Below are 115,310 nucleotides of genomic sequence, written 5' to 3' on the forward strand. Positions count from 1 at the left end.
CAGTCCAGGGCCCATGCTGCATGTGGCCTTCATAAGTGCCATGTGCAGTATGCATCCCAAAGCAGCTGGGATGGGTGCCAGATGCAGTGCAGTTCTGGAGTTGCTAGGGTGGCCACTGCATACAGCATGGCTGCACTGCACACAGCATCTGTTCTGGCTGTCCTGGGATCTGCTGTTATGCAGTGCAGGTCTCAGACTTCCTGAAGTAGCAACTGGATCAGGTATATGGGGAGAGGGGGAAGGGACTCCTTGGGCCTGATCCAGCTTGCAGACTGGCCCATGTCACTAATCTGGATCACAGAGTGGGTTTTAATATCCCTGATTTAATGGTTTAGATGAAAGTGAATGTGCCACACTAAGGTATATACTGTTGACAGTCTTTCAGGTAGAGGTTGCATATGATCAGAAATCCAGCAGCTCTTGGTGCTCACTCTGCTACGTATGTAGCCTAGTTTTCCTGTATTAACCCTATCATCATGTGATTAAACCGCTGCCACCATCCTCTTAATTTGGGTGTAGAAGGCCTCTAGTTAAAGTCTATGCATTACCTGTGCATTTTTAAGAGTGTTGGATGATTTTGTGTTAGTCATATTGCTTTCAACCTCTTGACTCTGAGACTGGTTACACATACATGACAGGACATATTTTGTTGATTTTAATGCAGATTACTCAACCTCCTGCCTGCAGGCCAAATGCAGCCTGTGCAGTCATCTCACGTGGGGCTCCTGCAGGTCAAGAAATTTCGGTGGCAGGGGACGAGTGACCATTGCTACCGAATTCCTAAATCCCAAGCTAGGCCTTCCCCCTGCAGGGCAGGCATGGGGTCTGGCTACCCCTTCTTCCCACCTCTACCTTTGTGGAAGTGGGCTACACCCCATTTTTCCCTCTTCCACAAGGCCAGGCTGTGGCTGAGCCATACCCCTTCTTCCCCTGTGGGGCTGAATCACTCTCTTCTCCCCACCCCTGCCCTATTCCCTACCCTGGAATACCAGGCTCATAGAATCATAGAAGTCGGGTTGGAAGGGACCTTATAGATCTTCAGGTGCAACCCCCTGCCAGAGCAGGAGAAAAAACTGGGCTCAAATGATCCCACCTAGGTAGGCATCAAGCATCCTCGTAAAGACCCCCAGGGTAGGAGCCAGCACCACTTCCCTTGGAAGTTGGTTCCAGATTCTAGCCACCGGGACAGTGAAGTAGTTCTTATGGATGTCTAATCTAAACCTCCTCTCCAACAACTTGTGGCCGTTATTCCTTGTTATGCCAGGGGGCGCTAGGGGAAACTAGGTTTCTCCCAAACCCTTTTAGTTCCCTCCTAGTGGTTTTTTATAGACTGTCACCAGGTCCCCCCTCAGCCTTCTCTTGTGAAGGCTGAACAGGTTCAGGTCCCACAGTCTCTCATTGTAGGGTCTGCCCTATAATCCCCAGATCATGCAGGTGGCCCTCCTCTGGAGCCTCTCAGTGTTGTCCACATCCCTCCTGAAGTGGGGCACACACAACTGGACACAGTACTCCAGCTGTGGCCTGACCAGTGCTGCATAGAGGGGGAGGATCACCTACTTGAGATGCACCTGTGGATGCACGACAAGGTGCGGTTAGCCCTTCCAGCTGTGACCTCGCATTGTTGGCCCATGTTCATCTTGGAGTCAATAATGACTCCAAGATCCCTTTCTGCCTCTGTGCTCTCAAGAAGGGAGTTTCCTATCTTATAAGTGTGCTGCTGGTTACTGCTAGCCCACCCCTTAACCTATCCAAGTCTTGCTGCAGTCTTTCCCTCCCTACTAGTGTGCTCACCTCGCCCCAAATTTTGGTATCATCAGCGAATTTAAACAGGGTGCTTTTCACCCTGTCATCCAGATCACTGATAAAGAGATTGAACAGCGCGGGCCCAAGGACCGAGCCCTGGGGCACTCCACTGCCCACTTCTCCCCAGGTCGGATATGACCCGTCCGCCACCACCCTCTGAGTACGACCCTTCAGCCAATCTGCAATCCATCTGACTGTGTAGGCATCAATGCCACAGTCACTCAATTTCTTAATAAGGATGGGGTGGGAGACGGTGTCAAAGGCCTTGCTGAAGTCCAGAAAGACTACATCCACAGCAACGCCTGCATCCAAGGCTTTTGTGACCTGATCATAAAAAGGCAATCAGGTTGGTTTGACATGACTTGCCCCTAATGAAACAGTGCTGGTTGCCCTTGATCATCATCTCTGAGGCCGGCCCATTGCAGATGTGCTCCATGATGATCTTCTCAAAGAGTTTCCCTAGGATTGAGGTAAGACTGATGGGTCTGTATTTGCCCAGGTCCTCCCTCCTCCCTTTTTTTAAAGATGGGGACCACATTGGCTATCTTCCAATCATCCAGCACCTGGCCCGAGCACCACAAGCACTTGTGAAGCCGTGCCAAGGGCCCTGCAATAACCCCTGCTAGCTCCCTCAACACCCTGGGGTGGAGATCATCTGGACCCACTGATTTGAACACATCCAGCCCTTCCAGAAGCTCTCTAACCCGGTCCTCCCCAGCCTGAGGTCTGGAGGCGTTCCCTTTGAGTCTGTCTTGCATTATGGTGGGGAAGTCCCGATCCCTGCCCAAGAAAACAGAGGTGAAGAATTGGTTAAAGAGGTCTGCTTTCTCCTCTGGCACAACCATCAGATTGCCCAGGGGATCTTGCAGGGACCCCACGCTTCCCGGTGCTTTCTTCATCCTCCCTATATATTTGAAAAAGAATTTTGTTATCTTTGATTTTGGATGCAAGTCCTAGCTCTATGTCCACCTTAGCTTTCCTGACAGCCCCACTACAGGCTCAAGCTGGGCTGCCCTCAGTCTCCACTACGTGGCTGGATGGTGGCCACAGTTCTGGCCCCAGGTGCTGAATTGGAACCAGTCTGGCCTATCGTCAGACCAGGCACTGGTCATCTGACTTGGTGGAGAAAAAGGTCTTTCACTGCTGGATTAGTGTAACTGAAAGCTCAACAGTTGTATCACCCGTGTATGTATAAACAGTATTTCATAGTTTCTAGGGTCGGAAGGGACCTGAGCAGATCATCTAGTCCGATCCCCTGCCATGGCAGGAAAGAGCACTGAGGTCAAACAACCCCAGCAAGATGTTCATCTAACCTCCTCTTAAAAATCCCCCAGGGTAGGAGCCTGCACCACTTCTCTTGGAAGTTGGTTCCAGACCCTAGCCGCCCTGACCGTGAAGTACCGCCTCCTGATATCTAGCCTAAACCTACCCTCTGCCAGCTTGTGACCATTATTTCTAGTCACTCCAGGTGGTGCTCGGGGGGGGGGGGGGGGGAACAGTGACTCCCCCAATGCCTGCTGATTTTTCCCACCCCCCATTTATAACAGGCCACAGGATCCCCCCTCAGCCTTCTCTTTTGGAGGCTGAACGGATTCAGGTCCCGTAGCCTCTCCTCATAGGGCCTGTCCTGCTGTCCCCAGATCATGCAAGTGGCCCTCCTCTGGACCCTCTCCATGCTGTCCACATCCCTCTTGAAGTGCAGCGCCCAGAACTGGATGCAGTACTCCAGCTGCAGCCTGACCAGTGCCACATAGAGGGGGAGGATCACCTCCTTGGACCTGCTTGAGATGCATCTGTGGATGCATGACAAGGTGCGGTTGGCTTTCCTGACTGCCTCCCCATGTTCATCTTGGAGTCAATGATGACTCCAAGATCCTTTTCTGGCTCCGTGCTCACAAGAGGGGAGTTCCCCAACCTGTAGGTATGGTGCCAGTTGTTCTTCCCCAGGTGCATCACCTTGCACTTGTCTGTGTTGAATCCCATCCTATTCTCATCTGCCCACCCTTGTAGCCTTTCTAGGTCTGATTGAAGCCTGATGCTACCTTCTAGTGTGCCCACATCTCCCCACATCTTGGTGTCATCAGCAAATTTGAACAGGGTGCTTTTTACCCCCTCGTCCAAGTCACTGATGAAGATGTTGAACAGTGTGGGCCCGAGGACCAAGCCCTGCAGAACCCCACTGCCCACATCCCTCCAGGTTGAGAAGGACCCATCCACTACCACCCTCTGGGTGCGGCCCTCCAGCCAGTTGGAGACCCAGTTGACTGTGTGGGTGTCTACACCACAGCCCCCCAGTGTGATGTGCTACATGCTGGTGCAGGTTGCCAGTGTCCCTTTTTGCTATGACAAATAACCTTTCCCTCTGGACACTCGGAGCCAGATTCTATTTCCAATTCTTAGAGCTGTAAGTGGATTTGGGCACCTAGACTGCAATACCATTCCACCCTGCTTTAAATCCCTGAAGAACAGTTAATACAAAAGCCTGGTGGATACCATCTCCTCTTCCTGCTTTTATGTGTCACAATTTTAAGGTTAAGATAACAGTTTTCTAATTAATTAATTTTTTTTAATAATGAATGGACAGCTTAGCAGGGTGGACCAAAATCACACTTAAGTGTCTTATTCCATTTACATAATACAGAAAACAGCATTTGGCTCTGATTGTGACCAACTGTCAGGTCCCAACTAAAATGGAGTGTGTGTTTTTTTAATTATGGTCTCTAGGCAAGTCCTAATATAGGAATAAGAGATGTAGACATGTCTCTGGCTGTATTCCACCCCCTGCACTCCTCCGCCCCTTCTGCAGGCCAGGCATTTTGTTCCTGTGGTGCCAGGGCTGTTGGGGGCAAGAGGGTCCTACGTGGCTGGCACATGAAGCTAGTGATGCGTCCGTCTTCCCTCTGGTGGGCCTCTCCAGAGAGGTGGGCCAGGGCAAGGCCCAATTGTGTGTGGCCCGTGTCTCGAGTGGGCCCCTGCTAAGAGTCCCCCAGCTGTGCCATGACTGGCTGTTTGAGCATGTGGAGTGGTGCCTGACCCACTATGCCCTGCTGCTGCTTACCATGGTGCCTTAGGTGCAACTGAGAACCTGGCACAAGGCCCTGAGTTTTGATGGTGCCACAGGCAAGCCTGCACATCCCTGCAATGTGCACTGTCACCTGGAGAGATACCTCTGCCTACACTGCAAGTCTCTGACCCCCACCAGGAGGAGATGCATGAGTTCCTCTGCACGTGACAGGCCCCTGGCTGCCTAGTTGGGAGGGTACTGGCTGCTCAATAAAGTTCTGCAGGGGGGAAGCACAGTGACAAGGGATGGGGTAGGGAGAGGAGGGAACAGGAAGAGAGGTTTCCACCCCCTGTGTAGAGGCTCTGGTGCCAGGCCTGTAGGCCAACGGTGGGCTGGGGTGGTGCACCAGGTCTTTGCCCCCCCGCCCCAACCTCTTTTTCCCTGGAGTAGTGGGTCCTAATACCCTGCCTTCAAGCACTGGGGAGAAGGGGCCTCTGGGGAGTGTCTCAGTCAGCACCCTCCTGCTGAAGGGCCAGGACCTCAGCCTCTGCCATCCTCTGCCACATCCAATCCTTCTGCTGTCAGGTACCTATCCAGCTGGGGGTGGGGGCAGGAGGGAGGGAGGGACGGGCTTGATGGTCCCCTTCCAGGGATCCCTCAACAAAGTTTTCTATGTGTTTAAGGGGCTGAGGTGCTTCTAGTGCTAGGCACAGGGGGAAGAAAACTCCCTCAACCAGCTTGTGGGGGGGGCACTGCAGACCCCCATTGTGGAAATCACCCCTGGCACCTCAGCCCCAGCATCCAAGACCCTACAAGCTCAGGGGCTGGCAGGGTCCCAGGGAAGTAGGGTGCAGGCAGGGGAAAGTGGAGAGGGGGGTATGTCTGCCCTCACCAGCAATGCCATCCCCTCTTCACTCCACACCACTCCTAGCACTCCAGATCAGTCCCAGCCTTTGCCACCCTGAGGTTGAGTGGGTGCTGATCCCACATAGGCAGCAATCTGCCACCCAAAGCAAGGCTATGTGCACAGCTCAGGCATAGCTAAGACCCTCTGATATGGAGGAGGCCCCCCTGCGTGGTCAGGCCTACCGCTTCCTGAGCTGTGCTTCTGGGATATCCCACCTCCAGAAAGAATAAAGAAACTTGCTACCACCACATGGAAGGATCCAGGACACCCTGGCTGTCCTGTGGTAGGGGAGCCCATGGGGGAAACCCTGAACTACTCTGCCTGTAATCTGCCTTCCACCACTGCAGGTGCTGAGGCCCCAGCCCAAACCACCTTGGGGGCAGGTGTGAGAGTAGAACCTCCCCTCTCAACCACCTGCGGGAGGTGGACCCCAATGAAGAAGATTCCCTTTCCTAGGGCACTGGAGAGGTCACCATCACCAGCCAGGTGCCTGAACCATCTCCAGCCCTATTCAAAGCCACCCCTGCCACACACCTCAGCGTGTCGTGTGGCACCAGCACAGAGGGGGGATAAGCAAGGTCCTCCCCTCCCCCCAGTTGAGGGTGTTGGGTTTTCTGATGGGCCCTGCAGTTGGTGCTGTCTCATGCAAAAGCCCTGCCATGCCTAAAACTCCCAAACAGTGAGGTCCCTCACTGTGGTGACTCCCAATATACACAGCTACAGGATGGGTCTCTGCAGGTGCTCTGGGAGGGAGGGTACTCTGTGCTTTTACTGGAGGAGACCCACATAACATTGGCTGCTGAAGCCAACTGGTGGCTGAACTGGGGAGACAGGATGTACTTCAGCCACCTTGTAGAGGCATCCTGTGGGGTGGTGGATCCTCCGGGCTGTTGAGATGGTACCAGGCCACCTGCTTCATCTCCAGGTCCAAATACAAGGTCTTGTCCTGAACATCTATGGCCCTGTGCATGACCTGAAAATGGCCTGTTTTTATCCATGGGCAGCCACTTACCTCAGGATATTTAGTCCTCATGAGTGCTGGTCCTCTGCAGGGACTTTAATGCCACCCTCAAGATGCAGGACCACATGGGCAGGGAGTGAAGCCAGGCTGCAGAGGATGTGCTCACGGTAATCATTGCTAACCACTCTGATGGAGGGGATACTGAGCTGCCTAAGGGCAATCTTTTAAGATGCCATAGAGACTACTGACCGCCTCCTATGGCTCTGCTCATACCCCAAGGAGATGTGGAAAAAGGTAAAGCATCTGTGTGGAGTGGTGACAGGGGTTGGACAGTTGTTGAAAGAGCCTGCTCTGTACAGACACCTGACTAAACACCAGAGGAACCTGTCAATCCACTTCAACCAGTTCATGTCCTGTATCAGGAGCGCTCTGTGGAAGTCCAGGAACCTCCTGATGTACAGGCACATGGACCTCGAGGTGCTAGACTGTGTTAAAATGGCTCTGAGTGAACTCCAGTCCTTAGAAATCAGTAGCGGAGGATGGTGAGGATGCAGCCAACCTCACCTGGCAAGGAGACACTTGGCACAGGATCTTCAAAGACACTCCCAGGGGGCAATGGACAGTGACAGTGACAGTGAAGAGGATGATGAGACAACCAGACTTGGAGACAGTGAGGAGCACAGCACCAGGAGCAGCAACAGCAGCAGCAGGCCATCCAGCAAGAAGGCAAACAATGATGGAACTGAGATTTTAAACCCTGTAATCAGGGCTGGGACTAAGGGACAGTGTGACTGAGTTGGGAAAGCCTTGCGGACAGGTGCATGGAAGCTCAGTTCCACTGGAGCGTGTATTATAATGGGTGAGTGGGTTGTCCTTTTGAGGGTTATAGTATAAATACACACACACACACACACACACGAACATGCATGCACACGCACACACACGTATATAAACATATATTCTTACAAAAAAAAAATGTGTGCTCACCATCATGACACCACCACCACTTTCACCTTTGCCAGGGTGGAGGAGCAGCAGGCACACCACTCCCAGTTGGACTGAATCTACATTTCCACATGAAATACTGCCCAAATCTACCCCTCTGGCATTAGGCTGGCCCCCTTCAATGACCACCAACTAGTGTATACTCAGGTCATGCCACAGCTGGAGCATCCTTGGCTGGCTAGCTGGCACATCAATATCAGTCTGATGGAGGATGTGGGTTTTGTGACTGCCTTCCAGGAGTTCTGGCTGGCCTTGCATAAGCAGCAGCAGGGCCTTCCCTTGTGCCAGAGCTGGTGGGACATGGAGAACGTGTGTATCAGCCACGTTGCTGTTACACCTGGGGGCGCACTAAAGAGCAGCAGGTGGCTAGAGAGCAGCCCAAGAGGGAAGTGCTAGAGCTGGAGAGGTACCAAATCACTGACCCAGACAACCTGCCCTAGAGAAGAGGAGGGGTGCCAAGAAGTACATCACTTGCCTCCTGGTGGAGGATGGCACCCCACTCTCAGATCCTGGTGAGCTGCAAGAAAGGGGAAGGACTTTCTACTAAGTGCTCTTCTCACTGTATTCTACTAGCACTGATGTCTGCCAGGTCCTATAGGAAGGACTGCCACAGGTCAGTGTGGGTGACTGGGTCCAGCTAGAGGGTACTCTCACTGTGGCTAAGCTTTCAGATGCCCTCTACCTAATGCCCACCAACAAGTGCTAGGCGTCGACACGCTGACCATGAAGTTCTACCACACCTTCTGGGATGTCTTCAGCCCAGGCCTTGCTGCAGTCTGGGCTGAGTATGAAGGGGATGGGGAGTTCCCTGTTGTGCAGGAGGGCCATCTTAATCCTCCTGCCCAAGAAGGGGGACCGTCATGGTCTGAGGAACTGGTGCCCAGTCTCGGTCTTCTGTATAGACTATAAAATCATAGTGAAAGCCATCTGTCACACAGGGTCAGACCAGGGCAGAGACAGAGGCAGACCCCTGGTCAAAGCAAAAAAAAAAAAAACCCACATACTTGCTGCAGGGACCTGGAGGAGTGAAGAGGCGCACTGCGGAAAACCGCCCTAGTGATTTATCAGCCACGCCCATCTCCAGCTGCGGCCGGGTGACACAATGAGGAGGCATCACCCGGTGAAGATAAAAATCAGCCTGGAAAGCGCAGGAAGTGGGATGCCAAGGGCTGGAGGACCGGTGGGGAGCCACCGGACAGAGAGTGTCCCGCCGCTGCCGTCAGCAGTGGCGGCAGCTGCAGGAGGGGAAGTCCAGTGGGGACTGAAGATGCTGACAGGGAGGCTGGCAGCAGCAGCAGCAGTGGTGGCAGTGGAGGCAGCAGGAGCTGCAAAGGATCCCCGTGCTGGAGAAGACCAGCGGGGATCGAAGACACTGACAGGAAAGCCGGCAGCAGCGGTGGTGGTGGTAGGAGCTGCAAGGAATCCCTGTGCCAGAGAGGGAGAGCCGGCTTGGGAGTGCTTATAAGAGGCATTGGGGACCATGGCCACAGGGCAGAGGCAGGTCCCGGAGGGGAAGAAGGAGACCCCAGCTGGGGTGGAGGTGTGGACCCCAACCCTGAAGGCACGCTTGCTTATGGAACCAAGGGAGTATGGGACGCTTCTCGTGATTCCCCTCTGTCCATTTTGCCTTTCTCCATCTCATTGTTTTTGTAGTCAGGGTACCAGTTTTGTTTTTTGCGTTGGGTTGCTTCTGAGGCCTGGGGCTTTATGTTGGTGAAGGTATTTTGGTTGTGTTTCCTTTTTTTGGGCTCTTCTATTTTAGTTCCCTGTCTAGCACAGGTTAGCGTAGCCCTTTGTCCCAGGCCGGGGTAGCAGTGACCCCAGTTGAAGGCAAGAAAGAGACCATGAGAGAGTGTGAAGAGAACAGTGACATTTCCCATAGATAGCGCTGGGCATCAGAAGGAACATCTCCAAAGGCAGCGAGTCACCAGACCTTCTGGGTCCAGTCAGGGCCCTAGGTACCCATCAGCGAGGAAGGATGTGGGGACCAGGAAGATATGAATGGGTAATAGCCGCTAAAGATCTTGAGGCTCGTCTAGAAGGTTGGTGTATGGCCAGGGTGTAGGGGAGGTTGGAGGCCTGGAGGCATCCTCCAGGACGCGTGTCCACTCTGGAGGCACCCTCAAAGGGGACCCCTTCATTGAGAGACTATCCAAAGTCATGGCAGGAGAGTTTGAGGGACACCCCGAAGGTAATCAAGGTACCCTCTGGGATCTATGCGAGGTTCCCTGGTGAACAAGGTCAGCTGCTCAGGCAAAGGCAGCTTGGGAGAAAGCCTTTGAGTGAAGACGGGCACACCATCTTGCTGCACCTGAGGTCCAGGGAGCTAGATATAGTTCACCTCAACCTGATGTATATGGTTCCAGGGCACTCCATCTTAAATGATTTGTACCTGGTATGGGACCTCTTGACCTCACTTGCCAGGAAAGTCTTTCCTCCTTCTATCCCTCAACCAGGAGAAGGCTTTTGACAGGGTAGATCATGGATACCTCATAGGCACACTGAGGGCATTTGACTTTGGTCCTCACTTCGTGAGGTTTCTCTGGGTGCTGTACACCTCCACAGAGTGCATGGTCAAGCTCAACTGGATGCTGATGGAGTCCATTCCATTTGGGCATGGAGTACATCAAGGTTGTCTACTGTTAGGCCAGCTCTATATCATTACCCTTGAGCCGTTCCTCTGCCTCCAGTGGAAGTGGGTGTGAGACTCGTGTTCGAGGAGCTGCCTTTGAGGGTGTTCCTGTCAGGATATGCTGATGATATGCTTCTTGCCATCCAGGACCTGGTCAAAATGGGCCAAGGTGAAGGCCTGCCAATCCATTTACTCAGCAGCCTCCTTTGCCTGGGACAACTGAATCAAGAGCTCTGGACTGACCATGGGTGATGGGTGGCAGGTGGGTTCACTCCCAGCTGTGCTCCAAAACATCCAATGGAGTGTGAGCCTGCTGCTCTGTCTGGGGAACTACTTGTCCCCCAGACATTCCTCCCAACTGGAGAACTGGCAAAAACTAGAGGTTAAAGTATCTGAGCAGCTGCAAGTATGGGCAGGCCTGCTGCAGTGTATCTCCCTTTGTGGGAGGGTGCTGTTCATCAACTAGCTGGTACTGCCGATGGTTTGACAGTATTTCAACAGCCTGGACATGCCCCCCAAGGTTCCTGGCTAGGCTCCAGAGACAGGCACTGGGGTTCTTCTGGCTAGGACAGCACTGGGTGTTCTGAGCCTCCTCTTGTGGGAGAGCGGGCAGGGTCTGATCTGCCTCCATAGCCAGGTCCACACCTTTCACCTTCAGGCCCTGCAGGGGCTCCTGTTGGGTGCTGGTGGCAATGCAGCATGGAGCCACCTAGGATACACCTTTCTCCACCACTTCTGAGGGTTCCAGTATGACTGGCAGCTCTTCTACCTGTGAGGTCTCCCTAAGCAGGATCTAAAGGATCTGATAGATTTCTATCAGGACTTTTTCAAGGCTTGGAGACTGGGCTCCACTGCCAGGTCCCCAGACATGGTCGTCCAGGGCTCTGACCTCTGAACCAAGCCCCTGCTAAAAAACCTGCAGCTGGTAGTGCCAGCAATGGAGGCACCCTGGATATGGGTATTGGAGTACGGTCCTAGCCAACATCATTCATTTTGGGGATCTCCTGGACTGTGCCAGGTAGGGGTGAGCAGATGCCCTTGTTCTAGCCTGGTACACGGAGCTGCCTGTTGCACTTAAAAATGGGCTTTTAAACCTAGTGCTTTAAGAAGTGACACAACACTTGGTTGATTAATAGCAGAAAAACTTGCTTTAATAACTACCAGTGAGCTACAAAACTAAATGATAGAAAAAAAGACTCATTCCCTATAAACTGGGCTACTACACAAAGTCCTGGTACATATTTAGCTGCAGCAGTGTTTTCTCACCCATGCAGGCAGAGAGGAAGCTGGTTCCAGTCTTGTAGCCTTCACCAAGCAGGATCCTTTGCATGTTAAGCTGGGTGCAGTATGGCTTTTTGGTCTTTTCTAGACTGCACACCTTACTGGCACTTCTGTCTTGCTTTATACTGTTTAATTGTATAGCTTTAAAGCATTTTTCCTTGATGGTGGGCCAATTAAGGTTGGAACAAAACAGGCAGAAAAAGGGTGGCCATCATATTAGAATTGTTAAATTGCCTGGCTCCTGTTTTTGGATTTGTCTAGGGGTGAAGACTTGTGTTTCTGTAGCTTTTGGCTAGCTCAGCAATTGAATGTGATGGGCCTTGAGTGGACAAACAGAATGCTTAGAGGCACTGGTTATGAGACTGGTCTCTGGGTATTTGTTTATCAAAGGGGCAAATTTGCAATAGCTTGTACTAGTGATGATCTATTTACAAAACTCCAAACATACATTGAATAATTGAGACATTTATAACACCGTAGACATTGGATATCCATTTTGAGAAATGTGAGGATGTGTTTAGCAGGGTGCATTTGTCAGGTGCAGGGATTTTTTCCTGTATTCAATGCACCTTTTATAGCTTTTGCTTGAAATGTATGTTTAATCTTTTGTTTTCTTTAGTTGCTAGTTCAGTTGAAATGTATATGTAGTTTCCTTGCCTTCTTTGGTTACACTGGCTCAGCCTTTCTCTCTCACTTTCTTGGCTTGGAGATACACATGTGATGAGCATGTCAGATCTTTGCCAACAATTTTAACCCTTTTATTATTTTATGGGTCTGGTATTGGGTACTGCAAGCTCTTCTCTCTCTTACACCTAATGGGTTGCAAACCATTAGCGGAGTTTGATATTCTTTGTCTTGCCCCAGCCATTGTCTTGTTGTATTTTTGTGCAAGAGGCATTGTTCCAAGCTTTCACAGCTTTTAAAGCCAGTACCGCCCATGCTGTGTGCTCCCTGCTGCTTACTCCAGGCAGTACAGGCTGCTCTGCTGCCCACTGGCCTACCCTATATTGACCAAATCCTGTGTGAGGGCTGTCATCACCCACCAGTATCTCCCAGCCCTCTGGAGTTAGTTGCGGGGCTGCTGCCTTGGCAGGCCCCATGGCACTCCTTGCCACACCATCTCAGCCATCAGGGGGATACCTAGCTGGTTTGCCTCTGAACAGCCCCCTGCTTCCAAGCTCGTGTTTCTCACAATCCATCATCCCATCCTCCTGTTTCAGCTCTGACAAGTGGTGGGACACCCTATCCAAGGACAGGGGTGAGGGTCCCCAATGTAAAAGTCTGTATGCCACCCTGATCCCATGAGCCACTGGGGGATGTCAGCTGGTGGATCCTTCACATAGTCACTGCCACAGGTGTGTGTCTGGCATGCTTTATGGACAGCCTTGACACCTGCACCTTTTGTCAACAGAGGGAGACCCTGCTACAGTCTTACCTTGAATGTGCCAGGTTGCAGCCCCTCTACTGCTTCCTCCAGGACCTCATGCTGAGGTTATAGCTACACTTGTCCCTGAACTTTTTTTGTTATCCACTCCTTGTGCATGGCCCCACCATGCCCTGGGATCTCCTGGTTAACTTCTTCCTGGCACTGGCCAAGCTTGCCTTCCACAAAACTAGGAAGGAGGCCCTGGCCAGGAGAACCCATGTTGTGGTGTGGGGCTCTTTTCCTTGGACACCTCCACTCATCTCTGGGCAGAATTTCACTGGTTGGCCTCCACAGACTTCCCTCAACTCCTTCAGGGGGCAGTGGGCACTGGCTGGCGTCCCCTACCAGATCACTTGTTATTGGCCTATGACCCCACTCCTCTCCCTGTTTTCTTTATATTTGTCCCCTGGAATTAGTTGATGTGGACCCAGTGGCCTCCATTATTAAGGGAGGCTTATAGTAATTCATAATAGGTCTAAGTCCATGAACTTTTGACACATCAAATAGGCCTGTGTCACACAGTGGCAGAGACTGGATGCTGAAAGGGAGAACGAACAGGCCATGACCATTTTTTTTCCCCCCACTATTCTTTTCTCACTTGCAGTTTCCAGAATTTAGTGCTATTAAACCTATACCTTTAATATCTATTCTGTCCTCTTGGGTCTTATTTGTACATAGGTTTCTTATACACTATGCATTTGGTCTTTTAAAATATTTTATTCTGTTTCATTGATGTTGGCCTTTCTGTTCTAGGCACTAGCATATCACTAGCATTGCCATGAGAGAGCTCAGGTGGAGGCTGCTTTTCAGGCTTTAAACAAGAATATTTACTATTGCCAGCAGCAGCAAAGGTGAAATTTTAAAGTGACAGAGGGCATGTATACATATGGAATGAATGTGCATGAATAAACTTCAGAATTTATTGCTCTGGAGTGTTTTGCTCCCAGACATGCTGTTTGAATGTGCACTTGGGAACAAAAAACTCTGGAGCTTATTGCTCCAGAATTTATTTGTGCACAGTACATGGAGCCCAGTAGGAGTAAGCCAGGGCTGGCAAGGCACCCAGGGGGTCAGCTTGCCAGCCCAGGGTTGCTCCAGCTGGGCTCTGTGAGCAGGGCAGGGGGGCTGACTGAGTCAGGAGTATGCCTCAGCATGGGGGCTGCACCTTCATGCCCCAGCCAGCCCCCCCACTGCACATGCAGCCTAGTCAGAGCAGCCCTGGGCTGGCAGGCTGTCTTCCTGAGCCCCCTGCCAGCTCAGAGCAGCTCCAGCTGGACTCCTTGTGCAACATGAGGGCTGGATGAGGCATGAGAGTGCTTCAGCATGGGGACTGCTTACCAGTTAGCCCTGCACTGAAGCACACTCATGCCTCAGCCAGCCCCACGCTGCACACTGAGCTGAGTCAGAGCAGCCCTGGGCTGGCAGAGGAGCCTCTGGAGTAGCCTGCCAGTCTGGCTCAGAGTTCTGCAGAGGTGCTGACTGGGGCACAAGGGTGCTCCAGTGCAGGGCTAGCCAGGCAGGCAGTCCCTGCACTGAAGCACCCTCATGCCCAGCCAGCCCTGTCAATCCCTGTCTGGAGTTTTTTGCTCCAAGACACACCATTTGAATGTACACTTGGGAACAAAAAAACTTCACATGAGCTGAAGCACACAAAATAATGCGACCACAGGTTTCTACTTGAGTTTAGCTGTACTGCCTTGCAGTGGCATTTCTAGCTGTTTGTAGACATGCTCACTGTTTTCTAAATCATGTTAACTGATTCGCATCACTCACAGTTTGAATCAAATTTCAATTCAAATGAAGGGTTAATAGACAATCATTGATCATCAAGGCCTTGGCTATGCACACTCATATACTTGACCCCCCCCCCCTCCAACAGACCCAATTCACAGCCTCTGTGTGAGTTTATGCATAATCAGGAGGTGTTAATAAGCCTGTTGAGGCACTGCTACATTGTTGCAAACCTACTGACCCTTATCTAAAGTGCTGGTGCAGAACCCATAATGGGTACAATTGACCAAATGTGTTGTTGGCACATTTGACTTTGTAAAAGTGTTACTTTGTGCCTGATAGCTTCTGTTGTGTTGCAAAAATTCAGCTGACTTTCCCTTACCAGGACTGATATTTGCAGTGCTTATTATCTACTGATCTGAGTTCCTAAGGGCTGTTTTTCCTAAGAGCAGCCCTGTATATACATGTTAATTAATACAGTTTAAATAGCCTAATTCAGACTTCCCTCGTCTGCATTAACTTTAATCATTGGGACTCAAGCCAGTTTTAATTTGGACTACAGACATTCACGTGTATATAGTGACAGCTGTAGTCCCATTTAAACCTAGAAAAACATAATGTCTGTAATCTGCTGCAGCCTAATAGGGTCACATATATAGATGGTGAGGTTTTACTGCAGAGCTAATTAGTCAGCTCTGCAGTAAATGCTTCATGTAGATGTGCCTAGCAGCTGAATATATGTAGAGAGGGAGAGGGAGAGTTGGGTACAACTGCCCTCAGGAAGGTCAAAGTTGCTCTTGAACTTGCCTAAAATATATTGTTACATTTCAGCAGTGACACAGGAAGACTCCAACCCACCTCTGCCCCCTGCATGAATGCTTTCAAAAGAGCTCATTTAAACCTTCACACTGGCAGTATCTCTGGTGTCTTGTTGCTGGGTATGTAATGTCTCTGGCATAATTGGGGTTCTCCTATTTAACTCTTACTTTCCTTTAGTTAAGCCATATAATTTCTATCCCCTTTGTCAGTCTTATTTCAACCTTATTTACTTGCCTAACAGAAAGACAAAGCTAGTAGATATGATGCCAACTGTGGGTAATATCTTTTCATTCCCCATTTCTCTAGTCTGTCTAAATTAGTGAAACTTCAGGTGTAGGTAAGACTATGAAATTTAATTGCAACAGGGTTTCCTTACATCTTCATTGCTCTTAAACACTGGGGCTATAGTTATCTACTCTCTATTTTTTGTAAACAAACTCTTAATATAAGGTCCTGACTAAAAGAAAGTAACCTTTTGGTTCAGCTCTTCAGTTAACACATGATCCTTAACTGTGGTATGTCTCAAGTGACTGCCTCAGTAACTCTAACAGCTTGCTATGTCTACAGGAAGAAGCAGCCTTTTAGTTCCACTAGTTGAGACCCTGTGCTTTGGTTCTGCAGATCATGGTATCTTATGATGGTTACATAGGTAACCATGACTTGCCACCTCTTATGTTCTTAAATCTTGCCATGCAGAAGTGGTGCATGTGGAAAAATAACAAAATTTCTTCTTGTCCCAGATAGAGTGCAAAGGGACATGGGGGGGAGGGGCCTAGTTAGTTTGACAAGTCCTATTGATGTTGGTTGGCATTAATTATATTCCCCTCTTTCAAGGTCTTATTAGTCAAACCCTGTATCAACCATTCCTTGCCTGAGATTGGTGGGGTTGATATTAGGCAAACAGATGTATAGCTACTTGGGTCATCCCATTTAAATGTTAGAAGCAGTTTACATAATAGCAGCTTTCATCCTGTCCTCCTCTGGTTCTTCCTTAGTGTTCTAAGATTTATTGAAAATCATCATTAACAGTCCAGAGAGCTATTTAGACAGCTCTTTTACAATTCTTGAGAGTAAATTATCAGGGCAGTAGGAAATTTAGTTCTGATTCCTTAGCTTGCTGGCAGTTAAAGTGGCAATACTGTTGTGTTTCAAGTCTATAAGGAACTGTGCAGTAACCTGATGGCTGCAAAGTAGTTGCTGCATAACTGCTAGACAATTATCCTCCATCGGGATGAGAAGTACTAAAATCCCATGTAATTAAAATCACGTGAGGCAGTAGTTGGAAGTGCAGGAACAGTGGATAACAAGCCTAGAAGGCTGTGATCAATCATACAGATGGAAAACAAATTCTCTTCCAAAAAGCTTGTTTAGCTGAATGGTGGTGGTGGCAGCTGCAAGGGAGGTGAGGTAGCAGGAGGGAATGAGTAGCATACAGAAAGAATGTAATGCATCTCTCAGTTCTTTATTCTTGGGATTGTTCTACAGGAATTTGTTGCTTAGTTATGCCTCCTTATGTCTTTATACAAACTTCTTGGCTACTAGACCTAGTCAACAAGGAGGCAAGTACCACGATAGTTCTTTACAGCTCTACCCACAGGATTATCTATGCTTGCAACTGTTAATACTGATTAAGGTAGAGAATTAATTTAATTCAGGACAGCTATTCAATAATCCCATGGGTGGAGACTTCTCTTCTAGAATACACAGGTAGAAATATCCCTGAACAATCCTCTGGCCACAGGATTGTTCAGTAGGAAGCTTGTTTAGCATAGTTGGATGCATCTACATGAGATGCTTTACTGTGCATTAGACTAATCGAATGTGCAGTAAAGTGTCACTGCAGAACTGTCCACTAGGCTTTAAAACACTTTAAAACAGGCTAATGCATTTTTTCTAGTACCTGAAAATACAGGGTGTCTGTACACATGTGGGGAGGCTGTTTTGATGCACTGCAATTACAGCGTGTTGGAGCAGACTTGATTAATTGAGCCTGCTGGACTGTACTAATTAGTGCACTCCAGCCAGCTTCTGCATCTCATACATCAGTATTTCTGCACTTCAAAATGGTGGTAGGGACACTTTAAAGCTCATTCAATGAGCTTTAGTTAAAGTGCCCCTGCTGCCATTTTGCAGTGTGCGGACACTGATACACAAGATGCTGTAGGCACTTTAGTTCAAGACGCTCTCAGAGCTGCTCTAATTAAAGTGCCCCACCCCCTTCCTCTCCCCCATGTAGAACCCCTATAGATATTAGATTTGATGTGAATTAGCTAACATGCAATAGTGCATGTGTAACTGACCAAATTTGCTTCCGGTCAGCCAGTCCAGTAAGGGACCAGCTTCCAGCTAGAAGCAGAGCACTGTGGTGGGAAGTCCCTCCAGCCACAGGGCAGGGTTGGCTCCTCAGCAGCTCCTGCCTGGCCTTTAACCCTATGGCCTGCCCCTTGGGTCCTGGGCCAGCTACTGCCTGCCCCTGACCATTGTGAGTTCATTCAGTGGGCCTGTGTTGGCAGCAGCAGCATTGCACAGCCCTGGCCTGAGTCCCAGGGCTCAGCCGGCTGCTCCCTAGACCCTGGGCATTGTGCCCCTGCTTTGTGGGCACATGCTGGCTCCTATACTCCTGTGAGAACCCTGGCCTGCTCCTCATGGCCAGTAGCTCCACCTGCCTGGCCTCTGGGTACTATGCTTCTTGCTGGTGTCTACAAGCTGGAGCCAATGGCACCTGCAGTCCCTGGTGGAGGCAGCTCATATGCGTCAGCTTCCCTGACCCTTATGTAAGCAGCCTGGGGTGTCAAATAGGCAGCGACGGAGACTGCTGACCTGATAGCTGTTTGAAGTCAAAGCTGTATGGGACCAGTGGATCCATGATAGACCACAATAGATGGTCTTTGGTAGTCCTCAGGACCATGCCCTGCATGCAGGAGCTGGACAGAATCCTGGGTCCCAAGGCATGGCCAGGATATTTATTCCAGCACCGGTAAGCTGCTGGAGCCCCTGTTGCAGCCCAGCCCTGATGAGCAATTGCCAAAGGAGGGCCCCTTAGGCCAGCAATACCAGGAGCCAGCATGCTTCTCACCAATAGCCTTGTTGTCCAGTGTGGGCAGCTCTCTGGAGTGGCTCACTGGTGGGACAGCCAGCTCTCAGTTGGGCAGGATCCTCTAGCTCCCCAACCCCGGCTGGCTTGGGCCTGGCAACACAGGAACAAAATGCCTGGCCTGCAGGAGGAGAAGCAGGGGAGGAGTAGACCCCCCCTTGGCCTGGCCTGGGGAGGGGATTGGAAAGGCAGGCTGTCTGCAGCAAGTACCAGGCAGGCCACCTGCCCTTACAGAGGGCCACCCCTCATGGAGGTTGCCTTCCCCCCCATGGATGGCTCAGCTGCTGGCTGCCTGTGACGGGTGGCCCAGCCAACTTACCATGGTCCCTGGGCACCTATGTACACATGATCCCCAATCTGAGTCTGGGCAGCGCACAGCCCCTTGGTATAATGCATGTTATCACTGAAATGTAAAATACCACAAGGAGCCTCTGTCTTTGCTCTGCAGGTCCAGGAGCTGCTCATGGGGAGAGGCACCAACTGCCGCTGGGGATATGGCATCAGGGACAGTGTGCCCAACAGCTGGCACCCTCCACATGCACTTCCTCTGACAGCCACAGATGCAGGATCACACCCTGTTCCCACACGGGCTGGTCACCATCATGGAGGAGTGGCTGGTAGACTTATGGCTCTGGCACATGGAGGAAATCATGCACAAGTGGAAGCAGGTCCTGTGCAAGTGGGAGAGGGACATGCACAAGCAGGAGAGGGACTGTGAGGAGCAGGTATACCATGCCCAGCTCCTGGTTCTTGAGGAGAGGCATGTTGCCCTCAAGAGGATAGTGGCTATCTAAGAGCAGCAGGCCTCCATGGGGGCTTGGACAGTGGTGGCCATGGAGGAGGACCACCAGATATTTGACAGCATCCTGGCCCTTGTGGCTTCCTTTGTGCTGCCCACTGCCCATCCACCATCCTCAGCTGCCAACCACCTGCTGCCCAGCCCCAGCTGCTCATGGCCCAGGTACCAGCCCCAACCCCGGCCCTGCCTGCCAACCACCTGCTGTCTAGCCACCAGCTCTGACCCTAGACCAGTGGGCCTGGGAAGAGATCCAACATAAGCTGAAGTGGCTAGGACCCCCTGCCCCTGCTCCTGAGCTGGGTCTCCCAGCAGCCAGGATGCCCACCTAGGCTGGAGCCCCCCCAGTCCTCTGCCTGCCATGTGGCCCCTGAATGAGAGCTGTCTCCCACCAGGCCCAGCCCCAGGCAGGAGAAGGGGAAGCAGGCTAGACAGCACCCACACTCACCCCTGGCTGAGCCGCTGGGCCACCACCCTTGCTGCAGTATCTGCATGCACAGTGATACCCCCAGAAGCTGGGGTGCCAGGTACCCCTCCACAGGTTCTGTGCAACGGGCACTACCATGCTACCATTCCCCTCTCACTCTACATCAAGTGCACTCTTGCAAATAGTCATATGGGGAGGAGGGTGTTTTAGTGATAGTGGGTGTTGTTGTGGAGAGGGGGTGGGAGTGTGTTGTTGGTGGGATGGCAGAGGGAACTGTGCTGTATTGCAGAGAAATAAAGATTCTTGAATGGAAACCATCCTAACTGCATGTAGTCTGGGGGAAGTGCTGTGGGCCTGAGGTCCATGGGCAGCAGCCCAGGTGCCTTGCTGCATGGGGTTGGGGAAGAGGTGGTTTATGGATGCTGCACAGACATGGTGCCTTGTCTGCCACTGTTAGGAAGGGGAGTATCCATGGTGCACTTGCCACAGGCTACCAGAACAGTATCCCCTGCCAGGCTCTGCCTGCCCATTTCCCTTAGGAGACCCCTGCCAGGCTGTGCCCTTCTCCTTCCCCTGAGCCCCCTGGCTCCTGGTCAACTGCAGCCAGAGGCTGCAGCTCCCCTTGGCTGCTGCAGGAGGTCAGACCTGGGAAGGAACAGGCCTGGATTTAATTAGTCCTATATGGAATAAATCTACTCCCAACAGAGTGCACATGTAGACACATTTCCAGGCCTGGCTTACTGTGCAGTAAATTACTGCACAGTAAAATGATATAGCATTAACTGCATGTGTAGCTGTGCCCAGTTGGTGTGTAATCCACTTACTGTCTCCAGTCAGGAAAAAAAGAAAACTCAGACTGCCTAGTTATGCCTTCCTGGCAGGAGGTGTGGAATTACAAGTTGCTTTCTCTTCCAATCTCACTGGACTGAAATAGGTCACTTGCTGACTGCCTTAATACTTGCCAGATAAGTTGATCTTCAGGTTCAATCATTTGAAATCCATTCTTGGCATCTACTTGAGGTCAGGTTTTTTTTTATACGAGCATGAGATGTTCAGCCATTTCTGAAATGGGACATGGAAAAGTGAGGAGGGATGTTGCAGTCTGCAGACCACTTATCCTCTTATAAGTGGCCTGCAGACTGTAGTCTCAGATCTCTGGCTTAGAAGAAAGCTTATTGGGCTAAACCAGAAGTTCAAGATTAATCAGCTGAAGTAGCAGAAATTTGCAAATCTGGTTGAGCAAGGTTGCATGTCCCAACTTGAGGGTCAGGCAAGTATTTGTCTTCCTCATTTTACAGATGAAATTAGTTAAGAAGTTGGATAGGTTACAATGATATTTCTCCTCTTCTGCCTCACCTCCCTTGATTCAATGCACAAAATACAAGGTCTATCACTTGCTGTAAAGTTATAAACGACAGCATTAACAAAATTGTGCTTCTGTGTTTAGGACACTGGATAGAAGAAATTCTGGCTGTGGTACAGTGTCATAGCTGGTGATGAGGCTGACAAGTTACCTAAGACAGAGTGGTGTTTGTTGTTTTATTTTTTTTTAGTTAACTGCTAATTGTAGTTTCCAAGTCTATTGGAATTCTATTTCCAATACAATTGTAGGAAATGAGACAAAAACTAACTTAAGTAGATCAATGGGATTTGGAACGCAACTTCATAATTCAAATGATTTCTGTGGATGGTAGAATGAAAACTCAAATACAGGGAATAGGAAGAGCATACTTTCTAAACAGACTAGGCTATGGTATCTGAACATGTCTCTGTGTTTTCAGCTCTCTTTGTTATGATGGGGACTTAAGGGCCAATCCTACTTTCCTTTTAGGTCCCTAAGTAAGGTCCTCTTCCACTCTCCTCAAGGACCTGGAAAAAGGGTTAATACAAAAGGTGGGTGGGTAGGTACTCCTTGCTGCTTTGGTGATTTAGTTTTAAGGCTAAGATGACAGCACATTACAAAAAAAGGCATATTAACAGGTTCTCCAGGGACTCAAGGTCGATTAAGCACCTAACTGAACTCCTAAGGCCACTTAGCAACATTATAGGTAGACTAAGACTGGTCTTTAGGCTGCCTATACACATGTTTGGGTGGGGTTCCCAGACCCCCCCCCCGCTCTAATTAAAATGGCTCACTGTCATGTGGATTAAGCCCACCCTGCATTTCAAACTGGCTGTAGGACACTATCTAAAGCTCATTTGATATGCTTTAGATAAAGCGCCCCTGCAGGCATTTTGAAGTGCAGGGGGACTTAATACATATGATGGTAAGGTGACGCTGGAGCATTCCAATTAGAATGCAGAGCAGACTCAGTTCATTGAGTCAGTTCCAATGCATTCTAATTACAACATGAATGAGCATGTCTATAGGCACCCACAGTGCTTAGATATGAACTAAGACTCTTCTCTAGGGTCCTAGAGGGAAGCAGGCTGGTATTAGGAAGTGTCAAATGCAGAAAGTTGTCTCTCTTTCTGGACTTCAACAGTGGCATGTTTGCCTGCCAATAGAGTGGCAGTGCTCACACAACTGTCAGTTCCATAGCAGCAGCTGGGAATGCCACCAACACTTACTTCATTTAAGCACTCATGCAGCCTATGGCCCTACAGGTATGACACTGCAGAGATACTGTGGTTGCCAAATCTTACAGGTTATTCTGGAGCAGCCACATCAGTTTTGGAGTCTAATACAGGTACTGCCAAAGTAGCACACAGTATTGAACAGATGAAGAAGCAAATGTAAATCCCGGCCCTGCTGCAACAGGGGAGTCCCGTGTCCTTGATGCAGTCATAGTAACAAATGAGGAGACGGATGTTAGGAAACAGTGGATGCGTCTACACATGCATTAATGTGCTTTTCGTAATGCACATTAAATTTAGTATCTCCAATGTGAGGTACTAAAACTAAATGAATGTCCATTAGGCTGCCCTAGCATCCACTCATGCTTTTTAGAACTAATGCACATTAGCCTATTTTACTGAGCCTTAGCATAATAGCACTTTTTTACATGCTGCTTTAATGAACAGTAAAATAGGCTACTGCACATTAAAGCATACATGTAGAAGCACCCAGTGTAAGACAATTTGGGCTTGACACTATCAACAGTTAGAGACAATACCATGCAGAACTCATCCTGTACCCAGAAGGAAAGTTTGCATTAGTACTTAAGGTTTAGTCAAGGAAAGCTACACTCTGCAGTTTCTGCTCTCGCAGAAGTTTATTTATAAAATAATATCTACAATCCATAATCTCTCTTCATCCAGTTCCTTTTCCATGATTTCTTATACATTTTAAAGCACATTTCCTTCACAGAGGAAGAGTGAGACATATCTCCTGCACTTCTCTTACTGGGACAAACTACTCATTGCAGCAAAACAAACAAACAAACAAACAAAAAAACCCACCCATCTTCCCATTTGGCAAAAAACATGCAGAAATTGGTATTTGGTCAGAGATTCTGTGACCAGGACAGCACTGGGGCAGCAGGAGGAGAGGTGTGTAGCTCCATGTTTCAGCATTAATCATGTGTCTATATCACAGATAAAGTTACGTGAGGCACATGGGTAACAACAAGGTGCTTCTCTTCCTTCCTCCTCTTGCACCTCAACCTGCCTCCTTGGCAGGAGGCGACCAGTTACAGCAGGGGAAAGAGTACACCATTACTTGGTATTTGTGGTAGCTGGACAGCCCTCCTTCCCTGAGCACATGAAGAATTCTGATCCTGATCAATACCAATGGTGCATCTGCTTTTGTTATAATAGTGAATAAAGATGATAGAGGGACTTTTGAAAAATGTGATAACAATGGTACTGGCACTTGTCAAGGACCAATTCCTTTTGCTTTGGCTTCTTAGTGCATTCCCTCTACAGATTATCTTCTTTCTCTTAACAGGGGTTAATAGGGACATACCTTTGTGTGTGTGTCTCCCTAAGAAGTTCCATGAACAACATAGCCAGTCACAGCTGTGTGGGCTGCAGAAGGTATGTTAGAACTGCACAGAACACAGTACAGATATCATCAGTGCTGGGGATTGGTGCTGAGGACTCTTCCTGACTCCAGCACCCATACAAAATGCTGCATTAGGACCAGAGGCTCACAAAAATAAGTCAAGGAAGAAGGGAGGGCAAAGTAGGCAGGACTTCCCTGTGAGTTCATTCTGGCCTATTTGTCACTCTGATCATACCAGTCTTTCTTCTTGGAAACAGTCACCATTGGGAATGGTTCCAAGTAATACCCAGTATGCTTGGGTGTATTAGCAGCTTGTGGCCCTGAGGTCTGGTCATTCCTTGAAGCCCTGGATGCTACAGAGAATCCTCTTCTGATGGCCATGCAGGGATATCCCCATGTGTTTCAAGTCCCTTTAAAGAGACAAAGGAAAAAAGATAGAAACATAAGCTGAATCACTGTTCTTGCTCTTAGTGACTTAGAGCAAGAAAAGAAAGACCCTATTATTCAACCTGAATGCAAGTGATTCAGACCCCTTGCCTTCAGCTCAAAGCTGTGCCACCCTGGTTGAGAATCACTGCTTTAGTATCTTCTCTCTAGACTGGGAAGGATACTTACATGGCAAAACAGAGAGGAATGAAGCTGCTGATACAGTCCATGCAGGTATTTCCACAGAGACTTGCTGTCTGATTCCAATACAGGAACCAAATCTGCAAAGCCCTTCAAGTATGAAGAACCAGCCCATCACTGAGTGCTCAAGCTACTGTCTTCCCCTAGCACCTGTGGCTGATGCAAGATCATGGTATCTGTGGCAGGTCACAGTGAGGACTGAGTACATTCAGTGGAGGGCATACAGCTCTGAAGTAAATTTGAGGGAATTAGGATGAGTTTGTTTAGCTACCTTCTGGGAAAGATGGAACCTCTGCTTTGGTTACTTTACAGGGAAGGTTGGGGGTAAAGCTCCAACTCCCTTGGGCTAATATATATAAGGAGATTTGGAAACCATGATGGCAGCTGCAAGAGAATTCAGCTGTGAGACTTCTACCCTCATACAAACCAGACCTGCCCAGGGTGTAACTTCTGCTTACTCGGCTGTGAGGTCCAAGATGGATTCCATGGTGTCCAAGCCTGCAGTGCGGAAGTTGACAATATAACGCTTCATACGGATGGATTCCAGCCATTCTGGGATAGATTGATAGGGAATCCCATCAGAACCACTGCAGCTGGGGAACCGGAGAGTCACCCTGAAGATGAAAAGTCACCACAAAGGTAGCTACCTTAAATTTAATGCCAGCAGCAGAAGACAGGAGCTTTCGTACAGGTGAGAGTACTCTCTGCTGGGATCAGGGAGACATACCTGCTTCCTCTTGACATGGGGCTCAATGTCCCAATCTAGCAACAATACCCTCAGTTAATGCCAAAAATGAAATTTTTTAATTTCCTGAACATCCAATCATGAGGTGTTCCCCTTTTGCACTGTCAATAGACCCAAGAAGTCATTCCCTCAGTTCTGAGCAATTACCCCATGCCTCCTTACCTGGGGTCGAAGTCTGCAACAGTTCGGAGCAAGTGAGGGCTAGAGATAAAGTGTTCCAGCTGTGCTTGGATCTCCTGGAAGCGAGGCCTCTGTAGGCAATCATGCAACCAGCAAGCTTTCATGAGCTCATAAAGGATGGATGGGCAGTCCACAGGGGGGGGGAGACAGTACCCGTCCTCTATGCTCTTCATGACCTACACATGAAAGGGCACACCAGACTTTACAAGTAGCAGAGAAATCACAGAGTACCTCTATAGGATGAAACCAGTCATAAAATTATCCTAGGATTTTAGAAGGTCCTGTGCAATGTGAAACATCTGGGAAGAGTTACTTCAGAGTGGGGGCAAAAAGGGTGGGCAGACAGGTGAGGGCTTAGAACAGCTGGGGAAACGACTGCCAGGAGCAATGGGATTTAGAGTGAGACAGCTGTCACTGGCCACTGCCATGTTCATCTTTTAAGGCACCTTGTAATAGATATGGATCTATACCTTCTTTCTTCTATACCCGATGTTACCAGTCTCAGAGAAAGGTTCCTACCTGCCTGCCTGCTTTTGCTGCAAAGGTGCACTGATCTGGCCAGGTGTACAAAAGGAACTAATCAGAAAACTAGAAAAAGAGGAACTGGGTAGGAGGAACAGAGCATTCTCAGAGAGTATAGGGAGGAGGCAGAAGGTTTCTCCATGCTTTTTGTGGCCTTGGCTAGGAATAGCACATCTTTCAGGATTATAGCTGAAGAAACCCTGTGGCTGAGAACCTTGTTTTTATCAGTCTGTCAGCTGGAGGTTTATTTCCAGTGTCACCCCCAGAACTAGGTCAGGGTTCCAACAATTCAGTTCCATTATCACACTAAAAATCAATATCCACTGACTGTAGTTGCTAATTTTCAATGGAGCAAGGGTGTTATAGCAGGGTTTGCACTCAGTGGGACTGGCAACAGAGCAGGGTACTTGCAAACAGTCTCATGTGCCTTGCCTATTCTAGCACATGCAGACTCAGTCTTGCCTGCTCAGGCTTAGATCACTACGTTGACATCACATCCTCTCAATGTTTGTTACCTCCTGATTCGTCATGTCTCCGTAGGGCTTGTCACCAAATGAGAGAACTTCCCACATGACAATGCCAAAACTCCACACATCACTGGCTGATGTGAAGATCTGGTGAGCAATGGCCTCGGGTGCTGTCCACCGGATGGGGATCTTTCCACCCTATCAGGAAAGGAAGTCACAGGAGAGCTCATAGTTAGCTGTAGGGTAACTCCAGTACTTTTCACCCAAGCAGTTACTGTAGTGGCTTAGGTCCCTCTAGTACATGGGGGAGCTGAGGCAACTGAAGCAGGAAAGGCAAGTGATTACAGCACAAGTGACTTTTGACCTGTGCCAAAGCCAATCAGTTGTGGCCGTATGTCTTTGGGTAGTCACCAGTGATGCTGGGATACTGCCTGTGGAACTGTTTTTATTATTTATTTTTATAAATTGTTTTTATTGTTAGTTAATTATGAGCATTTACGGGAGGGTGGCATACACCTTAATCAAACAAATTAAGGTGGTTTACAGATCGTATATAAATTGGGAACTCTTCACCCACCAGTCACAAGCAGAGGCAATCTAGGGGAATGAAAGCAACTTTCTAACAGTTCAGTAACCTTATTTTTAAAAGAAGAACTGAGGGAAAATTCCTTCATTTCTATTGAGCCACTTTTAAGGACCATCTGTAATGGAAATGGGCCAGGACACCATCCTTAATGTTCCACATCTTACATGAAGTGGCATAAGGTTTTAAATGATTGCAAATGGCTACCTCATGTAAATGAGAATAATTTCCAGTTTCAACAGTTTTAAATGAGGAACTGAGGTCCGTTCTGACTGACATAGGAAGAGCATCCCTCTCAGTCACCCACACAAATTCTTTCCAGTTTTAACTTGGAAGTCCCTCATCTAAATCCTTGCCTGCCTGACTTTCTTTACCTGGCAGCCAGTAGTGTTCCACCCCCAAAGTTAACTTCATTTATGAGATTACAACGAAGATTGTTCCCAAGTTACCTTAGTTTTGTATATTCCCTCCACATCAGTTTCCCGTATCTGTGAAAAGCCAAAGTCAGACACCTTACACTGGAGATTGCGAGTTACCAGGATGTTGCGTGCTGCTAAGTCCCGGTGGACATAGTTGCGGTCTGACAGATAGGTCATTCCTGAAGCTATCCCTTGCAGCATGCTGACCAGCTGCACAGGCTTCAACTTGTCTTCATTCTTCTGCAAAGAAAGGGAAAAGGGGACAGGGAGGGGATGCAAATCTCTTGATTCCCAGTTACAGGGCTATTGATTCACAAAAAGTTTTGGGTGAATAAGGATTAATACAATGTCACTGACAGCGTGGCAGAGGGGGCTTCCTGGTTCTTGACACAGTACAGAAATTCCACTGTAATCATAACCAGACATCTGCCATTAATTAGCGAATAGGCAGAATTCAGGAGATTAACCAGACTGACTGGGCTCAACCCATAGCAACGGACACCAGAGATACAATTCCCAGTTCAGAGAACCCCCTGAAAGTAGTAACAGGTGACCTTCTTGCACCTTTCAGTGGCCTGAATGCAGGCAGTGGCTAGCAAGTGCCCATAACAGTGATTCTCATCCAGGGTGCCACAGCATCCTGGGGTGCCTTGAGATCTTTTCAAGGGTACTTCCCAGTGTTAGTACTGTTAGGTGTGCAAACATGATTCATGATGTGGCCTGTTTGCTGGTGGCAGCCTGGTGCGCCAGCTTCGAGGAAGCTCAAAGCAATTGGTGGGGTTTTTCCTCTTCCTCACCAATTGGGTGATAACAGGGGAGAGGCCTGCCCTGCCTCCCTACCCCTACCCCAGGGTGAGGCAAAGAGCCGGACCTGAGAGGGGACTGACACATGCCTCTTTCTGATTGGTCTATTTCCAATCCAGGGGTGGAGCCTTCGAAGGGAGTAAAAGGGAAGCGTGCCTGGCACATGGGTGGCTGTGTCGAGGGATGAAGAAGAGGGTGAAAGAAAAGCTGGCAGAGCTGGCCAGCGGGGTGGAGCGGTTGCCCCAGAAGAGCCCAGAAGATGACTCGTCAGACAGAGAATGGTAAGTGGCCATGCCCCCAGACCTGCCATGAGGGAGCATGGCGTTGGTACACAGCCGGTGCATGGAGGGTCTGGGAGTGGACTGAGACCCCGGCGCTGCACAAGGTGGCTCGGGTCTCCAACACCTTGCACGAGGCAGGGACATCAGTGCACGGGACAGTGCACAGGGCCATGAGCGGGCCAGAGACTGAGAAAGCCCCAGTGCAGCTGAGGGCCTCTGCAGATTGAGGAGGTGCCTCACCCCAGGAGCTGAGGACAGCCTCATCAGGTCCCAGGGAGTCAGGAGTCACCTGGGAAGGGGATTCCCACAGGGGAGGGAGGTCTCCCATCCCAGTGGCACACAGCTGGGGAGATGCCCCAAGGAAAAGAGGGGGCTGTTGTATCACAGCCTAACCAACTGGGTGGTCTAGGCAGAGTTAAGATTGCCACATAGGGCATCAGGGTATTAAATACTCGCTTTCCTTTTCCCTTCTTCTCCCCTCAGGGGTAGTTTCTTCTGGGACACAACTGCTGCATTCGGGCAGTGTACTAACCTCTGTTTTCTGTAACCCTGCTCCTCAAGCTTTGTGACTTCATACCTTATTTGAGTATAAAATTGCATAATGTTCAGTGAACCCCTTGTTTTGACCTCCTGACCCCTCACCTACATATAGAGCGTTTTCATAGATCTGTAAATATCTATATCTATAGTTCTGATATAAACACACACACACACATATTTATATTTATAATAATATTATAACTGTTATCTTCTATCAAATCTGTATATAGTTATGTCTCAACAAATGTTCTGGCCTTTCTCTACAGGGAGGGGGAGGAAAACTGCACACAGTAGGGCAGCTACTCCTCCCACAGCGCATCTGCACCCATTAACATCCCTTCATTTAGAGAGCGGGGTACATACCCGAGTACCACCCGGGTTACATTTTGGGGGCTTGTCCGGGATTTTGTTGGTGGGTGCTTTTAGCACTTGTGTAGTGCTGTGTACCCCTATAGAGAAATAAGAACATGTCTGATCCTGCTAGCCCTCTGGTATTGCCAGGGGATGGTGAACAGGGACCCCCTGAGCCAGAATGGGCGGGGGTGACAGCCTCTCCCAGTGCTGCCCTGGAGTGGGTCACAGCCCTGCAGCAGATGATCTGGGAGGTGGCCAATTCCTTCAGTGCCTGGGAGGCACACAAAAGACTGAGAAGCTTTTCAGGAAACCTTCCAGTCCCACCAGGGGAGGAAGAATTCAACATGGGTTTCCCATGTACAGGAGACTTTGCTAATGTGGCAGATACCTGATGAGGAAAAGCAGTGTTGTTTATGGCCAAGCTTCAGAACCCCAACATCACCACTCAGCAGCAGCACCACTTTGTAAGACATATTTAGGTGACCCTCGAGGAGTAGAGGAGCCTATTACGAGTTGCTCGGCACCTTCCAGCGTAAAGGTGAGGCTGCTTCAACATACATACTACGACTGGAACAGGTGTTACAGCAAGTGGTAACCCAAGGGGCTCTTAGTGTAGCTGAAGCCAACCACGTGAAGCTTCACCAGATTCAGATTGGGGCCTGCCAGGGTTCAGCCAATGACCTGCCAGGGTTCAGCCAGCTTATTAGAGAAGTAAGGAAAGAGGAGGAGATTCTCCACTTAAAGGAGACTATGTGGGTCCAGGAGGATGTTCCACCCCGTAGAGGACCTGTTGCTGGGTACTGACAATGGCTCCTCATGAGGAGGCTTCCTCCAGGGCCAGGAAAGAGTCTCTGACCCCAGTGCTGGTTGCCACCTCCTAGACCCAGACTCTGATTAGACCTTGGGTGAGGGGGTGGAGTGGGTTCGGACCCAAAGTGGCGGGGTGGGGAGTGGGATCTGATCTGGAGCAGGGTTGAACTTGAAGCCTTGGGTGTGGGGGTGGAGTGTGGCTGGATCTGGAGCAGCAGGGAGGGTGGGGCTACAGGGCCAAACTCAGGGGTCCATTCCTGACTGCCCCCTCCCCCCCGTCATTCTTGACAGGCAATTTGCTAGTAATATTATAACTGTTATCTTCTATTAAATCTGTATATAGTTAAGTCTCAACAAATGTTCTGGCCTTTCTCCATAGGGAAGTTGAGGAAAACTGTACACAGTAGGGCAGCTCCTCCTCCCATAGTGCATCTGCACCATTAACATCCCTTCATTTAGAGAGGGGGGGTACGTACCTGAGTACCACCCAGGCTACAACAAGATAAAACTATACATTTCACATAGGAATCCATAGTCTCAAAAACATTCTGATCTGTTATCATTTTCTGAGTTCTTTGTAATGAAAGAATTGCTCTATTATTTTTCTATTGTTAAAAAATGAGTGAAGACTAAGAACTGGCATTTTCCAAGGGCTCTCTCGAATCTAAAAAGCTTAAGAACCCCTGACCCACAGTATAAAGACACATTACAAATATCAGGCCCTCACCTGGAGGAAGGCATCCAGGGCTCCATTCTCCATATATTCAGTAACGATCATCATTGGTCTCCCTGGCTCAAAATGAGAAAAAAATATCATCCACATGGCATCCCTTCCAAATGCCCTGTTCCCTAGCCACAAAGGTCTAGGACACTCAACCTCCAATTTGCCCTGCAGGAATGTACCCCACTACCCTATTCCACCACACTGGATTGTAGCATCCAACCCATGTCAACCTCCCTCACTTCATTCCTGAAAACATCCAGCTGCTCCAATCTGCTCTCACCTCCAGAGATGAATCTATACCTCCTTCCTTATGTTCATCTCACACCCATGGATTGATAGAGTAGCACATTTCATCTCCTCACTCACCCATCATGCTCATTAGGTGCTCTCATGGAGGCACTTTTGGGGCCCCTCATAGAAGAAGCTTCCTGTCCTCCCTGCCACAAGACACTTGTCTCCTCTCCTCTGTATAGGCTACTTAACAGCATTCTTTCCTCACTGTGAACTCTCACTGGCATACCTCCTTCCTTATTCCCTCTGTGAACTCCCACAGAAGTGCTCCCTCATGGGTCATTCCATATACAAACTGGACAGGGTCTCTTACGCTTTGTGACAACCCCTTCCAGACGCACGATGTTAGGGTGGTTGAACTGGCCCATAATTGTTGCCTCTCGCAGAAAATTCCACCGTTGTGAATCAGAGTATGTTGACTTCAATGTCTTGATTGCAACCATGATGCTTTCTCTCCCTGGGAGGTGCAAGGATCCAAGAAAAACCTCCCCAAACTCTCCTTTGGCACAACCAAGAGATAAGAGGTTACAGGTGGTAGGCAAACAGACATGGGTGGGGAAAAGATGTGATGACAAGGAACAAAATAATGGGGAGCTGGTAGAATGAAACTCACCCTCCCCAATAATATTTTCCATGGTGACACAGGACACATCCAGCTCCCTGGTGAACTCCAGAACCCCCCTGCTGGGGTCCTCATAGGGCTGCAGTTCCACATAGGGCTTCAACCAGATTTTCTCTGTGATGAAGGGAAACAAAAGAATAACCAACCTGTCAAGTTGCTAGTGTTAGAGACAGCCTATTATTCTTACAATAACAGAGCAAAGATTAATATGCTTCCCAACTAGAGCCATGGATGAACCAAGGATGGATACTGAAGCCAGCATGGGGAGAGAGAATTTAAATTTGAATATCTGCATTTCTATCCACAGCAGACAGGACAAGAAGTAATGGACTAAAGAAAGGCTTATTTTAGATATTAAGAAAAGACATTCTATAAGGGTGGTTTAGAATTAGAACAGATGATTTAGATAGGATGGTGGAACCACCATCCCTGGATGTATTAAATGAAGATTACATAAATGCTTGTCTGGGGTAATTTAGACAGGGATGATCCCACTTGGAACAGTAGGTTGGACTGGATGACCTCATGAGACCCCTTTCTGCCCCATCTATCTGTTTATAAGAAGCCAGTATCCTGACATCATCCTCTAGTATCTTTCATAAAGAATGCCTGACCCACCCTAAAGTTCTCCCATTCCCTGGACACATTGCCATCCCCACCACAAGCAGAACTTCAGGTCTTTTTCCTTGCTTTGTGCCTCACCTCGGTCAAACCCTGAGATATCATAGTCTGGCCGTGCTTGGCGATGACCGGCTCGCCTGTAAGACACATGACAATCATTATGAAACCTGAATGATCAGTAAAGCAGCAGGGTATTGCAGTAGGAACAAAAGTATGATTTTCAGGGTCTCTGCTGTAGGCTAGAAAGGATCAGGCACTTCATGGTAGGTCAGAGCCAAGTCCTGTATTAGCTTCCTGGGATCCTGATGTAGCAGACAGGAAACTCTGCAGCAGCTTTATTTCCTACTAACAAAAGGAGTTTAATGTCTCACTGTGGGAATAAATAAGACCATCATGGAGGTCTTGGTAAATATGTTTGGTCCCTAAGATGCTACACTTGCCTCACGAGAGCTAATGTGATGACTCTGAAACTCATGCTAAGCTGGGGCCTACTCACAAAAGTTAAAATACAAAATACTAATGCTAACTGCATAGTACAAGAATATGGGAGAGTTCATGGCTAGGCCATCTGAAATTAAATAATGAGGTATCCCTTCCAGCTTATCTTACTATATGCATGATGATTTTAAGCAGGCTCCTAGTTGTCTGGTATGTAACTGTGTGAAATGTCTACCCTTGATTAATTAGTACAGTAAATATTTCTCTTGCAATTAACTCATGTTATGTACAAGAGGTGTCATTCTCAATTTGTAATAGATGTCTCCTCCTGATTTTCCAAGGACACTCCCCCAAATCTCATGTTTCTCCTGGTTGTTAATCAGTTTTTTGACATGTTCTCAACTTAGCAGAAATAGAAAACCTCTCGTCACTGTGGAAGGTAATTCATTCAAATTGGAATTTTCTGATAACCAATAATGAGCAGTTTGATTAACAGGATTTTCCTGTCAATTACTGCTTCAGATGCTCTCTCTTGATTTGTACAACTAAATAAATGCTTTGAAGATGTTGGGCTAAGGGTATAAGAACAGCGTGAAAACAGCCGACAGCATACACTTCAAGAGTGAGAGATTTCTCTGACACCAACTGTTGCTGAGCCCCAGCTATCTCAAGAAGCTGGAAGAAACAGACTGTCTCTCTTGTCACCTGTGTTGTGAGAAATCATTGCCTTATATCTAATTACTGGACTTTGTTTTGGGCTCATTTGACTTTGAATACTTGTAATAAATCGAGCCTTTCTGTCACCCATCCAATGAGGTGTCGTATCAATCCCTAGGCTTGTCCGGAATCCTAGGTTTTTATTAGCTAATAGAGCAATGCAACTGTAGTTAATGGGAACACTAAGCATAGGGGTGTGCCTGAACTGCCTCTTTTGAAAGCTTAGACATCTGAAATTCAATCACTGCCTAGTCAGGAGGGCAGTACTCATATGAGAACAAGCAAGAGGAAATTGTGGAATCTCTATCATAGAAGGTGTTTAGGAAGAGATTGGATGAGTATTGGTCAGGGATGTTCTAGAAGTAGCTATGCCTTTGCTACGCTGTGGGTATTTCCAGTGCTGCTTAGTTTTGCTGGTTGCTGTATGGGGCTGGGAATGATTTTTGTTTCCCTTTGTGTTTATATACATGTTAGGGATGGGGGTATGTAGCAGGGTAGCATCCCCAGGAGTGGTCATAAGACTTGGGAGGCCCCCCAAAATTCACTTTTTTTGCCTTGCTCACTCTGGGAACAGTCTCCCCTTCGCTTTTCTGCCACACCTTGATGTTTTTATGGTTATAAAAGGGAGACTGCCCCAGGGCTTCCCAGACCTGATCTTGCTCTAATAACCAATTGGTGGCTGTTGTCCTTTGCCTTATGGCCTACTTGCATGGCTCTATACCTCTCCTACACCATGCCCAATGCCTCGTAGATGGAATCATTGTGGATGTCCTTTTTGTCACATGTCTACACCCATGCAGCCTTCCTCTGGGTCCTCAGACCCTCAGTCTCTCATACAGCTCTCTTCTGGGCCCTCAGATTGCTTGGTCTCTCGCACAGCCTCACTCAGGTCTCCAGGCTCCTCAGTCTCTCACTGAGCCACTCTCTGGGCTGCCAGGCCCCTCAGCCCCTCTCTTGACTTCCCTCTGGGCTGCCAGAGCCCTTGATCCCTTCCTGGGTCCTCAAACCTCTCAGCCTCTCAGTCAGCTCTTCTCTGGGCTGCCAGGCCCCCTAGTTTCACTCTTGAGGGGAGCTCCACTCTGCATAAAACACCCCCCCCCTGCTACTGAGTCACACACATGTGCACACACACGTATGCACACTTACTCATTTGCTCACTCACAGACATCCAGTCACACACCTCACTCACTCACCCTTCCTCAAGCACTTCTTCCTCCTACTGGTGCTGCTGCTTCAGAAAAGTTGCACTAAGCCTTAACTCGGGAGTAGGCAATTTGGCTGCAGGGCCAATTAGCAAATTTTGGTGAACTCTTGAGGGTTGCACATACACACACACACACACGAACACATATGCAGATGTGTGTACGCACAGGTATGCACAGACACACACATGTGCAGACACAAACAAAAGCTCCTCTCAACTCTCACTATACACCCTCCCCAAGTCCCCAATATGTATCTGGGTATGGCAGGAGCCACGCCAGCCACTCCAGCTTCACCCACGTGGCCTGAAGTGGCACATGGGAACACAGTGTTTTACCAACCTTACCCAGCCACATGCCAGGAACTCAGGGCAGGGAAGGGCATGCAGGGAGAAGGGAGCTGGGAGCTGCAGATGATTTGAGCTGTACCAGTGCCGTACTGTGTTCCCATGTGCTGCTTCAGGCCATGTGGGTGCAGTTGGAGTAGCTGGCATAGCTCCTTCTTGACCCTGCCATGTGCCAGGGTCAGGTAGCAGCTCTGTGCCAGAGTCAGGCAGGAGTTGCACTAGCCGCTCCAGCTGCAGCCATGTGGCAGGGCCTGAAGCAACACCTGGGAACACAGTATGGCACCGTGTTAGTGGTGCCTGCGCCCCTACCAGGCCCAAGCATAGAAGGGTCCAGATAACCCATGGCTTCTGGCTCTCTTTCCCCTGCACCCTCTGCCAGCTGGAAGAAACTTACCTGAACTTCGACTATTGCCAGCAGCTGGGCTATCTAATCTGTGAACTGCTGCAGTGTCAGAAGCCTGGCCCCTGGTCAGATGCTTGTTGTCCCCTGCTTTGGAGCATCCAAGGGGAAGATGGGAGGCAGGGCAGGGCAGGGCAGGCTGACATGGAAAGAGGCGTGGCTGCCAGGCCACTGGAGCCAGAGCTGCTGCTGCTGCTGCAGTCAGCTACAGCAGGGGGAAGTTAGAAAGGTGAAGTGCGGAAAGCCAGGGCAGCCATGAGCTGAATACAATTCTCCTTCAGAGGAACAGCCACGAGACAGATAGAATCATTTGATGGGCCAAATCTGGCCCATAGGCCATATTTTGACCACTCCTGCCTTAATTGCAGAGGGAAGCCATGGCTGTCCCCTTTGCCCAGGATTTGTGATCTGAGGCAGAAGGGGTTGGGGCTACTGCTCTACCCTCCCTGGCCTGATGCCAACAGCCAGGGATGGAGCCCGGAGACTCGTTCTCCCTGCATAGCAGAGACCATTACCCTTTGCCAGGAAACCTTGGTCCTCACTGCATACACAAACCCTCTCCCCCCACAATCCTAGCAGCATGGGGGCAGCTTCTTCTGACTCACTCTGTCTTCTCTGCCCTGCTTCCAGGCGTTTGAATGCCATCCCTGCCTAAGGATGCTGTATAAAGAGAAATAAATGCAGAGCTATACACACTCCCTCCCTACCCACTTGCAGCTGACAACTTAGAGTAGCTGAGCACAGTTGAAGCTAGGGACCTGCCCGGGGGGGGAGGGGTATCAGGGGGCCCGCAAGGCATCCAAGGATTCTGGGGGACTGTGAGGTAACTTGAGTCAGGAAGGGATCTGGGACAGAAGTTCTATAGATTAGTATCATAGTGTTTAGGGTCAGAAGGGACCTAAACAGATCCTCAGGTCCGACCCCCTGCCCCGGGCAGGAAGGGGTGCCAGGGTCATATCACCCCAGCCAAATATCTGTCCAGCCTCCTCTTGAGGTCCAGCACCACCTCCCTTGGGAGCTCATTCCGCAGCCTGGCAGGCCTAACTGTAAAGTAATGCCTCCTGATGTCCAACCTGAACCTACTCTCTAACAATCCTCTCTAGTTTAACCTAAATCAGTTAAGACTGATGCTACAGGCTTATCTTAAACTTGTTAAGGCCATTTTGAACCTATGTGCACTGAACTCCTGTTACAAGTTTAAACCAGTTTCTGATCACTTAAACCAGTTTATGTGTAATGTCTGTTCCAAGCCTAGAGGTCCTTTCCAGCTCTGCTTTTCAATTATTCCAGATTCTGTGAAATGTGACTGTAACCCAGGGGTGAGCATAGTCTTCTGGGAAGAAAAAGGCCTAGGTTCTGTTCCCTACTCCCAGCAGTATTTTTGAACTGGACTCAATATATCAGAGCAAGTTATGTGTACTCTAAATGCACCTGATGGAGAAAGTCATTCCAGAAACTTAGCTGTCTTCCTAGAATCAATCTCTATCACAATGGGGCTCAAGCAAGTGTCACTAGACCACTTCTGATCACTTCTGAACATGCTCAGAAGCCCAAGCATTTGGGGAATTTTGCAGGCATGGCCACCCCTTGCCTCCCCGTATCTCTTTCCACATCACACAGTTTTGCCTCTCTCACTCCTGTGCTGGCAACTGCGCCACTTACCTTCTCCAGAAGATGAAAAGTCCTGCAAACAGCCCCATGAACAGCAGAGCTCCAAAGATTATAGAAACTATCACACCACCAGAAAGAGCCCCATTATCTGTGGAGACAAAGGGACAGGACTAGGTTAGGAGAAAAACCATACGATCTCTATTCTAGGAAGAAATACATGATGGCTGTGTCTACATGAGATGCTGACTGTGAAGTAGCCCAATACTACTGCTCAGTAACGTTGTGTGGGAAAAACTGACACGACACTACTGCACAGTAGTATTAGGCTACTGCGCAGTAGTGTCACAAAACATACATTCATCGGCGCTACTGTGCAGTAATTCAAGTTACTGCACAGTCATTTAGTACTTGTTTATGACTGCACGGCCAGCATCTCATGTAGATGTGGCCAATCGGAGGGAACCTGAAGATAAAAGGCAGAACAATGAGTGGAAGGGAAATGGATAGCAACAACACTGATAACAATGGAAGTCAGGGTGGTGTTTCAGTCAGCAATCTGATTGCACTTATTCTACTTGGGACTTCTGAGAAAGCCAAATAGAAACAACAGAAATGTATGTATACCAACATAGTGAGTTCAGGCAATAAAATGGAAGAACTTGAACTTCTGGTGTGTGTTGTGAAACTAGACAAAAGAGAAGTAAAAGAAACATGGAACTATAGTACCCAGGCCTGGAATATGGGGCACTGAAAGGTATAAGCTGTTTAGGAAGGACAGAAATAAGAGTGAAGTTTGTGGGGTTGCATTGTTTATCTGGGAGGTGATTTTATAACACAGGCAAAAGAGAAGCTGTTTTGGTGAAAACTGCACAAGGAAGGGACATTCTGAAGGGTCTTCTGTCTCAATTGTTTTTCTGCACCTTGTATTTAAAATTAACTGGATAAAATGGTAGATAGTAGTGGAAATTTTCTGTTTCACTGTCATCCAGGGTTAGGGTTAGTTTATGTATGTTCACATGCATGTGTGTGTGGCAGAAGAAAGTATTAGGGAAATGAGAATCTGCCCTACTCCATTTACCATGTGGGAGGGTGCGAAACTCCTTGTCCTGGGAGAAGGGGCCAGGACCAAGGGGTGTGATGGATCGCACACGAAGCAGGTAGGCTGTGTCTGGCTGTAAGTTTGTCAGGGTCACATTGGGTTCCTGCAAGTGTTTAACTCCATAGAGTTTTTCTTCTCCCTGCAGGAATCAGGAAACAAATGATTTCTTCAATGAACAGTAATATGGAAACTGAGGGGAGAAAAACCTTTTCTAGGAAGGGTGGAAGAGGGGAGGGGAGGAAAATTAGCACAGAGAAAGCACCTCTTACCTTCTCAAAGTACACAACCTCATACTCCACTGAACTTCTGCTGCTGTGCTTGGGGGCTGGCCATGAGAAAGACAGGCTGCTGTCATCACGCTGCAAAAGGGTCAGGTGGGAAACTGTCACTGGTGCTGCAGGGGAGAAAAATTACAGGATACATGCGCAAAGGAAAGCATAAGGTACACATAGCCCCTTCCCACTCCTCCCAAAACCCATTCTTTTTCTTTTTAAGGCTATTCCCATCTTCCTTCCCTTACCACCCATCCCCAACACCCAAGCAACAGGAATTGACTTCCTTCTCTCTGCCACTGCTGATTACCAAGTACTTTATCCTTCTTTAGTATGCCTAAGGGGGAAAAGATCTCCAGTTGTAATTGCACTGATAATGGTGAGAGCTGAGAAGCAGTGCAACTTACTATATTGATCATCAAGAAATCACTACACAAAGTAATTTTATTGAGTACAGCGTTAATGAGAAAACTTGAAAGAAAAAAAGAAATGCTAAAAGTTAGGGATCCCACAGCAACATTAAGACAACCACAATGCATGTTGTATGGGCATGGCTCTGCATTTCTCAGTTAGCCCAGAGCAAACCTCCTACTTTTGTGAGTAAAAAGCTGTTCTCTAATGCTTTTTTGGGATTTAAGAGACAAGCCAGGATGGGCCTTACTTATTTCACCTATTAGGAATATAAAAGGACTTAGGCACCTAAGTATGATTCTATGCCACCCTGCTCAAGTCTCTGAAAAAATCTTAACACACAAGGTAGATGGGTCCTCCATCTTCTCACTGATTTTTTGTGATTCAGTGAGCTGCAAATGTAGACACATTAATGGTTTTTCAGGACTTGGGCAGGATGGGATAGAATTGCGCTTATGAGCTTATACTCACCTAGATGTCTAATAGATTAAATAGAATCTGGCCTAGTCTTTCCTTGTTCTACATCACCACTGGTAAGAAAGACTACACAGGGCATAGGGTGTCTTCAGTGTCACCCATACAACCTCACAACTGTTCCCAGGCTTAGGCTGGTGTCCTGGGAACTTTACAAATATTTCTGTTAATGGTGTATTAATTCTGAGCTGTGCTGGCTCTGCAGGGAGAACAAGGAATAAAAACACAGCTAAAATTATATTTTTTGTCACTAAACTTAGCAGTGGTGACCCTGAAAGTGCATAAGGATAGATCTGTTAAGAAAGAAGATGTTGCTTTCCTACAATCATTTTACACAAATTTTGCACTGGCCAGGACAGCCAAACTATCAAATGAAAACCATATTCTTGAAAAAGATGCCAAATAGCTGAATGAGCAGGGATGTGAGACCTGCACTTTGAGTGTCCCAATTCCTTGTTTAAAGTCTCTGTTTTAAAACTCTATCAGGATTTGAGGGTTGTTGTTTTTTGTTTTTGTTTTTGCATATATGGTAGAAAATATATCTCACTCAACAGACTCAGTGCCATGGGGTACAAGGCAATGGGATTTCCTCCAATGTAACAGAGGAGAGAACTGGGTTGCAGTGTATTTCTAAAGCACCTGGGAAATTTACTGTTCTTTTTGCATGACTATTTCAGCTGTACTGGCTCAAAAAAGGAGAATGCATGATAGAGTTCACATGTAAGACATTTTAAAACCTTGGTGAACAGACAGAAAGCAGGGTCCTTTGCTGGTAGTGTGAAGAGATAAGATGGAGAAACCTCTTAGACCCACAAGGACTCTCTTTCTCAATGGACAGGGAAACACTGATTCCACCTCTCCATCTCACAGACTTACCTGCGTGCCCAACAGAGACCCAGATGGAAGCAGTAGGACTCTGGGAAGTGAGAGCAACCTCTGAGACACCATTATGTGCCTCCACAGTGAATGTATAGTTGGTGTAAGCCTCTAGGCCATCCACATCCACAGATGGCTTGGTAAGGCCTGAGGAGCTGGGAGAAAAGACCACGCCAGGGTTGCATGGCTCACACACAAGATGACAGTGCCGGCATAAGACACTGTAGGTAAGATCCTTCCGCCCACCCTGGTCGCTGGGTGGCAGCCACCAAACGGAGAGCTGAGTCCCCATCAAGGAGAAGCTGATATTGCGGGGAGCTGTAGGAGGGCCTGCAGTGAGTTAAAGAAGGTGGATTAGACCCAGCATGAAGCTTCAGCCTCAGCACAAACCTTCCTCATGATGCCTTTCAACGAGCATTTCTCCCCACCCCCACTTTCCTCATCATCTTCCTCTCCAATCTTTCTCTATATTTTAACCTGTTTCCCTGTTCCCCAAACTTCCTCCTCTCTGAATACCCTTAGGGGCATTTATAGAGGGGAGGGGTAGAGGGGGGCACCCTTTAATTAGAGAAGCTGCAAGGGCTGCTTTAATTAAAGCACCCAGAGCAGGGGTGGGCAAAATGCGGCCCACGGGCCGGATGCGGCCCACCAGGTCATTCTATCCAGCCCACAGGGCCCCTAAAAAATTTGGAAAATTAATATTTATCTGTCCCCGGCAACCTGTCATGTGGCCCTTGATGGCTTGCCAAAACTCAGTAAGTGGCCCTCTACCCAAAATAACTGCCCGCCCCTGGCCCAGAGCATCCCGTGTATCAGCGTCCCTGTGCTGAAATATGGTGGCGGGGCACTTTAAAGTTGGCTGAACGAGCCTTAGTTAAACCGCTTCCACTGCCATTTTTCAGCATAGGGAGGCTGATACGCATGATGCGGGAATCTGCTGGAGTGGCAGAGCAATTACCACGTTCCAGCAGACTCGATTGCTGAATGCTGGGGGAACCTGAATGCTGTCCCGACACACTAAGTATAGCACATTGAAGCAGCCTCCCTCCACGTATATAAGTGTCTCTTGTTCTCATTTTCCCAGTTGTGACTCACGGGTGCAAGCAACATTCTGGCCCTCATTGGATGCCCGGAAGAAGCCCATGTAGCAGGGACAGGAAGTAGCCCCCGAAGCGTTGGATGAGCTGTTTGGGGGGCATTTGAGGCAGCGTTCAGTCTCCAGAGAGTGACGATAGAATCCACGCTGACAGGCTGCAAAGAAACAACAGGAAGCACAGGACTGGGAGGAAGCTGATGGTCCGTTTTGGCAGTCCCCCTGATCACCCTCTCATCTTCTACCTCAGCACCACTATGTACCTCTTCTTTTTCCCCCCTTCTCACAAGTTGGAAGTGGGAGGTCCTGCCAAACAAGGACCCTGCTGTAAAAAATCAACACAGTACTTATGACTTTTGTCAGCCTCAGAGAGATTTCTCTCAAGAGGTATGGTCCCCATCCTCATCCCTTTCAGCTTTTTACCAGACCAGTCTGCACCTCCAGGGGCCACGAATGGCAGGGCTCAGTTAGTACTTTACTAGCTAGTAGCTAATGGGCCTGCTAGTACTAGTAGCTAATGGGACTGCTAGTGCTAGTAGCTAATGGGGCTGCTAGTACTTCACTTTATACTTTTATATGGAGACTGCTTATCCAAAAGGGCACCTTGGTGCTGCAGTTGATGCAGCATGCTACGAAGAAGATGCATATACACATGCAGGGGGACATTCCTTTTATTCATTCTTATTTTCTTGTTTCCCTGGTCTAAAATAAAACTCTGAACTGGAGTCAGAAAGTTTCTCCTTCATGAATGGGAAACAGATGACAATGAATGCTGTTCCCTGAGACTTCCCTGCCCCCTAGAATCATAGAATTGGCAGGGATTTCAAGGGTCACTTAGTCCAGGGATTGCAAATATATAACCCATGGGCTGGATCTGTTCTGTGGAACTGCTCCATCTGGTGGCCCAGGTTTCCATAGGTTTGGGGGATGGGGCTAGTGGGGCATGGCCTGCCACAGAATTTGGGGTCCCTGGGCCCTGTTGGATATTGCTGTCAGCAGCAAAGGGCACAAGAGAACACTGTGTAGATACGGCCCTCACTTACCCCACTACTACCTGACCCCTACCACTGGCCCCAGAGCCCCACTGCTGCCCTGGACCTGTGCTGCTACTTGACCCCACTGCTGCTGCCTACTGATCTAAGCTGCTGTCCCTGTACCCGTGCCTCTGATCAACCCCCAGTGTTGGCTCTGGACCTACATCACTGCCCCCAAAACTGTTCTGCCCGGGGACCCCCAGCACTAACCTCAGAGCCATGTTGCTGCCCACAGACCCACACTGCTGCTAGACTTCTGCTGCTGGCCCTAGATTCCTGTTGCTGCCACCTGACCCAGTGCAGCTGCTGCAGGCCCTACAGATCCAGCCTGGGAGGAGCCCCTGCAATCTGGATCCAACCCAGGGTCTGAGGTGAGTTTCATGTACATGATGATCTAGTCCAACCCTCTACCAAGATTTGGGATTCACTATTCCTAAACCATCCTAGATACAGGCGTCTCGTCTCACCTTGATAACCACCAGTGGGAGGTTGCTTCTGAGCAAAAATGGTATGTACCATTCACTGTTAATGACCCAAAGCAGTTCTTCTGTCTGGGATTTAACTGGTGCCAGAGTGGAGAGGAAGTCTTTCTGAACCTCCCATTTTAAAATTTAAAAACTTTATTTTCCAATCAGTTTGGCTTGGCAGAGCATTGACAGTAAGAAGTCCTGCTCTAGGCCACCTGCTCTGTCTCCCCATGCCAAGCACAAGTTGAACTGGAGACCCTAAGACTCCAGAAACTATTCAATTCCTTCATCTGAGCCCTCAGAACTCACAGCCTGCAGTGATGTGGTCCATTTTTCTCAGTCACTTTATCATGGCTACTGAAATCATGCAGCAGCCACAGCCAGGCTATGTGAAAGCCATTGAGTGTGAGTAAAGATCATCGTCTATATATTTAAATCTATGTATTCATGACTAGTGAGTAAAGATCATATTCTATGTATTTATGTCTATGTGACTAGCCACTAAACCCCAGTGTTCGATTTAAAACCAAAGCATCGTATCCCAGAGAGAAAGAAAAAATACAAATTCAGGTCTTCTAAGCAAACCAAGTCCCAACACTAACAACTCAAAAGGGACAAACCTCCTAGCATACAGCTCTCAGACTAACTTCTTCAGACCTGTTTCCCTCCCTCCAGTGACTGGAGGGGCAAAAACACTTATCTGATGCTCTTCCCCCACAACCCAGTGGGAAGCAGTCTCTGGGTCCAAGACCAAAAGTTTCAGGCAAAGAATCTTGATTTCTGGGCAGAAGAATGGGAAAAGGGAGCAGGTTTCAAAGGAAGTAAGTCAGATGCAAGTCAGAGTGAGCCTATCATGCTGGTAGGCAGTAGATGGTGCAATTCCCCAAAGGAGGTAGCATGGAGTACAGGACTAACCCAGAGCACTGTTGCCATTGCACTGCAACATCCGGTCCCACCCAGCAGTTATCTTTAACAGGGCCTTTATGGGCTCATTAAACAGAAAGAGGAACAAAGAGCCTCTGCCTTCAACCTACCCAGTTGGAGATGTAAGCTCCAGCTGAGACTCTCCCACTCCCTGTACCTCCTGTCTCCTCCCTTGATGCCAGCAATCTCCTGGCGCCAGCCTCCCCAGTCACCTTTTAGTATGCTGGCATTACGCTTCACTTGAGGGCTGGAATTACACTTCAAATGAATTTGATGGGTTCAACAAACTCTATATGGAAAAAAAACCTAGTTCTCCTCTTAACACACATTTAAGAGGGTTCTCTCCCCTTTGGTCTTACAAATGTTTACACCATGTCTGTCACTAGGGTAATTGGTAGCCTTAAGGGAACAAAGATGAGCCATTCAAGAGTTCACCAATAAGAGACTGAACCACCTGCTCTCTGCTTCCTTGTCAGTCAGTTAGGAAACTGGACTCCAGTCAGATGTGGAAAGGTTGGGTAAAGAAGTATGTGTTGCAATTTAAAAGTATTCATATTACAACAGTAAGCTAATATTTGGGATTCAGGTTAGCCACTGAATGCCAAGTTGTAGCTCCCTGGGTAAGCATAGCTTGGAGGCAGGTGCAGAGTGGTGAGGTGCTTGGGATGAGACCACTATGATTTAATGTACAGGTACCAGTACCTGTAAATTCACCCAGCAGTTGACTGAGCTAGTGCAGAGCTGGGACCTTCTTACACTTCAGTTACTACCCTTCCATTTCTTTCTATCCCAGAATAAAAGTCAGACCTGCCTCCCCCCACTGCCACTCTTATCTTCACCACTTTTATCACAGAGCAAAGGTGACAGTGTAGTTTCCCTTCCCACGCTTTGGCTGCTGAAGCAAAAGTCAGTTGATAGTCTCCCTGCATTTTAACCTCCTGCCCTTTTCCTCCACCCCTGACTCATTCCCTTCCCAGAGTGGGGTTTTAAATTGGAACCTCTCCTTTTTCTGAGGGCCAGGGTACAAGCTATGATCCCTGTCTTCATCCCAGGAGTTGGCTCAGAGAGAAATCTGTGTCATTTCCAAGTTCATGCAGGCACTTGGTCTCTTTCTGCTGGAAATCGGCTGGAATGAGGACATGGAAGAAGGAATGCTTCTCCAGCTACACAAACAGGTTCTCCATCCTCTTTTATCTTGCATCCACCTACATAACATCACTCCTTGTCTTGGCATATCACCCCCTCCACACTTCTGTTTGGAGAATTCCCCATTTCCTCATGACGCTAGAGAAGACACTTTTGACTTCTGTTGTGCTTGGGCTGAATGGGGAGAAGTTGTGATGCAGAGGTTGCCATGCACTGTGATAGTGAGAACCTGCCCAGGCAAGACAAGTTCTTCACCCCTTCATGGGAGAGCACAGCAGCAGCTAAGTAGAAAAACTGGCTGAGCTGAGGAGAGAGAGCAGAGGGGAGGGGCCTTGATCCTATACTGAAATACATAGTCTCTTAACCCTTCAATCAGTTGCCGGAGCAAGGAAGGAGTGGGGAGGCAGCAGCCATCCAAACAGATCTCAGAGCCTCCAAACTGAGCAAACAGGAAGACAGTGTAATTGAAGGCCCTTATAAACCCTTAGGACAGAATGCAGATTCCATCTCTGATCGTTAGGCTCACATTAATGTTCCCTCTTCCTCTTATTGCAGCTTGAGCCAAATGGTATATGAACCTGCCGAGCTTTTTACTATAGTGGCTCAGGCCGAAGCACCACCTATAATACAGAACCTGTAACTGTCTCTGCACTGTTGCAATATCCCCTTGCCAGCATCTTTTTTCTCTTCTCTGGCAAGGGCAGATTCAAACTACAATGATCCTAGTGCAGCTTGCTGAGTGTTCCCACCCAGGTGGTGGGTGTTTGTATACCCTGCCATGAGCACATTCTGTCTGGACTCTGATCCAGGTTTCAAACAGGTCATGTCCTTCCCTCTGACAGAAAAATGAAATCCCTCAAACAAAGGGACCCCCATAACTTGAGTTCCTTGAGTTCTTGAGACAATGGTATATCTACTCAATCCTAACCTTGGTGTTCCCAGAGAAACAGCTTCCAGTTAAGGGTTGGCTGCCAGGTGACTCAGTGGGCATGTCTAAACGTGCAGTTAATGTGACTGAATATACTCTGGCTCAATTTGAGTTGGAGTAAACTAATCCCAGTGCCACCATCTACTCATGCATCCAAGCACAATAATTTACTGTGCTGCCTGATACCACTTGTATTTGACAGGACTATCTAGCAGCACAGTAAATTAGTCTATTAAACCCCAATTGCTGCACATGTATAGATGGTGACACTTAACTATGCAGCAAATTAATCTCCTGTGCAGTAGAGCATCTTGTGTAGATGTACCCAGTATCAATGATATACTTACAGCTCCCAGAAACTGGCTGAAGGCTGATGGATGGAGTTTGAGAGTGGAAGGGTGTTTGTAATTGTTGCATCTGAGAGAGACAGAGAGAAATAAAAAGACAATAGCAGAGCCACAGATATACACATGTAATAGAAAGCAGAGATGAGATGCAGATAAAGAGAGATAGGAAGCAGTGAAGTCAGAGACAGGACAGAGCTCAGTTAAATCAGTCTAATTCAACTCTCACCTCACTATCCACCTGAAAACAATCATGTGTTCATGGATTGTATCACTATCTATATTCCTGCACATTCTGTCATCCCCTCCCTTCTCTGCATACCTACCTACACAGCTTTCATCAGCCTCCTCAAACCCTACACCACAGAGGCAGCGGTCCATTTGCACCAGCCACTTGCCATCAGTACTGCAGTGCATCCTGGGTGGGAGGCCTGCTTTTGCAGCTGCATTTTCCACGCAGACTCCTGACACCTCTGTCAGCCCCTCTGAGCCTGCTATTGTCTCTGGGAAGTGGGCCAGGCCTTGGACTGACTCTGGGCAGGTTTTGTAATATACCCGGGTGGAAACCAGGGCCACACAAGCCCCAGAGTTCTGGAAAGCTAGGTAGAATCCACGTTGAGACAGTTTCCCTATTGGACACACTTCTGTGTTCAGCTGCAAGGCACGTGATTCAATGTCCTGGTTTGTGAAACTCCGATCTGCTGCCACCGTGTTGACCTGAACAGAAGAAAAATCAGACTCTAGAAGGTATAAGCATGCAGCAGCATTTTTAGCTCCAAAGCAACTCCATTTGTCAGACCTCTTGCATCCCAAAGCCCCAGACTGTATACATACAGTCTATGCACATTCCTTTCTTTACGCCCTTTTTCTATCCCTGGTCACTGATGCAGCTCTCCCCATCTCCACTCTATCCCATGCTCAATTCCAGGTTGCTGTCCTTCTTTGTACATGGCTAAGGAAGCACTAAGACTGATATCAGGTCAATATACTGACTCCCTTATTTTACAGACTTCCCCCAGGTCCCTTAGTTCCTGCTCTTCCTTCTCAACTTACCATGTAGCTTCACTTCCACAGCTGCATGGCTCATTTATTTGTGTTTGTACCTAACATACTAGAGCCCTGATCTCAATGAAGTGTTTGGGAACTGTCAAAGTGTAAGTTAAAAGTAGCAGCAAACCATTCTTTCAGCTGCATTTTCTGTCTCTTTCTGTTTGCAAATTGTATGAAGAAGATAAACTGATTTTTCCCAGTTTGTATATTAGAAAGAAATGGGTGAAATGTAGCAATTTGGTGTTTGAGAAAGGCTGGTGTTTCAGAACTTTTAATACCACAGATGGGTCACATAGTAGGTTTCCATGTCTTGACTCAGTAAAAAGCATCTTGCTATATTATTTGCCACTGCTTTTGGATAACATGTGGTAGTCAACGAGAACTGATCCCCAACCCCTCTCAGACTCTTGAATATATTACAACATTAATCCTCCATGCCATTAACTATTTCACAATCACAAAACCAGAATCTCCCAGTTTTATTAGGGATGGATCCAGAGGGGATGCAGTAGTGTAGATGCACCCCCTTTCAATCAATGCTGCAGGAACAGTAGTTGGGGACTTTTTTGGGTCCTCTAAGCAAGTAAGAATTCCCCCTTCTGTTCCACTCCATGCTCAAACACCTTCCCTCCTACCTGCTCCTACCACTGCTGATGTCCTCAGCTGTCTTGGGGACAAGGCAGCTCCAGACTCACTCCTGCTCTGCTCCAGGTAGTCTCCACAGGGAGCCAGGCTCATTTGGGAACAACAGTAGCCATGGCTGTGGGCAGGTTCGTCCTCCCTGGCCAGTCCCTGGGGTATTCTTTGACATCCTAGATGCAGGCTTAGGGAGAGGGAACCTGCCCACCACTGCTGCTGTCCCTGACTGAGCCTGGCTCCTTGTACAGCCCAGTTAGAGCAAGGCAGGAGAGTCTCTGAAGCCTCCCCCCTCCACACACATATTCCTGGGTCAGCCAGGGAGTGAGGGACAGCAGCAGCAATGGGTAGGGGAGAGGAAGGGATGTGCTTTTGAGCATGGAGGGTGAGGGACGGGGGGCTGAAAAGTCTGCATGGCTGGAATCGATGATCAGCAGGGATCTGTGTTTTCTGTTTCCCACAGAAAAATGGAAAAAACCATGGATTTCCCATTTTTCTCAGAGAAAACGTGGATTTTACCTTTTAGCAGAGAAACCTGGGGATTTCCCGGTTTTACAAGAGCTCTGCAGGCTGGCAGAGTTCCAGCCTGTAGGAGCTGATTGCAAAATAAGTGGGAAACCCCCAGCCCTCCGAGGGAGAGGGGGAAGGGAAGGGCCTGAGCCTCTTAGTCAGTCCCAAGGCTTGCTTCAGGCTCATTTTACTTCTTGGAGCCTGCGAGGTTAGGTAAGTGGGACTTGCAGGGGACTGGGGGGTTTCAGGGCAGGGCTGGGGGAGATGTTGGCTTGGGGCTGAGCTGGCTGGGGGGGAAGCTGGCTGCACGTGGACCACGAGGGGTGCTATTGGCCTAACTAGGCTCAGCACCTCCATGTGTAGCTTCCCTTAAGGGCCAATAATGTGCCATTCTGGTTCCATGTGCCACCAGCCAGGCAGGCACTCCATGTGGGGCTTTCCCCAACACCTCCCCCTCCTTCAGCCTGGGTGGGCAGGTGGGTGGGGATGGAGCCTGCGGCATTTCCCTTGGTGCCTTTCCATACTTTCCTTGTTTCCCAGGCGAGGGGGTAGGCAGGGCAGTGCCAGGTGCTGTTGGCCCCACGCAGCACACTATGGCACCTTCCCACCCCTCACCTCAGCTAGCTCTCTGTGCCCACTCCCAGGAGCAGGGTCGGAGAGGGCAAGGGCAGCAGTGGCGGGGGAGATGGTTTGCATGTGGCAGCAACCACTACCACCACACTACTGCCATCACTGCTGTGCTCTGCGCTGCTTTCCTGTGGCCAGTCACATGTCTGGCTCCACAGGCAACTGGCACAGCAGCGGCAGTGGTGGTGTTGTGGCAGCTGCCACATGCAAACCCCAGCTCCCTCCAGGAGTGCCTGCCAGGCCGGTGACACATGGATGGGGGCTGAGGGAAAGCAGCGTAGGGAGCAGTAGTGCCGGCTGCCATATGCGAACTGCCCTCCCTTCCCCCCCAGCCAGGCAGCGCATGTGTGGCCCACAGAAGGGCATTGCTGCCCTCACCCTGCCGACCCTGCTCCTGGGAGTGGGCACAGAGAGCAAGCTGAGGTAGGGGCTGGGGAGGTGTGAGGTGTGATGCAAGAGGACAGTGGCGCCTGGTGCGCCCCTCCCTCTCCCCCAGGAAAGAAGGAAAATATGGGAAGGTGCCGAAGGAGACACAGCCACTGCGTCCCCAGATGCGCTCCATCCTCGCCTGCCTGCCTGCCTGCATGTACCCGCTCCCTCTCATTCTCCCCCCCATTCTTGAACTGGCTCCCCCCAGCCCCTTCCTTTTCCCCTGCCCCCCTCCTTCTCCCCCCACACACTTGCTGGGGTATGTGTGCCTGTGTCTGTGTGTGCCTGCATGTTTGTGTTTGTGTGTCTGCATGTGTGTGTGTGTGTGTCTGTGTGTATCTGCACATCTGTCTGTGTCTGTGTCAGTGTTTGTTTGCTGTGAGGACAAGGGTGCTCCAGGTAAAATAAACTAACTGGAAACCTGAACTCAGAGCTAACTGACCTTGATAGGGAAGCTGAGTGAATGACTTGCTTGCCTGGGTCTTAAAAGAGTGGTCTGACCACCCCAGGGGAGCGGGGAAGCTGGAAGTGGTGGGGTGTAGCCACCCCTGCAGTATCGGGTTGCTGTTCCTGCAACCCCCTTCACAAAATCCTGGATAGACCCCTGGTGCTTAATGTTCAAATATTGAACCTGTATACAGGGGAAGCTAGTTTCTGGAGATATGGTTGCACAGAAGTGGGTGTACAAAAAAAAAGATTTTTTTCCCCATCTTAAGATGGGAGCAAATAAGACATCTAGGCAACCTGGGTTAGTGGACAAGACAGAGCACTAGACTGGAATTGAAGAGACTTGGGTTCTATCTCCAGTTCTCTCACCAGCATCTTGAATTGTTAAGAGAAAACTCAGAGACATGATGGGCATGTCTACATGTTGCCCTACAGTGACACTGTTACTGTGCCATACTTTAAGTACTCAAGCATGGTGCGGTAACCACCCATACTGTACCATATGCAAGCTGCACAGTTATTTTTAGCCATCACTTCACCATAGTGGCACGCTAAAACAGGGGAGCGCACCGCCACGGTGAAGTAGCTGCCGGTGATGTGTAGATGCACATGTTGCTGTAGCACATTTTTATGGTGATGTAGGGTGATGTGTACACGTGCTCAATAAAAAGTTGTGGCAGCTTGGAAAGGAATGACTTTCATATCAAAACAGATCATCCAAAGCATCTTATATACTTGTTGCATGTTTTAAAATTGTCCTGGTAAATCACTGCAACTCTCTGGGTTTGAGTTCACTAGAAGCTATTGCAGAAACGTTCAAAGTGCAGAAGAATTTATCTTAGTATGTCAATGAAAATGCAGAGGGAAAGATTGCCATGGAATTTCAGTATGTGACTTGTTATAGTATATATTATACATATTCCAGGAGGAGACTGGATAGGCACCTGGCTGGGATCTTATGACCCCTCCCACTCCCAGTGGTCCTTCCTGCCCGTGGCAGGGAGTTGGACTAGATGATCTGTCTAGGTCCCTTCCGACTCATTGATTCTATGATATATACTTGTTATAAAATGTATTACAGGAGAGTCCATATGAAAGTCCATCCTTTGGAATTCAGCTTTTTGGCCAGTGGAAGAGAAGGGAAGTATCATAATCAACCAGAAGTGCAAGAGAAATTTAGGGAGGTAGAATGTAGCTGCAAACATGAGTATCTGATTGAGACTTTGGTGCTGTTGCCTCTAGCATCAGAAGAAGTGATGTTTGCTCTTCTGAGCAAAAAAACAAAACAAAAACCCAGCCTTGATTCAACTGTTAATAAAATGAGTAAATTGATACTAACACACTTGTTGAAAGGCTTAAAAAATGTTGGAAAAATGACCATCAACCACTATCATCATTTGTACTTAGAAGCAACATTTTACCTCTCATTTCAAAATTGTCAGCTCCCATAGCAAAAAATGCCCTGAACATGAAGCTGGGGCATTGCCATGAGTTCTGACTCTCAGGAATGAGCATTTCTTGTGGAGTCACCCACCCACTTTACAGCCTACATGAACCTGGATTTCCATGGAAATCTACCATCCATCAAGACCCATCAGGGATAGCTCCACCTCCCAGTATCACTGACCTTGATGAACAGTGGGCGACGGAACTGAATGCCAACATCCTGTTCTGACTCCATGTAGTAAAGATTGAAGGTCTCTTTGCAGGTCACAGCTTTGCCTTTGAAACTCTTGCAGTCACGCACAGTGAACTTTAGTTCCACGTAAATGAGAGAAGCTGCCTCGCCCCGGTAAATCCAGTTGGTTCGAAGCCAGTGATCAGTGTCACCCTCAGAAAATACACTGCAATCCTGGTACATATAGGCTGCGGTACCATTTATCATCTGCTGCACTTCACTCCACTGTTCCCAGAGAAGAAGACAGCATACATGTTTATGTTACAAAGAGATGAAAGACATGGTATGTATAAAAGTGCAATGAACCCAAGTCTACAGGATCCAAACCCCTCCAAATAAAAACTTTAGACCTAAGGTGCTCAAAAAAAGTTACATCTGTCTCTGACTCCTGCAACTGTCTTACCTGAGCAATGAACCCTGAATATGAGCCTTGACCAGAATCTGACTCAGAACAAGTTGGCAGCAACCTACCACTTCTCCTGGGCTTTGTGCCATTCTTCCCTCATCCTGTTCTCTTCCAATTCCCAAGGGCAAGGGCATTGCTGCAGGAGGCTGTCTCTGGTTTGGATAAGTATCATATTCTTACGAAACCTAAACCCAAACTCAGGCCTAGTTATTAGGTTCTCTCTCCCTATGCCTGTCTGGGAGGAAGAAAGACAGTGTCATGCCTGCCCAACCAGATTTCCTTTTATGATAAGGTGACTGGCTCTGTGGATGGAGGGAGAGCAGCAGATATAATATACCTTGACTTCAGCAAGGCTTTTGACACTGTCTCCCACAACATTCTCATTAAAAAGCTAAGGAAATACAGACTAGATGAAAATACTGCAACATAGATATATAACTGGATCATCATATTCAACAACTAGTTATCTATGGCTGATTTTTTACCTGGGAGAAGGTATGAAGTGGAGTTCCCCAGGGGTCTGTCCTAGGTCTAGTATTTTTTTTAATATCTTCATTAATGATTTGGATGATGGAATTGAGAGCATGTTTAGCAAATTTTAGATGACATCAAGTGGGGTAGAGTTGTAGATCCTTTGGAGGATGACACCCCACAGGTTGGGAAATTTGGCAGTGGGGGAGCAGTGACCATTAATATGGCCACCACCCCCCATTAACAAATTCCCAAATCCCAAGCCCAACACATCCCAGCTGGGGCCAAGCCAGGTCCCATTCCCTTATGTCTGGATCAGGGCCAAGCCATGCCCCTTTCCCCACATGGAGCAGGGTTGGGGCCAGGCCACACCTCTGTTCTGCCTGCTCCTGGACAGGAGCTGGGCCACCCCTTCCCCTCTACCACGCTACTCCCCCTTCCCCTGCAGAGCTGAGTTGTGCTGGACTGCCCTCCTGCACCCCTCTGAATGGCTGAATGGTGGTTGCTGTGCCCACCGCAGGTGCCTGATCAGGATCACTGGTTGGATTTGGCCTGCAGATGGACTGGGCACTACCCATCCAGCCCACCAGGAAAAATCTTGAGCACCACTGCAGTAGACCATAAATTGAGTATGACCCAACAGTGTGGTCTTGTTGCAAAAAAAAAAAAAAAAAGCCAAAAGCATATTGGGTTGTATTAACTGGAGTGTCACTTCCAAATCAAGAGGGAAGCATGACTTATGAAAAAAGGCTGAAACACCTAGGGTTATTTAGTCTGGATGAGAGAAGACTGAGAGGGGATTTGATAATCACAGTGTTCAAATACCTGAGAGGCAATTACAGAGAGGATGGAGATGGGATTTTCTCTGTGGTTGTAGGGGACAGTATAGGAGCAATGGCTGCAAGCTGCAGCAGAGTTAAATTGGAGAGTAGGAGGATCTTTCTGACTATGAGGCTAGTCATGCACTGGAACAGACTACCTAGAGAAATTGTGGCATCCTCATCCTTGGGAATTTTCAGGTTGAACAGGCTCTTGGCTGGCATGGTTTAGTCATGGATCATCCAGCCTTGAGTAGGGACTCAACAAGATGAACTTGTGAGGTCCCTTCCTACTCTACTTAGGGGGTGGTTGGCATTAGCCCCCAGGCACTGGAGACCGATGGTATGCCACTGCTTCCAGCCTGTCACTGTTTTCAGAATGAGAGGGGGGCAAGGGAGCACAGGGAATTCAGGCTCCCAGCCTGCAGCTAGATTCTCCTCCCCCCGGAACCAACAGTGAACCTGTGTTTCTAAAGCATCTACCTGACTTCAGAGCTAAACTTTTCTTTTCGATATTAACTTGACCTTTAGAAACTTTTGAAAAATTCACCCTAAAACGTTGCTACTGGACAAAGCTACTAAGTTGTCCCATCCCTACATTTCCTAATGCAGTGGAATACGTTGTCCAGCCTGCAGGCCAGATCTGGGTCATGGAGCTGTTTTCTGGCCCATGGGGCTCCCCACAGGTCCAGAAATTTTGTGGTGGGGGAGTGGTGGCAATGTTAATTACTGCTTTCTGTTGTCAAATTTCTGGATGTAAGTAAGGAGAGCCTCACAGGCTAGATAACATGCCCATGAATTATAGACATGTAGGGTTAGGCTGGTGCACAGCCAGCACTGGTGCACAGGGCTACACCCATGGACCAGTCCTATGTGTCAACCCCATGCAGGATCTAGTCCATGGACTGACCCCATGCCACTCATTCAGCCCACAAGACTGGAAGATTGGGTGCTGCTGTCCAAGTACATCTTTTAATTGTCTATCTATCAGACTGTACACTGGCAGGGACTCTCTTTACCTTTGTTTTGTTGCACAGTTGCACTCTCATTTAGGGTGCAAATAATTAACAAGGAAGCTGGAAGCAGAAAATACAGGAAATAGGCTTGATGAGGGAAATGAAAAAGAATGAGTCTATAAACTATACTACAAGTGTAGAACTGATAAGTAATCCTAGAAGCTTTAAATTTCAGAGAAGTCAAGGAAAAAATGAGAGGTTTGCCACACTCATGAAAGAGTTAATGAACTCTCAAGCTATCATGCAAATTGTTAAGCAGCTGTGTCATGTCCAAACATTAGCTGTCAGTCAGAATTGATGCCTCTGTTGTAATGCTTACAATTAATTCAATGTCCTCACTGGAGCTGTGTGGGTGAAATTTGGCTCAATCATTCTCAGCTACCTGACTTTCCAGCTTGCCTGCTAGTGCTGCTGAATTATTCTCCTCCAGTAAAGTCTTTCCATTTAATTGAAGACTCTTTACATAATCTTTAGTCTTTACTCTAATGAATACAATCTGGCAAGGATAGGCATCAGTGGCTGCACCTACATGAGACACTACTGCACATTTTATTTAGTACAAGTACTAAATAAGTGTGTAGTAACCTGAGTTACTGTGTGGTAGCACTGGCGGATGCCTTTTTTGTGAGACTACTACACAGTGGCATTGAGTAGACACAGCAATCTTCTGGAAAAAAAAGGAAAAACAGAGAATATCTCATTTTATCAATGAATCTGAATCATGCTTTCATGATGCTACACAGTGTTAACTCTCATAAGAAACCTCCACAAAACTAGAAGTGAAGGCCAAGATTTTCAAGACAAGAGTAAAAATGAGTGGCTAACCATTTGAAACGGGTTTATGCATTGTAGCCACTCCATTTTTAAAGTCAACATAAGTAGCTTCTGATTTGAATGATCAGGGCACATATTCAGACATGCATTTTACAAGGCTTGGCTAAACAGTACAGGCTATAGTACGAAGAGAACCAAGCTCGTGTCACTTGTGACCCATTCACATTAAAGGCTAAATCAAAGATAAAACAATTTAATATTTGCATTAGTGAATGAACATCTCTAAAACAGGTAGATTTGCAAAAGTACCTCCAGTGATCATTGAGAACTGCCAGGAGCAAAGCTGTCTGAATTGAGAGAAAATGCAAGAGATATCTGGTTTTCATGGATCAGTTTGATTCAACATCATAACAGCTAGAAGATACATTTGTGCAGGAGATTAATAGTGAACTGAATGGCAAATCAGATACAGCAGCCCTCAAGGAAAACTGGCTTTGGATCTGAACTCTGGCCCCTGGGAATAAATTGGGAGAGCACAGGTCACAGTGTTCAAGGATTTAACTGCACTCAGCTACTCCACACAGACACACCAAGGACTCCTTTTCATAGAGCAATGGAAACACCAGAGAGCTACATGTGCAAAGGGATAGAAACTTTTAAAATGAAGAAGTAAGATTTGTATTCATCATGTGATGCAAGGAGCTTCCCCACCCCCCATGATAGAAGGTATCAGACAACAGAGTGGCAAGGTGTGACAAACCCTCATGTTCACACCAGACTCATCACTATTCATAGCTATTGTGTACTGGGTATTATGTGTGTGTTTTGTGTATGTGTGCATAAGTGCATGTGAACTCCTGCCAGTTGGTGGGGCTATTTTGTGTTGTGTTAGTCTTCTCTTGCTGCCTGTTTTACTTGAAGAGTGTTCAGTTTCATAGTTTCTAGGGTCGGAAGGGATCTTAGTCTGACCCCCTGCCATGGCAGGAAAGAGTACTGGGGTCAAACAACCCCAGCAAGGTGTACATCGAGCATCCTCTTAAAGACCCCCAGGGTAGGACCCAGCACCACTTCTCTTGGAAGTTGGTTCCAGATCCTAGCCGCCCTGACCGTGAAGTAGCGCCTCCTGATATCTAGCCTAAATCTGCCCTCCCTGGACCTACATGAGATGCATCTGTTGATGCATGACAAAGTGCGGTTGGCCTTCCTGACTGCATCCCCACACTGCCTGCCCATATTCATCTTAGCATCATTGATGACTCCAAGATCCTTTTCTGCCTCTATACTGACAAGAATGGAGTTCCCCAACCTGTAGGAATGGTGCCGGTTGTTCCTCCCCAGGTGCATCACTATGCACTTGTCGGTGTTGAATCCCATCCTGTTCCCATCCGCCCACCCCTGTAACCTGTCTTGGTCAGATTGCAGCCTATTCCTCCCTTCTAGCGTGCTCACATCCCCCCACATCTTAGTGTCATCAGCAAATTTGAACAGGGTGCTACTTACCCCCTCGTCCAAGTCACTGATGAAGATGTTGAACAGTGCGGGCCTGAGGACCGAGCCTTGGGGGACCCCACTGCCCACATCTCTCCAGGCTGAAAATGACCTGTCCACCACCACTCTCTGGGTGTGGCCCTCCAGCCAGTTGGTGACCCATTTGACTGTGTAGGTGTCGACACCACAGTCCCCCAGTTTCTTAATGAGAACAGGGTGAGAGACAGTGTCAAAGGCCTTCCTAAAGTCCAGAAAGACTATGTCCACTGCTACCCCTGCATCTAAGGATTTGGTGACCTGGTCGTAGAAGGCCACCAGGTTGGTGTGACAGGACCTGCCACTAATGAACCCATGTGGGTTGCCCCTAAGCATGACCTCCCCTGCTGGCCCCTCGTGGATATGTGCCAGAATAATTTTCTCAAAAAGCTTGCCCAGGATTGAGGTAAGACTAACTGGCCTATAGTTTCCCGGGTCCTCCTTCTTCCCCTTTTTGAAGATGGGAACCACATCAGCCCTCTTTCAGTCCTCTGGCACCACACCAGAGCACCACGAGTGCTCGTAAAGCCGTGCCAGGTATCCTGCAATGGCCTCAGCCAATTCCTTTAGAACTCTAGGATGGAGATCATCTGGACCGGCTGACTTGAATACATCCAACCCCTCCAGAAGTTCTCTAACTGGTTCCTCACCAACCCTTGATCCAGGTGTGCCTCCCCTGGGGCCTGAGGGGGGCCCAGCGGGCTGGGGGGGTGACTGTTCCGGTCCCTGCTTAGGAAGATGGAGGCAAAGAAATAGTTAAATATGTTGGCTTTGTCATCTGGTGTGACAACCAAATTTCCTAACGTGTCCTGCAGGGGCCCCACATTACCCAGAACCTTCTTTTTACCCCCTATGTATTTAAAGGACTTCTTATAGTCCTTAAGCCCTGTATTAATACAATAAAAGTGGTTGCAACTGTTGCTCTCTGTCTAATCTTCCCGGGAGAAACAAACTCCTGCAATGCACTAAGTTGGCAACAAGTGAGGCTTCCTGCACTTCATTCTGAGCTCTAAATACCAAGTACTGCATGGGAGAAGTCCTGCACCACTTGGGGAGCGCAGGCCAGGGGAGGTTCCCCCAGGGTGCATTCAGTGTGGCTGCTTTCCATGATGCAAACTTGGGTGGCACTGAAGCATTTGATGAGCCAAGCAGTTGTCCTAGGACTCCTATGCCAACCAGCTTGTCTTCTACCTAGATATCAATCAGATCACTGAAGCTAGTCAGAAACATGCTGCATTACTATCTTCAGCTCGCAGGATTTTGATATTGTTCACTCACTCATGGCCCTGGTCAAACCTCATGGCAAGTAATACAGTGAAATCCTCACACTACTAAACATTATTTCACCTACTCCATCTCAAACAGTTAGGCATTTCAATCAACACAATCAGCTGCCAGGTGAAGAGACTGCAGTATACATAGCTGAGTTGCCTCACTTATCTGAGAATTGTAATTTGGTAGAAGTCGTGAGTCTCTACAGAGGGCCTGACTTGTGGGTCGGATTTGAGATAAGGGCCTACAGTGTAAACCCCTGACAAAGCTAAAACTTTAACATTCCCCATTACTCAGAACCAGACACTTTCCCATGAGGCTGCATTTCTCCATTCAAAGGAGTTCCAAATATTGGCTGCGAACATGACATCACCAAGTACAATCCAAAAGGAATTCTCTAAAGAAGTCACTAACAGCAGACAAGAAAATGAATCATCCATCCCTGGAAAGCTGCTATAGTTGTGGTGGGAGCCACGGACATAACACATACTGCAGAGCCAGATTTAGGCACAAGCTAAGTAAGCTACAACTTAGGGCTTCACATTATGAGGAGCCTCTAAATATGAAAAAAAAACCCAGTAAAACCTCACAAATCCTGCGTGCTCGAGACTGAACATGTGCTGAAAATTTGAAAATACTGGTTTCTTTAAATCAGCATTGCAGCTGGTTGCAGAGCTGGGAAGGTGGGTGTGGGAGGAGGGGGAAGTGGGGAGTAGTGGTGGCTGGTCTTGGAGCATCAGCCGCATGCACAGCAGCGGCACAGGATGCTTAATGGAGGTGGTGGCAGCCGTGTGCAAGCTTCCCCTGCCCCCACCCCTCCCCCAAGCCCTTTTCTACCCCGCAACTGGAAGCCTCTACCTCCCACAGTTTTCGGGCTGCTTCAGCACCATGTGGCTGCATCACCAGACTGTGGGAGCATGGGGCTGCTCTCATACCCCAAGGCCAGGAGCGGATGTTTGTGTGTGAGAGAGAAAGAGACTGTGTGTGAAAGACTGTGTGTATGAGAGAGACTGTGAGAGAGAGATTGTGTGCGCTGATCTGTTTAATTGCTCTTGTGTTGCTGTAGATTGTTTTCATATATGCTAATTAAGAAATCAAAGTATTTGAACTTGAAAGTATTTCATAAGTCAAATAGGCTTATTGCAAGATATATGTTTTAGTTAGATCATTAGCTTTTGGTTGCACCTTTGCCTATTTATATATGCAAATATAAAGCTTTACTATTTCTATTTTCAGTGTCCTTTCTGTTAGAATAATACACTTTTTTTGGTAATGCTATGGGACCTCTTAAACTTGACATAGCTTAGGGCCCCAGCATGTCATAATTCATCCCTGACATACTGTCTCCCCGATGCCAAATGCCATCCTTGCAAGCACAAGGGTTAAACTGAATATGTGTCTCATCAAAAGTTCAAGCCATTTGGAAAGATGTCAAATAAGCAGAGTGTTCCTCTGGCTGCCACAAATACTGCTGCTGCCAATCCTCACGGAATTTCAGTCTGTGGAATGCTCACAGATGCCTAAGCTACCAGGCTTGTCAACCTTGTAGAAACACCCCCCTTACAGAAGAAAACAACCTACACAACAGGTATTCTATGTTCCATGAAGGTTGAGTCAGGATCTCAGTTTCCCTTAATTTCTGAAGAGATGTACAAATGACTATGACCTAGAAATCTTCCTCCAGTTGTTCTGTGCAAAGCAAAATTTATCAATTACAATACACAAACAGCTGACTTGAAGGGAAAATATAACAGTGTCTACTATAAGAAGGATTGAGAGGTCTTCCACCTCTTAATTGGCAAGGACAGCAAGCAAATTTGCTAAATGGAGAACGGTTTGACCCATTGGCCATCAAGTGACCAGGAATGCTCACCATTGCAACAGACACTATTCAAACTGTCCTAACAGAAGTCAGCGAAGCTTTTAAAAAAGGGTTAGGTGTGTACTAAGGCCCACCAGTTTCACTTGTGCTGGATGCAACCATGGTTCTGATTCAAATGAAGTTTAATTGTGTTGCATTCGCCCTCAGTTCCAAGGCTGATGCACAGATGGATCGTCTTGGAGACCTAGAAGTGGTAGTAAATCTGTCGTGGTCCACTCCCGCTGTACTTATCATGAAGTCAAATTGTGATGTTTGAATATGTGCTAACTACAAGTTCAGATAAACAAATCACTACAGAAACATCCATACCACATTCCATTCATAAACCAGAGATTTAGTGAAAGCACCTCCACTGCCATTTTGAAGTGTGGGACACTGAATACATGAGATGCTGCAGATGTTTTAATTACAGCGGCTCCCAAGAACCGCTCTAATTCAAATGTCCCACACCCTGGAGCACATGTAAAGATGCTCATTGACTAGAACTAAAGTCAAGTTCCAGATGATGCATAAGGATGTTGCAGAAGACATCACTATCACCAGGATGAGGTCTTACGATTCCATCAGCTGTTGTTCTAGACTCATTAACTTTTTCAGTTGCTGAACCAATTTAAGAAGAGCTAAAACAGCTTGCTGCTGCCTCCAACAAGATGACTTCAGTCCTTGAATTGGGTTGTCCAGTACAAATCACCACAACCTGATGGCATTTACCCTAGGGTCCTGAAGGAGCTCAGATCAGGAATTGCTGAACTCCTAATTGTATCATGCAGCCCATCAATAAAACCGACCTTGGTACCAGAAGCCTGGAGGGTTGCCAAAATGACTTCCAAATATAAAAAAGGTTTGGAGGGGGGGGGTGGTGAGGGACCCTAGAAACTACAGGCTGGCCTAACTTCTGTTCTTGGAAAACTGGTAGAAACAATAATAAAAGAAAGAGAATTCTTCATTGTTCAGCATATTGGTAATCCCTCAGTGACATCTTGGATCTGGGCTCTGGGCAAGCAGCAGCCTTCCCGAGACAACAGGTCAGGTCAGTAGATGGATTCCTTTCCTGCTGCAGAAGCGAGTCTCCAACACCCATCTCTTTTTCTTAGTGGCGGTAGTCTCAATCCTTCCCACCTTGGGGACGCCTGGCCTGTTCTCCCCCACCAATGAAACATGCTCCTCACTCTGTTGCTATCCATATCTATTCTCCAGATGAACTGTTGCAGGTAAATATGAAGATTTCTGCTTGCTGCCAGAGGTCACAGTTTCATAGTTTCTAGGGTTGGAAGGGACCTGAACAGATCATCAAGTCCGACCCCCTGCCCTGGGCAGGAACAAGTGCTAGGATCATAATACCTCAGCCAGATATCTATCCAACCTCCTCTTGAAGACCCCCGAGGTAGAGGAGCGCACCACCTCCCTTGGGATCCCATTCCAGAGCCTGGCAGCCCTAACTGTAAAGTAATGCCTCCTGATATCAAGCCTGAACCTGCTCTCAATCAATTTGTGGCTGTTATTCCTTGTTATCCCAGGTGGTGCCTGGGGGGAACAGAGCCTCACCTATTTTCCGCTGGTCCCCCCTGGTGAGTTTATAGACAGTTACCAGATCCCTTCCCAGTCTTGTTTTGTAGAGGCTGAATAGATTCAGCCCCTTTAATCTATCTTCATAGGGCCTGGCCTGCTGCCCCATGACCATGCGAGTGGCCCTCCTCTGGACTCTCTCTAGGTTAGCTACAGCCCTCTTGAAGTGCGGTACCCAGAACTGGATGCAATACTCCAACTGCGGTGTGACCAGTGCCACATAGAGAAGAAGGATCACCTCCCTGGACCTGCTTGTGATGCATCTGTAGATGCACAACAAGGTGTGATTAGCCTTACTGGCCGCTTCCTTGCATTGGCGGCTCATGTCCATCCTGGAGTCAACAATGACTCCAAGATCCCTTTCAGCCACTGTGTTGTTGAGAACAGTGTTTCCCAGCCTATAGATAGGTTGCAGGTTCCTTCTCCCTAGATGCAGCACCTTGCATTTGTCTGCATTGAATTCCATCCTATTCTCATCCGCCACCTCTGTAACCTGTCTAGATTTAGTTGGATTCTGTCCCTCCCCTCCAGTGTGCCAACTTCTCTCCACATCTTTGTGTCATCAATGTATTTAGACAGCATGCTTTCCATGCCCACCTCCAAGTTGCTGATAAAGATGTTGAATAGGTCACAAGCTTCCAAATTCCACCTTCCTTGCAAAGCAGTTATAAGGATACCAGACAAATGGCTCCAAAAATAGGTCCTATACTCCCAGCTTGCCAGTGGTCACTACTCTAAAGCTGGCCAAAGAAGAGAGTCAAGGACATCCTGAAGGCCAATATGAACAAGTGCAATTTTTACATCAATACCTGGGAGACTTGAGCACTGAGTTATCCCCTATGGTGCTATGGAATATAATAAGGCATCAACCACTTTGTGCAAACCCACCTCATTATGTTCTGTCACTGAGTCCAGTATTTTTTAATATCCTTCTTAATGATTTGGATGATGGGATTGAGTGCATGCTTAGCAAATTTGTGGATGACATTAAGCAGGGTGGAGTTGCAGATCCTCTGGGCTAGGGACAGACATTACACATAAACTGGTTTAAGTGATCAGAAACTGGTTTAAACCTGTAACAGAATAGACATTCAGTGCACATAAACCAATTTCAAAATGGCCAAAACTGGTTGGAGATAAACCTGGTTGAATGTATTAACTGATTTGGCTCAAACTGGTTTATGAAATATCTGTCCCAGACCCCTTCCTGGTTTAACTTAAACCAGAGTCCCCCAGCATCCCAGCATGCTCTCTGGGCTGGGTTTTCTGCTCCAGTCCAGCAAAGCTGGCCCCACCCCTCTCCTCCCCAGCTGGAGCAGGGACAGGCAGGGGCGGGGGTCTGGCTAGAAGGGAGTTTAATTCCCCCCGACTCCCAGGAGGCCGCAGGCAGATCTTCCCACCCCGACCCCTACCACTACACAGCAGTGGAATAAGCCCCCTCCTGTCCCTTCCACTGGATGCTGGAGGGAGGGGGAATAAATTCTGTACCTGCCCATCCCCTGCCAAGGGGCCATGCTCAGTGACATTTGGGTGCACCCCTGTCCAGCTGCTGCAGTGGGAGGGGGGAGGGCCCTTGATGGGGGCAGCAGCCCCTGTCATAGTGTTGTGGGGTGTGAGCCCCTTCCTTGCAAGGGGAGCCATGCTGCAGGGTGAGGAAAGCTGCTATGGATCATGGTGCTGGAGAGGGCTTAGAAGGCTCTGGCCCCCTCCAGGCCCCGGTGCTGCTATGCACAATCTGCCACAGCTCTGCCCACCTTGCAGTGGGGCCCCCTGCCAGGAAGGGGATCGCACTCCCCAGCACTATGACAGGGGCTGCTGCCCCCATCAAGGGCACTGCCCACTCGAGCTGCAGCAGCCAGACAGGGGCATGGCCAGAAGCTTACTGGCAGGGCCTCCTGAGGAGGAGCAGGGATGGAGGTTATTCCCCCTCCCTCTGGTGTCTGGTGGAGGGGATAGAAGGGGGGTTATTCCACTGCTCAGTGGCAGTGATTAGGGTGGGCAGACCCGGCTGAGGTTCATGGGAGCAGTGGGGGTAGAGGGAAGAACCCCCCCGCCCACTTTGCCTCAGGGGCCATGGTGCCCCCCCGCTACAGCAGCAAAGGGGGAGCACACAGCAGACCCAGCTTGGGGTCCCTGCTGGTGGGACAGGGAGGGGGGAATTAAACCACTCTCTGGCCTGTTCAGCCCAGACTGGCCACTCCTCATGCCCCACATAGCTCTCCTACAGCCACAAGCATGCTCTAGCGCTCCCTGACACCTGGCCTGAGCAACTGCAGGCACATGGCTGCATTGCCTCAGTTCAGACAGGATGTCTGTACTGTTACAAACCAATTCAACCTAGGCAGATTAGAGTAACTTGCAAAGGTTGAATCAATTCAGGCTTCAGCTTTTTGAATGTCCCTAGCCCTGGAGGATAGGGCTAGGATCTAGAATGACCAGAACAGACTGGAGAAGTGTTCCTTAATCACTTAGATGAGATTTAACAAGGACAAGTGCAAAGTTTTACACTTGGGGATAGAATAATTGCATGCTGATTGGGGAATGACTGGCTAGACTGCAGTACTTCAGAGAAGGACATGGGAATTACAGTAGATCATAAGCTGAATGGACTTTTTTTCTGTAGCTGTAGGCTATAGGAGTAGTAGCAATGGTTTCAGGCTGCAGTTGGGGAAACTTAGGTTAGAGATTATGAGAATCTTTATGACTATGAGGGTGGTCAAATATTAGAACATGCTACTTAGAGAAATTGTGGTATTTCCATTCTTGGAAGTTTTTAAGAGCAAGTTAGACAGACGCTCGACTGGGATGGTTTAATCAAGGATGATCCTGCCTTGAGCAGGGGGCAAGGCTAGATGGCCTTGCCAGATGCCTTTCAGCCCTACTTTCCTATGATTCCTAAGATTCACCTTCCTGTCAAATGAGGACACAGCCATTGTGATTCAGCTTTCATTATGTGCAACTCTCTCTATCCAATGTTGAACATTATCAGATTAGAGATTGAAGTTGGTAGAACCTGTTGCAGCATGCCTGTTTGTTCACAAGCTCCATCTCCTTCCTATTCAGAACAGAATTCAGTCCTAGTTTTAATATATATGAGCCCTTTGGTAAGTGTGAACAGAGACCTGCTTCAGAGGGGGAAAAAATCACCTTATCCTCTGATGCCAGTCCGCAGCATAAAAAGGTTGGGAACCCCTGTCCTATGGCACTTTCATGCATTTAGATTGGACTTGGATTAGCCTCTGCCCATAGAACTATGCAGTTCCTAAAGAAAGTTCTTTAACAATAAATTAATATTTGAGCAGAGCCACTATGTGCAGATCGCTGACTCAGGCACATATATTTCTATAGTATTGTATTCTGTGGCTCTTGGCCATGTCAAGAATTTGGTTTGCAGCTAGAAGGGTATGAAGTTTGTCCACTCCTGGTATAGGCTGTGAAATGATGGGCTACTTCGTTAAGGTAGATTTGATGAAGATTTGCTTAAAGGCAAAGCTAGGCAAGAAGACAAAAATGGAACCTTGGTATGTCAAAATAATTATTCTAGGGGTGCACTGATAGAGATTTTTGGGGTCGATACTGATGGCCAATATTTAAGAAGGCATATCGGTCAATACCAATCTGATTTCTGATACAGCTGCCTCCAGCTAGTAAGTCCATTGTGGTGGAAGGGGAGCGGAGAGGGAAGGAGAGTGGTGGGGGGACAGATCAATGCTCCCCACGGTGACGGAGGGGGAAGGGACAGAAGCTGCCCAGGCGGGGTGGGCAGGGTCTGGAGCCATAGCTCATGGAAAAGAGAAAGGTGGTTCCCACTATTGCTTGCACCCCAGGAGGACACAGGAGGGGAGGGGGGCATGTACCCCTGGATCTGCATGGGACAGGGCAGGCTGGAGCAGGAGCTGCGTGGGGCTCTACTCAGTGGGGGCTGGGCTCAGAGCGGGTGCCAGCAGCACTGGGAGGATGCTGCATCCACCCCAAATTTTGCCACTGCTCCACTCCCACCGCCACCACTGCCAGACTGTGGCTCAATGCCCTGCCTCCACCCACATACCAGGAAAAGCCAGGGTTGCGCCAGGCAGCTGGCAGTGGTGGCTCTGGGAGCAGAGCAGAGGCAAAATTTAGAGTGGATACAGGATCCTTCCAGTGCCGCCGGCACCTGCTCCAAGCCCAGCCTCTGCTGAGAAGAGCCCTGTGCAGACCCGGCTGCAGCCCGCCCTGCCCTGTCCTGTCCCATGCAGATCCAGGGGGACATACCCCCCCATGCCCTCCCAGGGTGCAAGCAGCGATGGGAGCCATCTCCCCCCCAAAAGTCATGGCTCCAGCCCTATTCACACTGCCCAGGCAACATCTGCCCCTGCCCTTACCCCCACCCTCACTGCAGGGGGGGCAGGGTGTTGATCTGCCCCACCACACCCCTTCCCTCACCTCTCCCCTTTCACCAGCTCTCTATGCTGCCGGTTCTGCTCCTCACTGCCTGAGTGCCGTGCTGTGGCTGTGTGCACAGCCCAGGCATTCATCGGCCAAATTATCGGCCCCATCGGCTGATATCCAACATAGCCAGTTTTCTTTATATCTGTACCAATCTGATATCGGACCAATGTATCGGTGCACCTCTAAATGATTCCAATATGAACTTGCTTTCACCCTTGATCGAGAAATCTTAAAATGTTGATGACCTTGCCAACTTCTGCATTTTTTACAACCTAGCGGTGAAACAATTTCAGACATAAACGCTGCGTGCCCCCAGCAGCTGTGGGGGCACAGTGAGCTCTGGCAGGCAGCAGCAGTACAATTGGTAGCAAGCACATGGCGGTGGTAAGTGCGGAGCTGCCACTGGCAGTTACAGTGCTGTCGGCAGCAGCGGGAAGGGTGAGAGTGAGCCAGCAGTGTCGATGGTGCCTTTTCATAGGGGGTGCACTGCCATGCTCAGGGGGTGCATGTGCCCCCCTACATGTCACCAATGACTTCTGAAATATATAGATACCTTCAACTTTAGTGACCTTGGGCTAGATTTTATTCCATTTATTATGCTTATTATGCAATTATTTAGGCTGGAGGGTCACTCAAAGAGTTTTGTTGAGCTGTTGAGGGCCACTAGGGTAGTCCCACCCCGACAGGTGCCCTGGCCTCTGGTTGCCATCTTGGGACTGGAAGTCCCGCCCCAACCCCTGACCTGTGCCACTGTAAGTCCCTCCCTTTGCCTCCGGAAATATTACTTTTGGAAAAGAGGAGTTTGGTATCTTGGAACTGGAAAAAAAACAAATCACATACTAAAAATCAAACATCTATTATAACCTTCTTTACTTCAGAAAATATTTTTGTCTTTATTTACATGTATTTGTGTAGTCATAGTATATATAGAGGTGATTGCAAAAGAGCTCAAAATAAAGTCTTACTCTTGTATATTGTGTGTGGGGTGAGGTTAGGAGGCTGGATATTTGTGTGGTGGGGTGTGGGGCATGTATATGCACCATGGTGGGGTGTATGGAGAGGGGTATGGTGTTTATAGGGGGTGTATTTGTGTGTGGGGGACAGTGTGGTTGTGGGGTTTTGTGCTGGCTGTAGGTGTTCATAGATTATAGAGTCGGAAGGGACCCAATGGATCATTGTGTCTGACCCCCTGACCACAGCAGGAAAGAGGACTGAGGTCAGACGACCCCAGCCAGGTGATTGTCAAGCCTCCTCTTGAAGACCTCCAAGTTAAGTGATAGTACCACCTCTCTCGGAAGCCTCCAGGGTCTGGAATGCCAGACCCTGGCCACACTTACTGTAAAAAATTTCTTCCTAATGTCTAACCTAAATCTACTCTCCACTAGTTTGTACCCATTATTTCTAGTTACTTCCTGGGACGCTCTGATAAACAATGCATCCCCAATTCCCTGCTGTCCTCCCCTGATAAACTTATAGGTGGCTATAAGGTCACCCCTCAGTCATCTTTTGTAAAGGCTGAAGAGATCCAGATTTCTTAACCTCTCCTTGTAGTAATCATGTGAGTGGCCCTCCTCTGAACCCTCTCCAGATTCTCTGTGTCCCTCTTGAAGTGCGGTGCCCCAAACTGGACACAGTACTCCAACTGCGGCCTGATCACTGCTGTATAGGGGGGGAGCATCACCTCCCTCGATCTGCTGGTCATGCATCTGCTAATACACAAGAAGGTGCGATTGGCTTTGTTGATGACCTTGTTATACTGCCGGCTCATGTTCATCTTGGAGTCCACTATGACTCCAAGATCTCTCAGCCTCTGAGCTGCTGAGGGGGTCATTCCCTAATGTGTAGGTGTGCTGGGGATTCCCCCCTCCTAGGTGGAGTACCTTACGCTTATCTTTGTTGAATTGCATCCTATTTCATTCCGCTTATTGATCTAACCTGTCCAGATAAGCCTGTATCTGCTCCCTGCCCTCCGGTGTATTAACTTTGCCCCATAACTTGGTATCATCTGCAAACTTGGAGAGGTTGCTCTCCACACCCTCGTCCAAATCGCTGATGAAGATATTAAATAGCACTGGTCCAAGGACCGAACCCTGTGGGACCCCACTGCCCACCTCCTTCCAGGCCAAGAACAACCCATCCACCACCATTCTCTGGGTGTGGTCCCTAAGTCAGTTAGCCACCCAGCTGACTGTGTAGGCCTCCACTCCACAGCCTGTTAGTTTCCCTATGAGAATAGGATGTGAAACTATGTTGAATGCCTTCCTAAAATCCAGGCAGATGACATGGACCTCAGCTCCTGTGTCAAGGCAGTGTGTGACCTGACAGTCTGTTATATGGCTTCGGTGACAGGGTGAAGTCTAGGGTCAGATTGCCTGGTCTGCCTGGAGGGTGATCTGCCTGGCTGCTGCTGCTGCTCAGCATGAGTAGGCGGTGCAGAGCAGGTGTGGGGTGGGTAGGGGTTGGGGCTGTGCCAGTACCATGGAGCTGAGGCCAGTGGCAGCAGTTGCAGCTGGAAGGAGCTGCCACCACCTGAGCTGCCTAGTAAGGCAGTCCAGTTGTGGAGTCTCCCCAGACTCACTGCATGCCCCGGGGGTGACGAGACACACCACAGGCTGGATGGTGTTTGGGCCAAGTGGGACCGAGGGACTCGCTGCAGGCTGGACAAAGACACTCTGTAGGCCAGGTCTGGCCTGCAGGCTGCATTTTGTTAACCCCCATTAGTGGACCTAGGACCCTCCCTAAGTGTCATTCCATTTGCAGACACTATTTCAGTCTCTGAAAAAATTTTAATATAAAAGTTGGTTGGTTCTCCTTCTTACTGCTGTCCTGGGACTCAGTCTTAAGGGTTAGATGACAGATGGTGTGTTACTGGATTTTTAGTGACTTAAACAGGATGGAATAGAATTGCAGTTAGGCATGTAAATCCACTTACATGTATAATAGTGAAACTAAACCTTCCCCCTCCCCAGCTCTAGATATTAGCACAGCATGAAAGCTGCACACATTTTATTGATCTCTTTGCAATGGACAGGAAAATCAGGTGTCCATTCTCACTTTTATAGAATCAGAATCATAGAAAATTAGGCTGGAAGGGACTTCAGGAGGTCATCTAGTCCATCCAACCCCCTGCTCCAAGTTCGGTTTTTGTATGAAAATGACTCTAGCCAGGATTGATATTGCTAGTCAGGGGGAAGTTATTCCATTATGCTGAAATGTATGACAGTTCTCTTAAATGAGGGGGTACTCCCACCTCTCTGCTCACCATTTTATAATTTGGGTGTTTCTAAGGATCATTCTGTGCTTCTAGATTTTCAAATGATAGTTGAAATCTGATTGGTCTTTTTACCAAGGTCTAGCTCTTTCTTTTCTGATGTAACCTTCATCATGTTCTTGTCACCTCCAAGTTAAGTTATCAGAAAGCACTCCACTTCACTGCACACTTAAAGTTAAAACCCATTCACCTTTTCAAACCTAAATAGTATTTACAGAGCTGTGAAATTAGAATTTTTGGACTTGTGCAGAGTTTGGATACTATTGCCATCTGTGGAAGACTAGGGTTACCAAAATATGTGCACTTCTGCTGGAAGTAATGTGGCAGAGACAGAGGGGGCCCCTCATCTTTTAGCCTAAGAGCCAAGTGGGTAGGGCAAATGCCCAGTACATGAGAGAACTAAGTTGTAGACCCTCCCTCCTCCAGAAAGAGTTCTCTCTCTTACCATGGGTGCACTCGCCCGCACACGTAGAGAGTGGTCCAGAAAAGCCAAGGCAGAAACCAAACTCAGGCTAGCCACAGGAATCAAGGACAACAAAAAGTCCCTCTTTATATAGGTGGGAAGCCAGAGAAAGAACAAAGGCAACACTGGACCCCTGCGAGATCAAATAGGGCAGCTGACATCTGATACCCAAGAAAAGGCATCAGTTTTCCACCCACCCAGGGGGGTCACACTGTCAAACAGGATGTAAAACACCTAGGGAGTGGAAGATGGGCCCACAATTGACATGGATCAGGTGAGGGAACACCTCGAGAAGCTAGACATCCATAAGTCTGCGGGCCTGGACAGAATGCAGCCGAGAGTTTTGAAGGAGCTGGCGGACATCATAGCTCACCCTATGGCGAAGATATTTGAAAATTCGTGGTGCACGGGAGAGGTTTTGGAAGTCTGGAAAAGAGCCAATGTGGTCCCAATCTTCAAGATAAGAAGGAAGGAAGATCCAGGGAATTACAGGCCAATCAGTCTGATGTCCATCCCTGGAAATATCTTGGAGAAAATCATCAAGGGATCCATCAACAACAGGCTAATGGAAGGCAACCTTTTGAATGCCAGCCAGCATGGCTTTGTTACTGGAAGGTCTTGCCTGACCAACCTCGTCTCCTTCTATGACCAGGTGATGCACTACCTGGACAAGGGAGACAAGATTGATGCCATATATCTGGATTTCAAGAAAGCTTTTGACTTAGTCTCCCATGAGGTCCTCATGGTTAAGCTGGTGAGCTGCGGCCTCAACCATCTCACAGTCCAATGGTTGGGGCACTGGCTCCGGGGTTGGACCCAAAGAGTACTAGTTGATGGGAGTGAATCAGTGTGGCGCAAGGTGACCAGTGGTGTCCCTCAGGGCTCAGTACTCAGGCCAGTACTCTTCAACCTCTTCATTAATTATCTGGATTTGGGCGACAGATGTGGACTGGCAAAGTTTGCAGATGACACTAAACTATGGTGGAAGGCGGTCACACTGGAGGGTAGGCTGGGGATACAGGCCAACCTGGACACACTCGCAAGGTGGGCGGACCAAAACCTGATGTCCTTCAATGTAGAGAAGTGCAGGGTGCTCCACCTTGGGAGGAAGAAGCAGCAGCACACTTACAGGCTCGGCAATGCTACGCTCACCAGCACCATGATCAAAAGAGACTTGGGGGTCTTGATTGACCACAAGATGAACATGAGCCACCAATGGAATGCTGTGGCCAGCAAAGCAAACCAAACTCTGGCATGCATTCACTGATGCATCTCAAGCAAAACTAGGGATGACATCTTTCTACTTTACTTGGCCTTACTTAGTGAGGCCACAGCTGGAGTAGTGCGTCCAGTTTTGGGTCCCGCCACTTCAGGAGGGACATGGATAAGCTTGAGAGAGTCCAAAGGAGAGCCATCTGTATGATCAAAGGCCAAGAGGGCAAGGCTTATGAGGAGAAGCTAAGGGACTTGGGACTCTTCAGCCTGGAGAAGAGAAGGCTCAGGCAGGACTTGGTGGCAACCCACACGTATATAAGGGACCTGGGAGAACAGTTGTTCACCAGAGCTCTCCAAGGGATAACAAGGTCTAACAGCCACAAACTCTTGGAAGGCCGATTTAGACTGGACATAAGAAAAAACTTCTTTACAGTCCATGTGTCCAGGGTCTGGAACAGACTTTCCCCAGAGGCGATGCAAGCACCTACTCTGGACTCATTCAAAAGGCATTTGGATGTTTATCTTGCTGGAATCATTTGACCCCACCAGACTTCCTGCCTATGGCAGGGGGGCTGGACTCAATGATCTTGCAAGGTCTCTTCCAGCCCTAATGTCTATGAAATCTATAAGAGTGCTACTTAGAGGCATAACCTGATGTATCTTGCTTCTCAGCAAAGTGTTCTAACAACCAGGTTGTAGGCAAGTAAGAGAGAGGGTGACTCACTAACATGGCTTTTGCTGGAATGGAGGGGACCCTGGGTTTTGTTCTCAGTGGACAGAATTATTTTACCACTGTTTATCCATTAATTATGATAAAGATTAAGTACATAGTTCAGAAAAGCCATTAGAGGCATGGGTCAGAACTGCCCAAGAGGAAAAATGGTCACTATTCTGGAAAATGATCTGTGGCAAGGAGGTTACGACAGGAGGTGCAGGCTCAAAACTCCTGTAGCTAATGCTAGAAATACATGTTGCCAAATGAAGTGGATCTGGTGTGCCAGGATGCACTGAAGCTGATCTGCTTCATTGGGCAAAAGACACACAACCCATTGTCCTGCCTATTGACACTGAGGGATAACCGGCAACATATTGAACATCTATTGACACTGAGGGATAACAGGCAACATACTGAACATCATAGATGAACATCAAGCTGGGGTCATTTGACCCCAGTATTCTTTCCTGCCATGGCAGGGGGTCGGACTGGATGATCTGCTCAGGTCCCTTCCGACCCTACAAACTATGAAACTATGAAACTATATTCTCCTGGGGTTAGTAGCCTGGTCCTGTGCACTCTAGGACTCCCTGCACAGGACTGGATCCCTCAAGCCCTAGGAAAACATGTCCAGATTTCCCTGCTTACTAAGAAGCGCCCCTAGTATCTTCAGGACACGTCTCTAAGCAGAGACACCGGAGTTTCTCCACTTACCAAGGTGTGATCTTGATGTCTCACTAAGTGGGGAAAACTGGGCAGGCACTACCAGGGTTTGAGGGTCCCAATCCTGGATGGAGATCCTGGGGGTATGTTTCAATAAGAGGGGAACCTCCAGGTTCCGCCACTTACAGAGCTGAACCCTGGAGATCCTGAGGGATGTGTCTTGGTAAGTGGGAAACGGTGCGCAGGCACTCAGGGGGCTTAAGGGAGAACTTTCAGGGTATGTTGTATTAGGTTCTTCAAGCCCCTGGAACACCTGCCTGCGATATCTGGAGGCACCTATGTGGCCAGAGTACAGCTGACTAAGCGTGCTCAGTAAAGAAGTTCAGGGCGAGCATAGCTACATAGAAATCTAAACTCAGCATAAGTGCTAAAAACTTTAGTTAAGCAGTTACATAAGTGCTACTTAGGTACATAAAAGTGAAATAGGATTAAGCCCTTAGGATATGGTTATATGGTACAAGGCAATGCTGCGTAGATATTCTCTGCTTGTTAGCTGCAAAACTGGAAGCAATGCTGTTGAACATTAGTGCAGCATTGCATACAGGCCAGTAAATTCTGCTGAGAAACATAGATGAAAGTACTTTCAGCACCACAGCAGCATGACTATAATCCTGGTTCTACAGCTAGAAAACTTGCCTAGGATCTGTAAACTGTTGTAGGAAAAAAAAAAAAGTTTCATGTTGGTCTACTCTGGTAAAACCCAACTGACTCAATGCAAAAAAGAAAAAAAACCTTATATTTTTAGGATTTGGGATTCATAAATCTAAAGTGCTTAACTGAATGTGACAAGAACTATTATCAGCTTTAATTTTAATTGTATGATGTTGCTGCAGCTGGAATAGTACTATATACAGCATTTTGAATAATGAAATTCCATATGGATAGTATGTTATAGATCAGGGGGTGTGTCCATATGTTCATTAATGCACCGTAATTATGGCACATTAAGTTTAGCACTGTAATAGCAGGTAATAACGCACCATAATCAGTGTTACTGCGCAGTAACACAGATTATCGCTTTTTAGGTGACACTTAATGCCTACTGGACTAATCTGCTGCACATTAGCTTGTGGCGCTCAGGTGAAGTACCTGAAGACTGGAAGAAGGCCAATGTGGTATGCACCTTCAAGAAAGGGTGGAAAGTAGATCTTGGGAATTATAGGCCAATCAGCTTGACTTCAATCCCCGGTAAGATTCTGGAGAAATTTATCAAGGAGACCCTTCTGGATAAGCTGGCTGAGGGCAACATCCTGAGGAACAGCCAGTATGGGTTTGTCATGGGTAGGTCTTGCCTGACCAATCTCATTTTCTTCTATGACCAGGTGACATATCACCTGGACAAGAGAGAAGAGATTGACATCATATACCTGGACTTTAAAGAAGCCTTTGATTTTGTGTCCCAAGACCGCCTCATGGAAAAACTGGCCAATTGTGACCTTGGCTACACCATGGTCCAATGGCTGGGAAATTGGTTCCAAGGTCAGACCCAGAGAGTAGTGGTCGATGGTAGTGAATCATAATGGTGCCCCGTGACCAGTGGTGTCCCTCAAGGCTCTGTCCTTGGACTGGTTCTCTTTAACATCTTTAACAATGATGTGGACATTGGTGTCAGAAGCGCACTGGCTAAATTCGCCGATGACACTAAACTTTGGGGCATAGCATCCACACCTGAGGACAGGCTGACTTGGATAAACTTAGTAAGTGGGTGGACACAAACCTGATGATGTTCAATACCGATAAATGTAAGGTACTCCACCTTGGGGAAAAAAACCCGCAGCATACTCACAGGCTCAGCAGTGTTTCGCTTGCTAGCATCACTGCTGAAAGAGACTTGGGGGTCATGATTAACCACAAAATGAACATGAGCCACCAATGCGATGTCGCAACTGGTAAAGCAAACCAAACTCTGGCTTGCATCCACAGATGCTTCTCAAGTAAATCTCAGGATGTCATCCTCCTGCTGTACTCGGCCTTAGAGAGAGTTCAGAGGAGAGCCATGTGCATGGTCAGAGGACAAGAGAATAGGCCTTATGAAGAGAGGTTGAGAGCCAGGGGACTCTTCAGCCTGGAAAAGTGCAGGCTCAGGGGGAACTGGTGGCTGTTTATAAGTACATCAGGACCTGGTAGAACATCTGTTCACCAGAGCGCCCCAAGGAAAAACAAGGACAAATGGTCACAAACTCCTCCAAGTCTGTTTTAGGCTGGACATAAGAAAAAATTTCTTCACTGTCCGAGTCCCCAAGACCTGGAATAAACTCCCTCCAGAAGTGGTGCAGGCACCTACTCCGGACTCATTCAAGAAATGCTTGGAAGCTTATCTTCCTGGGATCCTTTGACCCTAGCTGACTTCCTGCCCCTGGGGCAAGGGACTGGACTTGATGATCTTTGAGGTCCCTTCCAGCCCTAACGTCTACGAAATCTATGAAATCTATGAACCCCTGGTTTAGTGTGTGCCTGTATTCCCTCCACTGCAGTAAAAACCCTGAGCAGACATGCCCCCTGCCAACTGCTGCAGTATACACCAGCAATGCAGCACACCTTTGCATGGGCCCCATCTGCTATCAGTGCACCACATACCACACGAGACCTGGCCTCACCCTGAACATGCCATGCCATACTACCCGCTGGGGCAGGTACAGAGCATGGAAAATGGAGGACACAGAACAAGGGAGCCTGGACACTGGCTGCTGTTGCAGCTGAGGAGATAAAGGGAGTAGTAGCCAAGCAGGAGCCAGAAGACTGCAACCTAACCCCAATAGTGCACCAGTTGGACAGCTCTGCTGATCACACAAAAACTACCAAAAACAATATGAAAAGCAGCAAATTTTTAGAGCAAAAAGTTTTTCATGGGGTGTCCTGTTCAGGGTCAGGCATACTGGCAATGCTTATAAAGGCAACCTACCACCTTAGTGCTCACTTCTCTGTGTTTTCTCTACTTATAGAAGTCTTATACAGGTTTCCCTCACTTTATGCTGGACATGTGTTCCTGGAAAATGGCACCTAACTCAAATTCACATAAAGGAAACACACTTTACAATGCAGCAAATAGGGATACGTTCCAAGACCTCAACTATACTCACCCCTAGACCCATTCCTACCACTTTTACAAGACAATTTTGGTACGCACCAACAGCAGACAGCACACACAAGCACAGGGTGGTGGTGAATGTTACCATAATAGGGATGGCAACTACAGAAACACATGTCGCAGACAATCAGCGAGAAGCACAGATCCACACAGGAGACTATATTTTGGTGCGTGTCACTTCTACAATAAACTGCACAAAGCAGCTGACTGCAGGCTTCCACCACAATGATCTCATAGGAATGAATTTACTTTATATATAAATAATTTTTGGTATAAAAAGGGTCATTGCATAAGAGTGAATTTGTGCATACAGAGCCCACATAAAGTGAGGGAATACTATACAGGATCATCAGTAAAATTTACCTGTTCAGACCAGTGGGAAGGAGTATGAAATAATCAATGCTCATAAAAAGATTAATCAGCTCTCAGAAAATGCTAGGCAACAGAATAAATATACTTTTAGCACAGTGATTTTCAACTTTTTTAGACTCAAGATACCCCTTGAAAATTGGCAGCTCTTAGCTTTCGCTTGATTTTTTGATTACAGAGAAACAGGAGAGTAATTCTTCTGTTGCAAAGAACTCAGAAAGACAACAGGTTCCAGCATATTTTAACATTATAGATTCCTATCTGAAATCTCTGGGTTTATCTTGTGAATCATGTATATATATATTAATAATCAATTTTATTTTTCAACTATTTTCTCTAATTGGACAACTGATGAGTCCAAAGATTTGTTCAAAGACACCCAAGCAGATGTTGCCTCTGCACTGTGCCAGCAACTGCCACTACTACTAGCCCATGAGGACACTTTGCACATATCAGTTCACCATACCCCTGAAGCCAGAGTTGCTGCTACAGCTACAGCATGGAGACAGGCTCTTTAGACATATGTTCCAAAAAACTGGTTCTTACAGCCTTATGCTATCCATATTAAAATATCATGTTCCTGTCAACCAGAGATGCCCAAGAGTACATATAATATATGGGTGTCAAACATACAGCCCACAGGCTAAATCCAGTCTGTGGAGCAATATCATCTGGCCTCTGTTGCTGCTGGTGGGTCTTGGAGTGACCCAGAGGAAACATGTGGAGCATGCTGGATGGCCATGAATGTTATCTGGGGTGTCTATTCCAACTGGTGCCTTGGAGTGGTGAAGCAGCCACCCCAAGCAACACAGTCTCAGAGTGGATGCTATACAACCCCACAGGGTTGTAGCTCCAGCTGCAGGGCCAGAGCCATGTAGAACAGTCCCACAGCAGCTCTGGCTTCAGGGCTATGGAGAACAGCCCCCTGGAAGTGTTGGCTCTCAGGCTGGGCTGCACAGTTCTGGAGTGGCTAGAGCAGGGCTGCACTGCATGCAGCACCCACTCCAAATCCAGAATGTGGGGCCAATCTGTGAGTCCCATCCAGCCAACGGACCAACCCCATGTTACTCATTTGGCCCATGGGGCTTTTCTATACACCACACCTTTATATTACTAGTAAGCTGCTAAAAACACCTGCCATTTTTGTTCAGATCAGATACAGATTATTACAGAGGAAACAAGTAACCTGTTATCTTTCAAAAGTCAGTTCTGCCTTGATCTAAAAATAAGTCATTTAGACCAAGGGTTGGCAACCTTTTTTGTTATTCCAAGGCTATTGCTTACAACACAGCTGCTGCCACAGGCTGCCCTTCCCTCGCCTCCCCCCATCAGCAAAGGCTGAGAATGGACTAAATAGAATGATGTAGGTGCTAGGACCTTGGGGATTCCTCCTCTGCTGCAGCAAATAAAAACTGAACTCGGCAAAAAATAGGACCCTGAGGACCCCTCCTCTGATGCTATGGTTGGAGCAGTGCTGTTTCTTTGCATTCTCTGAGCTGCCTGGTGCTGGATCCAGGCTCCTTGTTGGCCAGATCTGGCTTGTGAACTGCGGGTTGCTGACACCAATTCAGACAGGCTACACATTTGAACATTATACATAGAGGAAGAAGAAGAAGAAGAAAAATCCCTAAACACAATCTGAAACACTCAGATGAATAATTAGATCCCAGGTCTGAGTTTACTGCTTAGAACTAGAAAAGTAATAGTATCCGTAGATCATAAAGCACTTTACAAAAACAGCAGGGTAGCATTATCTCTGTTATACAAGTGTGACACTTAAACCAGAGGTTCCTGGCTAGAGGGTCTTGCCCCTCTGCTCAGGGTCAGACTGATGACCATATATGGGATCAGGAAGGAATTTTACCCTATGGTCTGATTGGTACAGATGTGGGAGTGGGGCAGGGGGATGTAATGGTGATGTGTGTGGCCCTCTTCCTTGGATCGCTTGCTGGACATTGGCCACTGTTGTCTCCCTGCTTTATCTGTGGCAGATCAAGGTGTTATGCCTTGTGGTTGTGTCAGGATTGACTGTGTAGTTTATTTAATAGGTTAGACCATAGATTTATATAGGATGGTTTGGATAGGGATGATCCTGCCTGAAGGTCCCTTCCAGCTCTACTTTTGTATGATTATCTAGACCCCTGTAAAGCTGAAATTTCCTTAGCACTTGTAATGCATAACACAGCTGAAGCAGTTTTGAATGAAACTCCTCTGTTCATAGAAACACAGAGGTGAAGTGATAGTAATCTATTAGTCCAATGGCAGTCTCAGGAATAGGTTTCTCAAGTTCTAGTTCTTTGCTCTAGCCACTTGTGATACATCTCCTCTCCATAATTTTATTAATTTAATAATCAGAGACAGACTAGAAGATCAAATTTCTTCAATTTAAATTTTCTGAAAAGGAGTGAGGTCAGAATCCCAGTTACTTCCATGCTGATGCAAGTATAAATACAGAGACAGAGGGAATTCTGCCACAAGTATTTTTGCTGAGATGAATGTGGCTGCCCTTCTTCTTGCAACAAGTTAGAAGTTGTAAAACAGGAGAATGGTTTTATTCTTTCTCCTCCTATATTCCTCATATGAGCTTTTTTCCTTGTGCATAAGCAGTATCTATTCAAGCCTAAAAATGTAAAACTTTATTCTGTGTCCTTAGTAGGGAGATCTGCAGCACTAGAACAGTAGTGGGCCTAGAAGACAGGACAAAAAGCATTGGCAAGGCTGCATGGAAAGTCCAGGACTGAAACAACAGAAAGGGCTTCATATAGAATATGTGCCTTGTGAGTCCTTTCCTGGGATTAATCTCAATTTCTCTCCATAACAGAAAATATTCAGGGACCACCTCTTGTTCAAATATATACATAGAGACAAGGATATTTTTGATGGTATCTTTTATTAGACCAACTATATAATTATGTTAAAAAGTCTAATAAGATATCGTCTCTCCCCATCAAATTCCTTGCCCCTTGCATATTTCCTGTACCATTACAACTACAACATCACCCCAACATTATCTCATATATACATACTCACCCCTGTTTCTGCAGGATCTGGCAGCCAGCCCAGCTCACTCTGAGCAGTGCTTGTATCTAGGAGATTCACTGCAAACCAGAAGATAATGATTAGACACCCAGGTCTAAAAAGCCCTCACGTGAGGAGACAGATCTATGTCTGAGCCTCCCCCTTCTTGTCACTGCTCCAGAACTTTTAAAAGAATGTAGAAGTCAAAAACCAAGTCACTCAATAATGTTTGCACTTCTACCCTCAGTTAATAGACAAGTCACCCTGTTTTCATATCTCCTTTTCCAGACAGGAAAAGAACATGAAAGCCTATGCTTTTGTACTAAACAATAAAACATCCAGAGGAAGGAGAGATGCAACATTATAATGAACAAGAAATTCTCTGTTCAGTGGGAGAACCCACCAAAAAAGCCCAGGTCTGAAAGTAGAGCTCTGTCAAAGTTTCCACACACATTCCACAGAATGGCCACAGGGGACAGCGATAAATTAAATGGAAGCTCAGTGGCTGGAAACTGGTCTCAGGAGTTATCATTTCTGCAGAATAGTAATGACAAAAAGGCAAAGAAAAACCATAGCCACTTAAATCAACAATACTAGATTTAGAGCCCATTTTTAACCTGCTACAATACCAACTCTGTGATATAAGCAACAGAATCCCTTTGGGTATCACTTATAACCCTCAGCTCTAATACCTTAGGCTAGTGGTGGCCAACCTTTTTGGCAAGCATACCACAAGATAAACCAAAGTGCTAGACAGGGTTACTCTACTAAATCAGCCACCACTGTTGCCTGGTGCTGCCAAATTCCACTGCCATCGAGATGTGGCAACACTGATTTTGGTGGCACCTACCCGCAAAGCTCCTGCAGGGCTAAACCCTTGAACTGAATAAGTCCTGTCCTCTCCCTGAGTGCTGCTCTTATCCCTGCCTCCTCCCTCAGTGTTGCCCTGACTCACATCACCATCTCTTCCCTTTAATTTAGCATTTAGGGCTTGTGTGCCTGTACCACTTGTGCGGCATGTGTGCTGCAGGCTTGCCACCACATCCTTAGATGCTTTATAATGATCTCCAATGCCTCCTGGAAAATGACAACTTATCTTGAGCTAGTCTTGAAGGAAAAGCCTATCCTGGCTTACAGACACTCCCTACAACCTCAAATAATGTCCACCCCACAACAGATTGCTTAACTCCAGTCCTTTGAAAACCATCACGCCTTACTACAGATCTATATGCCAGCTGTCAGGAGGTAGGACTGCAGACTAGCCAAATTACCACCAGGTAGCCCCTGGCCTGGTTGCCAAGAGTCTAACTGCCCCATCTGCCTGCTGGATGTGGCTGTCTGCTTTAATTAGCAGCCCTTCCAGTGTCTAACAGACCACTCAGCACTGTCTACACTGGTCAGATGAGACAGTTCCAGCATAAAAGAATGAATGGATGCTGATTTGACAACAAATCAATTGAGGCCTAACCAGTGCCCAGTAGAGAGGTACTATCATCTCCAGGGTCTTACACTGTTAGAACAGTGAGGCAATGAAACAAACTGCCTAGGGAAGCTGTGGACTCTCCATTGTTGGAGGTGTTCAAGAAGAGGTTGGAGAGCCACTAGTGGGAGATGATACAAGTGTAGCTATGCCTATTTTCTACTATGGGCATTTCCTATACTTCTGGCTTTTGCTGGTTGCCACATAGGGTTGAGAGGGAATTCCACTCCCCCACCCCACACATACTTTTCTGTTACATGTGTCAGGGTGTTTTTAAGCCTTCCTCAGAGGCACTGGGTGTTGGCGGAACCCAAGGCTGGGAATTTTAACTGGGGTGTGCCAATGCTCCTGCTGGAACTTAAACCCAGAAGTTCCTGGGGAGAGAGTCTTGCTCCTCCACTTTGGGTTAGATCAATCACTATATCTGGAGTCAAGAAGGAATTTTACCCCATGATCAGACTGATGTTGCTGTGGGGTTTTTTGCCTTCCTCTGTAGCAGGGGATGTGGCCCTGTTCCTTGGATCTCTTGAGCATATATTAACAAACTTTTACAGAAGCAGAATACTGACCACCACTGTTTCCCTGCTTTTGCTGTGGCAGATTAGGGTGTTATGTCTTGTGTGTGTGTGTGTGTGTGTGCGCATGCGTACAGGGAGAGACTGTGTGTGTGTATGTGTGTGTGTAGGGGGGCAGTGTGTGCACATAGGGAGGGACTGTGTGCGTAGGGAGGGAGGGACTGTGGTGTGCATGTGTAGGGTGGGACTGTGGGTGTGTAGGGAGGGTGTGTGTGTATGTGTGTGTGTGTAGGGAGGGACTCTGTGTTTGTGTGTTCATAGGGTGAGTCCCACATGCACCCACACCCCCCTTGCACTGCCATACATGTGGACCCCCACACTCCCTCATACACCTCAGCCACACTCCCCCACACAGAGCCCCCACAAACCCCACACCCCATATATCCACACACACCCACATGCTCCCTCACTCCACACCCAGAGATACATCCACATCCTCCCCTACACCCTGCATACCCACAGACCCCCACAAACCTACACCCCCCACAATATATAAATAAGAAATGTATAATATATACAATATATAAGAGTAAGTAACTTCATCTTAAGCTATTACATACAATCACCTCTGTGTACACTACACAAACACATATTAATCAGGACAAAAATATTTTTTGAAATCAAATTAATGAATGTTGTAGATAGATGTTTGATTTTTAGAATATACGTAATTTTGTATTTTTCTGGTTCAGAGATGGCAAAACCCCTTGTTAAAAGGAGTGCTTCTGGGGGCAAAGGTCAGGGGTGAGGAGGTGGGACTTCCAGTCACAAGATTCTGGCCAGGGGGCAGGGCACCTATCAAGGGGTGGGGCTACCCATGCAGTTCTTGACAACTTGCCAAAACTTGGTAAATGGCCCTCCGCCTGAAATAATTGCCTGCTCCTGTCCTAGAACCTACCACTCCTGTTCCTGGAGCAGACACCTTAGCCATCAGCCATAAGCTAAAACAGGGCTGTCCAACTTCTGGACGGTAAGGGAATATTACACCATGCACACTGCAGACCCTGGGTCACACAAATGATTGTAGTATGGGTAACAAGCAGGAGGAACCAACACGGGTTCATCAGTGGCAGGTCCTGTCAGACCAACCTGGTGGCCTTTTACGATCAGATCACCAGATCATTAGATGCAGGGGTAGCAGTGGACATAGTCTTCCTGGACTTCCGGAAGGCATTCGACACTGTCTCTCACCCCGTTCTCATTAAGAAACTGGGGGGCTGTGGTGTAGACACCCACACAGTCAAATGGGTCGCCAACTGGCTGGAGGGCCACACCCAGAGGGTGGTAGTGGATGGGTCCTTCTCAGCCTGGAGGGATGTGGGCAGTGGGGTTCCGCAGGGCTCGGTCCTCGGGCCCGCACTGTTCAACATCTTCATCAGTGATTTGGATGAGGGGGTAAAAAGCACCCTGTTCAAATTTGCTGATGACACTAAGATGTGGGGGGACGTGGGCACAATGGAAGGATGCAACAGGCTACAATCAGACCTAGACAGGTTACAAGGGTGGGCAGATGAGAATAGGATGGGTTTCAACACAGACAAGTGCAAGGTGATGCACCTCGGGAGGAACAACCGGCACCATACCTACAGGTTAGGGAACTCCCCTCTTGTCAGCACGGAGGCGGAAAAGGATCTGGGGGTCATCACTGACTCCAAGATGAACATGAGCCAGCAGTGTGGGGAGGCAGTCAGGAAGGCCAACCGCACCTTGGCATGCATCCACAGATGCATCTCGAGCAGGTCCAAAGAGGTGATCCTCCCCTCTATGCGGCACTGGTCAGGCTGCAGTTGGAGTACTGCGTCCAGTTCTGGGCGCCACACTTCAAGAGGGATGTGGACAGTATGGAGAGGGTCCAGAGGAGGGCCACTTGTATGATCAGGGGACAACAGGGCAGGCCCTATGAGGACAGGCTATGGGACCTGAACCTGTTCAGCCTCCAAAAGAGAAGGCTGAGGGGGGATCTTGTGGCCTGTTATAAATGGGGAGCGGGGTGGAAATCAGCAGGCATTGGGGGAGTCCCTGTTCCCCCGAGCACTGCCAGGAGTGACCAGGAATAATGGTCACAAGCTGGCCGAGGGTAGGTTTAGGTTAGATATCAGGAGGCGCTACTTCACGGTCAGGGCGGCTAGGGTCTGGAACCAAGTTCCAAGAGAAGTGGTGCAGGCTCCTACCTTGGGGATGTTTAAGAGGAGGTTAGATGAACATATTGCCGGGGTCATTTGACCCCAGTATTCTTTCCTGCCATGGCAGGGGATCGGACTAGATGATCTGCTCAGGTCCCTTCCGACCCTAGAAACTATGAAACTATGAAACCTATGGGCTGTGGACTCCTGGGGTTCTTCCTCTCCATGCTGGCTGGGCAGCTAGGCTTTTCTGTGCCACAGGCATAGCCCAGCTCCTCTCTGCCATATATGCAGACCAGCCCTGGACTAAAAGATAGGATACATGCTGTCCTCCTTCTCAGGTGTCAAACACCTGTTAGTTATGGCTTTTCTGCAACTAAACCATGGGAACTCACCCAGCATTAAATGAATGCCTGGGCAGTTCTGTTTCACCCATGTATCTGGGCAGTCAGGATGCAACCTATTGAGCATGCAAAATAGGGAAGCATTGGGTAGGAATAGCTGTGCTGAATCCTGCATAGTATATAAACTGCAAAAACTGAAGTTCTGCAGCTACATAACTAACAGGCACATGAAATGAGAAGTGGTCCAAAATGCCTCTGCTGTCAACCTGGCTGGAGAGTGTGCTGCAGAAGTTTAAGAGAAAATCCCTGAAGAATTCTCTGCAGGTAGCTGTTAACCTCACACCAATGCAACCACATTAGGAAAGAACTGACTATCAATAAGCCATTTATCTCTTCTTGTCCTGAGTGGATCATGATTGCCTATAATCCAGTCCAATCTGTTCTTTGGTAAAACTCTGACAGACAAGTCAGTTCCTGGAGTATGGAGAGTCTAATCTGGAATACTTCTGACCCAGTATGGGCCTCTCTGATGCAGCCAGATGTATCTAGAAACTCATTTGTTCCAACCTCTCTGTAAAGTAGGGGCCACATCCTTAAACAGCCTGCTCAGGACCAGGGACAGTTGGTACAGATGGCTCTTCTAAGGGGAGTGCTGGGGGTAGCCAGGAAAGAAAGTCAGCAAGTGAATCTTCAGTGGAACAGGAGAACCTCAATGTGCACAGTGGGACAGGGGAAAGGGGCAATTTATAGCCTTTCTGTCTCTTAGCTCTAGCCAGAGTTTATACCTCAAATCTTCACAAGCTGTACCATAGCTGCAGAAATATCTATCACCGTATTTTGCAGAGAGTTAAGCAGGAGGGAGAAAGGAGGGGAGTCATACCTAAGAGGTGGAGGGGAAGGGTAGGAAGGCATAGAAGGCAGTAAGACGTAAAACTGCATGTTCCTGAAGAAGAATTGGAGAATTTCGAGAAGTAAAAGATGCTAAAGCCCAAGACACTGACACTGGTTACTGACACTGCTACAAGGAAGCAGGGGGTGACCAGCTCCCACATTCTCTTCACAACCAAGAAATTAAAATACAAAGCCCTGTTGCCACTGAGAGGGTGAACTACTTCCCCAGCTCCCAGAGAAATTCATCCAGGAGAGGGGAAGGGGATTTTTTGGTTTGAGTTTGTTACCCTCAAAGTCTCTATTCAGTGCATGGGAAGGAAAACCCATTCTGGATGCTTTAATGAGTTGGGCTTAAACTGAGAGGGGGTGAAGCTTCCCTGCCCATCAGAAGTGGCAGTGGGGAGAATAGCATTCTCCCTCCCCACCTCTGCCTTTGTCAGGCATGGGTCAAAAAAGTTTATGCAGCTGCAAGATAAATGTACAGCGAGGAGTGCTCCCAGGGACCCCCACCATGTGCTCTCAGTTTGCCTGCTAGCCTCCACATCACTCCATGCAGCCACTCCTTTCCTGCTGCCCCGCCTGGGGCTTCTCATTCTGTCTCCTGACAAGAGCAGCTTCTCCTGCAGCCCCCTTGTCTCTCGTGCCCGCTAAAGTATTCCTTCATCCCACCTGAGGTCCCCCAAGGAGCCTGTGAGCCTGGCTGCAGGGGCTAAAGAGAGGCCACGCCAAGATGGGGGGAGGGGAAAGTACAAGCACTTTCCTTACCTTCTTTCCCAGGTACCTGAGAAGGAAGGAGCGCACAAAGCAGGAGGATCCCAAAGGAGCAATCTGTCCAGCTGCCAGTGAATTTCCACTTCATATTCTGTGGGGAGGAAGCGCGACTCCCAGCCCTCCACATCCCGCACCTCTCTGCTTAGGCCCTTGAGCCCTGGGGCTTGCTCCCCGCGTGTGAGGATCTCCGGAAGCCTGACTGGGGCGCACACATTGCAAAACCTGCCAGCTGCACTGTCCTGGAGATGTGACGAAAGCCTAAAGCAGGGAAGTGGAAAAGCCAGTTCTCTCTACCCATTTACTGCCTCTACCTGCTTTAAAGGGGTTGGCCATAGACTTCCCATCTGGCAGGCAAATACATTCACCTTAAAGGCAGCTACCTTTTCCTGGGATCATCCTCCTACCTTGCCTCCTGTCCTGACCGTGGCTTTAGCTTGCCACCTCCTGGCCAGTTGTTGCCATTGTTCCTGTCCTAAATGCAGAGCAGAGTTTCTCCACCCACAAACAGCTTCCTGGCATCTGTGGAAGAAGTTGATAATTCAACATTCATGATGGTGTTTATACTTCTTGGTATCCCAAGCAGAGGGTCAGTCTGGGTCCTCTTCTGCTATTAACCCTATTAGAACATAACTCTAATGTAACTGTAATGAGCAGCTGCATAGTTTGCACTGTCCTAATTCTGCCTATACAATAATCCTAGTCTCAGCTGAAAGTGTCTACAGGCACTTCTGTTAGGGTTCTTAGCAGACAACCCTAAAAAATTGGACACAATTTGTTAGGGCTGGCTGCTTGTGATCAGCTTTTTCTCTTCCAAATAGACTTCCATAGGATATGCTCCGATAACTTCCCAAATTTTGAGGTGAGGCTAACCAGTCTGTAGTTCCCCAGCTCCTCCTTGTTCCCTTTTTTTAAAGGGGGGCACTATATGTCCCTTTTCCAGCCCCCTAGTACCTTGTCTGTCTCCCACAACTTCATGAAGATCATTGCCAAGTGCTCTGAGATCTCTTTTGTTCATAGGCAACATGTAGGGGGAAAGGTGCCCCCCTTGACAGCGAGCGCTGTGGCTGGCAGTGGGGCATGGAGTGCTCTGTGCTCTGCGGTCGCACATTGACTGAGGCAGAAGTGCTGCTGGGGGACCACCCCCCAGTTGTGCCCCACCTATGCCTCTACCAGTTCCTTGACTACACTGGGATGAAGTTCATCAGGCCCTGCTGACTTGAATTCATTGAGACCTATCAAAAGCTCTCTGACAGTCTGTTATCTCATCCCTCATCTTGGCCCCTTCCTTATTCACATAAGTTTATTAGCTTATTTTTTTGGGGAAGACTGAGGTAAAGTAGCTGTTAAGTAGCTCTGCTTTCTTTTCATCTTCTGTTAAGAGTTCACCCTGGCTAGTTAACAGTGGATCCACAGCTTCCTTGGTCTTTCTTTTCTGGTCAGTATACTTGTTGTCTTTAACCTCCCTCACCAAATGCAGCTCATTTTTATTTTTGCCTTTCTGATTTTGTCCCTCCAGGTTCTTGCTATTTCCTGGTATGCTTCCTTTGTGACCTGCCCATTTTTCCATTGCCTGTATGCTTTCCTTTTGCATTTAGGCCATCCAAGGAGCCACATTGATCCTTTGCTTTTCTTCTTGAGCTTCCATAGTATCAAAACAGTTTCTTGTTGGGTTTCCAATACTGTGCACTATAGAAACTTCCAGCCCTCCTCGACACTTTTATCCTTTAGTCTAACTTCCCATGGCCTATTAATTTCCTGAATCTATTGAAATCCCCCTTTTTTGAAATCTAGCGTCTTGATTTTGCTGACCTCATGCTTTCCCCATCTCATTATCTGGAATTCTATCTTGTCATGATCACTTCCCAAGTTGCTCATCACCTTCACATCCTCCACCAGTTCTTCCCTGCTGGTCAGGACAAGATCTAAGACAAATCTGAATCCCTTTTTGAATCCTCCACCTTCTGGAGGATTGATGCCAGGGTGCCCTGAGTGGCCCTACTGACTGAATCCAAAGTAGTCAAATCAGCCCTCTCAAGCAAAGAATGGGATGTATCAACAGATCCCAAGGTTCTTAGGTCAACACATCCAACTGATTCTGGGGTTGATGGATCAACTATTAACCAATTGACTGTGGGTGGGGTAGTTGGGCCTGCCCATAAAGTGACTCTCTTTGTAGTATGGTCAACCCCAGTGACACACCCCAGGGTGCTCAGGAGGGCCTGAGAGAGTGACCACAGGGCATTCAGGACAGTCCAGCTGACTGATCCCTAGGTGTTCAAGTTGGCCCTCCTCCTGACCCTGTAGTCCTACTGACTAACCCTGGGGTATTGAGGTGGGCTTGGTCAACCAATTCTGGAGTGTTTGGGGCAGTTTGGCATGGTTGGGTTGACTCTGACTGACTCTGGATAGTCCAATTGGCCCGATCAACTAACCCCAGGTAGTAGATTAGGCTTGACCAACTGTCCCTGGGTTGGTTGGGGCAGCCTGAGGGACCAACGCTAAGGCGGTTGGATGGACCCAAAACATTGGCGCTGGAGAAGTCAGGTTGGCCCAACAGACCCACCCCAGAGTAATCAGGATGGCCTAGCAAACTGACCCCAGGGTTATTGGGAAAGCTTGGCCATCCTTCTCTGGGGAGGTTGGGGCAGCCTTACCAACTGCCATGATAAGGAAATCATAGCAGGGAAAACTCTTGAAATGAGAGGTAACCCTCTCATGCTCACCTCAGGTGACTGGAGGATCACCACAAGTGCGTATGCCAGCATATCACATTTTTGGAGTGAGTACTCACTCCGGGTTGGTGGAGGGCACATAGGCAGTGAAAGGCAGGGGCTACTGGGGCTCAGCCCCCCCAAACATAAGGCAGCAGGTACAGCTACAGGCTGCTGCAGCAAGGTAGATGGGGGCATGCACACTCAGACATGCAGCCAGGATTGCAGCCCTGGTGTGTGGCTACCCAACACAGCAGGCAAGTTTCAGTCTACTTTCTTTGTGAAGTGGAAAGGGCTTGCAGGGGCAGGGGGCAGATCAAGACCCCCACAGTGTGGGAGAGGGTGGGACAGGGGTGAATGAGGCCCCAGCCAGGCTGGGTCATGGGACAATAGAAGCCCAGCAGTGTCCAGGGGTGCTGGGGGGGCTCCTGCTGCTGCATGCTCTGCAGAGGGGCACGTGCCCCCCAATCTGTGAGTGAGCAGGCTACAGCTGTGGGCTGGGCTCTACTCTGCCTCTGCACCTCGCTGCTGCTGCTTTGAGAGTGGCACAATGCTATATGCATCTCATCACTGGGTGGCTGCCCACCCAGTGGCAGGACACACAGGGCACCGCACAGCTCTCGGGGCAGGGGCTGTTGCAGCAGGGGACAAAGCACGTTGTGCAGCAGGAGCCGCCTCTGCCACAGATGGAGGGCACGTGCCCCCCTAGCCTCTGCCAGGGTGCACGCAGGGGCAGGAGCCTCCCGTGCCCCTGGACAAGCTGCCTGGACTCCGACTTTCCCACCCCCAGGCCCAGCCACTGCCCCTGCCCCACTCCCACAGCCCTTGCCTTGCCCCCCCAACCAGTAGTCCCCCTCCAGCTATGGCGGGGCATGCTGTGGCCCCAGAAGGGGGCAGCCAGGGAGGGACCCTGGCATCAAGGGCCCGGAGATGCTGGGGACTCTCCTTCTGATGCCGGACCGCGAGTGTGGAGCTGAGAAGGCGGCAAAGGAGCCGGCGGGCCTCCAGCAGGGGAAGCCCTGCCGCGGGAGTGCGAGGCGGTGAGGTCCTGCCGGGCGGGGGACGTAACCGCGAAGCAGGCGGGGAAAGTGAAGAGCCCTCTCAAGGGGTAGGGCTGCGCTTCCTCTTCTCCGGCCTCCATTGTTCCTTCTGCGGCTGAGGGCACGTCTTGCCTGTCCGGTTTCATACTTGACCAGGCTCAGCTGCCCCGACTGCGGCTAATTTCAGAGCTGTGGACTGGACCCCAGCTGCCTGGAGGAGCCCGAGGTCCAGACAGCCTCGACCGGGGGAGGAGTAACCCTGGCCGCAGACACCACGTCCCGGTCCCGCCCCCGGCGCGGGTCCGGCTGCGGGGGGCGGGGCTTCGAGCCGGAAGTGCTGCGGAGGCGGCCGTGGCTAGTCTTCCCGCCTGGCTGGGGGCGCGCAGGTATCTGCAGGACCTGGCAGAGGGGATGGGGAGCTGTGGGGAGGGTTGTTTCTGAAGCCTGCCTCGTCCTGACAGGCTGTCGGAGCTGGGCAGACCTTGGGGCTGGGGTAGGGTCATGGTCTCGGGTCTCCGTCACAAGGTCAGATCTGCACCGCCTCCTTTCCCCCTGGCAGCTCAGGAAATGGGATGCTTTTGACAGGCGCCCGCGTGAGCGGAGGGAGAGCATGAGCCCAAGCCCCGGGCTGTGGTGCTGCCTCTCCTGGTGGAGAAGATGGCTGCTGAGCTGGAGCCCATGGCAGCTGTGGACCTTCCTGTCACAGCCCCTGAGGTGAAGATGGAGGAATAGGACCCAGGAGGTTTCCGGGTAGGAGCTGAGGGAGCAGAAAAAGTCCCTGGTGTCATCCAGTCCAGGACCAGTGGGGTGCCCTCGAGGTGGTTGGTACCAGAGCCGAGCAAGCAGCAGCTGCAGGAGGGGCTGGTCCAACCCCAGGAGGTTCAGGAGTAGGAGGTGAACCAGGCCACACAGCCTCTTTCTGAGACTGAGCTGCCCTTGGTGACACCACATTTGGCACCAGGAGGTGATCTCCTCACCCCAGAGACATGCCAGCATTTCCATGGTGTCTGGTACCAGGAGGCCAAAGCACAGTGGGAAGTTTGCAGCCACCTGTAGCAGCTCTGCTAGTGCTGGCTGGATCCCAGCACCACAGCACGCAACAAATCCTGGAGCTGGTGGAGCTGGGGCTGTTTCTGGCCATTCTGCTCCAGGAGATCTGGAGCTGGGAGTATGAGTGTGGTGTGGAAACCTGTGCCGAGGCAGTGGCTCTGATCAGGGTGTTTTAGCTGAAACAGGTAGAGGATGAGAAGCTCCAGCTGAGAGTGATCATTTTGTCTTAATCATTGGTGTTGCTGTCCTCACCTCCATGTGTCTGGGAGATGTTCCCTCCTAGCCCCATTTCTCCCAGTGCCTGACTTGCCAGTGACATAGGTATCTTGTCCCCAGGTCACAGTAAGTGTGAAAGTCAAGGAGATGTCCTCAGACACGATGCAGCACAGTGAGGCATTGCAGGAACCATGTGATTCCTAGCTGGTGCAGCCAAAGGCCTATCCTGTGAACATACCTATGGGGGAGGCAGGACAGAGGGAAACCCCAGAACTTCAGGACAAACCACCTCATGTCCCCAAAGAGGAGCCCCTGCCCAACCAGGAGTTGGGTAAGGTACTGGATGCTGGCCAGGCTGTGGGCCTGCATGTAGGGGACGATGCTCAAATGTCTGCCTCTGCTCATGACAGGGCCGTGATGTATGTAACCGTGTGGCTGGGGTGTGCAGCACCCAGGTTGGGGGTCCCTGATCTTTCTCGCTGCATGTGGGCAGCTCCTAGCAGAAAGATGCTCTATCTTTGTTGGGCCTTATAGTGCTACCACGGTAACAATCAATGAGCTGGTTGATTTTGCTATTAATCGGTATTCTAATCAGCCCTTTCTCATGCTCCCACAAACCTCTGTGCCCATTAAGGGGCTGGTGCAGGTGTCGGGGAAATGCGTTTCCTCAGTGACATTTGTCTGGTTCACGTACAGTTAACCCACCCCACTCCTGTCTTGCTGCAGCTTCCGCCAGTACCAAGGAGCCTTGGGATGGGTCAGCAGATGAAAGCTCCTTGGGCTGGTGCCCTGGACAAGGCCCTTCCCCAAGGGCAGGTAAAGAGTGGTAATTTTACCTTATCCAGTGGCAGGAGACATGATTCATGAATGGAAAACTGTCTTTGCTAGATAGATCAGCTTCTGTTCTCGGAGTGCACCAGGAAACCCTTCACACACCATAGAGCAGATGAACCTTGCGTTTTCCCTTCTCCTCCCCTTAAAATGGTGACATTGCACCAACGTTCCTTGAGCTTCTTTGCCGGGGAGTGATGTCCCTGCAGGCTCTGACCTGTCATTGTGATCACCACCCTGCCCTGGGACAGAGTTATTGGATGTCATGTCCAGCTTCATGCCAATAGAGGTGTATTGCCAGAGCTGAGTCTTCCTTCTCCCACCTCTTCTATGCACTGAAGTCTCCAGCTGCCTTAGTTACAGGCTAGTACAGGAGAGTAGTAGGGCTTTCCCAGTGCCAGCAGCACCAGGGCTAACTTATGCATTCTCTTCCCCCCACAGCAGGTGCAGAAACCTTGGGTGGAGCTGAGAAGCAGGCTTCTGAGGAAGGGCCTGTTGAGTTGCAGCTGCAGAGGACTTCCCCAGGGAGACTGGGAGAGAGGGGCTCCTTTACACCTGATCTTGGCCAACTGCAGAAGTGGCAGGGCAGACCTCCGAAGCAGGGGGAGAGCTCGGAGGTGAGCAAGACACCAGGTTCAGTTTGGGGTGTGAGTGAAGCTGGGGCAGAGGCGAGGAGGAGCCGGGGATACAAGGTAGAATTTTGGGGAGGGAGAGGTCAGAAAGCCAGGTCAGAGGCCATACAGCCAAAACTCCCTCTACCTCTAGAAGAGCTACCTCCTAAGGACTGATCAAATAGAACATGTTAAGGCCTGAAGAAGTCCCTTTGGGTACACCGTAACAGCCAGCCAGCACCAGGAAGCGTGAGGCATTGCTTTCTACAGCTGAGACCAGCGAGTCCCCTCCATCCTGGCCTGGACTGTAGAGCACAGAGGATAGTCTCTACATCTGATTCCAGCAAGGCCCCTCCAGCCCAGCCAGTACCTGGCCAGCTTCATGGGCAGGCAGTTTAGGAGGAATGAGCAGCATACCTGGCCGCTAATTACCTGTGTTAGTCTGAGTTCAGGCAGAGAGCAGGAGAGATTTGCATCTTATGAACTAAGTGAATCAGAGAGGCGTAGCAAAAGTTTTTTGTGGGCCTAAGCTCATTTTCTTCAGATGCAGTGAAAGGACATGCACAAGTCAGACTATCAAATAGTCTTTTGAATACCAAATGTGGGAGAAAGAAAGGGGGACAGTACTGGGAGAGGGGAATATAAATTAAGAGCCCCACCACACAAAAGGGACACAGGAGCTAATCTAGGTAATTGGGTAAGAACCCACAGTTCCTATTTAGATTGTATTTAACACAATTCAGCCTGTGGATGACTTGTTGCACAATTCTACATTCCAACTTTGTTTTTAATGTGTTTTGGTTTAAGAGTAGCTACTCTGAGGTCAGCAATGTAATGGCCAGGGAGCTTAAAGTATCCTGCCACAAGCCTTTGTATCTTCCTGGACCTGATGTCAGATTGGGGTTCATTCAGTCTTTCATGTAGGGATTGCACCATCTGACAGTGTAGACAGCAAAGGGGCACTTTGTAAGCAGGAGATAATCTATATGAAAATGGTAGAGTTCAAAGTAAATGGTCCTCAGCTGCTGTAATCCATGTTATTTGGCACAGTGATGATGTGGTATGTAAGGAGGGAGCACAGTTTGCATTGGGGTCCATTGCAAGGCCTGGTGCCTTGGTGAGAATAGGAGTTATTTAACCTGTTGTTTGACAGGCCATTGGAGGTTGGGGGGAGCTATCTGTTAGCCAGATTGGTTTGTCCCCCAGGGCTACACTGAAACATCCATCCTTTTCCAGGAGGGGATGGAGGTCATTAATGATGTGTCCAGGGTGGATTTGATTTGAATCAAATTAATTTAAATTACTATTTAAATTGCTGGTCAAGAAGCGTCAATTTTAATCACTGTTTTCTACAAAAAGTTCATTCTTGTTGTTTGATATAACCTTCATTCATATTATTCAAAACTCAGAGATAGATGTAGGTTTCATTTTTAGAAGGTACGCATTATACATCTTAAAGCAGTGATTCATTTTGATATTTTTTCAGATTTAATTTTGCAGCTACATCAGAAAACTGAATTATGATTTTGTTATTTTATTTACCAAAGCTAATTGAAGCAGATACTTTTGAAGTCATTGGGAGGTGAACTATCTCCAATTTACTAGATTAATCATGGGTATGTGGGGGATATTTTTGCTTCACTGTGTTAGGAGGACAACAAGCGTCACCAAAAACAACAAACATTTAAATTGTTTCATTTAACTAAAACAATAAACTTATGTATTTTGGATATTTTTTTCAACAACAAACATGCATAATTATTTTAACAAAAGCATATGTATTTTTGAATTTTTAAATATTTTAGTTGTAAATGTGAAATGTGTTTGTTTTTAACAAAAACTAAATAGATAATTTCAGCCATGTCCATCTGAGAAACTTAAAATACTGGGTTATGCAGCAAACTTAGTCTTTACCTCTTCTTCCTGTTTATTCATACAAACAAATTATTCATAGAAAACAAAAGACAAGCTTTCCTGCTTTTTCAGTTTCCAAGCGATTTTTGTTTTTTTTGTTTTTTTTCTCAATTTAGAATGAATAAATAGAATTCGTTCCCAGGGCTTCCTGCTCAGACTTATAAAATCACTGGATTCAGACATCTAAATGTACGTTAATGCTTTATTTAACACTTAGAACTTTGAAATAATGTATAAAATTACAAAATAAAGTAATGAACTGTATGCACAGATTCACTTCCACTGTTTGTTCTTTGGGCTTCCCTCTGAACTTGGAATCAGGGCTGTCAGGGTTAGTGTCAGTTTCAGGGGATTTTGAAGTACTTGGCTGAGGATTTTTTTGAGGGCTGGCTGCAGGGATTGATGCTGGAGTTGTGCACTTCCTGAAGAAGGAATCCATTGATAGCTGTACTTTGGGCAGCTTCTTTTCATCATAAAGCAGCTTGTAACAACTGACTTCATTGTTAACTCCTCTTGCAACTGCAGAACTGCACTGCATGTCAGGGTCATTCTCACTGAAGTAGGAAAGAGAAGCTTCATGATATTTGAAAGCTTCAGCCGTGCCTTTGCTGGTTAAGGCCCTTGCTGGTTGAACATCTTCTTTGGCATCTTCCTCCTCTTCATGGGTTCTCTGCTGTTCTGTTTGAATGAGGTCCTCGTTGCCCAATTCCTCCCTGTTCAAAACTATCAACTCCTGAATGTCCCCAGGTTCACGTTCATCAAATCCAATTTTCCTTCCGAAGTCAATGATAATGCCCTGAATTGTCACCACTGGTTCCTCAAACCCTAGGGAAGCCTGGACACAGTCTTCCCAAAGCTTTCACCAGACACCATTCATTGTTTTGGAAGCAACTTCCTCCCAGGCACTTGAAATGTTATCTCTTGTTTTGCGAATATGATAGCCCTTCCAAAATTCTTTTAGGGTCAGAACACCCTCTCCACCTGTAGCCCTGACAGCCTGGGCAAATGTTTTCCTTATGTAATAATCCTTAAAGACAGCAATGGCACCCTGGTCCATCAGTTGTAAAACAGAGGTGGTATTGAGGAGCAGGAAATCAACTTTTACATTATCATTGAGGTCATCAAGTGTGGTAGGATGTCCTGGTGCATTGTCTAAAATGAGAAGTGCCTTGTGGCACAGATTGTTTTCAGCACAATATTTTTCAACTGCAGGACAGAAATAATCTCTGAACCCACCCTGAAAGACTGACATTGTCAGAGTGAAACCCCCGTGGTGAGGGAAGCAGTGGGACTGGGACTGTGCCAAGCTCTTCCCAGCATGTGGGTGGGGGAGGGGGCAGGGGCTGTGCTCAGGGTGTGTGGCAGTGGTGCTGGGAGGGAGTGTTGGGGAGGGCTGTGGTGAATTTTGGGGTAGCTGCAGCCCCCCCTGTAGCTCCCACCCGGCACCGCTGCCACCTGCCTTGAGTGCAGCCCAGCCCAGCCCCTGCTGGGAAGAGCCCAGCACTGCCCCAGCTCCAGCCCATAGCTGTAGCCTGTGCCACCTGCACCCTGTGCAAGTGTACCATGTGGGGGTCATATGCATGCCCATGTTATTGCCATTTGTAATTACATATAGGGAGTTGCTGTATCTAATTGTGCATAAGGTAAAGAAAGCCAGTGTTTGTGCAAACCCCAAGAAAGTGAAATGAATACCAGTCCCTGTCCCCTGTACCAGGATCTGATGGGGAGAAAAGACACAGCTCCAGAGCTGATACCATCCATAGAAAATTCCTCCATGATGGTAGGTGTGATTTCTGCCCAAGGGAGTCCAGGAACTTTGTGATTCCATTTCCAGAGACTGCAATATGACAGTTTCTGGAGTTTGAAAAACACATTTCTTCTTCCATTTATTTCTGAACTCATTTTGCTCTGAGTCCAGCTTGCAGCCTCTCCTTCCCTTTCTTTTCATTTCCCTTCCCTTCAATCCTCAGCTAGACACAGCAGCCCCTGCACAGGTGAGACATCATCGGGGGGGTCCCCTGTGTTGTATGGCTGCACAGTCTGGGGAGGAGGTGAGCAGCCAACAGTGGCAAAAGAATAGGTTAGGCACTATTTAGAAAAGGTGGAAATATACAAGTCCATGGGTCCAGATGGGATGTACCCGAGGGTGCTGAGGGAGTTGGCTGATGTGATTCCACAGCCACTGACCATTATCTTTGAAAAATAATAATGATCAGAAGAGGTACCGGATGATTGGAAAAGGGCAAACATTGTGGCCATATTTTAGAAGGGGAAAAAGGAGGATCCAGGGAACTACAGACCAGTCAGCCTCACTTCACCTCAGGCCCTAGGAAAATTAATTCATTTCTAGGCACTTGGAGGAGAAAGTGATTAGGAGCAGTCAGCATGGATTCACCAAGGGCAAGTCATGCCTGATCCACCTGATTGGCTTCTATGATGAGGTGACTGGCTCTGTGGCTGCGGGGAGACCAGTGGATGTGGTATACTTTGATTTTAGCAAGGCTTTTGTTATGGTCTCCCACAACATTCTCACAGGCAAGCTAAGGAAGTACGAGCTGGATGAATGAACTGTAAGGTGCATAGAAAACTGGCTGGAGCATTGGGCTCAGGCTAATAATCAATGGCTCGATGTCTAGCTGGCAACCCTAATTTTCTATGACTCTATGCAAGCCAGTCTCACTGTAGGCTCTTAGCTTCCCACCCCAAAGCCACATGGGAAGCAAAGAAAAACTCTTGACATCACTGTGTCAGTCTCTGGAGTTACCTGAGGTGGTGTCTGTTGGAAAAGGATAAATTCTTGGGGTCCTACCTCCCATGCAAGGGTCCTTGCTGTGGGTCACTGCCATGATCAACAGCTTCCTGATGGTGACTTAGAGTGCCTACACTACAGACCCTCCACTGGGCTAGCACCTTATGCCAACTAAAATTAGCTGCACCATCTCCCAGGATGAGATGGGTTAAGGCAGACATATTAACTCCTATGTCCACCGAGTCATATCCACATCATATGACAGCTGAATAATGGGGAATTTTGCATCCCTACCTATCATGGCTAAGCTTGCAAAACGTTGTAGTACAGAGTTAGTACAGATAGGGCTGTGGGGGCTGGAAGCAGCTGGAACAGGATATATTGATGATGTAATGCTTGTGACTGCAGCTCTGGGATGTCTTTGAGGATGTGGCCCTTCATTTCACACGGAAGGAGTGGAAACTGCTGGCAGATGAAGACAAAGTGCTTTACCGGGACCAAATGCTCAGGAATTACCAAGCCCTTGTTTTCCTGGGTAAAGCTATGGTTCTTGCTTATCCCTATTGCTACTTGACTTCTGAAGTTTGTCTTCTCCATGTGTTTCAAACCTCATGAACTTTTGACTCGTGGTTTAAATCTACTTTCTCCCCACTTCTCTTAGTGATCAGGCCTCTCACATTTCATGTTCATATATCCTCCTTCATTTGATTCAGACACCTTTCCTTGAGTTTTCTCCGTTCTTATAACTGCCGGTGCTTCTGTATTCAGCAGTTTCTTGGCAACATGATCTCCTTTTGCTTTCTTAGCTTATTCACATCATCTCCAATTCATTGTCCATAAAAATTCATCAACTGCCTTTCTCTGCAGAATTATTCTGATTTCCTCCCTCTTTGGCCTATTCTATCCTGTCCAAGCACATTTGACATCCAAGCATGCTGGATTCAGTGCTATCTAAATCCTTTCTCCTTTGGTTCTTACCAGGCAGAAGTTAATGGAAGTCTTAATCTGCCTATACTGCTACAACACAGATTTTGCATTTCCTTAACTTCTTCCATAGTGACATATGTACATGTGATGGAACCCAGATGCAGGCAACCCTTGCTTAGTGCTCGTAATTGGTTTCAGAAAAAACAAGCGGTAAGTGAAATCAAAAGTATTTGATGACCCAAGATAGCGACTGCAACTGTTTTTAATGAACCAAGATGGCGACCGTGAGCATTATAACAAAACTTGTTGAGTGCTAAGTGAAGTCAGGTTTCAATTTCAAATGAGTATTATAGCGAAATAGTGCTAAGTGAAATGGTTTGCCTGCACTTCTTAGGAGGAGTCACTGGAAGCTTCTTTCCACAGTCCTTCCTAACATATTCCTCTACACAGACCACTGACTCTGGCTTTGCTATACTTGCTTTGAGACCTGTACTCTCCAGCTCACTCTGCCATTCTCAGAAGTTTCCTTGTCCTCTTCCTAAAACCCTTCTGCATGTCAGATGCCTATCACTGTGGTAAAATGAGCAGGGCTCAGTGCAGGGCCTAGTGAAAACCAGCTTTCATTTCCAGAAGATCTCTAATACAAGGACTTATTCTGGCTTGTGTGGACATTTGAGGGACTTAACTTTTAAGGGTCAATTTGCTTTTCTAGTGCTTGCTTAGGATTTTTGCACACTAAAAACATATTGATTATCACTTATGTTGGTGGTCCTCTTGATTGTAGCTGCAATAACTTTTTCCTTTTTTCAAGGAGTGGCTAAGTAACTGTTTTCCAGTCATTAGTATTTACTGCCCATCTCTTTGAACAGGAAATATGATATTATGTTAGTCACCTTTCACCCCCAGTCTCTTATCCTGTTCATTTTCTAGATGAAATACAATAATTCACATCTCATTACTCTCCTAATGTTTCAGGATCTTCCACAGACTAGGTATGCAACTCCCCTGTTTACCCGTTTTTTTCAGTTTACTACTTTACTAATTTGCTGTGTACTGTTTCCTGGAATTCCAACATTCAATTACAATGGGCGCATCTACACAAGATGCTTTACTGTGCAGTACATAAATTTACTGTGCAGTAAGCGTCACCATCTACATGTGCAGATCCTTACTGCACAGTAAATTGGTCTACTCCATGGTTAATGTGCTACTCTGCAGAAAAATAACTGCAGAGTAGCTACTGTGCAGTAAGGCATGTGTAGGCAGCCAATTGGGAACAAATTTGCTCCCAGTCAGCCGGGCAGCAGGGGGCAGGAGGTTACTCCCTAGCCCCAGGAACTGCCTACTGCTGGGACAGGCTCCAATGATGGAGTAGGCTGAGACAACGTCCTCCTGTCCTGGCAGCAGGGAGTTCTTGGGCCTGGCTCCACAACTGGAGCAGGGTCTGAGAGATTGCTTCCTGCTGTCAGGACAGGGGGACGTTGTCCCAGCCTGGGCTCTTCCACTGGAGCCTGTCGCAATAGCAGGCAGCTCTCAGAGCAATCTCCTGGTCCCCACTCTGATCACAGAGCCAGGCCCAGGAGCTCCTTGGTGCTGGGGCAGGGGGACATTTTCCTAGCCCAGGCTCTGCCACTGGAGCCCACCCTATCATCAGGGAACTCCTAGGGGCAGGGAGCAATCTCCTGGTCACCGCTGTGATTGCAGAGCCTGGAGCTGCCTGCACAGGGAGAGTTGCCCACCCAGCCCAGAGTTAGCTGGTACCTGCCCCAGACGGGAACAGTTCTCAGCCCCAGCCTGCATGGGAAAGTCTGCATGTGCAGCCTGGAGCTGGCTAGGAACTGTCCCATTTTGGGCAGGTCTCAGCCAGCACTGGGCTGCACATGAATACTTCCTTGTTTAGCCCAGGGCTGGCCAGGAACTGTCCTGGTCTGGGGCAGGTTCCAGCCCCACAGCTTTCCCAGCCCTGTGCCCCAATCAGGTGATCAAGGCATGGGGCTTGGAAAGAGCTGCAGGGGAGGGGCAGGTCCCAGGCTCCTGCCTCGATCATCTGGTGGGCCAGCTAGCAACAAGTCCCCAGCTGGGTGGGGAATCCCTGCTCAGCTGAGGTCTCACTGATAGCTGCCCCACTCATGGGACAGCTCTCAGTTACCCCGGTTGAGTGGGGAATCCCCGCCCAGCCTGGAGCTCCTTGCTACCTGCCCCACCAGGACCTGTCTGTATGGGATCTGCCTCTCCCCAACAGCTCTTTTCCAGCCCCTTGCCCTGAATCACAGAGCCAGGGCTGGGAGCTCCCTGCTACTGGGGCGGGGGACATTGTTCAAGCCTGGGCTCTGCCACTGGAGCCTACTCCTGGGCATGGAGTAATCTTCCAGCCCCTGCCAGGGCACAGCTGTCGCCTGGCTCGGTATTCCCTGCTAGCCCCTGGCTGCTACATGGGGGCAGAACAGGGTGGGAGCAACCCTCTTCAGGCTGTTCCCATTAGGAGCAAATCTGCTCCCAAGTGCCTTCACATGTAGGTGCTTGCCTAGGGTGAGTTTACTCTTCAGTAATTTAGAACTCATCTAGCAGCATTTGCATGTGTGGATGTGCCCAGTGTCAACAGATGCAAATGTTCTTTGGCTAATTCTGCTTTTTAAAAAGTTTTCAAAATATGCCTTTCAGGCATGAAAGACCAGTTGGAGACTATGTGTTAATATTCTTTTCTAGCACTAACAGCAATGGGTTCAGAATCCAAGTCATTTGTTTATGCATGGTGGATTTTAGCCAGCTGAGCAATTTTTTTCTCAATCACTCTGTTTCAGTTTCTGATGCAAGTAATTCAGTGCTACTTCTCTGACTGCTCCCCTTTATGTATTCTTATCTTTTGTGTGTAAAGCTTGGTCCAAATCCAGCTTTGCCACTTTTTGAGTACTTCTCTTTCCTTCAATACCTCATGAAACCTATATATTCCGCCACAAGTTTTGCCACCTGATTTTTCATTATGTGACTGGGTTTCACTTAATACTATTTCAGCAGCTGAAAGTGCAAACTCCTTCCCTGTATCTCAAAGTGTATCTGTATCAAGCTCTTTATTATAGTAAGAAAACTGTTTGTTGACTTTGCTACATAGCTCAGGCTTTCCCTACAAGATAATTTCTACCATTTCATGTCTCCCCCAGTTTCTCCTCTGTTATATTTAGGAAGTAGTCCACAGTATGCTGTGTTGGGCCACTAAGCTCTCACAAGATACCACACTTTCACTATGGTGACATCTCTATTTCTAATTCTGGTGCAATTTATTTGTTTGGAATGGTCCTCTCTTTTAGAGATGATTCTAGGGTGTCCTTGTTTTGGGAAACTAGGTCATTTTCATGTTATGGGATTTCATGTGATATAAAATGTGTCTCCCTTTTTTCTTTTTTTGTCCATCTCCATGACTCCATGAACTTTGTCATAAACCCTGCAGTATCTGCCAATTTGTGCACTCATCTCTGCCCTGGGATCATCCTGCAATTGGATGAGGTGATTGCTTTAGTTGCATCTATAGTTCTTATAAAATCATCCTTTCCTGTGCCTTCTTGAATGAATTACCCTCTCTCCTAGAAAAAAAGTTTAATTGTGAACCATCTGTCACAGATCCTTTTCAGTGCCATGAGGCATCACTTTAAACCTTCAGTCCGAATAAACTCATCTCCACTCCTTTGCCTGGAATTATACCAATAAGAAAAATGTTATCAATCCATAAGTGTGTCCAGTGTCTTCTAATTTCGGTACCTTGAAAATAGCAAAAACTTTTCTGCTTTCCTCTCAGATCACTGCATCATCACCCTTGTTCCTCATGTCTCTGTCACTTTCATACCCGTTTTATACTTCAGAGTGGTTCGTGCTTTGTTTGCTATGACCACCCCTCCATTACCTGGGTGGCAAGGACCATCATCTATTGGCTTGAAGGCTTCTCCCTGCAGTGCCATCTCATTTATCCTAAATGTCCATTCTCTCTTGTCCTTCAGTTGAAGGGATCTATTCCCCAAACGCCGGTTTGTTATTGTCTATCCAGTACCAGTCACAAACACTCCTTAACCACTGCCCCAAATAGGATATCGAGGTTCCACACCTGACTTAATCTGCCGCATTCAGCAAGGAGAGGTGGAGCTCTGCGTCCGTGATGTTGAAGACTGTGGGGAAATCTCAGGGTCAGAGGACCTGCTACCAGGTGAGCTGTGGCAGTCCACTCCACGCAACTCCCCTCTCAGAAAAGTTCCATACCCAGACTGATGGGGGGCCTGCCCTGCATTGACTTAAAATAGCCTGTCTTGTAATGTGTCCCAGCAGGTGTTATCCCCAGTCCCTGAAATTCCCTAATTACAGCTGTTAGGGGACAATAGAGGTTTCTGCCTTGACTTTTTTAGGCACAGATCTGGTTTCCCTTGGATACCATGATCTTAAATTTCCATCTTCACATACCATTGTAAGAGGTGATTCCTTAGCACAAGGTAGCTATGCCTCTCTAACACCATCTCCCAGGACATGATGGGATTTATAGTCTGCCATTGAAATCAACATGGTATATAGATTGTCCAACAGTAATGGCAACACAGAACAAGAGAAAGGCCTGGGCTTTGCCTGGTTTCTCCTCGCCAGGTTGACTTGGGACTCAGGAAATGTTTAATCATGGTCTCAGGCTGCATTAAGTGGTTCCATGGGGCAAATGGGATTGACAAGGTTTCATATTGTGGGATGAAGTGAATACCCTTTCTTTTTCATCTCAGGGCCCTTGAATGTCACAGAGCCTGAGACTCAGCATAGAATCCAAGTGCAGATTCATGCCAAGGCCTTTGTCCTGGTGCAGATTTCTATGACGTGCAGGCCACCTGGGCCTTGTCAGTAGAGGAAAGCTCTATGGACTCCTCCCTGCACTAAAACTTTCCCTGGAAATAAGCAGGAAACATAGCCTTCCTTCTCTCAGAAGGGAAAGCCACAGCTCTAAATACTCACCTTCCAAAATATTTCTTGGATGGAGGAGGGATGAAAAACGTTGGCTTTTTCTAACAAACAAAAGCAGCTGGTCCAATGTAAGGCAGAGATCCCAACACACCCATGACTGCTGACAAGCCCCAGAAATCCACCACGAGGCTGGACCCAGATGCTGCTCTCAGGACTGCCAGAAATCAAGGGCGAGCACTAGAGAACAGTCTTATCAATGCACTTTGGCTCTGGTGTATGTGAGCCCATTCAGGTATAATGCTTGGTATCATCTCCCCCTAGACCCATCACTGGTGTGGGCTATAGCAGCCCTTAGAGTGCCTCATTCTTCCTTTAAGCAGATCCTTCTGGTCTCATCCTTAGCTTCATTTGATCATGAAGCCATTCATGTCCTGTTCTGATGCACATGTCCCTTGTGTTTTTCCCAGAAGGGTCTGAGGTGATGAGGCAGACGACAACTCTGAGAATCTGGCTCTGAAATCCACCAAGCAGGGAAAGTTAACATGGCACAGGGATCTGCCCCTCCCGCACACCCAGTGCTTAGGGTTTGAAAGGAAGACCTTTTTTTCTTAAGAAAACACAGGTGACAAAATCCAGTCCTGCTCAGAGGCCCATCCCAGCAGAAGGTTTTGCCAGCATGGCAGGGACTAATCTGGAATTTCTCTTCCCCACACAGGAGGTGCCTGGCTGCTGAGCAGAGCTAAGGAGCAGGCTGCTGAGGAAAGGCCTGCAAATGTGGAGTTACCACAGACTTTTCCAGGGTGTTTGCATGGGATGGACTTGCTGTGACCTGAGAAGGACCAATGGCACAGGAGTCAGGGTAGGCCCCACAAGCAGAAGGAGAATGTAGCAGTGAATTGGGTAGTATCTCCAGTTGGGCATGGGAGTGGAGAAGGGACAGAAACCAGAAAGAGCCCTGGGTGCAGGGAAGAATTTGTGGAGCTGGGAGACCTGAAGAATAAGACAAAGTTCCACTGGAGAGAGAGACTGCATCCAAACAAAGCCAGTGGGGAGGGCCTCAGAGGGAAGCAGAAACTCATCACCAAGCCCAGGGGGAGAGCCCACCCCTGCCCTGTGTGCAAGAAAAGCTTTAGTTACCCTTCACTCCTGGCTCCGCACAAAATAAGGTACGCTGGGGAGAAGCCTTACGTAGGCACCAAGTGCAAGAAGAGCATCACTTGCCTCTCAATCCTGGCTACTCACTGCAAGATCCATTCTGGAGGGCCCCCCCACCACTTCACCAAAGGTGGGAAGAGCTTTATGTGCCCCTCAGACTTGGTCAAGAACCAAAACGTACCCAGGGAGCAGCATCTGTACCACTGCATCATGTGTTGTAAGACCCATTTCTCTTCCCTGGCTCAGCACCAGAGCATCCACTTGGGGAGGAAGATATACTGCTGCACCAAGTGCAGGAAGAACTTCATCTGCTGGCAAGGCCTATCCCAGCACCAGTGTGTGCAGAGGAGGGAACAGCCATACTGCTGTACCAGGTGTGGGAAGAGCTTCAAGTAGCCCTCCAGCCTGGCCAGGCACAGGCACATGCATGCAAGGGAGAAGCCACATCAGCACTCTGAGTATCGTAAGAGCTTCACCCACTCTTCGATCCCGGCCAAACACCGGCTCACCCACACGGGAGAAGGCACATCAGTGCTTTGAGTGTGGGAAGAGCTTCACCCACTTGTCCTACTTGACTGAACACAAGCAAATTTACATGGGGGAGAAGCCACATCAGTGCTCAGAGTGCGGTAAGAGCTTTACCCAATCCTCCAGCCTAGCCCAGCACCAGCGTGTCCTCACTAGGGAGACGCCACATCAGTGCTCATATTGTGGGAAGAGCTTCACCCGCTCTTCCCATCTGGCCTAGTACCAGCTCATTCACACAGGGGAAAGGCCACATCAGTACTCTGAGTGTGGGAAGAGCTTCACCCAGTCCACTCTGGCTCAGCACCAGCGTGTCCACACCAAGGAGAAGCCATATCAGTGCTCTGAGTGTGGGAAGAGCTTCACTCAGTCCTCCCATCTGGTCCTGCACCAGTGCATGCACACAGGGGAGAAGCCACATCAGTGCTCTGTGTGTGGGAAGAGCTTCAGCAAATCTTCCAGCCTGGCCCAGCACAAGCGTAATCACACTGAGGCAGAGCCACATCAGTGCTCTGTGTGGGAAGAGCTTCATTTACTCCTCTAGTTTGGCCCGGCACCAGCGCATCCACACTGCAGAGAAGCCACATCAGTGCTCTGAATGTGGAAACAGCTTCACCTACTCCTCCAGCCTGGCTCTGCATCTGCTTATCCACAAAGGGGAGAAACCACATCAGTGCCATGTGTGTGGGAAGAGCTTCACCCAGTCCTCCCACCTGGCCCAGCACCAGCTTATCCACATGGGGGAGAAGCCACATCAATGCCCCAAGTGTGGGAAGAGCTTCCGCTGTTCCTCCAGCCTGGCCCTGCACCAGTTTATTTACACAGGAGAAACCACATCAGTGCATTGAGTGTGGGAAGAGCTTCACCCAGTCCTCCAGCCTGGCCCGGCACCAGCTTATCCACACAGGAGACAAGCCACATCAGTGCTTGGAGTGTGGAAAGAGCTTCTCCCAGTCTTCTGACTTGGCCTAGCACCAGCGTGTCCACACAGGGGAGAAGCCACATCAGTGTTTTGAGTGTGGGAAAAGCTTCACCCAATCCTTCAGCCTGACCCAGCACAAGCGCATCCACACAGGGGAAAAGCCACATCAATGCTCTGAGTGTGGGAAAAGCTTCACTCAGTCCTCCAGCCTGGCCCAGCACCAGCACAGCCACATGGGGGAGAAGCCACATCAGTGCTCAGAGTGTGGGAAGAGCTTCACCCGCTCCTCCAACGTGGCTCAGCACTAGCACATCCACTCCCAGGAGTATCCATAATTCAGTAATGTGGGGGAGGGCTGGGGGATGTCTACCTGCTCAGTACCCACCAGTTGATGCATGCCAGAAAGCAGACTCATGCTAGTGTACTGCAGAAAGAATTCACCCAGCCTTCGTCCCTTGTAGGGCACAGCAGAACCCAAAGGACCCAGAGGCTAGCCCTCAAGGTTTAATTGGAGGGAGGGGCTAAGGGGAAACACTGCAGGCAGAAGCCAGCCCATATGCTAAGGGAAGTGGTAAGGACATGAGTGACTGGTGACTCCTGAATCAGAGCAGGGGGCACCCACAGAAGTTGCTGACCCATCAGGTGGGCACCAGCCTTACCAACAGCATCAGTGTCAGCCTTTGGGGGACACTGGCCCCATCATGAGCAGGGACCAGATCAGCCCCCACACCGGGTCCCCCTCAGGCACCAGGGGAGGTGCACCTAGGCCAAGAGACAGGAAGGATCTAGTCAGAGAACTTCTGGAGGGACTGAATGTATTTAAATCAGCTGGTCCGGACAGTCTCCACCCCAGAGTACTAAGGTCATTGCGGGACCCCTGGCACGGCTTTATGAGCACTCGTGGTGCTCTGGTGAGGTGCCAGAGGACTGGAAGAGGGCCAATGTGGTTCCCATCTTCAAAAAAGGGAGGAAGGAGGACCCGGGGAACTATAGGCCAGTTAGTCTTACCTCAATCCTGGGTAAGCTTTTTGAGAGAATTATTCTGGCACATGTCCACGAGGGGCCAGCAGGGGAGGTTATGCTTACAGGCAGCCAACACAGGTTCATTAGAGGCAGGTCCTGTCAGACCAACCTGGTGGCCTTCTACGACCAGGTCACCAAATCCTTAGATGCAGGGGTAGCAGTGGACATAGTCTTTCTGGACTTTCAGAAGGCCTTTGACACAGTCTCTCACCCCGTTCTCATTAAGAAACTGGGGGACTGTGGTGACAACACCTACACAGTCAGATGGGTCGCCAACTGACTGGAGGGCCTCACCCAGAGAGTGGTGGTGGATGGGTTTTATTCGACCTGGAGGGATGTGGGCAGTGGGGTCCCCCAGGGCTCAGTCCTCGGGCCCACCCTGTTCAACATCTTCATCAGTGACTTGGACGAGGGGGTAAATAGCACCCTGTTCAAATTTGCTGATGACACTAAGATGTGGGGGAATGTGGGCACGCTAGAAGGGAGGAATAGGCTGCAATCAGACCTGGACAGGTTACAGGGGTGGACGGATGAGAATAGGACGGGATTCACCACCGACAAGAGCAAGGTGCTGCACCTGGGGAGGAAGAACCAGCACCAGACCTACAGGCCGGGGAACTCCCTTTTTGTCAGTGCAGAGGTAGAAAAGGATCTTGGAATCATCATTGATGCTAAGATGAATATGGGCCGGCAGTGTGGGAATGCAGTCTGGAAGGCCAACCGCACTTTGTCATGCATCCACAGATGCATCTCAAGTAGGTCCAGGGAGGTGATACTCCCCCTCTATGCAGCACTGGTCAGGCCGCAGCTGGAGTACTGCGCCCAGTTCTGGACGCTGCACTTCAAGAGGGATGTGGACAACATGGAGAGGGTCCAGAGGAGGGTCACTCACATGATCAGGGAGCAGCAGGGCAGGCCCTACAAGGATGGGGTACAGGATCTGAACCTGTTCAGCCTCCACAAGAGAAGGCTGAGCGGGGATCTAGTGATCTGTTACAGACTAGTCAGGGGGGACCAGCAGGCACTGAGGGAGTCCCTGTTCCCCCGAACACTGCCAGGAGTGACTAGAAATAACAGTCACAAGCTGGCAGAGGGTAAATTCAGACTAGACATCGGGGGTGCTACTTCACAGTCAGGGCAGCTAGGATCTGGAACCAGCTTCCAAGCAAAGTGGTGTTGGCTCCTACCCCAGGGGTCTTTAAGGCAAGGCTTGACAATCACCTTGCTGGGGTTGTTTGACCCCAGTACTCTTTCCTGCCATGGCAGGGGGTCGGACTTGATGATCTGCTCAGGTCCCTTCCGACTCTAACTATGAAACTATCATGGGGTGTACATTCATCCCCATGCACTCCCTACCAGTCACCTATGGGTGAGGAGACACTTTGCATCAGCCTTGGAGTCTGTGTATTCCCCATCATTTTCTAAAAGTCTAAAAGCAGTCAGTTCTCCCAGGGGGAGAAGTGCCTTCACAATAGGGTGCCCTCCCCAAGACAAGTGGCTCCAAGTGACCCAGGGACTGTCCTTGGTCTCTTTCCAGCTTTGTCCTTCCTCCTGTTCCCAGGGTTCTGGTATGTGAGGCTCTTGGGCTGGTGGAAGGAGGACATTTATGGCTAGGGAAGCATTTCCTGTCTTCCAGCCTGACCTCAACTTTCCTCCCCACCATATCACTCCTCTCCTTGGCCTGCTTATGCCCATTTGATGTCTGTAAGGAGTTGCTACTGCCAGCCTCTGAGCCCAGTTTTTCAGGTTTTGCTTTGCAGACTCTCCAAAACTCCACACCACTGAATGCCTGCTTCTCCCCCTACCCTCCTTCCTTTCACAGCATTCTCTATAACACATTCTCTACTAAAGCCCCAGAACTGAACATGATAGCTCTGTGGTTGGTCTCTGTCCTCTCCAGAGCTGTGCAGTGGGAACAGATCAGGGCCCAGAAACCTTTCCAAGGCAGTTCTCTCTGTGACTTCCCATCTCCTTCCCTTTCCAGAGGATTTGCTGTAATTCAGGGGTTGTTGCTAACTTTTGGGAGCAGGAGTTCATGCTTAGGGCCTTACTTCCATGTCTTGCTCTGCAGCAAGTGCCCTGCTCTTTTGAAGGAGCCTCTGGCCAGGGGACAGTGAAGTCTCTTTTCTGGGTGAAGTGGGGCAGCAGGGGTGAAGGAGGTGCTGCTTGTGGCAGGTCCTGCCTCTTCTCTGGAAGGGTGGGGAAAGTATAAAGACATCCTCTGGGTGAAATACAGCATGTTGTTATCTTGCACTGTCAATACTGAGGCTTCCCTGCTAATGCCAAAACCATTTGGCTCCATGATTGTTGTGGGGACACGTCCTGCTGTGCAGCTGCCTCAGAGACCCTTACAACCCCCAGGGCACCCGGCTGCTGGCAGAGAGATGCCACTTCCACCACTTCTAACTCTAGGGAGGGAGGCTCTCAGGAAAGGAGACCTTCCCCCTCCCTGAGCCATTCCATTGTGTAGAAGCCAGGGGAACATATTCAGATAGAGATAGCTAGGGCTGCACCATTGGGCCTCCCACAAAGGTGCCTGGGGCTGCCCCCAGCTCGTACAGAAGGCAGAAGGGGCATGAGCCAGAGATCCCAGCCCCAGGTGCAGAGGTAAAGACAGCAGCCAACAAAGCACAGCCTTCGCACCAGAGGTTGCCACAGGACTTGTCTCCCCAGAGGCATAAGCAGCATACAAGACCTCTGAGCAGGCCCTGGCCATGGCCAGAGACAGCAGTGGGAAGCAAAGCCTTTGCCATAGGGGCTTGGGAAGGACATGAGAAGGCTGTTTAAGGGCCTGTTGTTGCTGCCACTGACTTTGGGAAAGTGACTGCCCCATGCAGTGCCATTGCTGGGGAGATGATCACACTTGGTGGTTCTAGCATGACTATTGGGCATGGAGGCTGGAGCCTTTCTGTCTCTTGCCAGCTCCCAGGGATGGAGGCTGGGGGCATCGGGGCTCAGGGAGACTCATGGGCAACAGGAGTGAAGCAGTGACAAGGGAAACCCCTCCCCCCCCCACCATATTGACAGGACTTGTCTCTTAGTAGAGGTATGTCCCTGCTGCTTTTCTTCTCTGTGATCTCCCTCACAGACTCCTTTCTGACCTTTCTGAAATATTCTCTATGGGTTTCCTTGCTCCTGCCCTGGCCAACGTGAGGGGCATATGGTTGTGGACAGCTCATTCCAGTCTGAGTCACAAGCTCAAATGTGTCTGTGCCCACACATGAATCCTGGCAAGATTCAGTCCTAGAGCTCAGGGGACAGGACACCTCAGGGATGGGGACAGGACACCTCAGGGATAGGAACAGACAAGGGTTTGTTGTCATTGAACCACTCTGCCTAAGGCTTCAGATTGCAGCTGGACAGAGAATGCCAACAACCGGTATCTGGTGTGCAGATTTTTGAAATCCCTGTTAAGTTTGTGAATTTCCTTTAAAAAATCTAACAGAAATACTAAAGGGGAAACCCTCCTGTTTCCTGCCATCCACATAGGGCATGAGGACCTACCTTGTATAGGTGCCCCCTGCCATTCTCCCAGGATGTAGGAAACCCCTCTGCCCTCCCCACCCCATTGGCTATCAGAGACTCCTTCCCTCCCTGGGTACAGAACCCCCTGCCCCTGCTTCATTGGGACTAGGGGGCTCCTTGTCCCCCATTTCTGGGGTGGTGAGAAGGACTAGTGGGGCTGCACTGGGAGCTGGGAATCAGGGGCTGGGATGGTAGTCAGAGGTCAAAGCAAGCTGGTGGAGCAGGGGGCTGGGCTGGGAGTCAGTGGGGCCAGGGCTGACATTGGAGTCAGGGGAGCTAGGAGGGTCAGGGGAGATCGGGGGCTAGGATGGTTGTTGGGGAGTGGGGGTCAGGGGAGCTGGGCTAGGGGACAGAGAAGTCCAGTGGGTCAGGGTGGTGCTTGGGAGTCCGGGAGGTGGACTGGGTTTGGGGGGAATGGAGATCATCGGGGGCTGGGATGATGGTCAGGGGGCTAGGATTTGGGTCAGGGTGACTGGGATGGGGGTCGGGATGGGCTGAAAGACAGTTTTTGAGGGGGGTTGGGGTGGCAGGGATCTGGGGCAGTTGGGGGATCTGGAGGTCTGGAGGGGCAGTCAGGGTGGTCTAGGAGACTTGGGGTTCAGAGGTACCTGGGGGCTGGGGTGGCAGTTGAAGGAACCTGAGGAGCTGGGGTGGGGTTCAGCAAGATGGGGGCCTAGGTGGTGATGAAGGTCTGGGGGTCGGACACCTGGGAGATTGGGGGCAGTTGGAGTGGTCCAGGATCTGGGGTTCAGGGAGGAAGTTGGGGTGGCTGGGTTGGGGGTCAGGGAAACTGGAGGGGGGTGCTGGGTGGTGACTGGGGGCCTGAAAGATTGGTATGGGTGGTCCAGGGGATTGGGGCTGGGTGGTCAGGGAGATTGGGGGGGGCGGGTAGTAAGGGGGTCAAAAGGCTGTAGATGGAAGGACTGTCTGCCTGGGCCCTGTTGCCACCCAGGGTGTGCATGTGGTGTGAAGCCCAGGGGGTGCCTTACCTCCTGGACTTGCCCTGCTCCCCAAACCACCTGCTATATGAGTGCAGGACACCCTACCCTGCCAGAGCCCTCTGCTGCTTCCCTCCATGGCATTATGCCCTCCACCCTGCAACTGAGCCCCTGCCCCAATCCCCCAGCATGGATGCACACATGCCCAGGCATCCAGGACTTTGCTTACAGATACACACAAACACTCACAGAACCCAGGTGTCTCTCTTCTCCCTACCCAGGAACCCACGTGTCACACACACACACACACACACACACACGTGTTAGCAGCTTGATCGTGCTAATGACCTACAGTTGCTCAGGAAGCTGGGAAGGGAGCTGAATCTTGGGGAAGTAAAAGCTGTGAGTGTGTCCCGGGTGCCTGGGTTCCAGGTTTGAGAGCCTGGCTGTCTAGGACGTGTGTGTGTGTGTGTGTGTGTGTGTGTGTGTGTGTGTGTGTGTGTGTGTGTGTGTGTGTGTGTGTGTGTGTGTGTGTGTGTGTGTGTGTGTGTGTGTGTGTGTGGTCCTGGACGCCCTGGTTTTGCATTTGCATGGGTGTGTCCTATGTTCTGTTTGTATGTGTAGGATCCCAGATGTCTGGGTTTTGTGTGTGCATGGGTGGGGTGTGTGTGTCAGATGCCTGGGTTCCACGTGTCTGTTGGCGGCTCTGTGGGTGTGTGCCTCGGACTCCTGGGTTCCACATTTGTAGCTGGGGGTGGGGGGGGTGATAGGGGAGGTGTCTCTTGGATGCCTGGGGGGGCGGTGTATGCTTGTGTGTGTGCGACCCATACACCTGGGTTCTGTGTGAACGTGTGTGACCAAGACACCTGGGTTCCATGTGTGTGAATGCATGTGGAAAAGCCCCAGTCCTGGAGACCCCACCTCCCTCCACCACAGTGCCCCTCCTGCCCCAATCTCTCCCACAGCTGCTGCAGTCTTTGCCCTCCCCTCTCCATGGCAGCAGGATCCTGGAGACAGGAGTGTGGTGTGCCACAGTGGGTCCCCAAGTAGCAAGCTGGTGCTGTCTGACCCATCCTCGTACCTCCCATCTACCTCAGTGGCTTGTCTTTGTCACAGAGGTGACTGGGTAGGGGTGGACTGTGCATGGTGCCAGCTCCATGGGGGTCTGGTTTTCCATGTTGCTGACGGTGCCTCCTGCAGACAGCCCCAGGACATGCAGTACCAGGCTTTTCTGGGGGGGGAGGTAAGACAATCTGGGCTCATGAAAGGGTGTGTTTGTTGGGCCCCAGGCCTGGGTGGCTGGGCATGGGCTGCTTGGCCAGGCCTGGGGGAGCTGGGTTGGGTTTGCTGCCCCCTTCCCCAGGGGTTGAGGGGGTTGCACCTGATGGCCTCTGCAGGATGATTTGTCATGGTCTGTTTCCCAGGGAGGGGCAGGTCCCAGAGCTGGAGGTTGATACTCTCTGTGCCCTGTGGGGGGTGCCAGGAAGGATGAGTGGGGGGCAGTGCTGACCTTACTCAGGCACTGCTGTGTGTCCTGTGTGCATGTGTGTCTGTCAGTCTGTCCTGGATACCTGGTATCCATGTGTGTTGGTGGGGGTGCGAGGGGGTGTCTGCCTGTCTGTTCTAGATGCCTGCGTTCTGTGTGTGTGTGTCTGTTTCAGTGTCCTGGAGGGCCTGGACTGTGTGTGTATGCATGTGTGTATGTCCCAGACTCAAGGGATGTGGGCTGTGGGAGCTGGGGGGGGGGGTGTTATACCTTCACATTGCCTGCAGGGGTTACTGTGGAGGTAAGTAGATAATTCACCTGGGAGTTTATACCACCCGTGCCCTGTGGGGGTTGCCATGGCATGGGGAGGTCTGTACTTACCTGACACAATTGACTGTGTGTCCCTGACCAGAGTTTAGTCTATGTGGGATACAGGTGATATGGACAGTGATAGACTGGTGGGGGTGTTATACTCTCATGCTCCTGCAGGGGGGTGCTCTAGGGGTGGGGGCATCAGACCTGACCTGGGACAGGTGTGATAGGGGCTGTGATGGAGCAGCGTTGCTATGCCTTCACTGCCTAGCAGGGAGCCCTTGGGGGAACCTGTGCTCACCTGGGGCAGGTGTAACGTAGGAGGTGTTACATCCTCAGGACACGAGTAGGGGTCACTGTGGGAAGCCCATCCTCCCCTGAGGCATGTGTGAAGCCCCCATGCAGCTGCAGAAGGTGCTGGGGGGAGGGTGTGATCTGCACTTACCCAGGGCAGTTGTGATGTGGGCCATGGCAGCTGGGGGGGCATCATCACAGGGTGCACAAGTCCAGCTAGGGTAGGTAGGATGCACCTACAGGAGACATGGGGGGAGGTCAACACTTACCTGGGGCAGGTGTGATATGGGCAGTAATTGAGTAGGATGCTACATCTTCAGTGACTAGCAGGGGCCACTATTGGGGTCAATGCCCTTCAGGGGCCACTCTGGGGTATGTGAGTCCACCTGGGACAGGTGTGAGGCACCTACAGGGGGCACTGAGGGGTGGGTCTGCACCCACCTGGGGCAGGTGTGATAGGGGCTGAATGGGATGGGGCACTATACCTTCATTATCCAGGAAGGAATGCTGTGGGAGGTCCACATGTATCAGGGGCAGGCAGATGCACCTGTAGGAAGCACTGTGGAGACATGCATGCTCACCTTCAGCAGGGGTGCTGAAATCTGTAACGGGGTGAGAGCACTATACCTCCATTGTCCAGCAGGGTGTGTTGTGGGGGTGTCTTTGTTCACTTGGGGCAGGTGAGGCATGGGCTGTCATGGAGTGGGGGCATGGATGGACCCCATTTCTTCCCCCCACCTCCTTCTACTTGCACCATCCTTGTGGCCCCCATGGCCAAAGAAGCCCAAGCCTAGCTGGTGACCCCATTCCCTGCAGCCATGGGGAGGTCTTCAGGGTAGATCAGCTCCAGCCTAGGGTTTCCCCTTGAGCACCAGGATGGATCTGACCCCCTGGTCAGACTAGTTTGGAGTGGGTGGTGGAGTTACCTTCCTTTGTAGTTGGGTCACAGCCTCTACCTGGGATCTCTTGAGTGTAGATGAACAACCTTTCATAGCAGCAGGACATCATTGGCTGCTGTGGTCCCCCTGCTTTCCCTGTGGTAGGCTTGGGTGTGATGCCTGGTGTGTCAACCTTGATGGCAGTTTTGCTAAGATGTTTTGATAATGGATTTGAACAGGGCTGATCCTGCCCTAGGCAGAGGTTAGATTGATGTGACCTATGTAAGTCCCTTCCAGCTCCACTGCTCCAGGATTTCTATGATTCTCTATGTAGTCCTGGCCCTGGCACAGAACCCCCATAGAAAAGTCAAAATGACTAAAGTAACCACCTGTACTTAAGAAAATACATGTGAAAGGATAAAAACCTTGGGTAGACTTCACCATTCGGTGCCTTCTAAGTATGGTACAAAGGTAATCTTGGTGTCTACCCCAAGGTTTTCGAAGTCAAATAATCCAATAAAGATGTTTCCAATGTCACAGTGATAAAAGAAATTCTCTCAAGGCAGATTCTCTCAACATTATTTATGACATTTTTTCTTACATACCAGTTGAGATCTAAATGCTGTATATAAAACTGGAATATCAATATGGAATTAAGAAGTGCTATAGCATACAACATGATATTAAATTAATGCTACTATTGAAAGAATTTTTAAAAATGTTTTGGGGTGATCCAACACATCATCCATTAGACTATTTGGTTTTCCTCATACAGTTTTCACCACATGTGCAATATTCAGTACAAGAAGTGTAATTTTTTGGCACTTGCATCTTGCAGTTTTGTATGTTACACAGTTACATGTTAGCAATAATTCGTCAGGAACAGAATGGAGACTTTGTCTGGAAAGAGCTCCACTTGGGTCTTTGTATAAGACCCAAAATATTTCAGATTTAACATACTTCTGTAGCTGCTACCACCCAGGCTAAAGCATTCACATGCCACAAAGAAGCATCTCCTGAGATGTCCATTTTGAATAGAGAAAGAGCGGTGGGGAGGGGGTTATTTTTGTAAAGTGCAAAACATAGCTCATCAAATGTTTGCAATGAAATGATGGCTGTAGGACCTTAACAAGGTATTCTTTGTTTCTGTTAACTATGTCCTCGAAATTATGCTATCTTCAGCAAAACCTAGGAGTAATTTCTTTGGTGATGCACTCAGTGCTGACAGTTTTGCTCCGATTTTGCTGGTGACATCACATTCTGTGAGGATTTGAGCCTTAATAAGTTGGTCCTGCACACAGTTGGTCCTAGTTGCTGTCCAAGAGTGTGAATCATAGAATCATAGAAGTTGGGTCGGAATGGACCTTGTAGATCTTCAAATCCGACCCCCCCCTGGGTGGGAGAGAAAAAAAAACCCAACCCCCCCCCAAAAATGGACTCAAATGAGTCCAGCCAGGTAGGCATCAAGCCTCTTCTTAAAGATCCCCCAGGGTAGGAGCCAGCACCACTTCCCTAGGAAGTTGGTTCCAGCTCCTAGCCGCCCTAACTGTGAAGTAGTTGTTGTGGATATCTAATCTAAACCTACTCTCCAATAATTTGTGTCCATTGTTCCTTGTCATGCCAGGGGGCGCTAGGGGAAACAGTGAAGAAGAACAAATCTTACTTTCATCACCCAGGCCTACTTTAATCCAAAGTTCCAAAAGTCCTTTTTTAAACAATTGAAACAGACATCAAAGAACAAAAACATCTGTAGCATTAGAAAGCACTATGACGTGTGAAACCAGATAAAACTGCATCAAATAAATGGATGATCAGCTGATCACCTGCTTCTTTTAGAGCAGCAAACAGATGACTGCATACCTAAATACCATCATCTGTGATCATTGTGGCCTCCCTTCCGTCATTTTCTCCCATCATAGTTCCACTTAACACTGAAGTATGTATGCTACTCTTTATTCGTTTTTCACAAAAGTATTGCTTGGCTGACAGTTGTAATAACTCTTTGTTTGCTTAAGAAGGCTTAAACGTCTCCTTCCGAACAGGTAACAGAGTGTCAGGATCTAGTTTTACAAACACTACTGGTGTAGTAGTCTTTCTCCTCTCTCATTCACCTTCTTTCAATGACTTCTCCATGTAAGTGTCAAACACAATATCCACCCTATGAACCAATTGGAATTGGATTGCTTTCTTCCATATGCTATTGAAAAGTTCTTAAAAAGTTTTCATTTTTTTGCTTCAGGTGTGGCATACTTGAGACAAAGTTTACAATTATCGCAGTTTTTTTGTTGCTGTTCTGATGGAAATTGTAATCAGATAGCTGCAGTTCCTTCCCAAGCTCCCCTAAAAGAATGAACTTGGTTGGTTTAGTAAGAAGACCATAATCATCAAATAACATGTTAGATGGCAGTAGATTGTACTTCAGTATACAGACTCTCCTTAATCCTTTGCTGTATGTAGGATTTGCTTAGCTGCAGAGTAGGATTTCTTTTCTGATG

At 48.7% G+C, this 115,310-nt stretch overlaps 1 protein-coding gene and 1 pseudogene across 4 annotated transcripts; one reads left to right on the forward strand and one right to left on the reverse strand.

The window, feature by feature from the left end:
* Positions 1–23,091: 23,091 nt before the first annotated feature.
* On the reverse strand, positions 23,092–85,081 carry EPHA1 (EPH receptor A1). Of its 3 annotated transcripts, none has more exons than XM_090044130.1 (18): positions 84,780–85,081; positions 78,614–78,681; positions 51,532–51,807; positions 46,532–46,922; positions 41,365–41,520; positions 40,270–40,599; positions 38,506–38,630; positions 38,216–38,375; positions 37,189–37,285; positions 32,504–32,559; positions 31,793–31,915; positions 31,493–31,678; positions 30,892–30,953; positions 27,406–27,612; positions 26,422–26,571; positions 25,367–25,560; positions 24,918–25,073; positions 23,092–24,242 (listed from the first exon to the last, which is right to left on the reverse strand). In XM_090044130.1, the coding sequence occupies exons 1-18, from the start codon at positions 84,910–84,912 to the stop codon at positions 24,164–24,166; spliced, it is 2,949 nt and encodes a 982-aa protein (XP_089900256.1). In that variant the 5' UTR covers positions 84,913–85,081; the 3' UTR covers positions 23,092–24,163. The 3 variants fall into 3 exon arrangements, with proteins under 3 accessions (XP_089900256.1, XP_089900255.1, XP_089900257.1); XM_090044129.1 differs by having other exon boundaries at positions 27,406–27,615; XM_090044131.1 differs by having other exon boundaries at positions 27,406–27,615; positions 84,796–85,053.
* Positions 85,082–88,481: 3,400 nt separating this feature from the next.
* On the forward strand, positions 88,482–104,694 carry LOC149866761 (uncharacterized; annotated as a pseudogene). Its single transcript, XR_016441701.1, has 2 exons — positions 88,482–88,922; positions 102,473–104,694. The product of XR_016441701.1 is annotated as an uncharacterized LOC149866761 (transcript).
* The last annotated feature ends 10,616 nt before the right edge of the window (positions 104,695–115,310 follow it).

The sequence above is a fragment of the Crocodylus siamensis genome, chromosome 4 (assembly GCF_052110815.1).
Source record: "Crocodylus siamensis isolate JL-2025a chromosome 4, ASM5211081v1, whole genome shotgun sequence".
Classification (NCBI taxonomy): Eukaryota; Metazoa; Chordata; order Crocodylia; family Crocodylidae; genus Crocodylus; species Crocodylus siamensis.

Bases quoted from the DNA above. Each gene is read 5' to 3' on its own strand.
- EPHA1 (XM_090044129.1), bottom strand. From the start codon at position 84,912: ATGTGGAGGGCTGGGAGTCGCGCTTCCTCCCCACAGAATATGAAGTGG. The intron at 40,600-41,364 runs GTGAGTCACAAC...AACTCACTGCAG, and splicing joins CCAGAATGTTGCTTGCACCC to GCCCTCCTACAGCTCCCCGC. The intron at 27,616-30,891 runs GTGAGGGCCTGA...CTTTCTTTGCAG, and splicing joins CCCTGGATGCCTTCCTCCAG to AAGAATGAAGACAAGTTGAA.